This window comes from Lissotriton vulgaris, chromosome 2_1, assembly GCF_964263255.1.
Source record: "Lissotriton vulgaris chromosome 2_1, aLisVul1.2, whole genome shotgun sequence".
Taxonomy (NCBI): Eukaryota; Metazoa; Chordata; class Amphibia; order Caudata; family Salamandridae; genus Lissotriton; species Lissotriton vulgaris.
Genome location: NC_141687.1, coordinates 66,727,638 through 66,871,816, shown reverse-complemented (window position 1 = coordinate 66,871,816; position 144,179 = coordinate 66,727,638).

Sequence of the window (144,179 nt, the reverse complement as noted above, 5' to 3'; positions counted from 1 at the left end):
CCTGCATCTTCTAGTCTGGACTCCCATGCATGAGTGAACTGGCGCCTGGCTGCATCTTCTCCACAGGACACCCATGCATGAGTGAACTAGTGTCTGCCTGCATCTTCTCAACTGGATACCCATGCACGAGTGAACTAGCGTCTGCCTGCACCTTCTAGTCTGGACACCCATGCAGGAGTGAAATAGCGTCTGCCTGCAGCTTCTCCACTGGACACCCATGCATGAGTGAACTAGCGTCTGCCTGCAGCTTCTCCACTGGACACCCATGCATGAGCGAACTGGCGTCTGCCTGCATCTTCTCCACTGGACACCCATGCATGAGTGAACTAGCGTCTGCCTGCAGCTTCTCCACTGGACTCCCATGCATGAGTGAACTGGCGCCTGCCTGCATCTTTTCCACTGGACACCCATGCATGAGTGAACTGGCGCCTGCCTGCATCTTTTCCACTGGACTCCCATGCATGAGTGAACCTGCACCTGCCTGCATTTTATAGTCTGGACACCCTTGCTTGAGTGAACTGGCGTCTGCCCGAATCTTCTCGATTGGACATAGATGCATGAGTGAAACTGCATCTGCATGCATCTTCTCGACTAGACATTCATGTATGAGTGAACCTGTGTCTGCTTTCACTTTCTCGACTGGACACCCATGCATGAGTGAACCTGCCCCGACCTGCATCTTTTTGTCTGGACATCCATGCATGAGTGAATTAGCATCTGCCTGCACCTTCTCGACTAAACATCCATTTATGAGTGAAACTGCATCTGCCCGCATCTTCGCGATTGGACACCCATGCATGAGTGAACTTGGGTCTGCCTGTGTCTTCTTGACTGGACACCCATGCATGAGTGAACCTGAGCCTGCCTGCATTTTCTCGACTGGACAACCATACATGAACCTTTGCCTCCATGCGTCTTCTAGTTTGGACATCCACGCATGAGTGAACCTGCATCTTCTCGATTGGACATGCATGCATGAGTGAACCTGCATCTAGAGCTCGCATCTTCTCGAGTGGACAACCATGCATGAGTGAACTAGCATCTGCCACATTTACTTGACTGGACACGCATGCGAACCTGCATCTAGTGCCCGCATCTTCTCGAGTAGACATCCACTCATGAGTTAACTTGCGTCTACCTGCTTCTACTTGACTGGACACCTATGTATGAGTGAACATGCACCTGTGCGCATCTTCTCGACTGGACATCTATGCAGGGGTGAACAAGGGTCTGCCTACATCTTGTGTGGGGGTCTGAACCAGTGGGGGCCAATTGCTGAGTACAGCAAATGGTCTGGAGAAGCTCACAAAGGCGGAATGCCTTGGAAGCTTCCCCTGCCCATCCTGGGGTAAGGAGGCTTGGCACCTCGTCCCAGGATGTGCATTGTTGCAGGCCCAGTAGAGCGAGGGCTCTCCACCCACGGGTCCAGCAAGAAGTCTGCTGTGTGGCAGTCTAGGCAGCCCCTCAGACAAGACGTGGATTGTAGGTTAGGTTTCAGGGGGCATCTTTAAGATGCCCTTTGTAGTGCATTTTACATTAAATCCCATACTGGCATCAGTGTGGGTTTAATGTGCTGAGAAGTTTGATATCAAACTTGTCAGTCTTCAGTATAGCCATTATAATGCTGTGGAGTTCGTAATGACAACCTCCCAGCACCATGTACTCTTAATGGCATCACTGCACTTACAGCGCCCAGGAATGGCCCTGGGTACTGTAGGGGCACAGGGCTCACGCACCTGTGCCCACACCAATGGCATGGGGCACCCAGCTAGAGGGGTGGCAGTGTATGCAGTGGGTTTTGTGTGCATGGCACACAGGGATGTGTGTTATGCCGACTTTTTGATTAGTTCTGTGCTTAGATATTCAGCCTGCAAAGGCAGTGTATGGGTGATAGGGTACAGGGCCCCTAAGGGTGGCAAATTAAGTGCTGCAGCCCTTAGGGGTCTTCTCTGGTCACCATGCACTGGGTACCTAGGGTACCATTTACTAGGGGCTGACAGGTGGCCAGAGATGCCAATTGGGCTTTAGTTTCAACACAGTTTTAGGGAAGGAACACAGGCCCTTGGCACCTGGTTGGCAGGAGCCCTGGGCACACTCAGTCAAAGCACATCAGCAGTTCAGCAAAAAGTGGGGGCATACTAATGCAAGAAAGATGGCAATTTCTCACACACGCATGCATGATTGAATCTGCATCTAGTCTGCCAAAATCTTCTCCATTTGGCACATGCATGAGTGAACCTGTGCATGCCTACATCTTCTCCACTGGACACCAATGAATGAGCGAATCTGTGTCTGCCTACATCTTCTCCACTGGACACCGATGAATGAGTTAATCTGTGTCTGCCTACATCTATACTAGAAACATATGCATGAGTGAACCTGGGTCTGCTGCATCTTCTTGACTGGACAAATGCATGAGTGAACTTGCATCTGCCTGCTTCTTCTCAACTGGACACATGCATGAGTCAACCTGCGCATGCCTACATCTTCTCCACTGGACAACGAGGAATGAGTTAATCTGTGTCTGACAACATCTTCTCGAGTGGACACTCATGCATGAGTGAACCTGCACCTACCTACCTCTTCTCGAGTGGATACCCATGCACGAGTGAACCTGCGCATGCCTACCTCTTCTAGTCTGGACACCCACGCATGAGTGAACCTGTGTCTGCCCGCATCTTCTTGATTGGACACGCATGCATGAGTGAACCTGCGCATGCCTACATCTTCTTGACTGGACACCAATGAATTAGTTAATCTGCGTCTGCCTACATCTTCTCCACTGGACACCCACGCATGAATGAACCTGTGTCTGCCCGCATCTTCTCGATTGGACACGCATGCATGAGTGAACCTGCATTACCTCCACTGGAAACCGATGAATGTGTGAATCTGCGTCTGCCTACATCTTCTCGAGTGAACACCCATGCATGAGTGAACTTGCATCTGCCTGCTTCTTCTCGTCTAGAAACCTATGCATGAGTGAACCTGCGCTTGCCAGCATCTTCTATACTAGACACATATGCATGAGTAAACCTTGGTCTGCCTGCATCTTCTCGACTAGACACATGCATGAGTGAACTACTGTCTGCCGCATCTTCTCGACTGGACACCCATGCACGAGTGAACTTGCATCTGCCTGCTTCTTCTCGACTGGACACATGCATGAGTCATCCTGCGCCTGCCTACATCTTCTCCACTGGACACCGATGAATGAGTTAATCTGTGTCTGACAACATCTTCTCGAGTGGACCCCCATGCATGAGCAAACCTGCGTCTACCTACATCTTCTCCTGGTGCTGCCATTCTGCAGTAACACATACTATAAAGTAGCCACCAGTAGGCAGATGTAGAAGAAATGTAGAGTCATAATCAATGTTACATTAGTGAATACTCTTAAAAGTTGAAATTAGTGTATTGAGAGAGTCAGAGTAACTGATGGTATGACTCAACCAAAATGTAATGTGCTTAGACTACATTCTATTTAGAAACATCACCTTCTCTCCTCTAGAAACAAACTGTTTGTGCTCCAGAAGGGAAACAGTGGTGACATAGCTTGCGCTACAAAGCAAGATATTACAACGCAGTCGTTACAACGACTTCGTTGTTACAACGCAAGCCATTACATCGCAAGTCGTTTCTACAACTTGCTGTAGGGGGCGTGCTAAACTAAGGAATAGTATAATTTACTATTCCAACACCTTCCCTACTGTTGCACATGCTGGAGTTGGAATAGTAAATTATACTATTCCTAAATCCAGCACGCCCCCTACAGCAAGTCGTAGAAACGACTTGCGATGTAATGATTTGCATTACAACAACTCAGTTGTTGTAACAACTGCGTTGTAATCGCATTTGTTGAAGCGCCTGCGATTTAACATCGCATATTTGCTTCCGATTAATAGGTTTCTCTTCAGTCACTAAAGAGTGTATCCTTTTAAAATCATGCAGGAAGATTAGTTTCTGCCTATTTAGAAGGACGGTTTAAATGTATGTGAGATCTGTGAGTTTTAATGAGATCTTGGTTCTGTGAAGTTCCAGGTTTGTATTGTGTCACTGTATACTTCACAATACGTTAGAGTATCCTTATAAAAATCGTGTTCTCTGACAAGGTTTGTTTCTCTTCTTTTTTTTAATTAACTGTTTGATATTGCGCCATAACTGAACAATATCTTACACTTTTCATCGTCATAATTCTATTTGTTATTCCTATCTGCAGTTTGGGTATATATATATATATATATATATATATATATATATATATATATATATTTTTTTTTTTCATGAAGCCGTAAGGCGAAACGTGTCTGTTGGAGGAGCAGGGGGTCTGCAATAAATACTGTTAAAATCGGATGACCAGAGTGCTTTCCATGTCTTCAGTTTGGAACGAATGCTGACACGTTGTGAAAAAAAAAAATATATATATATATATATATATATATATATATATATATATATATATATATATATATGTATATATATATATATATATATATATATATATATATATATAATATATTTAGGCTTTAGATTGTATTCTTTTATGTTGTATCATATGTGCACTTTTACTACCAAATAAATTAAAACAGAGTTCAAAATTCCACCCTGAGTTCCTGGAGCAGCCTTGATGAGAAGTGCACGTATGACCCAGTCATCGATTAACAGACTTGAAGAATAACTATTTCTACCTCTGGTTGGAAAAGTCAGGGGCAGACCTGTTGAGGTGTGAGTATTAGTGCAGTGGTGGCATTATTGCCACCCTACAAGATGTAGTGGCATTCTGACCTCTAAGGCCCTCGTTTGTGTCTCCTCCTCGAATGTCAAGGGCTCCCTCCTCTAAGCGCTAACCACCATATAAACAGAGCCACTGTAATCGTGCGGCAAGTGACAACCAAATTACGTTGTAGAGTTGCCTAAATTATGCATCAGATCAAAGGTAGAAACAGAGCATATTATGCGTTTAAAGGCAATGTATGCAGCAGATTCCGTGCTATTTTTTTCTACCTTTACTTTTATATATCTTTCATATATGGATAATGGAGTGATGGCCATTGGCTACTAAAGTCGTAAGTTTCTACGACTATGCAAATTCATCCAAGACTATTGAAAAATGATTTTCAGCCACAATAAATGACTTGACCTCTGCACGGAAGTACAAGAATGCTATTAATAAACATGTTACGTGATTCACAAAGCTTTTTTCAAGAGTAAGTATGACTTACTCCTACAAATTATAGGAGTAATTCAGGACCGAGTCATACTTACTTACAGTAAAAAAAATCTTTGGGAATAAGTCCCATAGTGTTTTTTTTTACCCCTAACAGTTGAGAAAGAACAAGTAGTTGAATCATTCATTCGCAATAGTAGAAAACAAGCCTACATGTACATCCTTTTTTTGTGAAAAAAGGCGCCCCTCTTTCATTCTGCACTTCTCAGTTATGCTTAAAAACTAGTGCTCGGTTTTTGAATTCTCCTGTTGTAGGGCGTCTGAAATTGCATTTCTTATTGCTAAACAGCCCTTCAGACTGTACCTAATTGGAGCCGGCTGTTTCCGGTGGTCGGCACTGGCACTTATACCTCAACACAGGGGCTTGTAACAGTCTGCCACATGGTGGCGCTGTCTGACTAATGTAAAAATGAGCACAACAACAGTTGTTTATTAATTCAATATACTTGAAAAATGACGATTACCTGCCACCCAAGCCATTCTCATAGCTGTGGGGCCCAGAAATAGGGTCAATTGTCACACTTGTAGGAGTGTGGTGGTGTAGTGAACAGGTAACACAACGCCACAATATATAAACAGAAACACTGTGTCGTGGACTCAGAAAGACAATTTGTGCACGTTAGTGAGATTAACGATTACCATCGAGACATTTTTTCAAACAAGATACGCTATGAACTGACCTATGGATTACTGGACAGAGTAGTTGCCTGCATAGCCCAACCCTGAGCTCGCGCCAGTGCTTGGCTCCTTCCTGTGATCTTTTCCATTGCTGCTAACTCTCTATAGTCGCAGTGGGCAACCTATAGAACTATGCTAGAGCTCTGTAGTGGTGTTTTGTAGAAATCTGTAGCTGACCCCCCCCCCCCATTAAGAAGTGTAGTATGTTGTTGCTGTGAGATTAGAAAGATTCTCTTTTTAGATAGGTTGGAACAATGAATTCTTGTCTGTTAGTTCACTACTTAATACTACTTCGGGTGCTCCGCTACCTCCCTGGTAACCCCGGACAGCAAATCCGCTTTTATCAAATATCTGCATCTTGAGATGGAGACCAAGCTATATTCTCTTGAACTCATTTTACAAGGTATTTCTAGGTTGAACAACAATCTCTGGGCCATGGTCACAGAAAAGGAAACCCCGTGCAGATCTGTCTTACTCAAGTCAAACAGGCAGCAACTGACTACATCACCAGAAGCAGATTTAGACAACCTAGAACCATCCAGCCCTGCAAAAATATTTAGCTCCTCCTTAGAAACGTGATGTCATTTGAGCAAGTCCGATTTCCAATGTAAATACTTTTTTTCAGTCAAAGACCATAAAAAAAGCAGTGAATATAAAAATAATTCACATTGCTAATAAAAAACAATTTGCAACAGCAATCTCAGGTAACATGATTTTTACAAATGTTGCGCCTTATACAAAAATTGGTGCAACATATAAAAAAGAAGGATATAGGATACAATGTAATCAGTTATAAAATATTAATTTCATTAAAAGTTGAGAGAGACAATAAGCAGGATCTGCAGACAGAATATACTGTAGGGGCCTTTCACGGATTTCCCATCATCGAGTTTAGAGGCAGATGGAACCTCACAAATTGTAATGATGTACTTTTCTTCCCCCCAATAACTCTCGGAGTCGGGTATCGGCGTTACTCTCTTTATTCAGTCGTAACATACAAGGAGCGCATAGCATGTCCTACGCCCAGCCTGCTCGCGCTCTAATGCCGCGCTACGCTCTAATGTCGCACTACGCGCCTCGCGCCCCTACGTTACCATACGTCACGTAGCCACGTGACGTACCACGTCAGCGCGCTCACTACATATCTCCCCTTTTTCCAACAACTATATGTACAAGTCCTGACTCATGTCATAGTCTCTGAACCTCGCTGGTGGGACCACCGCCCTGCCCCTTCTCGTCAGTCTTACCGGGGATGGGGCGGTTGTTGCTGCTTCTCCTTGACCACCCCCTAGCGCAGCCGCGCTAGTCTCATTCTGACTTCTGTCCTCTTCAATCTGCTGCTCTCCACTCGCCTCTTGATCCTCTTGCCTTCTCTCACCAATGTCTAGATCCTCTCCCCCATACTCACAGGGGTCATCACTGCTGTTCTCTCCTCTTTCATTTCCATTGCCTCTCCAGCGGAGTATTTTGTTGCACCTGGCCATGCGGTCCTGCGACCACACATTGCCGTCGCTTAGCAAGGCCGCCCTGCCCTTGACTTCCACTACTTGTAGGGGCTTGCTGTATTTACTTTCCCCCTTTTTCTGCAATGTGGCCAGTCTTACTCTCACCCATTCTCCTTTTTCCAAAGCTGTGTCCTTTACATTCCTCCGTGCATCGTAGTGTTTAGTGTACACCGCTTGTGCTCTCTCCAGGTTGGCTTGCACCACTGCCGGTGACCACTCGCTCTTAATTACTCTTTCTTTCCATATTCTGTTGTCCTGAGTGAAGGGCTCCCGGCCTCTAAGGATCTGGAAGGGACTATAACCAGTGTTCGTGGGCGTTATCCGGTACGCCCACACCATGTGCCAAATCTCTGCTTCCCAGTCTTTGTTGTCTGAAATCGCCGCTTGTATCGAGCCCATCACCACTCTATTGAAACGCTCCACCAAGCCATTTCCCGCGGGATGATATATGGACGTGTGTTTTGCCACAATTCCATTTCTCTGCATGAACTGAGACCACTTCTCAGACCGGAACTGAGGCCCATTGTCGCTGAGGACACACTTTGGGATGCCCTCTCTCACAAATGTCTCCGCCATGAAGCTCACTATCATTTCCGTGTCCATGGTTTCTTCGATCTTCAATTCCGGCCATTTGGAATAGCGATCCATCATTACGCATATGTACTTCTGTATTCCTTGTGCGTTTAGCACTGGGCCTAGTATGTCTATGGACAGTTCCTACCACGGATTTTGTGGAGGATCTATTTTTCCCAGGGCAGGGCGTAATGGTTTCAGTGTTTTGTCCGCGCCCTGGCACCTTGGACATTCTCTAACATGTTTTTCCGCTCTTATGTCCATTCCGGGCCACCAATAATTCTGCTTGGCTCTTAGTTTCAACTTCCCCGCACCCAGGTGGCCTTCGTGTAACATGTCCATTAACCGGGCGATCATTTTTTCCGGAGGTATGACTCTCTCCCCTCTGTAAACAAATACGCCCTGGTCATCCATAGATAGTTCCTCTCTCACTTCAAAGTAGGGGACGAGGCCTCGTCCTGTCTTGCTTTTGTCCGGCCACCCCCGTACGATATGTGCCTTTACTTCTTCTAGGACGGGGTCCTCTTCATATGCCAATTTCCATTCTTGCTTGCTTATGGACGTTTCTAGGTCTTCGGTGAGTGCAACCCACTCTTCCGCCGCCTCACTGCATTCTATGCTGGTTTCCATCGCTGCCGCCCGGCTCAGGTAGTCCGCCACCTTGTTCTTATTCCCTGGGATGTGCTCCACATCATATCGGAATTCCATCAATTTGAGCGACATTTTCGAGATCCTCGGCGTTGCATCTGCGTGTCCACTGGATGTGAGTACCTTGAGCAAGGGCTTGTGGTCAGTCCTCAACCGGAACCTGGTGCCCCACAGGAACTGCCGAAACCGGGACATGGCCCACACCACTGCTAACATTTCTTTTTCGATCACACTGTACTTTTTTTCAGTGTCATTGAGGGTGCGGGACGCAAAGCATATTGTTTCTACTCTCCCCTGGCCGCGGTCTTGCATGAGGACTGCGCCCAGTCCTTTATCACTGGCATCCGTCGTGAGTATTGTGCTTCCTTGGGGGTCAAACCCCTGTAGAGGGATCGCCCCTGCCACTTCTCTTTTTATTCCCTCAAATTCCTGCTGGGCTTCCTCTGACCACCGGAATTCACTGTTCTCTCTGGTTAGTAACCTCATGTGATGGGTCTTTGATGCGAAATGTTCTATGAACTTCCCATAATATTCTGCCATGCCCAGGAACGATCTGACCTCTTCTTTGTTGGCCGGTGAGGGTGCGTCGCAGATTGCCTTCACGTTTTCCCTCTTGGGGGTCACTCCTCGTGCACTTATCTCGTGGCCCAAGTACGTCACTTTTTCCATTCCTATGCGGCACTTAGCCCACTCTGCCGTGAGGCCCTTCCTTTCCAGGATACTCAATACCGTGTCCAGTTTCTTGTCATGGTCGGCTCTGTCGCGACCCATCACCAATATGTCATCTTGGAAGTATTGAACTCCCCGAACGTCCTGGAACAACTGGTGCATTAGTTTTTGGAACACCGCAGCCGCCGAGGCTAGCCCGAACGGCATGCGGCGGAATCGATAGCACCCGAAGGGAGTTATGAATGATGTCAAACTGCGACTCTCCGGGTGTAATGCGATCTGGTGATACGCCGATGTTAAGTCTATGGTGGAGTACCACTGAATGCCCCTTGTGCTGGCCAGCATTTCTTCTATCCGGGGGAGGGGGAACTTCTCTACCACTATGTTTTTGTTCAACTCGCGCAGGTCTACGCATAGACGGACCTTGCCGTTGGGTTTCTTCACCACTACCAACGGCGCCAGCCACTCGGCACAGGTGATCGGTTCGATGATTCCTCCCTTCTCTAGCTGCCGTAGCTCCTCCTTCACGTCTTCCCTCACTGCCAATGGAATGTTCCTCACCTTGTGAGCCACCGGCACTGCTCCTTCTCTCAGTATGATCTTGTGTGCGAATTTGTCGAGCCTTCCTACTGATCCGCCAAAGACCGTTGGGAACTCCTTCCTCCACCTGTTCGTATTCATCTCTTCTTCCGGCTCCGTCATCAATATCTGCTCCTTGCCACCTGGGTCCAGTTTGATCCCCAAGTCTCCTTGGTCGAGCCACCCCAGGACAGAAGGGCCTTTCTCGGAAACGTATAGTTTACACCTTGCCGCCCTGCCCCTGAACTCGAAGTTCAGCTTCCTGCATCCGGCCATGGGGATTCGGTCTCCATTATACGTGACGGGGCGTATGTCCAGCTTATCCAGCTCGGGGCCCAGTTGCGGAGCAAACTTCTCCTCCCATACTTTTCTTGGAATTATGGTGTAAGGTGACCCCGTGTCTGCCACCACTTGGACTTCCACACCCCCTATCATCATGTCCATGATCGGCTTCATCGTTCTCCTTCCGTCGGTGCCTCGGCCTTGGTCGTTCACGCTCAAGATTTCGTCGTAGATGCAGAGGACAGTGACCACCTCCTCTTCGGTCGCCTCGTTTGGCTCCTCCGCTTCTTGGTCCACGTACTTGACTGCGTTTTTGGAGGCCTTCTTCCTGCACACTTTTTCATAATGGCCGACGATTCCACAAAACATGCATTTGGCGCGAAGTGCAGGGCACTTCCGGTCGTGCGCCTCGTGCGTCCAACTGCCGCATCTGTAGCAAGGCCGTTTATTACTTCCGGCCGGTTTGCCGGAGTGGCTTGGGCTGCTTTGCCATTTGTTCGGGCCCTTATCTGGCTGTTTCCGCGCCTGGTGATCTTTGTGGGGTTCTTTGTTGTCCACCTTGTTCACCACCCCGCTGGGCACATTCTCTTTCTTCGTGGCCGCTGCACACCTTCGCGCCAGTTCGGCTCTCTTGACTATCACTAGTACGTCCTTGAGCGAGGTGTCTCCTGCGGCCCATAGCTTGTCCTGTACGTTCATGCACGTGGTGTGCATCACCACTTGGTCTTTTATGAATTCACTTTCCCAGTTTGCGTACTTGCATGGGGCCTCCAGTTTCCTTAACGCCGCTACGTACTCTTCCACCGTCTCCCCTGGTAGTTGTTTCCTTTGTTGGAAGTTAAACCTGTCCACTGAGACACATACCGAGGGTTTAAAGTGTTCCTCCAGGTCTTCCATTGCGTGGGCGTACACGTCATCGTCGTCCGCCTCTCTCTTCTTAGGTACCAAGCTTTTGTAGATCCTCAGGCCTTCTGGGCCTAGGTTTAGCAGCAGAATGCGTTTCTTTCTCGGCGGTTTGAATTTCTCCTCACTTTCATCTTCCAGTACTTCTATGAAATTATCTATGTACTCCTTCCAGTCCTCCCATTTCATGAGTGGCTCCCCTGGTCTGGGAAGGAACTGGACTGGCGCTATCGCATAACCCGCTTGTGTGTTCATCTTTTCGCCCCTGGATGTGGGCAGCGCACTTTCCAGGCTTCTCGGGCTCCCTGGTGCACTGTCTTGTTCCTCCTTGTTGAGTAAGGGTGGAGGGCTGCTCCTTTCAGCCCCTTCCTGTTCAGGTGGGGTAGCCAGTGCGGTTGCCTGCAGGCCTTGACCGTGGCTGGCCTCCTGCTTCGGGTGTGTGGCAGTTCTCCGCCCTCTTGGTCACTGTGCGCCCACAGTGCTCGGCTCCTCGTGCTGTTGGCTGCGTCGCGCTCCTTGTGGTGCCCGGTCAGGGTGTGGTCGCTGTGCGTTCCCTCTGGCCTTCCTCGCTCGCTCAGCGACTCCACTCCGTTCCGCCGTTCTCCGCGTAGTCTGCGTGGTGGGGGTCGTGGGTCGTTATCCCACCCTCGTCGCCACTGTAATGATGTACTTTTCTTCCCCCCAATAACTCTCGGAGTCGGGTATCGGCGTTACTCTCTTTATTCAGTCGTAACATACAAGGAGCGCATAGCATGTCCTACGCCCAGCCTGCTCGCGCTCTAATGCCGCGCTACGCTCTAATGCCGCACTACGCGCCTCGCGCCCCTACGTTACCATACGTCACGTAGCCACGTGACGTACCACGTCAGCGCGCTCACTACACAAATGATCGACAACTAGGAGAAAGAATCTATCTTTCATGTACTTTGCTGTTGGCCGCTTTGGCCGCTTTAACCCAAGAAACGTGTAACCTTCTAAACCTCTTTCAAAAATGGGTGCATTCAAATGCTGTTTTAATTCCAATAATATAACTGAGCTTGCCCAAACCACTGGGGGGCAGATTTGCAATAACTGGCGCATTCCCAGGGATGCGGCAGTTATTGTGCGCCGCAACTCCGCCACCCATGGTGCGCCGCATTACAATGCGGCACACCATGGGGCAAAAACGGACAGATGCATGATGCATCTGAGCCGGATCACTGACATAATATCGAGGGACAGAATATCGACCATCAAGAATAACGTTGAAAAAATATCGACAGACAAAATATCGAGTTTCTATCTACAAACAGGTAAGTACAAAAAAATCGAGTTAAAAATATCGTTAACTAAAATATAGTTTTTAAAAATATCGACTTTACTAAAAACAATGTTAAATTAAAATAATATTAAAAATTAATTACTAAAATATACTTAAAAATACTTACATTAACTTATAATAATTAAATCATTAATGAAAGTTAAACATTTTTTTTAATTCATATTTGTAAAAACATATATATATAGTAACAAAATATAATTAAATAATAGCCAATATTATTAACGTACAATAACAAAAGTGTAAAAATGACTATTCCCACTCCAAAGAGTGCAAGAGTAGGGAAAGCGTTGGATAGCGTAGGGGTTAAAATTACTATTCCCACTCCATTGGGTGCAACAGTAGGGAAAGCGTTGGATAGCGTAGGGGTAAAAATTAATATTACCACTCCAGGGGGTGCAACAGTAGGGAAAGCGTTGGATAGCGTAAGAGTAAAAATTACTATTCCCACTCCAAAGAGTCCAACAGTAGGGAAAGAGTTGGATAGCGTAAGGGTAAAAATTACTGTACCCACTCCAAAGAGTGCAACAGTAGGGAAAGCGTTGGATAGCGTAGGGGTTAAAATTACTATTCCCATTCCAGTGGGTGCAACAGTAGGGAAAACGTTGGATAGCGTAGAGGTAAAATTTACTATTCCCACTCCAGTGGGTGCAACAGTAGGCAAAGCGTTGGATAGCGTAGGGGTAAAAATTACTATTCCCACTCCAGTGGGTGCAACAGTAGGGAAAGCGTTGGATAGCGTAAGGGTAAAAATTACTATTCCGACTCCAAAGAGTGCAACAGTAGGAAAAGCGTTGGATAGCGTAAGGGTAAAAATTACTATTCCCACTCCAGTGGGTGCAACAGTAGGAAAAGCGTTGGATAGCGTAGGGGTTAAAATGACTATTTCCACTTCAAAGAGTGCAACAGTAGGGAAAGCGTTGGATAGCGTAGGGGTTAAAATTACTATTCCCACTCCAGTGGGTGCAACAGTAGGGAAAGCGTTGGATAGAGTAGGGGTTAAAATTACTATTCCCACTCCAGTGGGTGCAACAGTAGGGAAAGCGTTGGATAGCGTAGGGGTTAAACTTACTATTCCCACTCCAAAGAGTGCAACAGTAGGGAAAGCGTTGGATAGCGTAGGGGTAAAAATTACTATTCCCACTCCAGTGGATGCAACAGTAGGGAAAGCGTTGGATAGCGTAGGGGTTAAAATTACTATTCCTACTCCAAAGAGTGCTACAGTAAGGAAAGCGTTGGATAGCGTAGGGGTTAAAATTACTATTCCCACTCCAAAGAGTGCAACAGTAGGGAAAGCGTTGGATAGCGTAGGGGTTAAAATTAATATTCCCACTCCAGAGAATACAACATTAGGGAAAGTAAATACTTCATATATTATTTAAAAATTTAAAAATGAATATCTATGAATAATTAATTAAAAATAATTAAAAATGTTATATAATATAATAATTAATATATTAAAATTACGAATTAGCAATAATTATTTCAATTGATCACCTATCAATACAAATTAATTAAAAATGAACAATTAATTATTTATTAATTAAACATTATTTAACAATTATTTCCAATTAAATACATTTAAATAAATGTAAATATTCAATTAATTATTAATAAATTACTTCCCACCCTATTCCCCCATAAACCCACAATCCGCTACAGAAAATAAATTATTAAAATTAACATAATTACCAATTAATCAATTAAATTAAATTAATTGGCCAATAATTTTTTTTATAATTACCCATAAATACTTAATTAATAATTAATTCTAAATAAATACCAATAAATAATTTTACATATTTTATTAATTATAATTGTATTACTTCCCACCCAATTCCCCTATAAACCCACAACCCGCTACAGAAAATAAATTAGTAAAATTTACATAATTACCAATTAATCAATTAATTAAAATTAATTTCCAATTAAAATTTAATTAATTAAAAAATATAAATTAATTAACAATTAATTAAAAATTACTATCAATAAATACATTTACATATTTAATGAATTATAATTAAATTACTTCCCACCCTATTCCCCTATAAACCCACAACCCGCTACAGAATTAAATTACGCAATAATTATAAAAACAAAATTCATTAATTAAAATTAATTATAACATAAATACACACTTTTCACTCATATTATAACATAAGAATGCACTATAAAAAAATTAGATATTATTAAAAAATCGATATTTTTAACTATCTATATTGTATATTTCGATATTTTAACTTTCTATATTTTTAACAGTCGATATTACATCACTTACTTTAAAAACGATATTTTGGTCATCTATATTCTGTCCTGTCGATATTTTGTCCAGTCTATATTTACAACTCGATATTATGTCCAATTGATATTTTGGACTCGATATTATGTCTGTGCACCATCTGAGCCGTAAAGGCGGCGCATTGCTGGAGTTGTGTCGCAAGCGCGACGCAGCTCCAACAATGCTCCTGGGGGGCCCATTCTACTAATGCTGCGTAAATCCTTACGCCTGCTTCAAGCAGGCGCAGGGTTTTGACGCAGCATTGGCCTAAAAGTGACTGAGTGAAATCTTGTAGATTTCACTCAGCCACTTTTAGGAGGTGTTCCTGCTCAGGAACGACCCCCTGCGCCGGAACGCCTCCTTATGGCGCAGGGCTTTACAACGTGACACATCTCCCAGATGCGTCAAGTTGTAAATACCCCGCACCATGGCACATCTTTTGCGCCGCCACTGCGTCACAAAAGTGACCCAACGGCGGTGTAAAAGAGGCGCACGGGGCTTGTAAATATGCCACTTAATTCTTAAAAATAGAGTTCAAAAGAATGAATTGTAGTAAAGTCATCAAGAAACCAACATGAGGAAGCTTTGAAGTAAGTGGTTTTTCCAGACGTTAATTGTGTCCTTAACCACCTAATGTTCTTTGTAGATTTCCGCTGTCATGTTTAATTAGAACCTGTCATTTGTGAGCCTGTGCGGATCGCAATAGTTTTTAAACATGGTTTTGAAAGAATGAACTTTAGTAAAGAATTGTGCTATCCTTCGAATATTTTTTTTACAAAACAGAGTGAAATTCTGCATTTTGTGAGCTGTACTGGTCAGAACACGGGTAAAATACATTTTACAAAGTTATTCGCATTAGGAGTTTGCTCTTTCTAATATTTTCATCAGAAAGAGTCAACTGGTTAATTTGCAAAGAAAGTCTAGACCATTTTATTTCTCAGCATATATATCTGAGAGATGACATTTCTTGGAAGAGATGCTCTCTGCTGGAGAGGCCCCCAGGCGATGCTTTGGCTATGAGATGGGTCTGGCACAGCCTTACTCTGAGTAATGTTTGTGTCATTCAATATTCTCAAATCAACGGGGCCCCTCCTACACGACTGATGGACACTGAGGGCCCACTTCTCAAACCTGAAAGTGTACGTAAGCGCATTTTACTGCCAGCCAATATCCGTCGCTCCATGCATAGAGGCAGGTCTGTGAATCACCAGATACTCTTTGGCAATCGGAAAGGAGTAAATATTCTCAAGAGGGCGGGGAATGAGAGTTCTCTGGCAGGAAAGTTTGGGGACACCCACAAACAAACTTCTTTGTTCAAATGCACAAACATACCTATCTGTCGCACACCTTTTCTCTGCCCGTTCCCACCCTGGAAAAGGTTGGGGCTTTGCTCCTGTCACTCCCTCGCCATTTTCTTTTTTCCACCGCAAGATAGCAGACATCCACGACAGCTTCAACACCCAGACAGCCCCAACAGACAGCAACACAACAGACTCTCCTCACACCATCGTCCACAACCCCCTGCTAGCCTGGGCCAGCATGAGCATTGATGACACCATCAATACCATGAGCACAGTCAACTCCGGCTCCCCGTCAGACCCATTCCCGCACCACATCTTCAACAAAGCCAGCAGCTCCATCGCACCCCACCTGCGCAACATCATCAATCTCTCCCTCAAGACTGCGACCTTCCCAGAGAGCTGGAAACACGCCGAGATCAACGCCCTACTCAAAAAACCCAAGGCAGACCCTAGAGACCTCAATAACTTCCGGCCCATCTCTCTGCTCTCGTTATTGGCCAAGGTCATCGAGAAGATCGTCAACAGACAGCTAATCTGATATCTCGAAGAAAACAGAATCCTGGACCCTTCCCAGTCAGGGTTGCACAGCAACCACTGCACCGAAACCACCCTCATCGCCGCCACTATTGACATCAGGACCCTGCTGGACAATGGTGAGACCGCCGCCCTCATACTCTTGGACCTCTCCGCCGCCTTCGACAACGTCTGCCACTGCACAATTCGTGCACGCCTCCACGCTGTAGGGATCCAAGACAAAGCCCTGGAATGGACCACCTCCTTCCTCTCCGGCAGAACCCAGAGCGTCCGCCTCCCCCCTTTCTGACCCAAAGCCTCCGAGATCATCTGCGGCGTACCCCAGGGATCCTCCCTCAGCCCGACACTGTTCAACATTTACATGGCCCCGCTCCCAAACATCGCCCGACAGCACAACCTCAACATAATCTCCTACGCCGACGGCACTCAACTGATCCTCTCCCTCACCAAGGACCCCATTACCGCCAAAGCCAACCTCCACGAAGGAATGAAGGCCATCGCCGACTGATTGAAGATCCGCTGACTGAAGCTGAACTCGGACAAAATGGAGGTCCTCATCCTCGGCTACAACCCATCAGCCTGGGACGACTCCTGGTGGCCGACGGCACTGGGGGCAGCCCCGACACCCACGACCACGCACGCAACCTGGGAATCCTCCCCGACTCAACACTCTCCATGACCAAGACAGTCAACACCGTCTCCTCCTCCTGCTACAACACCCTCTGCATGCTCTGTAAGATTACAGGTGGATCCCGACAGATACAAGAAGAACAGTCACCCAGGCCCTCGTCAGCAGTAGACTCAATTACGGAAACACCCTCTACGCAGGAGCCCCGACCAAGCTCATCAAACGACTGCAACGCATCCAAAACGCCTTGGCACAACTGATCCTCGATGTCCCACGCCACGGCCACATCACCCCCCACCTGAGAAACCTGCACTGGCTGCCCGTCAACAAGAGGATGTCCTTCAAGCTCCTCATCTACACACACAAGGACTCCACAAGACCGGCCCAGCCTACCTCAATAGACGACTCTCCTTCTACATCCCTAACCGCCAGCTCTGCTCCGCCGATCTCGCACTCGCCACCGTCCCGCGCATCCGAAGAAAAACCACTGTCGGGAGATCCTTCTCCCACCTCGCCGCCAAGACCTGGAATACCCTCCCACTGAGCCTACGACAGACCCAAGACCTGCTGACCTTCAGGAGACTTCTCAAGACCTGGTTGTACGGTCAGTAGAGGCCCCCCTCCCCTCCCGAGCGCCTTGGGATTCTCAAGGGTATGTAGCGCGCTCTACAAATGGTTGATTGATTGATTGACTGTCACAAGTGAATCAAATCATATTTCAGGGTGGGAATGGGATTTTTTACACAGAATAGAATTTCATTAAGGAGAAAAAAAGTGTTAACAAGAGTAATTGCACTACTGCGACACATTATCTCATGCACAAATTAACATTAAATACAGTAATGTATGCAAAAAAGCTCTGTAACTAACATTTCGCAAAAGTTTTCCAAGAGTAATCCTGGGACTCACCGACTGATGCATACACTTGAAAATCTTTTGAAAATGCAAAACATCGAAATATATTAAAAAGTAGGAGGTAACCTCAAGGGTAAATTGAAAAATTTTAAATGGAATCACATCCTCTTATGATAAGCCACACTCTATATTAAAAGGCCCTCGACAATCTCATATTTTAGAAGTTGTGTCTAATTGCTGTATAATTTTGGCTTACATTCCTTTACACTCTCTAAGGTTGTGTTAGACGCTGAGCTAACGTTTACGTTTTGATGCTACTCCTCATTTTTCTGGGGCATAATTTCGAGATTGTTCTGTTGACATGTTTTTCCCAATTCCAGCACATTCAAGCTGGACCATTTGGCAGTGCCACAATGCCCAAAAGGCCATTCCAGCATTGGCGCTGTTCATGGACATCCATTCGCCAAAATATCAGAGGTAATGGAAATGACATCATGCACCCTTTGACCTCATAGGAAGTAACATAATTTAACCTGTGACACTGAATATCCTTAGTAAGTGGTGTCACATAACCTTAACCCTGAAAATATAAAGGTCCCTGTTACGATGTCAGTCGGAGTTGCCTCGACTGACAAAGTTTCTCTGTGGGAACTGACCAACCATAGGTTGGCAGTTCCACACACCCTATTACGATGCGACCACACATGGTTCGGTCGCAAACTCCCATTTCTCAATGGGAGCTTGAGCGGTGGGCAGACCCTGCCCGCAGCACGAGCTCCCATTAAGAGATTGGAGGTTGTGGAAATCCCTGAACCTTGGTGCCTGCCACATGGTTTAGGGATTTTCAGAGCTCCCACTGCCACAACCATAGGCGGCGGAGAGATAGGTGCTCTGGGAGGGGCCCCCAAAGTCGCTTTCCGACAGCCTTTTCATAGCAGAAAGCCCGACATGGAAAGGCTATAGGAAACCGACATCATAATCTTGATGGTGGAAACGCCGTCCTGAAGGGATTATGGATGGCTTCTGACTGGACATCAGGCTCCCTGAGACCATTGGAACCCAGTTGGATTGACCGGCCGGTCAACAATGCGACCGCCGTGATGGAAATTCAGCGGTCGGACTTTAAGCTTACGATGTCGGTTGGTAAGCCTCCGACGAGCGGTCCGAGGCTTACTGACTGACATCATAACAAGGCCCAAAGTACCATGGGCCAGATTTACAATAACTGGCGCATCCCTGCATATCTGCAGGGATGCGCCAGTTATTTTGCGAGATGGTTGAAACCCCTTGCGCCACAATGGATGCGCAGCATTTACAATGCTGTGCACCGTGGCGCAAGGATAGAGAGATGCATCTGACAGCGTAAAGGTGACAAAGTGCTGGAGTTGTGTCGCAAGCGCGACAACTCCAGCACTGCTCAGCTGTGCCCTATACTTGCTGTGCTGCGTCAATCCTTATGCCTGCTACAAGCAGGCATAAGATTAGAAGCAGCTGAGGCGTAAAAGAGACTCAGTGAAATCTTGTAGCTTTCACTGCGTCACTTTTACGGGTCTTCCTTGCGACGGAACGCCCACCCGGCATACATTATACCTGCTGCAGGTATAATGTAGCGCAGGGCTTTACAACGTGACGCATCTCACTGGATGCGTCACATTGTAAATATGTCGCATAGTGGCGCTTGTTTACAGTGACGCAACGGCGGCGTAAAAGTGTCGCAAGGAGCTTGTAAATCTGCCCCCATTCCTCCATGATAACCACAACACAACACAGACAAATGTCCGTTTTAGAAAGCACCTACATTAGGGCACTGACATGGCCTTTCAAAGTTGTGGGAAGGAATACATTCACTGAATTGTAGCTAATGAGACCTCTTTTAGGAGAGGTTTTCCCCCTGACAAAATATATATTTACATGGGATCAAATAGTGTATCGAAAAGCACAACTTTCACATAAATTTGCTAAAAATCTATTGGCGCTGAAAGGATACTCATTCTTATTCAAATCCTTTCATAGTGTACCAAGCCAATGAACCCAATGATCCAGTGGAGTTGACCCATTGTTTTAAGAATGTGCTATGGATGCCTCCATATCCCAACAAGCATTGACACAGCCAATAGGTGATGCCTATGCAAGAGCTATTGAATTTCCCAATGTGTTTTATACATTTTGTACACCAGCGTGGCTGCTGATCAGCACGGCTAAAGGTTTGTGACATAGAGAAGAGTGGCAAGTGGAGTGGCATAGAGTGGAGTGTCATGGAGTGGAGTAGTATAGAGTGGAGTGTTGTGGAGAGTTATAAAAGGGCATAGAGTGTTGTAAAGTGAAGTGTCATAGAGTGGAGTGTTGTAGGGTGGAGAGTTGTAGAGAAGAGTGTTGTAGAGTGGAGTGCCGTGGGGTGCAGTGTCACAGGTTAGAGTGGAGTGTCATGGATTAGGGTGGAATGTTGTGGAGTAGAGTGGAATGCCATGTAGTAGAGGGAAGTTTTATGGAGCACAGGGGTGGATGGTAGCCTATTAAAGTGGTAGGGCTAGTGACAACTCCACCACTTCTCAAAAACATAATAAAACACCCACTCCCTCCAAAAGCTCAAAATAAAACACCTCATCCCCCAAAAGGCCAAATAAAAACATACTAACTACAAAATAAACATAACCACTACACTTGCATGCATTACACATTTCTAATTTTTAAAAATGATACGTACTCACAGGCCGAACATCCGCCTCTGTGTTCTTCTGCAGTCTAATGTATGAAGAGCTCTTCTAACCAATCCAGGAGCTGCTCTCGTGTTGCTAGCCAGCATGAGAGAAGAGCCAGGATAGGATGTAGTGTGGTGGTTGGCTGCTCCTTCAGGTCCTGGAGGCCTGTGCTTGTTCTCCCCGGGTTGGAGAGCTGCAAAGCGTGCCTGTCAGGCTGGACATCGTAAGCCAGACGGCTAAACTGATATGTGCCTTTTGGAGCACCCAGTCAGCCACGGTCCTCTATGCTGCCAATCAACAGCAGAGGACTCTGCCCGCTTTTCTCCCAGCTCAGGGGCAGGCTGGCAGCTGTGGTGCACCTCTGTGTAAAAGAAAACAGCAATGAAATCATTTCATTGCAATATTATTTTTCACATTTAGCGTAGCTTTCTGCAGGATGAGGGGCGAAGCTCCGCTACCCTCATGAAGAAACTGCACCTGGTGGAGTAGAGTAGTGTGGAGTGGAACGGTGTAGAGTGGAATGTCGTAGAGTAGAGGGCTTGGAGTGGAGTGGCATACTGTGGATGCGCTTAGAGTGAAGAAATGTAGAGTGGAGTAAAGGGGTCTAGAGTGTTGAGACACAGAGTTGAGTAGAGTGTTGTAAACTGGAGTACAATGTCGTGGAGGGGCGTAGAGTGAAATAGCATGTAGCGGAGTAGAGTGTCAGAGTGGCATGGCACAGAGCGAAGTACTGTAGAGTGGCGTAGAGTGAAGTAGAGTGGCAGAGAGGAAAGTAGAGTGTCGTAGAGTAAAGTGGCATGGAATCGAGTGTCGTAAAGTGCAGTGGCATAGAGTGGCATGGCGTAGATTGGAGTGGCATAGAGTGGAGTGCCATAGTGTGGAGTAGAGTGGAGTGGCATCATGGAATCGAGTGTCATAAAGTGCAGTGGCATGGCGTAGAGTGGATTGGAGTGGCGTAGAGTAGGGTGCCATAGTGTAGAGTACCGTAGAGTGGAGTGGAATAGAGTGGTAGCAGAGTGTCATACAATGGCGTGGATTAGAGTGGAATGGTGTAGCATAAAGTGACATAGAGTGGAGTAAAGTGTTTTAGAGTGAAGTGGTGTATAGTGTCGCAGATTGGAGTGTAGTTGAGTGTCACAGTTGAGTATCATAGAGTACAGTGGAGTGTCGTAGAGTGGAATAGAGGGGCCTTGAGTAAAGTGGCATAGAGTGTGGCAGAGTGTCATAGACTTGCATAGAGTGGAGTGGCATAGAGTTGCATACAGCATCTGTCATGATTCCCCCCTCCCAGCCTTCTTGAACAGTATCTCACCTCAAGACTTTGCCGCTTTTTGGTTCCGGATGCTCCCCTGTGCGTCCTTCAGAACGTAACAGAACGAAAACTACAATACTCATGAGTCTGTGCATGAGGCACACTGCCGTCAGGGAAGCGGAAGGATTCATAAGCACTTCCGCTTCTCCGCAGTGCTGCCGATTAATTTATTCCTGAGTCTTGTGTGCGGTGTTGGAAGTTTGGCATGAGGCGCTTTGTTGCACAACTTGTTGGTGGTCCGGCAAGGGTGTTGATACACCACTACATTCCGTTTTGGAGACAGTTCCTTGGCCTGATACATCTTTTCGCCAACATATTCTGAACATATGCTTTGTGCTCAAATTCGGCATCATTTACATACTTGCGGTGTCCCTCCCTGTTGGCGAGACACACATTTGTGTTCTCGTGCAGGTGGTAGGGATACCGGCAGTATTTGCGCATTATTTGATTCATTGGTGCCTCATGTGCATATAACGATATGCCTCCCTGTTGGTGAGACACACGTTGGTTGTCTCGTGCAGGAGGTAGAGATATATCGCATGTTTTGGAATCCCTTAAACTTCCACAGTTTGGTCTTGCAAGTGCCCGGATTTGAATGGCACTTTCATGTGTTAATTGTTATGTGTTTTGTTTGTTGATTGTATGTTTTTTCTGATTCACATTTCAAACAGAGTATCAGTGTAATATCCATTGAGAGATACATTACGGAACCTCTACCCTTCATTTCATGTTAATATTTCACAATCTGCGTTGGGAGATAGAAAATACGGCTGTGCATATTTTATTGTTTACTGAATGTTTCTCTCAGGATCCAGGCCACTCTTTTAACAGGGAATAGTTGAAAATTCATTTGGAATCTCTTACTACCCTGTGACATCAGGTCTTATGAGATAAGGGTAGGTTTGGAGTTTATTGACTAGACTTGTGAATTCTTGTAATATATATGACACAATAGAACGGGTGTTGTGGTGATTACTCATTAGTCTTTATATTCCCACATGTTTTCCAAATAGTGTGTCCTTTCAAGAAAGTTTCTGGTTCTGGTCCTATGCTGGATTAACAGGAGCAGTGATTACTACAAAGGCTCATCTGACAAGCTCATGTTCTTTTTCTTTATAGGTATTCGAATGTTAAGTAGAAGTACTTCATATCTAGAGTAGATTATATCAAACTTGTTACTTACAGGATATTCCTTGTTGTCATTTCAGGTCTCCTTCCCGCTGTCCCCACCCTTTCCTTCCCTTGCTCAATCACTTCACTGATCTGTGCTATAACAGGTTACAGACTTGAAGCTGTTGAGAGGTGGACCATTTTTGAGCATCGTTCCGATCCTGAGGAGTTGGTGACACGACAGCATCGTAGAATGTAGTGGCTTAGAGTTGAGAGGAGTGGCATAGAGTGTCGTAGAAAAGAAAGAGTGGAATGGCATAGAGTGGAATGGAGTAGAGTGGCTGAGAGTAGAGTAGAGTTGGGTGTAGTGCTATAGAGTAGAATGTCATAGAGTTGAGTGACGTAGAGTGGCGTGGAGTGCAGTAAAGTAGACAGGAGTGGTGAAGCTGGGAGGGAAGTAGAGTGTCATAGAGTAGAGTAATAGAGCGCTTTCATTACAGAGAACACATTTTCAATTGAAATGGGCATTACATTTGCACAGACATACAGTTTTATTGATAAAACTATACAGTGCACAAACGAAAATGTGTGAAAATGGCACCACTAAGTGTATTGTTGTCTTTTGATCATAATAAAATATTTGTTTCCTCTGGACTTCAGAATTACAAAAAAAAATGACTCATTTGTGCTTTCCTAATTCTGATTAGTTCTGAAATATTTGCACAATTCATTTACAGATATTTAAATTGTCTCTTGTGCTATAAAAATAACATTGTACAGCCTCTCCTCTCACGTGGGTACCCAGCTGAATTATCACATAAATCCTCTAACTTTGAAGTCAGGGAAAGAAAAGTAAACATCAATCTTCCTCAGAAGAAAGAGCCTGACATTTGACCTCTGTCTTTGAATGCACAGAAAGTAGGACAAAGATAACTAAATCTGAAGGTCTGAAAGCAAGCAGTGATGGGAGAATATAAAAAGGCCTAGTAAACAAGCTATTCTCCACGGATTAGACGAAGTCAAGCTGGACAGCCTAAAACAAATAATGTCAGCAAATAAAACGCAAGCAAATGTGAGTTACAAACCACAAAGCTAATGGTAAGGAAAGGAGGTGATGGTTTTCCAAGGAAGCTTTCCAAATGCCCACAAGAAGTCTTTAGCAAACTAGGCAGCTGCCCTCTCTGGTAGGTTTCGACCTAAAAACCACCTCCATTGTCCCAGGGCCAACATTTATCATATGCCTTATGGGAAAATTACCTCTAGGGGCAGAAGTCAGGGCCAGTATATTGTGATGGTTGCCCCCTCTCTGATGTCAATTAGTATCTTGAATGAGCTAGCCCACAGGTGCCCACACACCAACAGATTCCTCAAGTATGCCAATGATAGCATTTTGCATGGGCGTCCTAATGCCAAGGGTTTCTGTTGGTATGCTAGTTCCAGTATTTTATAAAAGGTGACCGTTACGAAAGAATGACCTCCCGTATGTCAGTGCAGTGTTTTCTGAAAGGTGCCTTTCATGCTAACAATGGCCTCCAGTGTGCCTGCCGCAGTGTTTTTCCTGCGTGTCTGTGTAAGCCACGAATTACCACCAGTATGCCAGACCAATGGCACACATTACATTTTTACCCACGCTCACTTACATTCATTCTCACTTTCTTTCCCTCATTCACTTTTATTCAGTGTCTTGCACTCGCTATTACTCACTCACTTATAAACTCATACTTACTGACACTCAATCATTCTCATTGACTACCAGTCGCTGATTTTCACCCACTTACACTCACATGCTTACTCATACAGAGACATGCTCTTGCACACAAGTACACTCTCATCTACAAGCATGCACACCACGTACATTTAAAAAAAATGTTTTTACTGCACCATCTTCTACGAAGGATCTCTTCCAGCTCCTGGTGCTCCATTTTTTATGAATCTACTAATGAATAACATTTTTTATTATTTACTCATTAGTGGAGCACTCACGCCCATAAGAACGAGCTGTGTCAGTCTTTTTGGCACGGACGTTGCTGCCTCGGAGGCCAGGGATCTAAAGGCAATGCCAGGGTCCGCATGGAGAAGGCCGCGACAACTCCAGCACCGTGTCATCGTTACGCCATCAGATGCGTCACGCATCTCTCTATCCTTGTGCCACGGTGCACAGCATTGTAAATGCTGCGCATCCATTGTGGCGCAAGGGGTCCCTGCCGATATGCAGGGATGCGCCAGTTATTGTAAATCTCGCCCTTGTTGTTTAGGATTTCCAGAGACTCAAACCTGCTGCCCAAACAAAGTGAAGAGCCCTCCCCAGTTAAGACTATGCAATGGCAGTATTTATATAAAGTATCGCATAATGAGAAAGACGCTTATGTCTTGATGTTTGTGTAGAGCAAGTGAAAGCTATGTAATAAAGGGGGGACATTCAAATAGAACACTGTAACGCATTGTACTAACAGAGACGCACCCGCAGCGACAGGAGTAACACCTTACCCATGTGAGCATCAATATTTCCTCCAGAGTCATGCGGTCACTGAAGTGTCACTTCGAGTTCTTACACCAGCCTCCAACCCACTGAGCTCAGCTCTGAAGCCCGGAGCTCAGCGGGTTCGAGGCTGGTGTAAGACGTTAATTACCTTGTCTCGCTACCGGGCGGAATCGGCAGGGCTTGGGAACCTTTCTTCCTTCCCATGCTGCCTCCTTTGAAACCGATGTTTTCGTTCCTGCTACAGCCCTGATGTCAGCAGCGGTATTCGTTTCACTCGCCCCTCCCCAGAAGAACTGGCGGATTCTCTTCCCTGCCCCGAGCTTTGAAAAATAAAACAGAGCCACCTTTGTCCGCCTCCCGTCAGCCCCGGAGATCACGGGAAACAACAGCGAGGCTCATCGCCTTCTTACTGGAAAGCAGCCACGGCGGGCAGGGGCATTCCCTGCCCCTGGCACAGTCACACCGGCTCCTTCACATTCCGAGCTTCCATATCGCACCAGCAGGTGGCGCCAGATCACCCCGGTGACCAGTAAGCAATCTTTTAAATCTTCCGATGTAGGTTGTCCCGTGGGACCAAGATTGTCTCTGTGTTCGGGACGCCACAGACCTGCACTGCGTTTTAATTCAGGCATTGGACTTTCAGTCCTGCAGAGTCTCTCTGGAGCTGTGTGTCTATGTGAGGGCCATGACTTCCCCCGGCTTCAGGGTAATGGTACTAGTTGGGCATAGATGTTTAATTGGCAGGCACAAAGATCTCCCGACACACTTCATGACCTACAAAGCTCTGGAAACACCACCATGTCACGGTCACCCCACATCCAGTCAATGTGCATCATGCATGACTCATGCCTTCCTCTTTTTCAGATTGCCTATGTGCAGGGGCATAGTGAACCCTGCCCCTCCCCACCCCTAGCTTTAGGAACTACAGCGAGGGTGGAGTTCTTGATGGGTCTCATAATTAATGTGAAAAGGTGAGTGAGTAAGTAAGTGAATAGATGAGTGAAATGATGGATGACTGAGTGACAGAGTGGATGAAAGGCGAGTGAATGTATTGATGGATGAGTGAAAGGGTGGATGTAAGGCTGGATAAGTGAGTGAAAGTGCGGGTAGATGGACAAAAGGATGGATAGATGAGTGAAGGAGTAAAAGGGTGGATGGATGAGAGAAAGGATGGATGGATGGATGGATGAGTGAAAGGATGGATGAATGATAGGTTCAATGGATGGATTCATGAGTGGATGAGTAGATGGATGGGTGGGTGGATGGAAGGATGGATGGCTAAGTAAAAGGAGAATTGAAAGAGAAAGGGGGAAGGGTAAATGGATGATTGATCGGGTGAATGGGTGGAAGGATGAGTGACTGTATGGATGAATGAGTAAGTGAAAGGATGGCTGGATAGGCAAATGGCTGGATGGATGAGTGAATGGATGGATGGGTGGAAGAGTGGATGGATGAGTGTACAGATGGATAGGGTGAAAGGGTGGATGGATGATGGATGAGTAAAAGGGTGGATTGAGGTATGGATGAGTGAAATGATGGATGGAAGGATACATGATGGATAGGTTTGTAAATGGATGAATATGGACATGGATGGGCACACAGATGGAAGGACAGAATGAATGGTGAAAGACTGAATGATGGATGAAAGTATGATTACACATTGTAAGGCCCATTATCGTAAGCAACATTTCCTATACATTGACTTTCACATTTATATGAGTGATTGTCTCTATATAATATGTGTGGGTTGTAATTCACTCCAACACTCTGCCCCACATACTTGGGATGAGTAGCACGATAGAAGAAATTAAATACACATGAGAGAGGGTCTATGTGAAGATGAGGGCCACCACCGGAGGGTGGTATCAAGGCCAGACTGGCCGGACCGGGCATCCAGTTTTTTCTCTGGGAGCTGGAAAGGTGGGGGCATTTTTGTTACCACAAAAAGACCTGCATATTTGCTTAAAACTGCGCGTATACTGACAAACCATGAAGTGCACAATTGTCTCAACCTAGTATAAACTTATTTTCACTTGTACTTTAGTAGTTGTCTATTTACTTACTAATATACTGTTGTGCAGCCTTTTCTGATGTGTCTGTAAAACTTACCTTTTGTCCTGAATTGTGACCTCCTGTCCTAAATTTTTGTCCTGAATTTTGACCCATTGTCTTGAATTTTTACACTCGCTGTCCTGAATTTTCACCCATGCCAGTTGGCCACCCTAGTTCAGAATTCTTCACCTCGAATAATCTGTCCAGTTATGGAGCCTTATATATAGTATTGGAAGCTCCAGCGAGAATATGTCCAGTTCAGGAGGCCTCATCATGCAACACGAAACAAACACAGCACACGGGCTTCATTTTCCAAGTGTAGGGTATATTTAGCACGAGGGAACAGCAGAGTGAGGCCAGAGGAGGTCAGGCCTCTAAACCAAAATGAAATTTTGTGTTCCGCGTAAAGGAAGAGGTGTGGCGCTGTGGCCAGGGCGTCTGACTCCGGAATCTGGGGATCACGGTTCGATCCCCGGTGCCGGCGGCAGATTAGCCCAGCACCATGTGACTCTGGGCAATAGCTTGCTTAATCTTCCTGATGGCCACCAGCGCCTAGAGACCCTTATGGGTGATTGTGCGCTTTACAAATGTGGATTATTATGATAAGGATAGTAAATGCATGGACAGCCCCACAAAGAGTCTGAGAGAGAGACGGTATATGAAAGAAGGATCTGAGTGACAAATGCTCTTGGGAGACCACTACCCCTTCAAAGACCTAGTAATATTCGATTAACGTCTGACAGATTTTCCTTTGCTGAATTTTCAATTCTATTTATTTATAATAAAATCATTGTTATATCTAAGCGACCTGATACTGCTGCAAGCATTGGCTACTCCAATAGGTCTGGCATATGGTCTTGTGATATGTCTGCATTCAGTAACAGAAAGCTCACGGAGAGGCACTCAATAGTGGTCATTGCTATGATTTACATATGAGTAGGTGTCACTCGAAGTGTCGCACATTTGACAGTAGAATGTCACTAATACGTAAACGGAAACCATAGAAATGTCACACATAAGCAATCTAAAAACTGGGCAGGTGCGCATGGACGGTGCAGCAGACAAACACTGAATTAGTTCAAAAAGACATGGGGCAGGTTGGTGCGTTTGGGTGGAACCGAAAGCACAACTTACAAAAAGACGTAAAGCTGGAGACCACAATTTTTCTAAGTCGCTGATATATCATTTTATTTACTTGAGGTTCCACCAGCCCCCTCCTACCCATTACATTCAGCTTTTCAAAACAAGATGATATCAAGTTGTCTGTCTTCTATTTTTTTTAAAGTTGTTTTTATGAGGTGTAAAGTAGAAGAAATCATAGAGTTGAATTTCAAAACATATATTCGTGACAAGAAAGTTTACATGTCCCAATCGACGCTACTTAAGCAGTACACTTCAGTGACAGCAAACAATAAACAGTTTAAAATTGCAAACTTACTCAACAAAAAGTTTCTCCTACCTCACAGGCCACCAAATCGCCCATTTGTGTCAAGCACCCTTGGGTTTCGTGTCCCAGTCAGTACACTTAAACTGTGTATACATTGTGTGTAGTAAAGGTGGAGTCAAATAGGTCATATGGACATAATTGTACGGTAGAAGTTTAAACCAGGCATTTGTTGACACTGTTTTAACACCCAGATGGATTTGACCCTATTCTGTATCTGTGAGGGGTTTGTCTGGTGCATCCTTCTATTTCTCCTTAACGGACCCACAGGTTTGCCAGCTCGTAACGCTCTTTATACATGGTTTATCAATTTTCCACAGTCAAGACAATGCCAACAGCACCACCATGGTTTGTGGTGGCGGGCACTTGCGGAAAAGTCGGCCATATTTCTCTGGCCGTAGCTGAGATCTTGGCGTATTACAGGTAATTGACTCGTCCCAATCCTGTAAGACTCAATCGCCTCCTCAGTCATAAAACCTACCATTCGGATAAAGATCCAGTGGTTGCACACAACCACCATGGCACCACTTATCAATGGCCATATATGAGTGAGTTGTGCAGAGGGATGTTTGGTCCAGATATGCAAATCAGACATGTAGGGAGCTCTTTTGATCATCTTTTTTACGCCTGGTCTCAAATCAACCACACCTGCTGCACTATAAATGTCAGGGTAGGCAGAAACCCCTTCGCCCATATATGAGTACTGCGTAACAGTCTCTTTTCCAGCTGTCACCCTCCTCTAGCCACCGGATTGCGTGTCGTATGTGTGCCACCATGAAGTAGAGTTCAAAATCAGGAATTTCCAAGCCGCCCCTCTCCCATTAGCTTCAATGTGGTGAGTTTAACTCTACTTCTTTTACCTGCATGGAGAAGCTCAGCCAGCAACCTGTGCAACTCAACATAGGTCTTCTTGGGAATTTCAAACAGAAAACTCTATAATACATAAAAGCAGTGTGGCAGAAAGACCGTTTTGGTCAAAGCCACTTTCCTCATCAAAGAAAGCTTTAGGATATTTCAGAATCTATTAGAGGTGCAGAGGCCGTACACTTCCTTACCGACATTTAACCAATAACCTACCACTGCGTCATGAGTGATATGGGGGCACATGCATCAAGAAAAACGTTTGCGAGTCCTTAATTGCGTTTATTAAGGAATCGCAATTAAGGAATTGCAAAAGCCTATGCAGGTAGGAATCGCTATATAATTAGCGATTCCCAAACATTTCTTAATTGCAAGTCGCAAGTGAGGTTCCGTGACAATTGTAAGTGGTGTTTTCGACTCGCACAAATATGGTCGAGTCTGGTGTCTATGAACCGCAAATGACGAGTTTAGTGGGTGTACGCAGTTTCGCTGTGCTAACCTAAACCGTTTGTCTGTTTTGTGGGTTTCTTCATCTGTACCCACGGGTTCCATCTTAGATATGGCATCCATTTTGTCTCTTGCCCTCAAGTAGCCAGCGAACGGACGTTGTCCGCTTCGCGACCCTGGGATTCCCAAGATATCTGCGGAAGACACATGTTCTTTGAAAGTGTCTTTATGATGAGGGGGATGATATTGTAAGGCAGATGGCCCCGCTCGAGGCTCATCTCGCCGTGCCGGTTTATTGTCTCAGCCGTGCATCTCATTAGGCACGTCCCTTTGATGCCTGTAGCTCGTGTTTCCCGATACCTCCTCTTTTACACCCTTTCTGATCTCCCCACTGTTTCCATCTTCCTCTGCACCTGTCCCTGTTCCTTCTTCGATCTGTTTTACTACCGATTGGAATGTACTAATGGTGGGAAGATGGGTTTTTACAGTTGGGAACCGCCAAATGTTTCCGCACTTATGTTTCGGACTCTGAATGTATCAAAGTGACCAATGCGACCCCTCTCGGGGATAATTATGGGAACCAAGTTGTAAACCTTTGTGTATCGTGTAAACCTATGGAAGAAACATGTATAAAAGGAGCGACCCACTTGCAGCAATTTGAAGCAGTCTCCCCAAGTTGCACGTGTTGTACTTGCTGTGACTTCTGTGTTTCCCTGCAGTAAATAAACCTTGAATCTTTGACGCCGAAGGAAGTGTCCCGTGTCTCTGTCATTCGTACGCCGGAGCAGGTTACCTACGAAGGTTTCAGGTGTTGTCCCCTGGCACCGCTGGGTCTTAAATAACCCAGTCCTTCAGTTGGCGCCCAACGTGGGGCTGCATCAGTGGTACCGGTCCAAGCCCGACGATCATGAGGAACTTCGTGTGAAATCTCCGAGGGAAGGTGCACTCCGCTTCATCGATCCTGTTGTCGAAACAAGTGGCCCGAAGACTTTTCCCGCGAAGATTCCCGCCTCCTGACGGCTGCGACGGACTGCTGCCCTGACTGTAGACCTGTTTTGGCGCCTGGCGTAGACCTTGGTATAGCGAGACGATTGACGGGCCTTCCTGGTGACGCCATCGATCTTTGAGTTAAGTATTTGTGGGTCGCTCCCAGAGTTCTTGGTTGTGGTTGCTTAGTTGTTGCATGGTTCCATTGCATTTGTGGTTCTTGGTACTTTGTTGTGATATTTGACGACTGCAGCCGCCAAAAACCGAGGGTTTTTGCTCTTTGCAGGGACTTGGTAAATCCCGTAACCCTTGACGTTTGTGAAACTCGGCTAGTGTGCAAGATGCCTGGTCGTAGTACTTTGTTTAGTTGTTTCAGACGCTGTGGTACGGATTCCCGACTGGAGGACTCGTGTCCGATACCTCCGGTTGGAACTCCAACTAATGAGCTGTACAGTAAACACGGGCTAGGCCTGATTACTTTTAATGACTATTGGATTCGCTACACTAAAAAAGACGGTGTCCTTAGTTGGCCACCTCATGGTAGCTTTGAGACCCCGATCTTAGATAATCTAGAGGCTAAATTATTTGAGAAAAAGTCAAGGCCGAACATGTTTGATGCCTTTCGGTTGTGGCGTAAAGAAGCCCGACAGAAAGAGATCAGACAGACTAAACGTAATCAGAGAGATGGTGTTGCTGCCATTGTAAAGAAAGCAGAGCAGTTTCAGCATGATATGGAGGATAAGGAAAAGGAAGTATTTGATAGGCTACAGCGTATGTCCATAGATAAATGCTATCCTGCTTTGCCTACGGAGTCGGATAAGAAGGAAGAATCAGTTGAGGATCCTTTAATGTCTTATCTTATGAAGTCACCACCTCCGTATGTACAGGGTACCGCAGCTCCTGTGGTCCCTCCTGTACCTGCTCCTGTACCTATTCCTCAGCCTGTTCCTCAACCTGCACCCGTTCTTCCGACTGTTCCTGCTCCTTTGCCTACTACTATTCCTACTGCTCCTCCGCTTCCACATACTCCTGCTCCCGCTACTGCCCCTGCTCTGTTAACCCCTGTTGTTGCTTCTGTCTCTACTCCTTCTCTTGTTAGTCCCTTGTGCTATACTTCTCCATCTACTCGCAGTCGTACTTCTCCTGTTGCGGCTAGCTTCTTTCATTCTCTCGGACCTGTTTTCGGGTCCGCTGGTTCAGATGGTCCTCAGAGACGTAGTCAGCTTCCCGGTAACAGGGAACGTGCTTCGCTATACAACATGGCGATGGGGTGGATGACGCATCCACTCAGAAACCCTCCACGTGCTGTACTTGACACGTTCTGTCAATTCAATGTACCGACACAAAGATACATGTTCGAAGAAATGTGTAAGGTTCTGCGCGACCAGATATCGGCCGATGCACCTGACGAGGTGTTGACCGCTTTGTCTGATCTACAGCTTCAGTTCTCGAACGGACTGATAGTGGATACTAACGTTCGACGTGCTGTTGAGCGGTTGCTATCTTTCCGTCCCACTCCTATACCTCAAGCCTTGTTTGTTGAGGATGTTGAGAGGCAGTTAGATGCGTCTGGTCAGTTTCCCATGCGGGAAGTTCCACCAGTGTGGATGCCAGGTGATGCCACCCAAGCTCCGCCAATTCTGCCACATTTCCAGAGAGTATGGATACACCTCCCATGGAAAGGATCAGAAGTGTTACAGGTGAAGCAATCTTTGCCTGACCCTCGCAAAAATCCTGCAGGGTACTATAAGGAATTGTCGCAGCTTGTAGACGCTACGATAATGAATCTTGCCGATATCGATATGCTGTTTGGCAATGTCGTACCACAACCGGTATGGGCTAAGATTCGTCAGGAAAATCATGCAAACGAATTAGGTGGTGATTGGGCTGCCATTATAGCGGCGGATGGGTTGCAAACTGGTGGTGCTAAACCCGAACAGTTGATCGCTGCTCTCCCTCAAAGAATAATTACGCTAATGAAAACTCTTATGCCAGCTATGAGGGTGAATTGGGACAAATTGTCAGCTTGTAGACAGAAGGACGAGAGCGTCTCCGATTTCTTTACGAGATTTGAAGAGGCATTCATCGACCATAGTGGTCAGGATATGGGCACTGAGGGTGGTCAACGGTTGTTCGTGGACAAATTTGTCTCTAACTTATTGCCCGACTTGAGCAATAAATTAAAAAACTCTGAAAGTGCGTGGGCCGTTTCTACCTCGGCTCAAATATTGGCTACAGCACAGTATTATGAGAACAGAGAGAAAGAGGAGAACGACCGCGCTGATAAAAAGACGAAAGAACTTAAAACTAAAGTGTTGTTACAGCAAGCGTATCCTCCGCGTTTGAATCAGAATGCTTCACAGCAAAATAGATCGCAGTCGCAATCTAATCGATCACAACCTCGAAATGACTCCTCTTCCCAAAGATCTTCGTTAGGGTACAATCAGTGTGCCTATTGTAGACAGGAGGGTCATTTAAAATTCAATTGTCCTGTTCTAAACGATCGTAATAGTGGTAACTCATCTAGAGGAGGTCGTGGTGGTTCTCAGCAGACATCACGTGGTAGGGGTCGTGGTGCTCAAAATGACCGTTCAGATAACTCATCAAATTCTAATAACTGTTTCGATCAACGTGGATCATCGCAAGGACGATCTGCGCAGTACAATGTAGACGATTATTACGTCGATCAGGGAACTGACGACAGTAATTACTAGGACAGCCATAGACAAGGAGAGGGAGTGGTATCAGTTCCGGTTGATCAGAGAGGGCCTTACGTCGCAGTTGCTACATCGGGCGTCGTTGAGCCTTTTCTGTTGGACACTGGTGCAGCGAAAAGTTCCATAATGCATTCGAAACTCCCTGGCGCACCTTTGTCTGGCTTAACAAATGTTTCCGTTGGATTCTCTGGCGCCCCCGTTAGCAATCCAGTTTCGCGCCCTTTGCCCCTCACAATTGGGCCTCGTGAGCTTCAAGCTCCATTGATTTTGACTACTGGTTGTGGTGAAAATCTTTTGGGCCTGGATTTGCTAAAACGTTTGTATGCAACTTTGTATTGTTCTCCTGGGGGTGTAAAGCTTACGTTAGGAGAGAGGGTTGTCTCTCCTATGTACTTGTCTCTCGATAAGCTTCCACCGGAATTGAGTTCTCTTCCTGCATCTTTGTGGGCAACAGGTCCCAATGATGTGGGCCTGCTTGACATCTCCCCTTACGTTGTTCAGCTGAAATCTAATGTGCGATTGCCACGTATTCCCCAGTATCGTATCTCTCTTGATGGTGAACGAGCACTGTTAGCGATCATCTATGATTTGATCGAGAAAGACGTTATTGAAGAAACTCGGGGAAACGTGTGCAACAGCCCTGTACTGCCCATTCTAAAACGTACTGATCCTTCGAAACCACCCGTTTATCGTTTTGTTATCGATTTACGGGAGGTAAATAAAATTGTGATTCCTCAGTTCCCCGTTGTGCCTGACATCACGGCGCTACTGACTCTGATTCCAGCTTCTGCATCTTGGTTTTCGGTGATCGATTTGAAGAATGCGTTCTTCAGCATTCCGATTGCAGAAGAGAGCAGAGACCTTTTTGGTTTCTCTCTTGGTGGTCGTAGCTTCCGGTTTAAACGTGCTCCTCAGGGCTACTGAGAGAGTCCATCGATTTACAGTCAAGCCTTGAAGGGTCAACTGGATGTGTTTACGTTGCCGGTTGGTGCGGCCTTGATCCAATATGTCGATGACTTGTTGGTAGCCGCAGATACTCAGGACATTTGCAAAATTGCTACGGTGTCGTTGCTGCAACATCTCTGTGACTTACATCACAAGGTGTCACCTTCTAAACTCCAATATTGTTGTCAAGAAGTAACCTATCTAGGTCACTTATTGTCAAAGGAGGGAAGGCGGTTGACCCCAGAGAGAATTGCAGCAATTGCGCGAATGACTGTGCCAACAACCCAAAGAGATGTGCGTGCCTTTCTAGGTATCACGTCGTATTGCAGGCAATGGATTCCAAATTTTTCATTGCTAGCGAAACCATTGGTGGCTCTTACGTGCAAGGATGTTTCAACTCCTTTACCATGGACGGAAGAGTGTCAGAAAAGTTTTTCTGAATTGCGTGATTCATTGTGTTCGGCTCCTGTGTTAGGTACTCCTGACTACAGTAAGCCGTTTACATTATATGTTCACGAGAGGGAAGGTTGTGCTTTGAGTGTCTTAACGCAACCTTTTGGGGGTAAGCAACGTCCATGTACATATTTTTCCTCGACCTTGGACCCGGTAGCCAGAGCATTGCCGAGTTGTTTGAGAGCAACAGCGGCAGCTGCGGTGTCCATCCGACAATCAGCAGGATTGGTCATGGATAATATGCTTACGGTGATGGTTCCGCATGCAGTCGACACTCTTTTAAATCTTACGAAAACTCAGCACTTGACGAGTGCGAGGTTGTCTGGGTACGAGTTGACGCTGTTGGCAAGTCATATTCAGATAAAACGTTGCAATGTTCTGAACCCGGCGACTTTGTTACCAATTAGCACATAGTCAGATGAAATAGCAGAACATGACTGTTATTTGAGGACCGAAGAGGAAACAAAAGGTCGAGTGGACCTTAAAAACACTCCTTTGGAAGATCCAGATGGAACGTTGTATGTGGATGGTTCATGTTTTAAATTGCCGAATGGCAATGTCACTACTGCGTATGCTGTTGTGACGTTGAATACTGTTGTTGAAGCTGCAAGATTGAATCAGAATTCTGCCCAGGCTGCAGAACTGATCGCTCTTACTAGAGCGTGTGTGCTAGCGAAAGGGAAACGTGTGAATGTGTTTACCGACAGCCAATATGCATTTGGCGTCGCCCATAGCTTTGGACGGTTGTGGAGGGAGAGAGGTTTTATTACATCGCATGGTACGAAGATTCAGCATGGTCAGCTTGTGAATGATCTTTTGGATGCACTTACGTTGCCTAAGCAGGTAGCGATCGTTAAATGTAGTGCGCATCGTAAGGTGACGGATGATGTTGGTCGTGGTAATGCGTTTGCGGATGAGACTGCTAAGGAGACTGCCCGGAACCTTAGCACTCGAATGTATGTGACGAGTTCGGTTAGGTGGCCTACCGAGACGAGTATGTGTGAGGATACTATCGAGAGTGTGAAAGCGATACAGAATGAGGCCACCGAGACTGAAAAGACGAAGTGGAAAGAAAGTACGGGAAAGTTGAATGCGAATGGTTGTTGGGTAGATTTGTCGGAACATAAGAGATGGATGTTGCCGGATGCGTATGTGCTGGCTGTTGTGACAATGGCACATGGGTTAGCACATATTAGCGTGAAAGGTATTTGTAAGTTGCTGTCTCCTGTGTTGAAGGATGATGGTATCACGAAATGTGCTGAACGCTTGGTTAAGAATTGTATGGTATGTATGTTGTACAATCCTGGTAAGGGAACCCCAACTCCTCCTGGTAGTTTTGCTCCCCCTTCATGTCCTTTTGAGGTGATTCAATTAGACTTCATCCATATGGAGCGATGCAATAACCTGAAATACGTTTTAGTTGTGGTTTGCTCGTTCTCCCGATGGATTGAAGCCTATCCCCTCAAAGACAACACTGCTTTGTCAACTGCGAAAATCCTACTGAAGGAATACTTCCCTCGGTACGGAATGCCTCGGATTGTATGGTCTGATAACGGAAGTGAGTTTGTGGGGAGTGTGATGAAGAGTGTGTGTAAGGGCCTTGGAATTAATCAAAAATTCCATAGCGCCAATCATCCCCAGTCAGCTGGTTTGGTTGAAGGGTATAACGGCACCCTTAAACTAAAGCTAGCGAAGATTCAGGCTACGACTGGTCTTTCGTGGCCTGACGCTTTACCCTTAGCTTTACTGTCAACAAGGGCAACCGTACACTCCCGAGTAGGGCTCAGTCCCTATGAAATAGTGTTCGGTCGTCCTGCGAATGTTTGGGGGGTCCCTAGACCGGGTGTGTTCTGCAATCTTGAGTACCCAATGTTGATTGATTATCTTCATGATCTGACTGCTAAACTGAGGTTAATTCACCAACAGGTTTACGAAGCATTGCCGACGCAGACGGAGGGTCAAGGCCATCAGCTCCAGCCCGGAGACTGGGTGGTAACGCGTAACTTTGCGCGTAAGAAGAATTTGGAACCCAGGTTCACTGGACCCTACCAGGTCCTCCTTGCCACGAGAACTGCCGTTCGTCTAGAGGGCCAGAAAAATTGGGTGCATGCCACCCATACGAAGAAAGTTCCTATACCGTTGCCGGCAGACTCGTGGGTGAGGAGGGGCATTGCTTCAGCTGAATCCGAAGGATTGCCGGCGTTTGTACCTTTTAGCGATGCACAACCTGTCGGAGAATCCTCAGTGCAGCAGAAAGACACTGTTGAACATTTGTCATCAAAAGACTCAAGACCAGAACATTCGACTGATCAACAGAACTCTGTTTCTTCAACGGATCCTTTGTTTGACGAACAGACACGTCCTGGGAAAACCCGATACTTTTTGCGATCCAGCACTAAGGACAAATAAAAAATTCTGTTCTGCCCCTTGGCAATTGCATTATCCCGTTTTCCACGATCAGTCTGAACACCCGTATCATTGTAATTATTTTTGTATATATTGAGTTTCGTTCCACATGTGTTTTTGCTTCCACAGCTGAGAGACATTTTGTATATACATAATTGTAAATAAAGGCCGTAGGGCCGCGCGTGTACTTCTTTCTGGTTAGTAGGTCTTGACACTAGGTTAAAGACCGTCGGTTCCTGGGAACTCCTAGGGATTGACTACTGCTACACAGAACGAAGTGCGTCAAGAAACGTTGCGGACGGTCATAGGGGATGGCGTTTTCAAAGCTGATGGACTTGGAAGAAGCTCAGGCGCAAAGGTTCAAGCTACAACAACTTAGTCGTACCAAATGTTTTATGTTTCAAATATTCGTATTGCTTTTGACTGTTTCTGCACTATTGGCGGGTGGGGTGTATTACACGATGTCTTACTTCTTACCCTCTGCCATACCTACTCCTACTTCTGACCCTAAACTTACATCCACTGCATCTCCTCATTCTTTCCATATCTTACCCGAACACGAGCAGGCTAGACGTGCAGAATTCCGCAATAATTCCTTTATTCAGCTCCTTCACCAGCACCAGTTAGTGGTTAACACTACTAATTGTTGGGTGTGTGGGTTGATGCCACATACCACGGATAAGGGAATTCCATATTTGGTTTTACCGTATAGTTCCCAGGGGTCCGCTCGAGCATTTCAAACAATGTTTCGAAGCGCACTAGATTCTTACCCCAGTCGAGAGCCACGTTCTCCCTACTTTGGCCCTGGCTCGTATCACAAGCCTTTGTCTATAGCGATAGAAGACTTGGATAGAGATATCTATGAGCCGTCGCTCATCCCGGAGGAAGAGGTACAAGCCTAAGGGGTCCTGAGTAAGGTCGAGTATAGTGCGCTCACGAGTGATAAACAGCTTAAAAGCTCGCCCCCGATATGGGTCGTACCCCACATTGGTAATTTTTGTCTAATGGGTCGTGGCCGAAGATCGAAAGCCCGACTTGGAGAGAGTGCTTGCACTGAAAATTACATTCTGCCGATGGTCTCGTCCCCTGTGTTTTTGGCTGCCAAGGGTACATACTTTGTCTGTCATGATTGTGCGTATGCATGGTTGCCCTCCGACTTTGTGGGCTCATGTTTTATCGCAAATCTGTTGCCTCCGACGTTCACTGTAGACGCAGACTATCACAAGACTAGAGTTGTGAGAGGCGTAATTAGCGAAGAGGACACTGCCGGTCAAGAGGCAGGAGACTTTTTCAAAGGTTTCCTCCCGTTTTGGGGACCTATGGTTAATAGTAGGAACCTGAGACAGTTGACTCGAGTGGTAGAATTGACAGCTAATATTACTGCCAGTGCCCTTGGTAATATCACCACAGAACTTCAGGCGGATAGGCTTATGACGTTACAAAACCGTATGGTTTTAGAAGTGATCTTAGCAGATCGAGGTGGGGTATGTAAGGTGATCCATTCGAGCTGCTGTATTTTCATTCCAGATAATGCTCCGACTGTTTATCAAGCCATCTCAAAGTTGCATAAGATCTCTGAGTCCATACACGTGGACGTAGGGGATTGGACGCTACTTGGGTGGTTTTGGGGCCTGATGTCGACTTGGGGTTGGAAGATTCTGATGATTATCGGAGTTGTTGTGGTGTTCCTGTTCACGTGTTGCCTTTGTGTGCAGTGTGGTCCTGCCTTATGTGGCCTCTGTGCTACAGCGTGTATAAGACAGCCGCCTGTTACCAAAGGAGCTCGGTTGGACAGAGTTATGTTACAACAACATCTAGATGGTCTGATGAATATCGAGTATGATTCCGACTAGTGCTTGCCTACGTGAGGGCAAAAGGAGCGTCTGAGGTTCCGTGACAATTGTAAGTGGTGTTTTCGACTCGCACGAATATGGTCGAGTCTGGTGTCTATGAACCGCAAATGACGAGTTTAGTGGGTGTACGCAGTTTCGCTGTGCTAACCTAAACCGTTCGTCTGTTTTGTGGGTTTCTTCATCTGTACCCACGGGTTCCATCTTAGATATGGCATCCATTTTGTCTCTTGCCCTCAAGTAGCCAGCGAACGGACGTTGTCCGCTTCGCGACCCTGGGATTCCCAAGATATCTGCGGAAGACACATGTTCTTTGAAAGTGTCTTTATGATGAGTGGGATGATATTGTAAGGCAGATGGCCCCGCTCGAGGCTCATCTCGCCGTGCCGGTTTATTGTCTCAGCCGTGCATCTCATTAGGCACGTCCCTTTGATGCCTGTAGCTCGTGTTTTCCGATACCTCCTCTTTTACACCCTTTCTGATCTCCCCACTGTTTCCATCTTCCTCTGCACCTGTCCCTGTTCCTTCTTCGATCTGTTTTACTACCGATTGGAATGTACTAATGGTGGGAAGATGGGTTTTTACAGTTGGGAACCGCCAAATGTTTCCGCACTTATGTTTCGGACTCTGAATGTATCAAAGTGACCAATGCGACCCCTCTCCTGGATAATTATGGGAACCAAGTTGTAAACCTTTGTGTATCGTGTAAACCTATGGAAGAAACATGTATAAAAGGAGCGACCCACTTGCAGCAATTTGAAGCAGTCTCCCCAAGTTGCACGTGTTGTACTTGCTGTGACTTCTGTGTTTCCCTGCAGTAAATAAACCTTGAATCTTTGACGCCGAAGGAAGTGTCCCGTGTCTCTGTCATTCGTACGCCGGAGCAGGTTACCCACGAAGGTTTCAGGTGTTGTCCCCTGGCACCGCTGGGTCTTAAATAACCCAGTCCTTCACAAGTAAGGAATGCCTTGCCATTCATTCCTATGGGCCTACAGGCCCATTGGAATGAATGGGAGAGTGCAATCGCAATGCAATTTCAAGGGTGCAAGGGTGTCAAAAGGACACCCTGTTGCACCCCTGAAATTGAACTGTGCACACATGTTGCGCACACACATGCCCCAAGGTCGTGTGTGTGTGTAACCTACAACTTTGAAAAATACACTTCAGTGCATTTTTCAAAGTTTTTTCAAATTAACATCAAGTTCAAATTGATGGTAATTTGCGCCCCCTATTAGCAAAATCGCTATTAGCAATTTCTTCATACATTGCATTTTGCGATTTCTTAAATTGCGAGACCCTTTCAATTTCATGCATCCCAGAGGCCCTTTTTGCGGGCACAAACGGGCAATTTTTGCAAATCGCACCGTTTGCGCTCGCAATAAAGGTTGATGCATGTGCCTGTTAGACACCAAGATATTGAAAAATAGCAGTCACTCAAGTCACACCTACCCCTGGTAATCTATCTTCCAGTACATCTGTGATCCGGCCAAATGGGACTATCTTAGATTTGGAGTAACTGATAGGCCAAAAAATTCCCCAAATTCAGTCAAGGGCGGTTCGGAGCCCATCTTGCTGCATCCAAGATGTGCTCCGAATCCGCCAGCTGTTGGAGACTCACCAAGGCGTTTTCAGCATGCAGTGATACTACATGCGTAGCAGCTCCACCCGGATCCTCAGAGTTGAAGAACATTCCTCAGTTTGCAGGCAAGTGGTTCAATGGCCAGAGCAAGTAACAGCAGCGAGAGTGGACAGCCTTACCTAGACCCTCCGACACCGCATCAACTGTGCATACCTGGCCGGTGGCCTAGAGTATGTCAGTTTGACCCACTGAACAAATGTTGTTTCAAGTCCAACCTGTTCCAGCACTGCCCGGAGGTGCTCCCAGTTCACAGCATCCAACGCCTGCCTACTCCATATCCAACCATGCAGAGCGTATTCATCCTCGGCCAGTAGCGGCGCATGAAAGCCATGCGACAGCCGGCGAATATTACATAAGTCGCTCTCACTTGGAGTAAAGCTGCACTAATCTTAATTTAGGAGGTAAAAGTCTGAAAATCTGGCTATAAGTTCCTTAATTTAGGATTTTATCATCCACTTTGAGCATTAACATGGGGCGGCACTCAGAAACCTCCATGGGTCTTCATCAGGTTTCTATAATTGCGTCTCTCAGTGCACCCGTCATTATGCATTTCTAAAAGGTTGTCCGTCATCTCTATCGATGTTACTCGTATTAATGAGCTGCTACGTAAACACCCCACGTCATCTTACCCCCTGTCTCCTTCATTCTACACCCACATGCCCTCCTCACACACCTACCTCTGCCTGCTATCTCCCACCTCGCACACATTTCAGTGCTGGTTTATTCTGGGATTTGTCGCTGAAAGAAAAGATAAACAAGGCACATACCTTCCACTGAGTCATCACAGCTCTCTCCCCTCCCACCACTCTCAGGACCCTCGCTTTTGATCCCCCCTTCCCTTTGTGGTCTCAATCCCTCGGGGAGGATTAGTACAGTGAAGTGCTGGCACCTGGACCGCAGCCAAGGCAAACAACCACCAACCACAGTCAGTGAGATAACTCGGTGGGTGTGAGTGCGTGCTGCAGAAATGTGTGTTTACCTTTCAGTCCAGCTGTGGCGTAGGTGAGGGAGACCATCACTTTCTATCTCACCTTTGCAGTTTAAATCCATACCGCTGGTGCACTGTTTTTTAACACTGGCAGGGGGCGTATCTAAATAAAGTATCATTTTTACGCTCCTTAACTAGTTTTAACTTCACTTTCCCCACCTTTGTGTTTCTTTGCGCCGCGCCCTCATTCACACAGCTGTCTCTTCATATGTGGATTGAGAATATCCTACCAGTTATTCAAAAACCCCCCTGAGCTCCTCCCTCTCAGAGAGGGGGTTATAGCCCCCAGAGGAACTAGGTTTTTCCTCTGGAAGGAGAATCCCATATGATGAAGCATGTCACCTCTGGTGAGTGAGGGATTTCGTCCACGTCCCACAGTTAGTTCTGGGACGTGGAGTCATTGGTTCTGTATTGTTTAGGTTTTTGTTCACAAACTATTTAGTGGTGGTTTTCCACACTCTCAAATTCTAGTAATGACCCAAGGATTTCGTACTGTTAGTGATGAAGTGTTGAGGAATAAATCCTGTGTGGTCTTAAACATTTCCCTAGGACCCCCCGGCTTTGAACAGTTTTTTGTTTAGTAGTAGCTGAGGGGGACCCTGTTGGGTAGCTGCGTGCTTTATAAGTGTAATAATATTAATGTCGGCCCGGGGGCCAGAGCGGCTCTTCGTTTGGGGGCGGTGGAGGTGAGCAAGTCCAGGAAGGACAGCTCAGAGCTTTTAGGTCCATTCTTCAGAAGAAATAGAGTGTACCCTAGGCAATAGGGTTAGGCTGATCAGTACAACCTATGAGGTTCAATATAATGAAGACATTTTGACTATTGATATATTTTATGTAACCACTAGGAGACAATGCAACCGTGCCCCCCTTCCTGCGGTGTTATCCGTCGCCGCTTAGGGTGGATTATAAAAGCAGAGAACTGGTTGGTACTTGTAACACAGCCAGTGAAGATGACAGCCACCTTGGTGAATGAGACAACTCAGTGGGTTAAAGTGCATGCTGAAGATATTTGAGCAGAAGGCCAGGCATTGCAGCCCTAGAGGGATAGCTCAGCGTGTTGATGTGCAGGTCAAAGCGCAGATTTAAGTTCATATTTTCTACCTCCCATAATCAACAAGCATTGACCAAGCCTAATCGACGATGCTTCAGCAGTACACTTCAGCTACAACGCTTTGGCTGCCAACCTTTTGCTTTTTTGTTATGGTTTTTGCAAACCTGTTCGTTGGGGAGCTGCCAGGCCCCCACCAATATTACAAAAACATAGCCTCAAAGCAAACATATTTTTCTGATGTAAAAAATCGCATATTGCCATAGTTGTCACTGGCAATAAAGGGAGCTACTTTTGTGCCGACATGCTCCTTGTGAAAGAGCCGAATTAGAACTGTCTACATCATTCAGAAACATTTGCTCATGCATACTTTATGCATATTAATAATAATAATAATAATAATAATAATAATAATAATAATAATAATAATAATAATAAGCAAATGCATGGAAATAACGAATAATCATTATTGGTGTGCAATGAATTCTGCTCCAACGGCAGGGTTTGCAGAGTTTTGCCAGCTCCGTGTTATGCTTGTAACACTGAGTTTTGCCAAAAATCCACCAACCGCAGCGTGGCAGAGTTTTATCTTGCAAGCGGCTCACCAAGTTAAGTTCACTAGCGAGAATTGGCATCCCCTAATGTGATTTTCGAGTGCTAGGATGGCACCGGGTGGGATTTTCTCAATGCGGAGCAGTCGCAGGCATTCACAACTGTTCATGGTGAGAAATCTGCAACTCGTGTAGAAAATCTACTCGATGGCAGCAACAAAGATGGCTCTGGGTACCATTGGTACCACAAGCTAGGGACGTATAAGTAAGTCTGCTTCTGCGAATTGGGGGTAGCCAGTTTAACATACACTTTGTAAGGGTAAGGACCCTGGCACCGAGGTCTGGTTAGCAGGTCTCAGTGCACTCTCAGAGTCCAAAACCCGCAGCATCAGTCTGAACCTTTGGGGTGATCATGCAAAAAGATGCATTTCCTTACATGATACGTTAAGGGCTCACCTTGAGATGGAAAATTCTTCCTGCAAGGACGGTAAGTTATTCTATAGTTGTCTGACCTCAGCTAGGCACACTGGGTTTCCACGTTAAGCCTTGCACGCTGCAGGGGCAGTTCCTAGGCTGCATAAAACAGAAGCTATATAAGGGAAAAGATGGGGGACCAAAGTGCATTGGCTCTTTTTACATATGGATTGCGTGAGACAGAGAGGCACCTTCGTTCTGCGTTCCTCCACACAGTCGAAGGAGGATGCTCGCACTACAAGGTGAGTGTTTATATTACATTTTATACATAACGGTTTGAGTGGAAACTTGTCTTTCTCAAACGATATTACGAATAAAACCCACTATAAACACTTGCCTCAGATCGAGTGCGTCCTTATTCCAAAATTTTGAAAAGTTGGCCCAAGGGTATGGGAACTCTTTATATGAGCACCAGATTATGTTTCACATGGCCAAATATTTGTTTTTTAAGGCACCGGCAGATTTAACCAGAATCTCAGGTTGTTGAGCTGACAGTGGCACTCACACGTGGTACCCCAGTTTCAAAGTCAGCAGTTGTGTCTGTGGAAAATTAATACAGTTTGGTGAACATTATCTACGCCATCTTGCCTTTTTTCCGATGCCACACTTTTCGTCCTGTACCCCCGCCATATTTTAGCCGTTACGATCAGAATCACCCTCACGAAAGACCCCCACGCACCGGTCATTCCCACTCTCACATGCCTTGCGCACAAGCGGCAGCCATTTTGAACACCATGGCCTCCCTGCCCCTCGCTGATAGCCAGCGCGTCTCTCTCTCTCCTAACCTCGCAAGCATCCCCCGCACGCTGACAACCCCCGCTCTCTCATGCCTTGGGTCATAAACCCCTCTTCAGCGCAGCCTCACCACAGAATCCCATCCTGTTCCCAGCGCGACACCTCCCTTCATTCCTTTCATGGTCTCAGACCCTTTTGATGCAAACCCCCTTTTCCTGTGTCCCCGTTTGTCTTCCTTGTTCCCAGGCCGCCACCTGGCCCTGCGGATACTGTTTATTACCCCGCACAGTAGGAAGCTTCCCCTCCCCATCAAAAGACCCTCGAGCCGATCAAAGCCCCCACCCTATGAGATCCGATCAACCCCATGCATTCCGTGAATCGGCGGAATGCCCTGCTGCGCGACAATCATCACCTGTTGTGACCGGGGTGGGGAATTCAACTGTAAATGTATGTGGGAACGGGCCTGAAGGGGAGATTCCGAGGATGTTCTTTCAAATATCAAAGTGTTGCGAGAATGTGTTACGTGCAATAAAGGTCATAAACCCTAGTATAAGAGGCCAGGCCTCAGAGATGTGGTTAGAGCACCTCGTGACGATACTTGCTGTCTGAATTGATGTGTTCTCCTCCGGAGAGAATAAAATCCTCGTTTCCTGCCTTCCAGTCTCCAGCGCCTGCTTCTTCATTGATTAATATTGGTGGGTCATAGAGGCGACACCGCCGGGCAACATAAAAGGGTCTTTGGTTACTGGTTGTCTTTGAACCCCTTTTTAACAATTGGCGTCCCAAACGTGGGGCCCATCAGCGACTCGTGGATCCAGTGGGAGAGGTCCTGACGACAGAGTGAACGACTGCAACGATCGGAAGGTACCCTGTCCGATAGACCCTCGTCTGACAGCCGATCATCCGAACTTCACTGGTTCCGAACAGACCTCTCTCGAGTGATCTGCGGTCCTGACTGGGAACCATCAGGAGTGCCACAAGGAGTACGAAGAGAAGAGGACGATCGGGCGCTGGATTCGGAAGACAAGAAACTGTCCATGCGGTCCGGGTAAGGTCGTGTAAACACGACGAATTGCGAAAGTGATTGATAATTGAAAGTGATTGATAATTGATGAGAAAATACTAGTATTACTTTTTGTTAATTTATTTGGAGATTCGCTGTCTGCAAACGGAGAAACAACAGGCTCTCCCTTTATAAACAGTGAAGGATAGGTACGCACCCGTCGGACCTATCTTTCTCCCCCACTGAACAATTGCCCCTCCCCCATTGATTAACTGTTATAGATTGTTTTCTGGAGATTCTCTGTCTGCAAACAGGGAAGAATAGGTCCCCTCTTTGCAGATAGTGAAAGGGTAGGTGACGCGAACCTTTGCGAGCCTACTTATTCTCCCCATTGACCATATTGATTTTTTATTTTTGACCTAACATTGATTGCTCAAGATTGGTTCATGAGGTATTCACTGCCTGCAAACAACGTAGAATAGAAATATTCTGTCTAGTCTTTGCACGCAGTGATAAGATAGGTAGTGCTGACTATTATCCCATTGTGATCCGTCATGCCTGTCTTCTCCCCACTGGTTAGTAGCCTGTTTAGCCCGGACCGCTTATTAGAGATGAACCATCCGGCTCCGCTGGAAGGCACCCCTAATAAGGACATGTTCATGAAGCATGGATTGATCGCTATAGCCTATAGTGAGTTGTGGCACAAATATACGAAAAGGGATCGAGAAAGTCAGTGGCCACTGAGAGGATCCTTCGATCTTGACAAAATAGAAACGGTAGAAATAGCCCTTCGTAGGAATGAAACAACACCTATTATGCTCGATAGTCTCGGTATGTGGCGCAAAGAAGCCACACGACGAAGGGAAGGCGACGAATTCAGAAAAGGTGAAGGGACACGACGGACAACCCTCCAAACGTCTAGTAGGCAAAGGGAAGGGCCAGCGATGGCACAGTTCCGAGGAGTAGACATGAAAAGGGAACGGTGTAAAGGGATGTGCCGACAGGTCAACCCCGGGACACAACGACCCGAAAGTAATCCCCCGACACTATGCACAGGACGAACAGATTTAAAACAAAACCAATGTGCTTTCTGTAGATGTCTCGGGCACTGGAAAGCCCAATGCCCGACTCTGCAGAGCATAGGTAAGAACGGAGGGTCGACAGAAAGAACAGGCCGACAGAAAGGGAAAAGGCGCGAGATAAAAACCAATCAGACTAGTGCAGACAGGACAGATAGAACCACCCCGTTTGATTATGCTCGATGGCACAGATTTCGTCAGACCAATTTTAACGACATGTTAGAGTTCTGGGACTGATTGCTCTCTGTTGCTCCCCCACTCTGAAAAACAAACACAATTACAGGCCAGTGTAAACAACCCCCGTTAGAGAAAGGACTCAAGGAAGCCAAACGTCTATTATATAACTTAGGATTTAATTACGGTAAAGAAAACACACAACCAACGGTAAATAGAATAACTAGTAGAACACTCTCTAAAACAAACTGTACTAATAGGAGAAATACAAAACATATTATGCTCACTCCGGAAGTCCTCGAAATGTAACAGTTCGATGGTCCCGCCCACCTGAAACACATAGCACGTGTGGGGCGGGGCCTACCAGTAGCCATGGACCAAAAGAGATCGCCGGCGAGAAGGTACCGGAGGCTCCACAAAGCAGGCAATGAAATGGTCTTCCCATACTACCCTTCCAGGGATGGCGTCCCCCGGGCCACGAGTAGGGAGGGGGCGGATGCAAATGACCCCCTCCCTCGTATCTCCTGGTCCGGCCATCACGAATTCCTCCATCGAACGGATGCAGGGTTGGCAGGGAGGGAGAGGCGACGCGGACGAGCCTCTCCCGCCTCCGCAGGTAGGAGGCTTCCCTGCCCTGGCCCGGCGCTGATGTCCTCCAGCCGGGCGACGGCCATATACCTGCGCTGCACAGAACTTACAATGTCCGACGCACATATATTTTCGCAGCACAGGACATACAATGTCCGACTGGTATATTTGCGCAGCACAGGACATACAATGTCCGACGGGCATACTTGAATAGCACCGGACGTACAATGGTCCCCCAAGAGTCGGAATCAGGGGTGTAGGGTGGTCATCATGTGCACCCCTGATTCGAAGGGACGGCGTGGGATGCGCCGGGAGAGGGAGGCGGCACGGACGAGCCTCCCTCACCTCCCCAGATGAAGGCTCCACTGCTGCACCCTGGCGCCCCGAACCAAAATGTCCTGCTCCAACAGCATGATGTTCTGTCTTTGTCGCCACAAGAAGTTTCTTCCACTCCTGAAAGATACGACGGAGGGCGGCTGCCGCAGGGTCTCAAAATGGAGTCCGGGCCCTCGGAAGGCGGGTCTAGGCCTCTGGAGTAACTTTGTCCAAAATTGCAACTCGGGCACTTGCCCACCTGGGCGCAAGCCCCCACCATCGACAAACATCCCCTCGACTTTGAAGATTCTACCAAAGTCCCAAGAGCCCTCAGCCCCTTCAGGCTTCCGGTGGGGAACAGCTGCATTGATCACTAATGAAATAACCACGGCACAGCAACAAGATGGCGGTGCTCTCGTGTCTGCATCAGCTTCCGTCTGAACCACCCAGGAACATTATGGGCTAACGAACTCGAGTAAGTTCCGGCTGAACATCAACATGACCCGGTAAGAAAGACTCTACCCCCCTCCCTCTCTTGATTGACGGTCCACACCACCAGCCCCTCTGTTAGCACAGGTTTTTTTGAACTGCCGAAAGGGACCCTGGTCCAACCGCCAATCGTCGGGGACATTTTTGCCCCTGATGCTACTTCCGGACTAAACCGGCCTCGCCCAAAATGGCTCCGGTATCAATAGGAACTAACGGATGCCTCGTCGTGTTCCTTAGCTAATGAAACTTGGTGTACTAAGATTTATATACGAACCTTTGCGCACTTGATGAAAAAGGGAGGAGGGTTCACTTGACGAACATTTGAAAGGGGTCCCGTAAAAATGTTGATTTCAATGAACGATTTATTTTGATATTTATTGTAACTGGTACATAACGTCGCTTATGATGCACACCCATGGTATACATCTAGGAAATGTGATTACAATGAGCTTGACTGTGTTCCCATTTATGAACTGAAATGCCCCTGATCCCTCATCACGCAATGAAACGTTTTTAGTTACTTGCAAATAATTAATTAGGCCTTTCTAACATGTTCTTGTGCCGCAAAATAACCCCCCCTACTGTATGTGCTTCCATCGTCGACATGTCCGGCCAGAATATGATTGCACTCTCACATTTTACGTACTGAACGATTATGCAAATAAAGGTTTTCCAAACTATGAATAGGCATCACATACTTTTGTAAATGTGGGAATTGGTGGGAGGGCTTTTTCTGTGCGCAACCGTTCTGCTCTTTTTTAAGGTTATCTGAGAAATGGTTGTTCGGCCCTGGATTGATGATCGAATCAAAGGTATGATACGCTGCCTCCAAAATATGCGACTAAGCTCAGGAACTAACGTATGAAGAAGGACCTCGACTTCTGAGAATGGGTAAAGTAAAGCGGTGTGATTGATAAAATGTTATAAAGGTATGGTGGTCGAAGGTATTAAGGTACAGGGTTGACCGAAGAACTGATATGCCTTAGAACATCACAGCTTTGGGAATGATTTAAGGATCCCGATGGCCAGATACATCTACAAAACCAGGTACCTCGCGCTAGGCACCTCTGATCCCTCTTTTTTTAGCGTTTCCCTACACACGATCCATAGTGCCACCCTCGAACCCCCCATGAACCACCTATCACACTGCCCGCCCCCTTGACTTCAGAAACCAAGACCCTAGGGATTATATCCCGAGGAGATAAGTACGAGTATGTGGTAAGTAAAGGACTTTCTTGCCCGTACATTTGATGTGCTCGAATGTTGTTCCCCCTCCCTTTTCCTCCTTTTTCCCTCTGCAGGTTACATTGGAGTCCCGATTAGGGTATCGTAAGGGATCTGGAGCCGCGTCACGCCCGATGCATGAAAACGGACTAACGCTGCAAGACGACACAAAAGGACGCCCTACCCAATGCGCGACCTTTTTGTACCTGACCTAATGCTCTTCCGTCCCAAAACTGCATGCTTTCTACATCCTAACATAGACCCGAAACGTCTAACGTTGGGTAACGCACTGAATAGCCCAAACAATACACGGTCATTCTCCATGCCACACGTGTACTATTTGGCCTATCGTTACTCTCTCTCTCTCTCTCTCTCTCTCTCTCTCTCTCTCTCTCTCTCTCTCTCTCTCTCTCTCTCTCTCTCTCTCACCCCTCCACACTTTCCCTCTTCCTAGTGACTGGCACCTAATTGGCGAACCTGGTGCACCTCCTGATTGGCCCCAAATACCACAAGTATTTGCACAAATTCGTCCTAAATAAAATTGTATCGATACCACGTTACTACCTCTCCTTTTCTGCTAAATATGGATGAAAATTAAATTGGCCAAAGGGAAAAGGGACAGGTAAGACGACTAAGGTTCCCTAAATTTGACCCACAGTCAGGGAACTATTTGTCAGTGGCTTCTATGATAAAAAGAAAAAAAAAAAAATGTCTGTGGTAATGCGACCTTCCCCATTCCAAATTGTCTCCATACCCCAAGCAGTAAGAAATGATCGAGACACCCCCGTCTTCCCAAAATGCCCCCAGTTTGGTATCAGCTGCCCTGAACGAGAATCTGAAAAACGCCCCTTGCTCTAATCCGCTGTGTTCCTAGTTGTTTTCCATAAGATCCCACCCACCCCAAGGATAAGTTTAATAATTATCGCAAGCCCCCCCCCCCCCCGAGTTTTTGTAGTAGCCAGGTTGCGAGAAACTATATAGAAAGTTAGAAAGATGTGTGCAAAGTTAAAATTAGATCGAAAACTGAAAGAACTCGTTGCAGTAAACCCTGTTGGAAATAGGATGTTTAGCTAAAAGATAGGACGCATTGACGTAATGGAGAGTCGTTTAGCCTATGTTCATCCCTCAGAAGGATGCCTATCAGACTATGGTGAATAGCACGTTGCACTTTTCCGTAAGATACAAAGCCCTGAAGACCGGCCTAGCCTTGCAAGACTCGTACTAGGGAAATGGGTCTCTGCCAGAAGAACTGACATCTACTGTAATAGACGAATGCAATGAATGGGTACCAGACCTCGTACCACGACAAATGAATGTAATAACCAACAAAACGCCAAAGAATTAGCCACAAAGGGAAGTTGTAGGAAATCCAGCAAACCCATCATCAATTGTTTATACGTTGGCTGCAAATCTCAAATGTAGCGGGTGTTTACCCCAGTTGCTTGGTGTTGGGAGAGAAATAGATTTATGTAATTACCTTCTTCTGCAAAATCTCTAAAGACTGTCTTTTCAAACTCATTTAAGGGTACCACTGTCGGAGGAGAAAGAGACCGGATGTGGGAGCACGCGGCCTGACTGCGGATCGTGGAACCTCAGCGACGGAGGCCAAGGCGAGACCACAGCAGTAAGGAGTCGCAGGATGAGGCACTGTTTCAGACAAAGCTAAGGAAAGGGCTGACCTGAAGCCCCTGCTCTATGATCGACGTGTGCCAAAAGGTCCCCGCTCTCTGAACCTGGTTATGGACCCGCCTGTCTCAAATTCTCCGTCCCCCTGATCTGTTCCCGACTTGGCCCTGCTCCATCCCCTCCTCCTCCGACCTACCATAAGGACTGTTCACACACACACCTTTCCACCTGAACTTCCAAGTTCCTCCAAAATCCTACTGAGCTACCCAGAGAAGGGTATTCCCTGCGTCAAAAGGGAGGGAGTTCCGACTAAGTAGACCACGAACTATGTTAATCTCAGAACGGTGACCTAGAACTCCACCAAGGGTCGCCCCTAAAGAGAAGATGAACGAAGTATGTGGTTCTACCCGCTGCTGAACGCCTCGATGATGATGGAAGCAACAGGAAATACCCACCACAGAGACTCAAGAAACAAACAGATCCCACAACTCAAGGACAATTGCACTTTTCATCACAATCCTTTTTCTGCCTCCTAATAACTATGCTCTGGGTTACGGAAGAAAATGCACCTGCTCCAAAACCGTAACGCATTTCTCCTATGAGGTCTGGCGAAACCAAACAAAATGTACCCCTGCCCGCAGACCTCCAACGACTCAATCCACATGAACATTCCTGTTGACAGAACGAATTGTAATCCAGGTGCTTAACAGTGCCAACAGAAGACGACAAAGACACCGAGAACTCTGATATTTTTATTTTTACTATATCTCATTTCTCTCCCAATCACCATTGGACTGACTATGCTCCCGCCGAATACAAAAAGGACTTACTTATATGATAACTTACCAGCTCCTATTCCGAATGACTATAAGTATCTATGATCTGTACCCAACGCCCTCGCTACGTAATTCTAGTCTGATATTGCATTACGATGACTTTTTCTGCGACCAACTTAACGATGAACCCGCCTACTAGATGATGAGATTTTTCAATGTGATGTTTATAATGTGATGTTTATGTACAGTTCTTTTGCCTAAGTCCCCTCTCCCTTTCTTATGACCGCTGCAATAGGTATAGATAGGAAATAGGCCAGCAAGATGTCTTGGAAATGTTAAAGGGAGGACTGTGGAAAATTAATACAGTTTGGTGAACATTATCTACGCCATCTTGCCTTTTTTCCGATGCCACACTTTTCGTCCTGTACCCCCGCCATATTTTAGCCGTTACGATCAGAATCACCCTCACGAAAGACCCCCACGCACCGGTCATTCCCACTCTCACATGCCTTGCGCACAAGCGGCAGCCATTTTGAACACCATGGCCTCCCTGCCCCTCGCTGATAGCCAGCGCGTCTCTCTCTCTCCTAACCTCGCAAGCATCCCCCGCACGCTGACAACCCCCGCTCTCTCATGCCTTGGGTCATAAACCCCTCTTCAGCGCAGCCTCACCACAGAATCCCATCCTGTTCCCAGCGCGACACCTCCCTTCATTCCTTTCATGGTCTCAGACCCTTTTGATGCAAACCCCCTTTTCCTGTGTCCCCGTTTGTCTTCCTTGTTCCCAGGCCGCCACCTGGCCCTGCGGATACTGTTTATTACCCCGTACAGTAGGAAGCTTCCCCTCCCCATCAAAAGACCCTCGAGCCGATCAAAGCCCCCACCCTATGAGATCCGATCAACCCCATGCATTCCGTGAATCGGCGGAATGCCCTGCTGCGCGACAATCATCACCTGTTGTGACCGGGGTGGGGAATTCAACTGTAAATGTATGTGGGAACGGGCCTGAAGGGGAGATTCCGAGGATGTTCTTTCAAATATCAAAGTGTTGCGAGAATGTGTTACGTGCAATAAAGGTCATAAACCCTAGTATAAGAGGCCAGGCCTCAGAGATGTGGTTAGAGCACCTCGTGACGATACTTGCTGTCTGAATTGATGTGTTCTCCTCCGGAGAGAATAAAATCCTCGTTTCCTGCCTTCCAGTCTCCAGCGCCTGCTTCTTCATTGATTAATATTGGTGGGTCATAGAGGCGACACCGCCGGGCAACATAAAAGGGTCTTTGGTTACTGGTTGTCTTTGAACCCCTTTTTAACATGTCTGCCCATGTGGAGAGAGGTGGTGTGCCTTGGGGTGTTTGAGCAAGTGATAACATTGGGCGGACTGAGCACGACCAAACAAGAGGATGGCGAGGTTTTCTCGAGTCTGGGAGGGGAAGGGTGAACAAACAATCACCCTTGATAAACATTTGGGCTATGCCAAAGGCAATGCTTAATTTGTAATAAAACGTAAGTGCCAGGGCCCTTCTTAAGAGGCCACTGCAGCTTGTACCACCAATTACCCCCACCAACACTGCTAATGACTGTTACAAACTATTGCACTCTTAAGTGTGACAATTCAAACTATTGCAGGCCACCCAAAGCTATAATAATTGATTGGGTGGCAGTTAATATTTAGTTTATGATGGTTATTGAATGATTAAACACTGGTGTGGTACCAACTTCAAAATTAGACAAACAGCACCACTATGTGGTGGGCTAACATTAGTGCAGTTGTCGAGAATGAAGTGCCGGTGCCGAGCACCGGAAACACCGACTCAATTTAAGCACTGGCCAAGGGATGTTTACCTGCATTTCATCATAGTGTGCACTGTTGATAATAAAGTGTAAGTTCTTTGGTACTCTCCAGCTTACTTTTCTCATGTTTGACCAGTCAGAAACGTGTTGGGGCGCAGTATCCCAGATGCAAGGCTGAGGTATGATTACTCTGTATCCAAACTCAGTCACACTACAACTGCCTTTCATTAGGAGCCGGCCTTTTAAACAGAGACATGGGAAAAATACCCAGGCTCACTAGAAAGAAAGGGAATCAAAACTGAGAAAAAAAGGAAAGGAAACACAGGATCACTGCTACTGTTGAAAAATACTGAACTGAGGAGACTTGTCCTTAACAGGGCACGGATTGAGAACTGTAAATTTGGAACAAGGTGCAATTACAATATAACAACTTGACTACTTCCAATGAAAATATTTCTCAAATATTGTGATTATGCTCCTTAAAGAAGCAGTCCACCTTTGATGTTTAATGCAATGCCAACTAGGTGTACAATTAAAATCTCTCTTGGCCTTTAGATAAATGTGGGTGTGGTCTAAGGAAGGGGATCTCAAAATTCTATGTAAAGATTTTGACTTTTGTGATTGACACATTGGCGAACTCGGAGTGAAACAATGTCTTTCTACATACAGGGCTGGCCTAGCGTTGGTGGAGCCCAAAGTGCCAAACTTTGGTGGCGCCCCCCCCAATGACAACCTCCTTCACGGATTACTCCACTACCACCCTCCAATGTTGCCTCTGGTTTCTCCTTGGCTTCTCTTCCACATTCATTTATTTTATAGCGCTACTCATCCCAATGTATACTGTCAGAGCACTTTACATTACAAACATACACCCAGATACAATGATTCATAAAAAGTGTGTAAATCAACTCATAGTAAATTTTACTTGAGAAAGTGTGTACTACAAGGTGTAGGAGTCATGTCATCCATACTGGTAGGCATTATATATTAAGAGTGCTTCGTCTGGAGAAACGAATGTGTAGATTAACTAAATATTTATGATGCGCAGTAATCAAAGTCGCTGCGTTGCGTGAAAAGCTGAGAGCACTGCAGCATCACATCTACTGAGATATGGTGCTATTGCTGTCACCGCTAGTGCTGGTGTACCTAAGGCGGCTTTGCGTCAATACACGCGCCTTTGCACCACAGTGCAGGGCTGTTTGCGTGATGTCAGGCTTGCGTTTTAGTCTGGAAGGGTACCCTTCCAGCACAAAATTCTACTGTTTGAATTGTTTTGACATTTTACCACTTTATAAGTTCGCTATATGGTGCAGCACACATGAAAAATTGGAAAGCTTTGGAGAAAATGAATCCGTTCTCCTACTTAAACACCTGCTTCATGGAGGTGTAATTCTTTCATGCAAATCCCTTTCTCCCAAAGGTAGTAGATAGAGATTAACATCAAAATCCACTGGTGAGTGAATGGGAACATCCATCGACCAACAATGGTATGCCACCTTGACGTACAGTAGCTACTCTGTGTTATTTTAGGGCTACTGCCTGGCACAATTCAGGAGTTACGCTAGAAAGCCCCAAACAACACTTTGCACCATGATTGCATCACTTTTGGGAATCAGGTGCAAAGGGTTAGTACATCCGCTACAGAATTATTACACAATGATTGGGGTGTCATACTCATAAAATTATATTGCTACCCAAAGGAGCCCAATTTAGAAAACTTAAAAGAACCAAAGATTGAGGGGAAAATAATAAAGTCCGAAAATTATGTCTTTCAGTTTCCATGCATCACTTTTTTCAGTTCATAGCTCAAACTGTTATATTAGAAATATTTTTACCCACAAACACCAAGTATCCAAAGGATCTTTGTGATAAAAGCACTAACTCGCTTAACTATCAACATAAAATACCTATCTGTCATCTGCTTGTCGCGTTGCAGCAGGAACAGTTACCCTCTATGCTCCTATAATCATGGGTCAGGACTGTGACTAGAGAAATGACAGATCTTTCCCTCATGAGCGGTAAGCACCAGGGTTCTTGTGCTGTTGCAATAATATCCCCTGAGAACAAAGACCTCTGCAGCCTTCAGCCTGTCCTGCCGAGGGTGTCACCTTGACCTTGGCGCCCAGTGCAACCCGCCCTAACCGCAGTGCACTTGCACCCCCACTAAACCTCGGGGTGATGACGTGCCCCCTTCCTGTGCTGGGGCTCCAGTTCCCGACCAATGACAGTGAAAGAAGTAGCCAGGTTTGTTTTTGAGAATGTACCCTCTTATACGCAACTATTAGCAACTTGTGAAGTTTGCAGTATATTTTATGTCCACGTGGTTTAAGGATTTTATCTGTGAGGATGTTTTACGCGCTTTGTAATATGTTTTAATGATTTTTCTTTTTATGAAATCGAATAACCTTCCTTGACTTGAGTTTGAGAATGCTCACATATGTACTGTGTGGGGATCTTCACAACCTACAAGGCTCCTAATGTTATGTTGAAACTGAACGCAGCAAATCCTGGAAATCCATCTGGTGCCTGGTCGACTGTCCATCAATGTGCCTATTGGCTGGGGACAATGGGAGCCTCAACAACTTCAGCCAATAATGTCAGCAACATTGGTGTCATCAGGAGAAAGGAGCTGCCACTAACCCTTGGGGTTTTTAAATTATCGTTCCACTCTCTAAAGATGCTGAAACACGTTTCCCGTCTTGGAGTTCGCACTCTAGGTTTTGAGGCCACCGTCAGCCTCATGACACGCCATTTTCTTTGTTTACTTTGCTGAGCGTTGCTGCATTCTGCTGATACAGAGGACAAATCTTGAACACCGGGCAATCTGGACAACATTAAATCCTCACTGCTGCTGCAGCTGGGTGGTGCTGCTGCTCTACCTTCAATTACTCTCCTGCACTCAGGCCACACCTGGATGACTCCAGGCCATGATGGATGCATATGACTCTTCTGTGATCTTGTGTGTGGCCGGCACCTTGACCCCAGGGCGCACCACAGCAGGCCGAGCTATGTGACTTGTCTGAACTGTGGTCTTGCACACCTGTAGTGGAACCTCCTTCCAACCCTAACAACAGATCCCAGAAGGACAGACCTGAAGACATCAATCAGACAAGCCAAACAAGGGCCCAAGCTCTGGTGCGTCTTAAGTCAAACTAGGGGCCACTGTAGCAAGCGCCAACTTGATTGAGTTGATACAAGTCCCAACACGGCCCTACATCACCATCGCGGACCGGGGAGTATGTATTTAAGTTAAAGTGTGGCTGCTCTGTCCACCTCACTCCTCATCCTGATAAAAATGGACCTGCACAGGCCAAGTTACAGCGAGAAGTGCATAGAACAGCTTAGGGCCGCATGCAGAGCACCAATGAACATGGATGAATGCCTCTTCAGCCCCAGACATCACCATTGCCATTCCGGAAGGATACAAGATCATCCGAAAGGACCGCATCAAGCATACAGGAGGAGGCATCGCTATCGTCCATAAGAACTCCATCCGCATCTCAACCAGTTCAGACGTCAACCTCGCTAGCGCCGAACACCTTCACTTCCAGATCTACACCGACCCCAAGACCACACACAGAGGCACCCTCCTCTACCGACCTCCAGGACCCCGTGCACAATTCAGTGACGACATCACTGACTTTATCACCCCACACGCCCTCCCCTCCGAGGACTACATTCTATTGGGAGACCTCAATTTTCACCTGGAAAAGAGCAACGACAGCAGCACCACCACCCTCCTGGACAATCTCGCCGACCTCGGACTCAAACAACTTGTCTCTACGCCCACCCACATCGCAGGTCACACGCTCGACCCTATCTTCACCTCCAGCAAACATATCTCATTCAGTCACACCACAGCTCTTCACTGGACGGACCACAGCTGCGTTCACTTTACCTACAATAAGACCACAATCCACAACCATCCTCAACCCACCCTGCGAAGAAACTGGAACAAAATCACCAGCGACCAGATCTCATCATCGCTTCTACTAAACCCCCCCGCCCACACCTCAAACCCCGACCAAGCAGCCATCAACCTCACCCAATGGCTATCCAACAGCGCCGACATCCTAGCACCGCTGAAAAAACGCCAAATCAAGCTAGGCAGGATGGTTCAACGATGATCTTAAGAAATCGAAGAAACACTGTCGCTCCCTCGAAAAGACCTGGAAAAAAGATCCTAACACCATCACCAGGGACGCCTTCAAAAACGCCACCCGCATACACCACCAACTAATCCGATCTGCCAAGAAAGCCGCATTCAAAGACCGTCTAGATAACAACGCCCACAACAGCAAGGAATTATTCAACATCGTCAAAGAATTTACCAACCCATCAGCCAACTCCAACGACATCACCCCCTCCCAAGCCCTCTGCGACTCCCTAGCTTCCTTCTTCCACAACAAAATCGCAGACATCCACAACAGCTTCGACAACCGACCCGAAGACCAACCTACCCAATCTTCTGCAGGACCTTCACCCCCCTTGAACATCCTTAACGACTGGAACCCAATCTCCACTGAGGACACCATCCGCCTGATGAACTCCATCCACTCAGGATCCCCAACTGACCCATGCCCTCACCACATCTTCAACAAAGCAGACTCCATCATAGCACCCCACCTCCGAGATGTCATCAACTGCTCCCTCAACTCCGCCACCTTCCCGGAAAGCTGGAAACACGCAGAACTCAGCGCCCTTTTGAAAAAACCCACAGCTGACCCCACCGAACTCAAAAACTACCGCCCCATCTCGCTTCTTGCATTCCCGGCCAAAGTCATTGAGAAAGCTGTCAACAACCAGCTCGCCGCCTTCCTCGAAACCAACAAATCCCTCGACTCCTCACAGTCCGGCTTCCGAGCCAAACACAGCACTGAAACCGCCCTCATCGCAGCAACAGACGACATTCGAACTCTACTGGACAATGGAGACACAGTCGCCCTCATCCTCCTCGACCTCTCCGCTGCCTTCGACACAGTCTGTCACAGCACCCTTCTACAGCGCCTCAGAGACGTAGGAATCCAAGGAAAAGCACTGGAATGGATCACCTCGTTCCTCACCGGAAGAACACAGAGAGTCCGCCTCCCACCATTCAAGTCAAAGGCCTCTGAAGTCATCTGCGGCGTGCCACAAGGATCGTCACTCAGCCCCACCCTCTTCAACGTATACATGAGCCCCCTTGCGGCCATCGCTCACCAACACAATCTCAACATCATCTCCTACGCGGATGACACTCAACTGATCCTATCACTCACCAAAGACCCTAACACCGCCAAAACCAACTTACACGAAGGAATGAAAGAAGTAGCCGAGTGGATGAAACACAGCCGTCTGAAACTGAACTCAGACAAAACAGAAGTCCTCATCTTAGGCACCTCCCCCTCCGCCTGGGATGACTCTTGGTGGCCAGAATCCCTTGGAAAAGCCCCCATCCCGACGGACCACGCACGGAACCTGGGCGTCATCCTGGACTCCTCACTCTCGATGACCAGACAAGTCAACGCCGTTTCATCATCTTGCTTCAACATTCTTCGCATACTCAAAAAAACATTTCGCTGGATCCCCACCGAAACTAGAAAAACGGTCACCCACGCACTGGTCACGAGCCGCCTGGACTACGGAAACACACTATACGCCGGTACCACCGCAAAACTCCAGAAAAAACTCCAACGCATCCAGAACGCTTCAGCCAGGCTCATACTAGACATCCCGCGTAAAGAACACATCTCTGGTCACCTGAAAAACCTCCACTGGCTCCCCGTAAATAAGAGGATTACTTTCCGCCTCCTAACCCACGCACACAAAGCACTTTACGAACTTGGGCCCGAATGCCTCAACACACGATTGTCCTTCTACACCCCCTCCCGTCAGCTGCGATCCTCCAACCTAGCCCTTGCCACGGTACCTCGCATCAACAAAACCACCATGGGAGGTAGATCCTTCTCCTACCTCGCAGCTAAAACCTGGAACTCACTTCCCACTCACCTTCGCCTTACTCAGAACCACCTAACATTCAGAAAGCAACTTAAAACTTGGATATTCGACAAGTAATTCCCCACCCTCCCTCCAGCGCCTTGAGACCCTATGGGTATGTAGCGCGCTATATAAATCTCTTGACTTGACTTGACTTGACTTGTGCCACACTGCAACCCTGCTGTACCAACCACACAAGCAAGGCAGAATGGACAGGGTGACTGCACACGCGTGCTCTTTGTTGCATCAGCTCAGAGGGTGATGCAGCCGAGCTGGGCGTGCATTATACTGGGAGAGTCACCATTCAGGCAAGCTCTGGCTAGCTGCTAATTCCAGAAAGGACCTCAGAGCGCCACGTAGTCACACCAGCGGCATCAACGTGTTATACAGATATCCATACAATGCAATACACTTTATAGCAAATCCATCACAATCAGAATAATATTTAAAGGACAGTCAGGGCTGCTATTTAAACAAAAGATCAAACAAAGAATGCCTCATGGTCCTAGCCGCTGTCAGCCTAGAGTAGCTCCTGTGCCGACCAATAGCGTGGAACCCTATGGACCTGTTTAGCTTCTGCTGATTGCTGTTGACGCCATCTTTGGATCTGACCCTGTAATCCATGGAATAACCATTAGAAGCATTGCTGTATTCTTTTCGTATACTGTCCTGAGGCAATCTTCAGCCTCATACTCTACCAGGTGGGCTAGTCCAGTAACCCCCTACCGAGCCTTCCTTTCATTGTCTTTGACCATGTACAGCGCTCTGCTGCCTTTCAGCTGGGCTTGTGCATTAGAAGTAGCCTATAAATACATACATACGCACACATATAAATGCACACGGACCTACATACATACACAAAAATACATACATACACACACCAATGTATGCATACAGACATACATACACATACATATGTATGCATACAGACATACATAGACAAAAATACATGCATACACACATATATGTATATACATACAGACATACGTACATACATATATATACATATATATATATACATACAGACCTACATTCCCATACATACATACACATGCATACACACACATAAATAGGCATACATACACATACATACAAAAAAATACATACATACACACACATATATATGCATACAAACATACACATACATACCAAAAATACATACATATATACACATATATGTTTCGGTATACAGACATACATACCCATCCAATCATACACAAAAATACATACAGACAGTAACCCAAATATATGATCTTTTTGCAGCTAACCACCTTTTCAAACAGGTCTGTACTGAGGGGTATAGAGCTAGGACATCAAATAGATCCTCCTGGCGCAAGAGGTTGTCGTGTTGTGCTCACAATGAAGAGGCCGACGCTGGTGATAGTTTTGAAGGAGCTTTATTTCCTACAACCCTTCTTCTCCTCGTCCCTAATCCAACTGCCCTTTTCCTTTGCCTCCGCTCCTCCCTTTCCTGTCCCTCCCACATCTCCTCCCACCAACTACTGGAATTCTAAACCGCGTTCTTAGAGAGGTCATTACTGAAAGGGGTTTGATGTTGGTAAATTGATTTGGACTGGTTTTGAAACCTCTCATTGTAAACAATGTGACACGTTCATCCTGTTGACATTCATTGCACGGGGCAGTTCCACAGCTGTCCCAACCGATGCAACGATTTAACATGGCAGCCGGTGCAAGTGCCCTATAGGTAACTTGAAGACATTGTTCCATTTTTCCACCAAACATTTGGCTACTTATGGAGTATTTTTGCAGATTATGTCGGAGTCAAATTAGAAGTATAAATGTCAGATTAAAGACAACTTAAAACGTCAGTAAACTTAATAAAACACTAGACATGTCATCCATACTTTTCCTGGTGCCTCCATGGTGCACGTCCTTTGGTACTGAAATCTCAGGATCTAGCAGTCGAGGTTGAAAATGTTCAACTGCAGTGACTTATTGTTGATACTGATAATGTGCATTTGTATCCTGCAGAATAGAGTCTGGATTTGTTCTGGGTAGATGTGTGGGCAGTTGCGTGAGATGCCAGTTTTAATGAGCCGTGTGGTTTGTTATACTATAAAAGTTTGCTGACATATTTCCAGGGTTGATCCTGGTGGCCGATGCCCGTAAAGTATGTTTGTGTGATAAACAGCCGAAGGCAGTACGTGCAGCTCCATGCTGTCCTTTCCCAGGGGCTTGGAGCTTGGAATTCTCTGCCCCGTTCGCAGTTGTGTCTTGGGGCCAATGGTTCCACCCACTGGTGGGTCCACCCGTGTTGATGATAAGGGCTCTGACTTTGACATCTAGTGAGAAGTTCCAGTCAGAGAAACTCCAGCCAAGACAGAGTTCACCCAGTCCACCCTGAACCATGGATATATGATGTGCTTCTGTATTTAATAGCTTGATACTGGCCCGAAAGCTAAGAGGGAACAGTAGCATCGTTAAAAATAGTGTTTGTGTCTTAGTCCCACTATAAATAGTCTAGGACAATCCTTACGGATGTATGAGACCGGAAAGAGGGTTAAAGAATGGATGGATGGATTATTCATTCAGGGTGCAGTAAGTAATATGTCTCATAGTGCATAGTAGTAAAGATTCTTGCTTCAGATACCATCAAGTAGCGCATTCTAGTACATGGTCCATAAAATGGAGTAACTTTTGTCACTAACTTTCTGTCTCCACACTCGGATTGTGTCAAACCAGATGGGAGGAGGCATCGCCATCATCCACAGGAGCACCATCCGTCTCACGACCAGCACCGACAACTCCCTGACCACCGCCGAACACCTGCATTTCCAGATCCACACCAACCCGAACACCACCCTCAGAGGCACCCTGATCTACCGACCCCCTGGACCACGCACACAATTCAGCGAGGACATCGCCGACTTCGTCAGCCCACATGCCCTCCCCTCCGCTGACTACATCCTCCTGGGAGACCTCAACTTCCATCTGGAGAACAACAACGACCGCAACACCAGCACCCTGCTCGACAACCTCACCAACCTGGGACTCAAGCAACTGGTGTCCACCCCCACCCACCTCGCCGGACACACACTCGACGCTGTCTTCTCATCCAGCAAGGACATCAACTTCAGCCACACCACAGAGCTTCAATGGACGGACCACAGCTGCGTCCACTTCACCTTCAAGAAAACAACGACCCACCACCACCAGCAACAGACCGCCCGCAGAAGCTGGAACAAGATCACAGCAGACCAGCTCGCCACCTCCCTGAGCCAGCACCCTCCTGCCAGCTCAGCGAACCCCAGCCAGGCCGCCGACAACCTCACGAAGTGGATCAGCAACTGCGCGGACGAACTCGCCCCACTGAGGACCCCGCCCAGCAGACCCGGCAGCAAGAAAGCCCCATGGTTCACCGACGAACTCAAGAGCTCCAAGAAGAACTGCCGAGCCCTCGAGAAAGTCTGGAGAAGGGAACCGACACCGGACAACAGGACCTCCTTCAAACTTGCCACCCGGAAACACCACCAGCTGATCCGCGCCGCCAAGAAAACAGCATTCAAGGACCGGTTGGACAACAACGCACACAACTGCAAGGAACTGTTCAACATCGTCAAAGAGCTTTCCAACCCCAGCGCAGGAAACAACGACATCACCCCATCGCAAGACCTCTGCAACTCCCTGGCTTCATACTTCCACAACAAGATCGCGGACATACACAGCAGCACAACAGCTTCAACAACAACCAACAACCAACCAACGCACACCATGACCGAACAACCACCCCCCACCACCACCCTCCACGCCTGGACCCCGATCAGCACCGAAGACACCATCCGCACGATGAACTCCATCCACTCCGGATCACCGACCGACCCCTGCCCTCACCACGTCTTCAACAAAGCCGACGCTGTCATCGCACCCCACCTGCGAGACATCATCAACACATCCCTCGACACCACCATCTTCCCCGAGAGCTGGAAACACGCCGAACTCAGCGCCCTACTCAAGAAACCAACAGCGGACCCCACCGACCTCAAGAATTACCGCCCCATCTCGCTCCTCCCGTTTCCAGCCAAAGTCATCGAGAAGACCGTCAACAAGCAGATGGCCGCTTTCCTCGAGACGAACGGATCCCTCGACCCCTCACAGTCCGGCTTCCGAGCCAACCACAGCACCGAGACCGCCCTCATCGCCGCCACCGACGACATCCGAGCCCTGATGGACAATGGAGAAACAGCGGCCCTCATCCTCCTAGACCTCTCCGCGGCATTCGACACGGTCTGCCACCGCACCCTAGTACGGCGCCTCAGCAACGTCGGAATCCAGGACAAGGCGCTGGAGTGGATCACCTCCTTCCTCGACGGGAGAACACAGAGAGTCCGCCTACCACCGTACAAGTCAGAGGCCACCGAAGTCATCTGCGGCGTCCCCCAAGGATCATCTCTGAGCCCCACCCTCTTCAACGTCTACATGAGCCCCCTCGCGGCCATCGTACGCAAACACAACCTCAGCATAATCTCCTACGCCGACGACACCCAGCTGATCCTCTCCCTGACCAACGACCCCGCCGCCGCCAGAGCCAACCTGCACGAAGGGATGAAAGAGGTAGCCGAGTGGATGACGACCAGCCGCCTGAAACTGAACTCGGACAAGACGGAGGTCCTCATCCTGGGCTCCTCTCCCTCCGCCTGGGACGACTCCTGGTGGCCTCCCGCCCTGGGCACCGCACCCAAACCGACAGACCATGCACGCAACCTGGGCTTCATCCTGGACTCCTCCCTCTCCATGACCAGGCAAGTCAACAACGTCTCCTCGGCATGCTTCAACATCCTACGCATGCTACGGAAGATCTTCTGGTGGATCCCCACCGAGACCAGGAAGACCGTCACCCAGGCCCTCGTCACCAGCCGACTGGACTACGGCAACGCCCTCTACGCCGGGACCACCGCCAAGCTCCAGAAGAGACTCCAGCGGATCCAGAACGCCTCAGCCAGACTCATCCTCGACATCCCACGAACCAGCCACATCTCCGGACATCTGCGAGACCTTCACTGGCTCCCCGTCAACAAAAGAATCACCTTCCGCCTCCTCACCCACGCACACAAAGCCCTACACGACCAAGGCCCGAGCTACCTCAACAGCCGAGTCAACTTCTACGCTCCCAAACGCCACCTCCGATCAGCCAACCACGCCCTCGCCGCCGTCCCCCGCATCCGAAGAGCGACTACAGGAGGAAGGTCCTTCTCCCACCTGGCCGCCAAGACCTGGAACTCCCTCCCGACCGACCTGCGCCTGACCCAAGACCACCTCTCCTTCAGGAAGAAGCTGAAGACCTGGCTGTTCGAGCAGTAGCGGCTTCCCCCCCCCCCAGCGCTTTGAGACCCCACGGGTATGTAGCGCGCTTTATAAGTGTCACTGATTGAAACTTTTTTTCTTACCTGAATATAGCAATCTGGTGCATTTTCGTGTAATACAACTAAACCCTGCCCCCCTTGGCCTCCTGCCTCAAGCGGGAGCAGCCAATGTTTTTATTTAATTTTCCATTCTGGTTCCCTTTAATGTCACGAGGTCTAAAAACAGAGTCCTGGTGCCCAGTGCCAAGAATCTACTCCGCTCTCATGCAAGGTATAAGGGACCACCGACATTTTGATTCTCTTGCTAAAGTTGGGCGCGTTTCCGGTTGTAGTGCTGCTGCCAGTGGGGTGTACCACTGCAGCACACGCCCCCTCCCACTGTCCATTACGTGTGTTGCCCCTCAGGCGTAAGGGGAGTTTGGTATAGCCCTTACGTGAGCGTAACGTGAGTTTGCGAATAAAAGCCAGGCATGCCTGGGCGTGGTCAGTCTAGCTACTAACCACCAAAGTAGCTCGTGTGTCCGACTTATTGTCATTTCTAGGCCCCAGGCCATTATCAGTGCAGGACACCACATTGGCGACGAGCGGTGGTCTCTTTGGCCCCACCGCGTGCTCATCACCAGCGCGCCGCTTCCTCGGCGCCCCCGCTGCCCCGCTGCCCGACCCCGAGCAGCCTCGCTCGCATCTCCCTGCCGGACTCACCCGGTCCGCTCTGCAGCAGTGGCGGCCCCGCCCGCGCGCCTACGGCGGCCCGCGCTACCTTCCGGCAGTCCTGCCCGGCCCCCGCCTGTCTCCGGGGCCGTCCATCAGCCTCCGCCGTCGGCGTGACTGGAGTCACCTCAGGTACGAGCAGCGGTGTGCCCTGTAGGCCCCTGCGGCCCCAGCGCCATGGCCTTCGCGCCCTCCAGAGACGCCTATCCAGCGCGACACCCTCGGTGTTCCCGCGCATGCGCTGTACGCGCCACAAACGCTGCCCTCACGCATCTGGCGTGTCCTCGGCCCCCGTGGACCCTATTTTACATCACGCTTCCGGCGGACCAGCGCCTACGTGCGCCTTCAGAGTGCCAGCTCCCTCTGCTCGATACTGTGGCCACCACGCAGCGCCCCCTGCCTGCCAGTGTGCACAATCATCCTACTGCATCCTGTTCCACTCTCCTGGGCCTCGTCGTAGCAGTACAGCCTCCTTCCCTGCCTACTAGGAGCGCACAGACGCCCCACAGCGCCCTGCTTCCGCTACCATGGCCAATGTGCCTCCTCTTGAGCCCTTCTCCGTCACAGGGACTCCTCCCTCACAGGCTACGCGATGGCGCAAGTGGGTTGAGCGCCTGGAGAATTACTTCATCGCAGCTGATATTGCTGTGGCGCGACGGCGCGCCATGCTGCTACACCTGGGAGGGGAGGCGATTCATGACATCTCTAAGGACATTACTGATAGAGACCCGCCACACACCTACACCACCCTGCGAGACGCCATCACGAGGTACTTCGAGCCCTTCACTAGCGCGGACTATGAACGCTTCCTGCTCCGTCAAGCCCGCCAACTCCCTGAGGAGTCAGTTGATGTATTCTACGCGCGTTTGAAGAAGCTAGCCAGCACGTGCAGACTCCCGGACGCGGATGACGAAATTCGCGCTCAGTTCATACAGGGGTGTTCATCGCTAAAGCTGAGAGAGAGAGTGCTGGAAACAGACGCCATGCCCATGCGTGACATCCTCGCGTTAGGTCGCTCTAAAGAGCTCTCCAAGGCTCGAGCAGCCCACATGGAGCCAGGCCCAGCAGTCAAGGTCAAGACCGAACCGGTGTGCGCAGTCAAGTCACAACGTCCGGACAACCGGACAAGGCCTCAGAAAAAGGACCACCCTCACCAACCTTCCCGCGACCGATCTTGCATTTGGTGCGGAGGTGCCACCCCACACAAAGGCGCCTGCCCAGCCCAAGGGAAAATCTGCAGTGCATGTGGGAAGGCCAACCACTTTGCAAGTGTCTGTTTGTCATCGCAGCGAAAGAAACAAAGCGGCCCGCCCAGGAAGGCGCGACAAGTAGCGCCACTACCGAATACCTCCAACAGCAGCGACATGGACGACGACGAGGAAGACGCAGCGTCAGTCCACGTGGTACGCATGCTCAACACCCTGGCAGCCACATCCTCAAACGAACCCATGTGCACCGTCCATGTCCACAGTCAAGCAGTTAGAGCCCTCATCGACACCGGCGCAACGATAAACCTAATGGCCGCCAGCGTGTACCAGTGCCTGGAGGATGCCCCCGTGCTTCACCCCACCAGAGTGCAAGTATTCGCCTACGGGACCCGATGCCCTTTGCGCCTCTGCGGTGTGTTCCGGACGACCGTATCTCACAACTCCACGCAGCTGCAGACAAAGATCTATGTATCCCAAGAAGGGTCCGGGTTCCTCCTAGGCTGCAAGACAGCACGTGAACTGGGGCTCATCCACTTCGCCCTGACAGTACAAGCACAAGGTCTAGATCACCTGGTCGCAGACCACTCCTCGCTGTTCGAAGGCATTGAGTGCCTACGTGGTCCTCCCGTCCGACTCCACATCGACCAGTCGGTAGCCCCTGTGGCCCTCCGGCACAGGCAGATTGCATTCCACCTCCGACCCAAGGTGGAAGCTGAACTTAAGATGCTAGAGCAAGCCGGAATCATCGAGAGGGTGACTGGACCCACCCCGTGGGTATCCCCTATTGTCGTAGCCAAGAAGCCAAAGCAACCTGACGCAGTGAGGATATGCGTGGATATGCGCCTCCCCAACCTGGCCATCAAAAGAGAGCGTCATCTAACTCCAACCATCGATGACATCATCGGGGAACTCGCAGGATCCAAATGGTTCTCCAAGATGGATCTGCGGACGGGGTACCATCAGATCCCGCTGCACCCGGACTCGCGCCCAATCACGACTTTTTCCACACACGCTGGCCTGTGGAGGTACACGAGGCTCAACTTCGGCATCTCCAGCGCGGCCGAGGTGTTTCAGAACATCATCCACACCGTCCTCCAAGGCCTCGATGGTGTCCTAAACGTGAGCGACGACATCCTGGTGCATGCCCCGACCCTGGAGGAACACCTCAGACGGCTCCAAGCCGTGTTCAACCGTCTACAAGAGAGAGGTCTGACGCTCCACAAGGCCAAATGCGAATTCCTGCGCAAGGAAATAAGCTTTTTCGGATACAAGTTCTCCGACCAGGGAGTGGGGCCTGACCCAGAAAAAGTGCGAGACATCCACAACGCGCCAGCGCCCACCTCCGTAACAGCAGTCCGCAGCTTCCTGGGCATGGTGACATACTGCGGCCGTTTCATAAAGGACTTGTCCGACCTGACAGGACCACTCCGCGACCTCACTAAGTCGACCGCCACCTGGAAATGGGGTCCGGAGCAGCAAGAATCCTTCAACAACACGAAAGCAGCCCTGTCAGCCGACACGACATTGGCGTACTTCAACCCACAGAACGAGTCGCAACTGCTTGTGGATGCCAGCCCCACCGGCCTGGGCGCCGTCCTGTCACAACGGCAGTCCTGTGGAGAATGGGCCCCCGTGGCATACGCTAGCCGTACCCTCACAACTACGGAGCAGCGCTACTCGCAAATTGAGCGGGAGGCCATTGCCATCCTGTGGGGGTGCCGCCACTTCCACATCTATCTCTATGGCCACCCGTTTGCAGTCATTACCGACCACAAACCCCTCATACCGCTCTTCCAAGGCTCTTCCTCCCGCCCACCTCCGAGGATAGAAAAATGGGTATTGCAGCTGCAAGAATTCCAGTTCTCCGTGGAGTACCGGCCCGGCACACGCAACCCTGCTGATTACCTGTCGAGACACGCCCGCCCCGTCACTGACGCGGAGGCCGCCGAGGCAGCTGCCACTGAGGAATACGTTCGGCTGGTCATCGAGAGGTCGAAACCACGCCCCATGTCCCTGGAGGAAGTTTCCAGAGCCACCAAGGATGACGACTGCCTCCAGATTGCGATCCAGGCCGTCGGGAGCGGCGACTGGAAGGCGCTCCAGAGCCCTGCATCCTTCCGCACCCCTGATGCCCAAGCCATCCTGAAGGCCCTGTACCTGATTCGACATGAGCTGTCAGTCTCCACCGAAGGATGCCTCCTGAGAGGCCCCCGCCTGGTACTGCCCAGCAGCCTGACCCATCAAGCTGCCCTACTAGCACACGGATTGCACCAAGGAATCGTCAAATCCAAGAGTAGACTCCGGAGCAAAGTATGGTTCCCCGGACTGGACAGAGCAGTCAAAGAAGTGGTCCATCGATGTCCCGTGTGTCTGGCGACAAGCCTTCCTAACCCTCCAGCGCCCGTGGCAACCGAAGAAGGCCCGACGTCCCCGTGGGTACGGGTGAGCGCAGACTTCGGCAGCCTCCCCGGAGGCAAGTACATGCTGGTTGTGGTGGACGATTTCTCCCGCTACCCAGAAGTGGAAATCGTATCGTCAACGGCAGCCTCAGAAGTAATACCAAAATTTGAGAAGATAATTGCCACCCATGGGCTCATGAAAGAAGTCCGCACAGACAACGGCCCGCCATTCAATGGCAGTGAGTTCACAGACTATCTCCAGAGCCAAAACGTAAAGCACAGACGGATCACGCCAAGATGGCCTCAAGCCAATGGAGAGGTCGAGAGACTGATGAGGACACTGAATAAGACAATACAGATTGCCATTGCCGACGGCCAGTGCCTGGAGTTGGCCATCTACCAGTTCCTCCGGGAATACCGCCTGACACCACATTGCACCACCGGAGTCTCCCCGAGCCGACTCTCGTTTAACCGAGTCATGGCAGACACCATCCCGCATCACCCGGCCTGGGAGCTCGCCCCCAACCCAAAGAACAGGTCCATGGAGCAACGCACCAAAACCAACCAAGAGGCGTCCAGGCGGAGACGAGCATTAGACAGCCCGATACAAGTAGGGGACAAGGTTCTGGTGAAAGACCGCCACCCCGGAGGAAAGTTCCGCCTGCCATTCGAGTTACACCCGTGGACTGTAACTGAGATCAAAGGAACCATGATCACTGCTGTCAGGGCTGGAGAGACTGTCACCAGAAACATTTCGTTCTTCAAGCAAGTACCAGACTCGGACTCTGATCAGGACGAATGGCAGCCAACATCCCAGGTGCTACCATCAGGACCGGAGGAATCTAGCGCTGCGACGGCTCGAGCCGAAGACGCCCCCCGACCATTCAAGCCACAGAGAGGCCAGAGGAAGAGTCCAACGTCAACAACAGCGAGAGCACAGACGAGCCAACTCCAGCTACAGGGGAAAGCCGGAGCCAGTCAAGATACAGCCTGCGTCCCTGTCCAAAGCCCTCTCAGAGGTATCGTGACTTTGTAGCACAGTGTTGGCGTTGAGCGGACCGAGATGGCAGACCCCGCCGAGACTAAAGTAAGACTGTTCTTTTATTTGGTTTTGAAATGTTATGCTTGCCGTTTGTTGGGCAGAGACTGACCCAGAGACTTTGAGTGGACTTTGTTTGCGCTCCGCAACCAATCTTCACAGCATGGTTTGCTGACCTGAAAGACTATTGAACTGTTTGAAAGTTATTTTTCCTGTTCTGTTCTTTTCATCCCTAGGTAAAGGAGGAATGTAGTGTTGCTGCCAGTGGGGTGTACCACTGCAGCACACGCCCCCTCCCACTGTCCATTACGTGTGTTGCCCCTCAGGCGTAAGGGGAGTTTGGTATAGCCCTTACGTGAGCGTAACGTGAGTTTGCGAATAAAAGCCAGGCATGCCTGGGCGTGGTCAGTCTAGCTACTAACCACCAAAGTAGCTCGTGTGTCCGACTTATTGTCATTTCTAGGCCCCAGGCCATTATCAGTGCAGGACACCACACCGGTCTTGCTATCATCAGCTGAAACATATTTCCTGCCCACCACTTACAGTTGGCTAACAGCCCCCAGCGCCCCCATGACCCTCCCCTCGGTCCATGCTCAGAGATGAAGGCAGCCTTCAGGTGTGAAGGTGCAGGCGACCAGGTGTTAGCGCACCTCAATGGCTGTCACCTGTGAAATCTCAAAGCGAGGTCAGGACGAGAAAAGTCCTACTTTTGTCGCTGGAAAATGATTTGACCAAATGGCCCCCCATGCAGTGGGCGTTTCAGTCGACACTGCCTCCTTATATTACCGTTTGGCATAATCCTGTGTATGAAGGTTTGAAGCTGGATATAGCGCCCTGTGATCTGAACTCATTCATGGCGGAAACGCGGCGGGAGGGCGGGGGCGGGGACCCACCCTCTGGCTGTGACCTTTGACACATCAGTGAGGTCATGACGTCTCAGCCGAGGTGCAGGCGCGCTGCTCGTGCAGGTGCCACAAAGGATGGACTCGTTGATGACGAGGGATGCAGAGTGATAAAGTGCAGTGCGCTGAAGGTCAGCGTAAGGTCAAACGGTCCGAACAATGGAGCTACAAGCAGCCTGTGAGAAGAAAGACGTGAGGAGAGCACGGTCTGTCGGGCTCCGCTAGAGGCTTGGACACATGATCTGTACACGCGATCGGGGATGCATCCTGGCATTTAAAAAACTCCCTTTAGGAGAAGGTTTCGTGTTCAGCATCTGCGAAAACAAATATTAGCAAACGAGTGCTAATTATCTGCATGTTCCAAGCCGGATTAGCGCTACCTCGAGGGGGGCTGTCAGAAGCACCCCGCTCTCCAGCTGCCTTGAATGAACCCAGTGTTTTTTCACTTCTGGCGGTGACTCGCCCACGGCTCTATTGAGCAGACCTCGAGGTGAACTCCAACAGGTAGAGTCAGGGACCAAAAGTAATGAGCAGACCCCAAGAGGTGAGCTCCTACAGGTAGAGTCAGGGACCAAAAGTAATGAGCAGACCCCAAGAGGTGAGCTCCAACAGGTAGAGTCAGGGACCAAAAGTAATGAGCTGACCCCAAGAGGTGAGCTCCAACAGGTAGAGTCAGGGACCAAAAGTAATGAGCTGATCTCAAAAGGTGAGCTCCGACAGGCAGAATCAGGGACCAAAAGTAATGAGCAGACCCCAAGAGGTGAGCTCCAACAGGTAGAGTCAGGGACCAAAAGTAATGAGCTGATCTCAAAAGGTGAGCTCCGGCAGGTAGAGTCAGGACCAAAAGTAATGAGCTGACTCAAAAGGTGAGCTCTAACAGGTAGAATCAGGGACCAAAAGCAATGAGCAGACCCCAAGAGGTGAGCTCCAACAGGTAGAGTCAGGGACCAAAAGTAATGAGCTGATCTCAAAAGGTGAGCTCCGGCAGGTAGAGTCAGGGACCAAAAGTAATGAGCTGATCTCAAAAGGTGAGCTCTGACAGTTAGAGGCAGGGACCAAAAGTAATGAGCTGACCTCAAGAGGTGAGATCCGACAGGTAGAATCAGGGACCAAAAGTAATGAGCTGATCTCAAAAGGTGAGCTCTGACAGTTAGAGGCAGGGACCAAAAGTAATGAGCTGACCCCAAGAGGTGAGCTCCAACAGGTAGAGTCAGGGACCCAAAGTAATGAGCTGATCTCAAAAGGTGAGCTCCGACAGGCAGAATCAGGGACCAAAAGTAATGAGCAGACCCCAAGAGGTGAGCTCCAACAGGTAGAGTCAGGGACCAAAAGTAATGAGCTGATCTCAAAAGGTGAGCTCCGGCAGGTAGAGTCAGGGACCAAAAGTAATGAGCTGATCTCAAAAGGTGAGCTCTGACAGTTAGAGGCAGGGACCAAAAGTAATGAGCTGACCTCAAGAGGTGAGATCCGACAGGTAGAATCAGGGACCAAAAGTAATGAGCTGATCTCAAAAGGTGAGCTCTGACAGTTAGAGGCAGGGACCAAAAGTAATGAGCAGACCCCAAGAGGTGAGCTCCAACAGGTAGAGTCAGGGACCAAAAGCAATGAGCAGATCCCAAGAGGTGAGCTCCAACAGGTAGAGTCAGGGACCAAAAGTAATGAGCAGACCCCAAGAGGTGAGCTCCAACAGGTAGAGTCAGGGACCAAAAGTAATGAGCAGACCCCAAGAGGTGAGTTTCAACAGTTAGAGTCAGGGACCAAAAGTAATGAGCTGATCTCAAAACGTGAGCTCCGGCAGGTAGAGTCAGGGACCAAAAGTAATGAGCTGATCTCAAAAGGTGAGCTCCGACAGGCAGAATCAGGGACCAAAAGTAATGAGAAGACCCCAAGAGGTGAGCTCCAACAGGTAGAGCCAGGGACCAAAAGTAATGAGCTGATCTCAAAAGGTGAGCTCCGGCAGGTAGAGTCAGGGACCAAAAGTAATGAGCTGATCTCAAAAGGTGAGCTCTGACAATTAGAGCCAGGGACCAAAAGTAATGAGCTGACCTCAAGAGGTGAGATCTGACAGGTGGAGTCAGGTACCAAAAGTAATGAGCTGACCTCAAGAGGTGAGCTCCAAAAGGTAGAGTCAGGGACCAAAAGTAATGAGCTTGATCTCAAAAGGTGAGCTCTGACAGGTAGAATCAGGGACCAAAAGCAATGAGCAGACCCCAAGAGGTGAGCTCTAACAGGTAGAGTCAGGGACCAAAAGTAATGAGCAGACCCCAAGAGGTGAGCTCCAACAGGTAGAGTCAGGGACCAAAAGTAATGAGCTGATCTCAAAAGGTGAGCTCCGGTAGGTAGAGTCAGGGATCAAAAGTAATGAGCTGATCTCAAAAGGTGAGCTCTGACAGGTAGAATCAGGGACCGAAAGCAATGAGCAGACCCCAAGAGGTGAGCTCCAACAGGTAGAGTCAGGGACCAAAAGTAATGAGCAGACCCCAAGAGGTGAGCTCCAACAGGTAGAGTCAGGGACCAAAAGTAATGAGCTGATCTCAAAAGGTGAGCTCCGACAGGCAGAATCAGGGACCAAAAGTAATGAGCAGACACCGAGAGGTGAGCTCCAACAGGTAGAGTCAGGGACCAAAAGTAATGAGATGATCTCAAAAGGTGAGTTCCGGCAGGTAGAGTCAGGGACCAAAAGTAATGAGCTGATCTCAAAAGGTGAGCTCTGACAGTTAGAGGCAGGGACCAAAAGTAATGAGCTGACCTCAAGAGGTGAGCTCCGACAGGTATAATCATGGACCAAAAGTAATGAGCTGATCTCAAAAGGTGAGCTCTGACAGTTAGAGGCAGGGACCAAAAGTAATGAGCAGACCCCAAGAGGTGATCTCCAACAGGTAGAGTCAGGGACCAAAAGCAATGAGCAGACCCCAAGAGGTGAGCTCCAACAGGTAGAGTCAGGGACCAAAAGTAATGAGCAGACCCCAAGAGGTGAGCTCCAACAGGTAGAGTCGGGGACCAAAAGTAATGAGCAGACCCCAAGAGGTGATCTCCAACAGGAAGAGTCAGGGACCAAAAGTAATGAGCTGATCTCAAAAGGTGAGCTCCGACAGGCAGAATCAGGGACCAAAAGTAATGAGCAGACCCCAAGAGGTGAGCTCCAACAGGTAGAGTCAGGAACCAAAAGTAATGAACTGATCTCAAAAGGTGAACTCCGGCAGGTAGAGTCAGGGACCAAAAGTAATGAGCTGATATCAAAAGGTGAGCTCCGACAGGCAGAATCAGGGACCAAAAGTAATGAGTAGACCCCAAGAGGTGAGCTCCAACAGGTAGAGTCAGGGACCAAAAGTAATGAGCTGATCTCAAAAGGTGAGCTCCGGCAGGTAGAGTCAGGGACCAAAAGTAATGAGCTGATCTCAAAAGGTGAGCTCTGACAGTTAGAGGCAGGGACCAAAAGTAATGAGCTGACCTCAAGAGGTGAGCTCCAACAGGTAGAATCAGGGACCAAAAGTAATGAGCTGATCTCAAAAGGTGAGCTCTGACAGTTAGAGGCAGAGACCAAAAGTAATGAGCTGACCTCAAGAGGTGAGCTCCGAAAGGTAGAGTAAGGGACAAAAGTAATGAGCAGACTTCAAGAGGTGAGCTCCGAAAGGTATAGTCAGGGACCAAAAGTAATGAGCAGACCTCAAGGGGTGAGCTCCGACAGGTAGAGTCGGGGACCAAAAGTAATGAGCTGATCTCAGGAGGTGAGCTCCGGCAGGTAGAGAAAGGGACCAAAAGTAATGAGCAGACCTCAAGGGGTGAGCTCCGACAGGTAGTCAGGGACCAAAAGTAATGAGCTGATCTCAGGAGGTGAGCTCCAGCAGATAGAGAAAGGGACCAAAAGTAATGAGCTGACCTCAAGAGGTGAGCTCCAACAGGTAGAGTCAGGGACCAAAAGTAATGAGCTGATCTCAAGAGGTGAGCTCCGACAGGTAGAGTCAGGGACCAAAAGTAATGAGCTGACCTCAAGAGATGAGTGTGAGAAAGTGCCATCTTTCTTGCATTGGTATGCCCCCACTTTTTTCTGACTGCTGATGTGCTTTGACTGAGTGTGCCCTGGGCTCCTGCCAACCAGGTACCCAGGGCCTGTGTTCCTTCCTTAAAAACTGTGTTGAAACTAAAACCTAATTGGCATTTCTGGCCACCTGTCAGCCCCTAGTAAATGGTACCCTAGGTACCCAGGGCATGGTGACCAGAGAAGACCCCTAAGGGCTGCAGCACTTATTGTGCCACCCTTAGGGGCCCTGTACCCTGGCACCCACACACTGCCATTTCAGGCTGAGAGCCTAAGTACAGAACTGAACAAAGAGTAGACATGGCACACATCCCTGTGTGTCATGCCCACAAACCCTCTGCCCTGGCATAAATCAGTCACCCCTCTAGCTGGGTGCCCTATGCCAGTGGTGAGGGACAGGTGCATGAGTCCTGTGTCCCTACAGTATCCAGGGCCATTCATGGGCACTGTAAGTGCAGTGATGCCATTAGGAGTATATGGTGCTGGGAGGTCGATATTACGAACTCCACAGCACTATAATGCCTGCACTGAAGATTGACAAGTTTGGTATCAAACTTCTCAGCACATTAAATCCTCACTGATGCCAGTGTGGGATTTAATGAAAAATGCACCACAGAGGGAATCTTAGAGATGCCCCCGGAAACCTAACCACAATCCACCTCTGGACTGAGAGGCTGCCTAGGCTGCCACACAGCAGACATGATGCTGGACCCCTGGGTGGAGAGCCCCCGCTCTCCTGGGCCTGCAACAATGCACATCCTGGGCGAGGTGCTAGGTCTCCTCCCCCAGGATGGGCAGGGGGAAGCTTTAAAGGCCTGCCACCTCTGTGAGCTTCTCCAGACCATTTGCTGTACCCACCAACTGACCCACCCAGTCCTGACCCCCCACTCTGGCCGGAAGACTGGTGGGAAAAACTAAGTCAGGAAGGGAGGCATGCCAGCCTGTGCCAACCCCACCCCTCAGTGGGGGAGACAAGGTGAAGCAAGATCCCAGGCTCCGGCCATCTTGAAGATGGGGAGCCCTGCCCAATCACAGCTAGGCTCCTAACCCCCTCCCACAGGAGAGGAGCAGGCTAGGGGGTGTACCCACCTCAGGACAGGGACCTATTGGTCCCTGCCCTTGCCATACCTGTAATGCCCCTAAATTCATTATTTAGGGGCTCCCTGAACCTTCCTTCCTCAGATCCCGATAAGAAAAGAAGAAAGAAGATCAAGAGGAAGAAGACCTGCCGTGCAGCTGCTAACAAAAGGAAGACAACAACTGACTTGGCCCCGTCAACCCTGGAAACTGCTCCTGCCTAAATCCTGGCGACTTCTGTGGACAGCAACCTTGGGACACCCAGAGGACCTGCCTGCCTTGACCCTCTTAAAGCCTGGGACTCCCATCAGCAGAGGCTCTGCTGCTACAACCCCCCCCTGGTTCCAACCAGGAAGCTCAGGACCAGCCCACTTTGCACCCGCCGAGCCCGGCCCGTTCCCGAGTGATCCAAGACCATGAGGACGTCCCCCCGCCGGTGACTGGGTCCTAAAAATCCGGTGCCCAAAGACCATCCTCGACGACCCAGACGACGCCTGCAGACTCAAAACCAGGGGCCCCTCCAACCGCGACCAGCTGAGGGTAAGCTTTTCCGACACCCAAAGACACCACTACACCCGGCGCCCTGCAGCTCCCTGCGCCTTCCTTTGGGGTCCCTACCTGTGCTCCAAGATCCCAACCTACCACTTGAAGTGGTGGTCGCCCCTGAAGAGTCTCCGTCCCCGAGCCTGCAGCCTTTGTTCATTTTTTACCTTTCCCATTGAATTACATTGAGCGCCCACCGGCTCAAAAGCACCCTGCACTCAGCCGCCCGAGTTCTGCTGGCCGTGCAACCTTTGCCCTATCCTACTTCCCCATTTGCCCTGAGCAGGTGACCAGGAGCCCAGCTCCCACAGCCCCATGGCCTGCTAGCCAGCAGCCACCAACCGGAGGCCCCCTTACCCTCGTTGGATAACATTGGGCCTAACTACCTCTGCACCCGGCCGCCCCTGTGCAGCTGAGGGTAAACCTACTGTACCTCCCTGACCCTGGGGGACCCGAGTCTATGCCCAGAACCTAAACTTCACCAGTCGAGTACTCACCTGGAAACCGGTAACTCACTTACCTGCCATTGGATAACATTGACTGGCTTGACTCGAAAAATCTAAGTGTGAAGTTTTGGAAACATAAAATATTCATATAAAATCAACCAAATTCCGAATTCCGAAGTACTCACCTGTGATCAGGAGAGAAGCCAGTACTGTACCTTGTAGCCCAGTACTGAACCGCAAAAGTAATCCTTACCGGGTTTACTAGTAACCTGAATTTTCTCCATAGGAATCCATTGTCTGCTTTTCTATGAAATTTCTTGTGTCTACTTTTGAAAAATTGAAATATTCTTTAAAAATCATACGAAATACTGAAACGTAATTACTTACCTGTTTTAAGTTGAGACCCCAGTGCTGGACCTAGGAGCCCAGTACTGGATTGCAAAAGTAACGAGATCGTACTTTACCCGCAACCTGAATTTTCTCCCATTGGATAACATTGCCAGATTTCTGTTGAAAAGTTTGTAAGTGTGAACTTTTAAAATAGTTTTATATTCCTGAAAAATCACTGCAATAACTATACAGTTTTTACTAAATTGTTTTCGTCTTAGACCACAGGACTGAATCTAGGATCCAGTCCTGGAACTACCATAGTAATCTACAAAGTAATCAACTGTGTTTATATAAGAAAATCCATTGAGCTCAATGCTAAGTTGTGTGTAGAATTGTGTTGCCAACTCCAACCCCTGTACCTATTGTGTTTACAAAGTTTATTGCCTTTCTGCAAAGTACTCATCTGAGACCTCTCATATTGAGAACAGTATATTTTGATACCTGTTGGTTCTAAAAATAAAACAACTATATCTTTGATATAAAAACAATTGTCCTGGAGTTCAGTCTATGAGTGTGCGAAACCTTTTGCTGACTGAGTGTGTACAACAAATGCCTGTCCTCTGGTACTGCCTTACTGCTCGACCAAGCTACAACTTTAGAGAGTAAGATCACACCTGGCTTTAACCTCTGTTATACCTCTAGGGTTTGTGGACTCTATACACACTGTACCTTGTTCTGGTCCAGCATATATAGAGCCACTTTCTCACAGTGAGCTCCGACAGGTAGAGTCAAGGACCAAAAGTAATGAGTTGATCTCAAGAGGTGAGCTCCGACAGGTAGAGTCAGGGACCAAAAGTAATGAGCTGATCTCAAGATATGAGCTCCGACAGGTAGAGTCAAGGAACAAAAGTAATGAGCAGACCGAGGTGGGCTCCGACAGGTAGAGTCAGGGACCAAAAGTAATGAGTTGATCTCAAGAGTTGAGCTCCGACAGGTAGAGTCAGGGACCAAAAGTAATGAGCTGATCTCAAGAGGTGACTTCCGACAGGTAGAGCCAGGGACCAAATGTAATGAGCTGCCCTCAAGAGGTGAGCTCTGACAGGTAGAGTCAGGGACCAAAGCTCCAACAGGTAGAGTCTAGGGCCAAAAGTAATGAGCCGACCTCAAGAGGTGAGCTCCAACAGGTAGAGTCAGTGACCAAAAGTAATGAGCTGATCTCAAGAGGTGAGCGCCGACAGGTAGAGTCAGGGACGAAAAGCAATAAGCAGACCTCGAGAGGTGAGCTCCGACAGGTAGAGTCAGGGACCAAAAGTAATGAGCAGACCTCGAGAGGTGAGCCCTGACAGGTGGAGTCAGGGACCAAAAGTAATGAGCAGACCTCAAGGGGTGAGCTCCGACAGGTAGAGTCAGGGAACAAAAGCAATGAGCAGACCTCAATCAAGAGGTGAGCTCTGACAGGTAGAGTCAGGGACCAAAAGTAATGAGCTGCCCTCAAGAGGTGAGCTCCGACAGGTAGAGTCAGGGACCAAAGCTCCAACAGGTAGAGTCTGGGGCCAAAAGTAATGAGCCAACCTCAAGAGGTGAGCTCCAACAGGTAGAGTCAGGGACCAAAAGTAACGAGCTGATCTCAAGAGGTGAGCGCCGACAGGTAGAGTCAGGGACGAAAAGCAATGAGCAGACCTCGAGAGGTGAGCTACGACAGGTAGAGTCAGGGACCAAAACTAATGAGCAGACCTCAAGGGGTGAGTTCCGACAGGTAGAGTCAGGGACAAAAAGTAATGAGCAGACCTCAAGGGGTGAGCTCTCACAGGTAGAGTCAGGGACCAAAAGTAATGAGCAGACCTCAAGGGGTGAGCTACGAAAGGTAGAGTTAGGGACCAAAAGTAATGAGCTTACCTCAAGGGGTGAGCTCCGACAGGTAGAGTCAGGGACCAAAAGTAATGAGCAGACCTCAAGGGGTGAGCTCCGACAGGAAGAGTCAGGGACCAGAAGCAATGAGCTGACCTCAAGGGGTGAGCTCCGACAGATAGAGTCAGGGACCAAAAGCAATGAGTAGACCTCAAGAGGTGAGCTCCGGCAGGTAGAGTCAGGGACCAAAAGTAATAAGCAGACCTTAAGGGGTGAGCTCCGACAGGTAGAGTCAGGGAGTCAGGGACCAAAAGTAATGAGCAGACCTCAAGGGGTGAGCTCCGACAGGTAAAATAAGGAAACCAAAAGCAATGAGCTGACCCCAAGGGGAGAGCTCCGACAGGTAGAGTCAATGACCAAAAGCAATGAGCAGACCTGAATCAAGAGGTGAGCTCTGACAGGTAGAGTCAATGGACCAAAAGTAATGAGCTGACCTAACGGGGTGAGCTCCGACAGGCAGAGTCAAGGACCAAAAGCAATGAGCAGACCTCAAGAGGTGAGCTCCTACAGGTAGAGTCAGGGACCAAAAGTAATTAGCAGACCTCAAGGGGTGAGCTCCGACTGGTAGAGTCAGGGACCAAAGATAAGATTCAAATGGAAACCAGGCGCTGTTTGGAAATGTAATGTTATTCTTTCATATTTTGACATTTCCTGTCAGTAAATAAAATTTAATAACAAGCACTGTTTGTTCTGCTCTATGCAGATACAATGTAAAAAAGTATTACACATAAATAAAATATAATAAAATCGGAAGCCATCCTTGTCTATCGGGCTCCTGTGGCTGGCCAAGACTACCATCAGGGGCTCATTGAGTCTGCAGTATCGGGTTCCCAAGGTGACCACACAAAAAAACACATCTCCAGCTCCCTCTTTTGGGCATCATGGCTGGCTAGTAGAAAGGCTTAATGTATGTCTATTTTGCATGGAAGCCGAATAAGTCTACATTCGCCCTAAAGTCCCGGAGTACATCGAGGCTGGCTAGGAGTACATCTCAATGTAAGTCTATTAGGCATTGAAGCCGGTTAAGTGTACAGCAGCAGTGAAGACCCTGGATACATCGAGACTGGCTAGGAGTAAGGCTCAGCGTAAGTCTATTTAGCATTGAAGATGGTTAGGTGTACGGCAGAGTGTAGACCCTGGATACACCGAGACTGGCTAGGAGTAAGTCTCAACGTAAGTCTATTTAGCATTGAAGATGGTTAGGTGTACGGCAGAGTGGTTAGCATTGAAGATGGTTAGGTGTACGGCAGCAGTGAAGACCCTGGATACATCGAGACTGGCTAGGAGTAAGTCTCAACGTAAGTCTATTTAGCGTTAAAGATGGTTAGGTGTACGGCAGAGTGTAGACCCTGGATACATCGAGACTGGCTAGGAGTAAGTCTCAACGTAAGTCTATTTAGCGTTAAAGATGGTTAGATGTACGGCAGCAGTGAAGTCCCTGGATACATCGAGACTGGCTAGAGTAAGTCTCAACGTAAGTCTATTTAGCATTGAAGATGGTTAGGTGTACGGCAGCAGTGAAGTCCCTGGATACATCGAGACTGGCTAGGAGTAAGTCTCAACGTAAGTCTATTTAGCATTGAAGATGGTTAGGTGTACGGCAGCAGTGAAGTCCCTGGATACATCGAGACTGGCTAGGAGTAAGGCTCAGCGTAAGTCTATTTAGCATTGAAGATGGTTAGGTGTACGGCAGCAGTGAAGTCCCTGGATACATCGAGACTGGCTAGGAGTAAGTCTCAACGTAAGTCTATTTAGCATTGAAGATGGTTAGGTGTACGGCAGCAGTGAAGTCCCTGGATACATCGAGACTGGCTAGGAGTAAGTCTCAGCGTAAGTCTATTTAGCATTGAAGATGGTTAGGTGTACGGCAGCAGTGAAGTCCCTGGATACATCGAGACTGGCTAGGAGTAAGTCTCAACGTAAGTCTATTTAGCATTGAAGATGGTTAGGTGTACAGCAGCAGTGAAGTCCCTGGATACATCGAGACTGGCTAGGTGTAAGTCTCAACGTAAGTCTATTTAGCATTGAAGATGGTTAGGTGTACGGCAGCAGTGAAGTCCCTGGATACATCGAGACTGACTAGGAGTAAGGCTCAGCGTAAGTCTATTTAGCATTGAAGATGGTTAGGTGTACGGCAGCAGTGAAGTCCCTGGATACATCGAGACTGGCTAGGAGTAAGTCTCAACGTAAGTCTATTTATCATTGAAGATGGTTAGGTGTACGGCAGCAGTGAAGTCCCTGGATACATCGAGACTGGCTAGGAGTAAGTCTTAACGTAAGTCTATTTAGCATTGAAGATGGTTAGGTGTACGGCAGCAGTGAAGTCCCTGGATACATCGAGACTGGCTAGGAGTAAGTCTCAACGTAAGTCTATTTAGCATTGAAGATGGTTAGGTGTACGGCAGCAGTGAAGTCCCTGGGTACATCAAGACTGGCTAGGAGTAAGTCTCAACGTAAGTCTATTTAGCATTGAAGATGGTTAGGTGTATGGCAGAAGTGAAGTCCCTGGATACATTGAGGCTGGTCCCAAGTAAGTCTCAGCGTAAGTCTATTTAGCATTGAAGATGGTTAGGTGTATGGCAGAAGTGAAGTCCCTGGATACATTGAGGCTGGTCCCAAGTAAGGCTCAGCGTAAGTCTATTTAGCATGGAAGCCGGTTAGTTCTGAGACAGCAGTAAAGTCCCTGGATACACTAAGGCTGACTCAGTTACACAACATTAATGAGCTGGAGATCTTGGAGGCTTGTTAGATATAAATAATTTGGGCCATTGATGCTGGTTAAGAGTTATGCTGTGTTGATGACTTTGTGTCTGGCAACTAGTTACACTGTACTGAAGCATTTGCTAGATTAAAGTTTGAAGTATTTGACGACTGCTGTTACAATGCCACATAACACCAAGTTCTCTCTTAGAGTGTGTAACCAATAATTAAGAATGGTAAACTCTCACATTATTTTTCTGTCTTTTGATTTCTGCATCTATTTTCTTTGCATCCTATAACTGATAATTTGTCTTTGTCTTTAAAACTCGGTCCCTATACTTTTCGGCAAAATTACATGTTAATAGTGAGTATATTACTTCGACAGTAAGAAGCAAATTGGAGGAATGCACCCTCTTCTTTTAAGCTGGTGGGCCAAAGTTCAATCTATAAAAATGGTTACCATACCTTTGGTGGATATATTTCCTTTGCAAGTTACCATGTTTTTCCCAAGAACATTGTATAATCAATTACAATATATCATATCCACGTATGTATGGACTCATAAACCTCCTAGAGTTAGATATGCCAAACTCAAATGTTCCAAAACTGGTGGTGGACTAGCTTCTCTGTTTTTTTATGATTATCATGCTGCCTCTTATTTACCAAGAAGCTTTATGGCTTTACTCTCACTCAAAAAACCATTATACCCATTAACACTACCTGCATTGTTCTCTATCTTCAAAAATAAAAAGATATTTAGGAAATCTCCAAATGCTAAACATTTCAAATATGCTCTCTTATAGTATGACACATTATTTCAGACTGGTATCAAAGATTCTCAGAAAACTTTCCTATGGTCAAGTCTTTTAATAAAATGACCTTGTAAAGTGACATATTGGAAACCCGGGATTGATGCTGGATTTTTTACACAGATGTTATTAGTCAAGAATATGTCATTTTATCATTCACAGATATCAAAAGAAAATATAACTTGTCATATTTCGAATACACTAAATATGAATTACCATGATATTGTATATTAAACTCTTTCTGCAAAGCTTAATTGAACACTATAACCCAGGAGTTAGAATTGTGCTTAAATATATTCAGTAACACCGGCTATATTGCTTCAAAGGCTTAGCAGAAAGTGTCTGCTAAAAATACTTTGTGTCTACAATATGTTCAAAATTTCAGGAGCAATGACCTATCACTCTCATTATCCTCTAAAAGTAGCAACAGATATGGATCAGTCATATTTCTGGTTGGTTACCAATTTCATTACATCAACCTAATGTATTTATTATTCCTAACTGTTTATGGATTCCTGTTACAAGTTTTTAAATCTAATTAGGCTATGGAGGAGAACCCTGCCTTCACCTAGCCCAGGTGTCTGATTGATCCTCCCCTCAGTAATGGAGGACTGTGGTTTAGGAGGTGAGCAGAGGAGAACGTAGTGGATGATTCTGTGCGGCGACCCGTCTCAGGTTGGAGCGGCAAGAACGGGCGAAGAGCTAGCGGTTGTGGCTGCGGCTGGTGAGAGCGAAGGCATTGCAATACAGTTCACGTACGGCGGCTTCTCGGCTTTCCTAGCTTTTCCAGGCAGAAGAAAGCGCGGGAGCAGTGAACTCGCAGTGGCGTCCTGGGGTGGTTTCATTAAGTGGTGCTATTACACGATTGAAGCTGAGCAAAGCGGCAAGGCAAAGGGCATTAGGCAGTGTCTCGCCACAAAACAAGATACATTGTATCCTGTAACCGCTTGGAGCGGTTCCATTAGCTGGTGTGATTACCCGAGTGGAGCTGAGCGAAGGTAAGCGAAGAAGCAAGGCTCCGGGCAAACAGCAGTTTTTCGCCCCAAATGAAAAATATCTTATTCTGACAGCTAAAGGAGAGTGGCCTCAATGAGTTAAAGAGCCGAGGGACACTCTGTAGATGTGAAGGGCACTAGATTCCTCAAGGCAGATTTGGGTGAGCAGCCCTTTTTTTTTTAATCTGTTCGTCTGTTCTTCGCAAAAGGAAAAGTCCTAGCACGCTCTTGGCAATATTATATAAGAAATAAAACAGTTAAGGGTGAAACCTGCTATATTGAAGGGCAAAACACAGTGGAACTTTGTTAAAATGGGAAAACAGTTAAAAGTGGCGGCCGCAGCTGCTAAATTGGATGCAGCAGCTGTAAAGACAAAGAAAAACCTTGGTGCAAGCCAAACTCCATCAGGCAGTGGCAAAAGCAGGAAACCAAGTCTCTCGTGATGAGTTGAGCCTCAGCTCCGAAGGTTCTGAGACGGATATTTCCGATAATCAGCAGATGGTGGAATACTTAAACGAGACTAGTTTAATTGAGACTACAGTGCCGGAGAGAAAAGACAAACAACAAAATACTGGACATGAGACTCTTGTGTCTGAGAAAAAGCAAGAGACAAAAAGAACCTGCTACCTTTATCCCCTCAAGTTACTTTGCAGTCAACCCAAAGTGTATCAGGCGTTACAGCTGCTGAGTTTGCAGTAAATAAAGTATCACTATCTAATCAACTGTCTCCCCCATCTCCTTCCTCTATAACTAAGTCATCTTCACCTCCATCTTCCTTCCCTACTGAAGGGTTAAAACAAGTTTCTACAATTGGAGATTTATGGTTTGATAAAAGCGGCACCACTCTTATTCAAACTAGTCCACGGACTGAGGTTGCCCAGTCATCCTCGCTCTTTAATGGTAAAACTCCTACTTTAACTTCAACTTTAACTCTTCACCAGTGTGCAGGATCTTTGCAGGCACTGCCTCAGCCTCAGACACAGATACAGATACAAGATTCCCCAATAACTCAGATTAAAGTCACGGCTCCACCAGCTTCAACTAAGGAGAACATTCAAGCCGAAGACAGTATAAAGCAAACTGAGTCATCAGCGCTAAATGGCAAACATGGGGGGCTGCCAAGAACAGGGGAGCTTGATGCAGAAAATCAAAGTGAAATCACAAATACACGCCAGATCGACATCAAGACCAGGCTTAATCTAATACTTGAAGAAATCCGTGATATGAAGAAGTCTCAAGAAGTTGAGATAGCAGCGCCTCATATTCGTCTGGGAAAAATTGAAGAGGCGATGGCAAGCTTTCCCATCAGAATTCAGGAAGCAGAATCCGGGATATCACACCTCAAGGATCAAATGAATGCTATGCTACAGCAAGTAAATTCTGCCACTCATGATAAAATATGTTTGGAAAACAAAATTGAAGAACTCAAAAATCATTCACGCTGAGCTAACCTGCGAATCGTTGGGGTCCCGAAAGGGTCAAAGGAGCCCATACGCTGCAATGGGTGGAGACATTCCTTAAGCAAAGAGTGATTCCAGAGTTCTCTGGAGATTTAACTGTGACCCGGGCACATCATGTACCAACTCATCTTCCACCCAACATGAAGTTTCCTTGCACAATTCTAGTAAATTTTGCAGACTTCCGTGTTAAGGAGAAGATATTGACTAAAGCAATCCAGTTGTCTAAAGACATCCAGTTGAGACATAAACAATGGGACTAAATGCAGATTTTTTCGGATATGTCTGTTGCCGCAGTACGTAGATGCAAGGAGTTTGTAAAATTACTATATTTTTTTAAAGCTCATGGAGCCCAAGTCTCCATTGCACAGCAGTCCAAACTAAAAGTTCTAGTGCAGGGGAAGTTTTGCATGTGTACACGAATTGAGGAAGCCCAGGAATTGTTGAAAGTGATTTCAGTAGGGAAGTGAACCTAGATGTGTTTTTCTTATTTGCTGTTCTTCTGTTCTTTCTTTTTTTCTTTACAGTTCCACTGGGGGGTTAGGGGGGTCGGTCACCCCAGGTGCAGTACCAAGGCACCAATAAGTTAATTTAGGGAGGGGGAAATGGGGATAGCGGAGCAGGACACAAATCTAAGGGGTGGTGGACACCCTGAGGTGGGAGCCCTTGGCTTTGGGGTGTGGGTTTGAGGGGGCGGGGTTCATAAAAGAGATAAGTAGCAAACAGAGGAATCAAATATGGAGTAGAAATCTTGAATGAAAAGATTGTTGTTTTCTACCAGCAGAATGAGTACAATTAGAAAATGTCGGATAGTTTCATTAAATGTTAACGGGATATTGAATAGACAGAAATATGGAGGTTTAATTAGGTGGCTTGTTCAGTGAAAACCTCAAATTCTTTTCATCCAAGAAACTCATTTGAAAACCAACTCACCAAAATTATTTATACCGGGCTTTTTTTCCAGAATTTTTTTTGCTTCAGCGGGGGCGGCGGTCAGAGGGGTCGCAATCTACTTTTCGCACTAATTAGATTGGGAATTTTTATAAGTACAACGGGATCCCCAAGGGAGGTGGATCTGGGTCCAGGCTAAAATTAATAATCAGGTTCTCAATTTTATCAACTACTACGGGCCTAAAGCAGATGAGACACTACTGACTATTTATAAGGTATTGATAGGGGTCCCTGGCCAAATCGTGTTATGGGGAGATTTTAATTTTATACAGGATCTCAAAACTGATACTTCCAACATGAATAAGAAACAACTGAAACCCAAGACAAAACAAGTCTTAGACGCTGTGATTGAAGACCTTCAGGTAATTGACTCATGGCGTTTGTTAAATCAGATGTCTATACTACCTTTATTGATATTTATTTTTTCTAATATCTTAATCAAAATGAATCTTAGTTATTTTAAAGGAATCGATTTGATGATTAGATCCTTTATTTGGAACAAAAAGGCCGCTAGAGTTAAATTCTCAGTGTTACAATTAGATACTCAATTGGGTGGCTTAGCATTGCAGAATATTCGTTTATATTATGAATCTGCATTTCTGGACTGCACAGCCTGTCTATTATCAAAAACGAAACAGATAGACATTTATTTTATAAACAAGATGATCCAAGAAGCAGGAACGCAAATCCCCACATTTCTCGAAACTGCCAAACTTCCAAAAAAACAAGGTATAAAACACTCTGGAATACACTTGCCGTTCCCACTAATATCAGACAGCCTAAAAAAATCGATTTTTTATTGACTTCACGTTCTTTGGTCCTCAGGGCTGAAGTAATTGGTGCAAATGCCTTCTCTGATCACTTTTATGTTCAGGCCGACTTGGAAATTGGGGTTCAGAAGAGGAGTAGGTCCAGGTGGCAGATGGACTGTCTCCTTCTTCAAGATCCTCTGTTGCTTGAACAGTTTAGAGCGTGGACTCTAGAATACTTTAACATTAATGAAGGAACAGCGGATATTTTTTCTGTTTGGGGTGGTTTTAAAGCTGCTGCCAGAGGGTAGATGATAGCTGTATCAGCGGGAAAAGCTAGGGCATGACTAGAACAAATTGCAGAACTGCAGCGATCTCTCAAATGTGCTTTTAAATGGTCAACTTCTGCATCACGGCGCAGTGGGAAAAGGCAAAACAGACATTGAGAGATTACTTTGTTCTTGAAGAAATTAATAGTTCCCAGACCTACTTACAAAAGATGTACGAAGAAAGTCAAATGGTGGGGAAAATGTTGGCTTGGTCAACAAAGGCTCGACAGGAATCAGCTTGTATTTTGGAAATAATTGATTCAAAATAATTGAATCTTTTGGTAATTGAGAGAGGTGATATTGCACAGGTTTTGTTGAGCACTACCAACAATTATATACTACGAAATATTCTACTAGTATGGAAGCGATCCATGAATATTTTACCCAAGTACAACTACCTAAAATATCGCAAAATGCAGTTACCCAGTTACAAAATGAAATTACTGGACCAGAGATTATGGCAGTGATAAAATCATTGGCAGGGGATAAAGCTTGTGGGGAAGATGGCATTCCCATCGAATTTTATAAAAAAAAAATTGCTAAAGAACTGACCCAATTTCTCAAGAAACGTTTTAATTATATCAAGGCTGGTGGCTTGGTGTCCTCAGAGTTCAAGAGTGCGATCGTAGTCAGCTTTATAAAAAAGGGTAAACCATTAAATAACGTAAACTCATCTAGACCCATTAGCCTCTTGAACGCTGACTATAAAATTATGATGAAGATTTGGGCACAACGTTTTTCATCCTTTGGCAAAGGAAGTATTTATTTATTTATTTCGCACATTTATTGAGCGCTCTAATACCCGGAGGTGTCCTGGCGCTGGTTTGATAGGGCAAACGTGAGAGTGCAGCTTACTGAGTGAAAAGCCATGTCTTGAGTCCTTTTCTAAATGCCATCAGATTCTGAGTTTGTCTGAGCATGAGTGGAAGTTTATTCCAGGCCTCTGCCGCCCTAAGGGAGAAGCTCCTACCTCCCCATCGAGCTCTTTTAATTCTGGGGACCGTAACCAGGGCCAGTTCTCCTGACCTCAGGGTTCGTGCTGGTTTATGCCAGTGAAAGAGCAGTTTCATGTGTCTGGGGCCCATATCATGAAGGGCCTTAAAGACCATACACAAAGCCTTGAATGCAATTCTCTTACGAATTGGCAGCCAGTGTAGAGCCACCAGGTCCTGGGATACCGTTGCAAATTTGGGAGTGCCGGTGATCAGGCGGGTGGCTGCATTTTGCAACAGTTGGAGTTTGTTGAGTACACTCTGCTGGGCGTTTAACATCAGGCTGTTGCAGTAGTCTAGACGCGAAAGCACTAGACCAGTGACAATAGTTTTCCTGTGTTTCATCTCCAGGTAAGGGAGAATTTTTCTGATGGTTTTGAGGGTGTAATGGAGGGAGGAAGAGAGTGCGTTAATCTGAGGTATAAAGGACAGAGAGCTGTCCACAAGAATGCCCAAGTTTTTCACTTTGTCAACCGGCACGGGGAGTGGTCCCATTTCGTCTGGCCACCATCTCGGGGACCAAAAGTTCTCTCTGGCTCCAAAGAGCAGGACCTCTGTCTTCGAGGAGTTCAGTTTAAGGCAACTTTGTGCCATCCAGCATCCCACTTCGTGCATGCAGTTTTTGAATCTGTCTGCGGTGTTGTCAGTGTTGCCGGGTAGCAGGGACACCACAATCTGTGTGTCGTCGGCATAGGCCGGGAGTTGAAAACCGAACGATCTGATCACCGGGGCAAGGGTAGACACATAAATATTAAAAAGGGTAGGGCTAAGCGAAGATCCCTGGGGGACTCCACAGGGTAGTACAAATGACTGTGATTCGTGGTCTCCAAGCGCCACGGACTGTGTTCTATCGGACAAGAACGCCTGAAGGATTTTTAGTGCTTTTCCCTGGATTCCACAGGCCCTCAACCGGTCCACCAGTAAGTTGTGGTGGACCGTGTCGAAGGCCGCAGAAAGATCCAACAGGATCAGGGCTGCTCTGCCTCCTGTATCCATCACTTGCCTTATGTCTTCCATGGATTTGATCAGATTGGATTCCGTGCTGTGTTCCGCACGGAAACCGTGCTGGGAAGCATCAAGATGATCCCCTGTTTTTAGGAAGGTGCTTAGTTGGGCATTCAGGCTACCTTCTATTATTTTGGCAGGAAGGGGGAGTCGGGCTATTGGGCGATAGTTGTTCATATCCATGCTGTCTAAGTTAGGTTTTTTAGCAGGGGCAGGATGGAGGCTCGTTTCCATCTGGAGGGATATTCCCCTTTCTCCAGCATCTGATTAAAAAGGGGCGTGAGTCCCCTGGCAATGGCATCTGGTGCTAGTTTGGCTATTGCGGTGGGACAAGGATCATGAGGGGAGCCTGATTTGATTTTTTGTATGCGGCTCACTACGTCCTTTTCCATGATGGGTTCAAACTGTTGCAGACTGACCGCAGGTCTGGGGGAATTTAGGTCCTCAGTCGAGGGGGAAATCTACACCTGGCTATCTAAGGAAAAGAAGATTTTCTCGACCTTCTCACGAAAAAAGGTGGCAAGGCTTTCACATAGTGCGAGACTGGAGGGAATTTCTACGGTTTTTGGGTTTGCTAGGGAAGAGACCGTCTGGAAAAGTTCTTTGGGGGTATTGCTGGCATCTTCAATTTGTTTGGATAGAAAGGCCTTTTTTGCTTGTAGGATTCTTTCTTTATAGCGTCTTTGCTCGGAGTTGAGAATTTGTTTGTCCAGCTCGCTATAATTCATTCGCCAGACCTTTTCAAGCTTTTTACAACGTATTTTGTGTTCCCTGATTTGTTCAGTGAATCATGGGGCGGCCGGTTTCGTCCGGGTAGAGTGGGTGGTTTTAGGCGTAAGCAGGCCTGGTCCAGCCAGGCCGAGTATGAGCTGGCTGCTTCCTCCACGTTGTTAGGAAAAGAGTTCAGGGAATTTTTTAGTAAGTTATCCATATCGTCCCCTTTAATGTTCTTCCATTTTCTGACTTGTCTCGGGACGTTTCTAGTGCTGGGTGGTTTTTCAGGGGTGGTGAGGGGAATGTCGAAGTAAATTGCAGAGTGGTCGGACCAGGCGACTGGTAGGACCGAAGTAACTTTTAGACTGGGAAGATTCGAGAAAATCCTGTCTAGGGTGTGTCCTGCTCTGTGTGTGGGGTCAGATACCAGCTGTATCATATCTATCCCTTGCAGTAGATCTAACAGGTCGCGAGTGTCTGTGTCTGTATTGCATTCCAAATGAAAGTTAAAATCACCAAGTAGTGTAAACCTTTGGGTACTTGCTGCCGCTTCTAATAATTTACTTAAGGCTGTTAAAAATCGCATTTTCTCACCTGGGGGCCTGTAAACAAGGCAGCCTATGAGGGACAAATGATTTGAGAGAGTAAAGTTGAAAAGCAGCGATTCATCAAGGCCGGCGGGACCGGGTTGAAAGAAGCCTCGAATGTTTTTATGGTGGATGATGGCAAGGCCACCCCCTCTCCTCTTGTCCCTGTCTTGAGTGTGGCACACAAAGTCCTGGGGAGTGGCTTTCACTATATCTGGACCTGATGCTGCATCCGTCCATGATTCAGTGATAAATGCTATTTTTATGTCCTCATCCTGAATTAACTCTGCTATTTCCGAGCTGTGTTTAACTAGCGCCCTTGTATTGAGAAGGAGGCACTTCACCAGGGGGATATTTTTCCTCATGGAAACTGTATTATGGTTTCCTTGGGCTGAAGTAGGAAGCCAGAGGGGTTTGGGCAGCTGTTGAACGCACTTGGGGCAGTGGGAAGATGTGAATGGGGCATTGGTCCCAGGTTCCCATACTATGCAGCCCTTGCTGGGGGGCTTGATGTTTAAGGCCCAGATTGTCTCTCTACTATAAGCCCGTTTGGGTATAGGGCTAAGATTGGGAGAGGCAGGGGGTGTGGCACTGGGCGAGGGTCCGGCGCCTACGGGCGCAGATGGGCTCGTCTTTGGCGAGCCTTCGGCACGCCGCCGGCACGCCGCCGGCGCGCCCGCTGCGCTCGTCCGCTGCGCTTCCTTGTGAGAAGAGCCATTTAAAGAGAAAAGGGCGGGAGGGGCGGAGCACTGCACTGCTCGGCCGTCTCCCAACCCAAAATGGCGGAACCCACTGGAGCAAGTCGCCTCCAATGCTGGGTTCGAGTCCAGTGCCCAAACAGTGACAGATTTCCAAATAATCACAGGCACACACAGGAGTAGTATTAAAAATAATAACACACAGGTGTAGTATTTAAAAAGGTAACAGAGCAGCAGTCGCTATGTTATTTAAAAATATCAATGACTCTGTCCCGGCTTCCGCCTCAGGACACTTACATCTCCCGCGCTCACACTATCAATCAGTGTGGAGCGTGGAGAGACCTTGATTTAAAGAGAAAAGGGCGGGAGGGGCGGAGCACTGCACTGCTCGGCCGTCTCCCAACCCAAAATGGCGGAACCCACTGGAGCAAGTCGCCTCCAATGCTGGGTTCGAGTCCAGTGCCCAAACAGTGAGAGATTTCCAAATAATCACAGGCACACACAGGAGTAGTATTAAAAATAATAACACACAGGTGTAGTATTTAAAAAGGTAACAAAGCAGCAGTCGCTATGTTATTTAAAAATATCAATGACTCTGTCCCGGCTTCCGCCTCAGGACACTTACATCTCCCGCGCTCACACTATCAATCAGTGTGGAGCGTGGAGGGACCTTGATTTAAAGAGAAAAGGGCGGGAGGGGCGGAGCACTGCACTGCTCGGCCGGCTCCCAACCCAAAATGGCGGAACCCACTGGAGCAAGTCGCCTCCAATGCTGGGTTCGAGTCCAGTGCCCAAACAGTGACAGATTTCCAAATAATCACAGGCACACACAGGAGTAGTATTAAAAATAATAACACACAGGTGTAGTATTTAAAAAGGTAACGGAGCAGCAGTCGCTATGTTTTTTAAAAATATCAATGACTCTGTCCCGGCTTCCGCCTCAGGACACTTACATCTCCCGGGCTCACACTATCAATCAGTGTGGAGCGTGGAGAGACCTTGATTTAAAGAGAAAAGGGCGGGAGGGGCGGAGCACTGCACTGCTCGGCCGTCTCCCAACCCAAAATGGCGGAACCCACTGGAGCAAGTCGCCTCCAATGCTGGGTTCGAGTCCAGTGCCCAAACAGTGACAGATTTCCAAATAATCACAGGCACACACAGGAGTAGTATTAAAAATAATAACACACAGGTGTAGTATTTAAAAAGGTAACGGAGCAGCAGTCGCTATGTTTTTTAAAAATATCAATGACTCTGTCCCGGTTTCCGCCTCAGGACACTTACATCTCCTGGGCTCACACTATCAATCAGTGTGGAGCGTGGAGAGACCTTGATTTAAAGAGAAAAGGGCGGGAGGGGCGGAGCACTGCACTGCTCGGCCGTCTCCCAACCCAAAATGGCGGAACCCACTGGAGCAAGTCGCCTCCAATGCTGGGTTCGAGTCCAGTGCCCAAACAGTGACAGATTTCCAAATAATCACAGGCACACACAGGAGTAGTATTAAAAATAATAATACACAGGTGTAGTATTTAAAAAGGTAACAGAGAAGCAGTCGCTATGTTATTTAAAAATATCAATGACTCTGTCTGTCCCGGCTTCCGCCTCAGGACACTTACATCTCCCGCGCTCACACTATCAATCAGTGTGGAGCGTGGAGAGACCTTGATTTAAAGAGAAAAGGGCGGGAGGGGCGGAGCACTGCACTGCTCGGCCGTCTCCCAACCCAAAATGGCGGAACCCACTGGAGCAAGTCGCCTCCAATGCTGGGTTCGAGTCCAGTGCCCAAACAGTGACAGATTTCCAAATAATCACAGGCACACACAGGAGTAGTATTAAAAATAATAATACACAGGTGTAGTATTAAAAAAGGTAACAGAGCAGCAGTCGCTATGTTATTTAAAAATATCAATGACTCTGTCCCGGCTTCCGCCTCAGGACACTTACATCTCCCGCGCTCACACTATCAATCAGTGTGGAGCGTGGAGAGACCTTGATTTAAAGAGAAAAGGGCGGAAGGGGCGGAGCACTAGACTGCTCGGCCGTCTCCTAACCCAAAATGGCGGAACCCACTGGAGCAAGTCGCCTCCAATGCTGGGTTCGAGTCCAGTGCCCAAACAGTGACAGATTTCCAAATAATCACAGGCACACACAGGAGTAGTATTAAAAATAATAACACACAGCTGTAGTATTTAAAAAGGTAACAGAGCAGCAGTCGCTATGTTATTTAAAAATATCAATGACTCTGTCCCGGCTTCCGCCTCAGGACACTTACATCTCCCGCGCTCACACTATCAATCAGTGTGGAGCGTGGAGAGACCTTGATTTAAAGAGAAAAGGGCGGGAGGGGCGGAGCACTGCACTGCTCGGCCGTCTCCCAACCAAAAATGGCGGAACCCACAGGAGCAAGTCGCCTCCAATGCTGGGTTCGAGTCCAGTGCCCAAACAGTGACAGATTTCCAAATAATCACAGGCACACACAGGAGTAGTATTAAAAATAATAACACACAGGTGTAGTATTTAAAAAGGTAACAGAGCAGCAGTCGCTATGTTATTTAAAAATATCAATGACTCTGTCCCGGCTTCCGCCTCAGGACACTTACATCTCCCGCGCTCACACTATCAATCAGTGTGGAGCGTGGAGAGACCTTGATTTAAAGAGAAAAGGGCGGGAGGGGCGGAGCACTGCACTGCTCGGCCGTCTCCCAACCAAAAATGGCGGAACCCACAGGAGCAAGTCGCCTCCAATGCTGGGTTCGAGTCCAGTGCCCAAACAGTGACAGATTTCCAAATAATCACAGGCACACACAGGAGTAGTATTAAAAATAATAACACACAGCTGTAGTATTTAAAAAGGTAACAGAGCAGCAGTCGCTATGTTATTTAAAAATATCAATGACTCTGTCCCGGCTTCCGCCTCAGGACACTTACATCTCCCGCGCTCACACTATCAATCAGTGTGGAGCGTGGAGAGACCTTGATTTAAAGAGAAAAGGGCGGGAGGGGCGGAGCACTGCACTGCTCGGCCGTCTCCCAACCCAAAATGGCGGAACCCACTGGAGCAAGTCGCCTCCAATGCTGGGTTCGAGTCCAGTGCCCAAACAGTGACAGATTTCCAAATAATCACAGGCACACACAGGAGTAGTATTAAAAATAATAACACACAGGTGTAGTATTTAAAAAGGTAACAGAGCAGCAGTCGCTATGTTATGTAAAAATATCAATGACTCTGTCCCGGCTTCCGCCTCAGGACTCTTACATCTCCCGGGCTCACACTATCAATCAGTGTGGAGCGTGGAGAGACCTTGATTTAAAGAGAAAAGGGCGGGAGGGGCGGAGCACTGCACTGCTCGGCCGTCTCCCAACCCAAAATGGCGGAACCCACTGGAGCAAGTCGCCTCCAATGCTGGGTTCGAGTCCAGTGCCCAAACAGTGACAGATTTCCAAATAATCACAGGCACACACAGGAGTAGTATTAAAAATAATAACACACAGCTGTAGTATTTAAAAAGGTAACAGAGCAGCAGTCGCTATGTTATTTAAAAATATCAATGACTCTGTCCCGGCTTCCGCCTCAGGACACTTACATCTCCCGCGCTCACACTATCAATCAGTGTGGAGCGTGGAGAGACCTTGATTTAAAGAGAAAAGGGCGGGAGGAGCGGAGCACTGCACTGCTCGGCCGTCTCCCAACCCAAAATGGCGGAACCCACTGGAGCAAGTCGCCTCCAATGCTGGGCTCGAGTCCAGTGCCCAAACAGTGACAGATTTCCAAATAATCACAGGCACACACAGGAGTAGTATTAAAAATAATAACACACAGCTGTAGTATTTAAAAAGGTAACAGAGCAGCAGTCGCTATGTTATTTAAAAATATCAATGACTCTGTCCCGGCTTCCGCCTCAGGACACTTACATCTCCCGCGCTCACACTATCAATCAGTGTGGAGCGTGGAGAGACCTTGATTTAAAGAGAAAAGGGCGGGAGGGGCGGAGCACTGCACTGCTCGGCCGTCTCCCAACCCAAAATGGCGGAACCCACTGTAGCAAGTCGCCTCCAATGCTGGGTTCGAGTCCAGTGCCCAAACAGTGACAGATTTCCAAATAATCACAGGCACACACAGGAGTAGTATTAAAAATAATAACACACAGGTGTAGTATTTAAAAAGGTAACAGAGCAGCAGTCGCTATGTTATTTAAAAATATCAATGACTCTGTCCCGGCTTCCGCCTCAGGACACTTACATCTCCCGCGCTCACACTATCAATCAGTGTGGAGCGTGGAGAGACCTTGATTTAAAGAGAAAAGGGCGGGAGGGGCGGAGCACTGCACTGCTCGGCCGTCTCCCAACCCAAAATGGCGGAACCCACTGGAGCAAGTCGCCTCCAATGCTGGGTTCGAGTCCAGTGCCCAAACAGTGACAGATTTCCAAATAATCACAGGCACACACAGGAGTAGTATTAAAAATAATAATACACAGGTGTAGTATTTAAAAAGGTAACAGAGCAGCAGTCGCTATGTTATTTAAAAATATCAATGACTCTGTCCCGGCTTCCGCCTCAGGACACTTACATCTCCCGCGCTCACACTATCAAGTAATACATACCAACCAAACAGGTTTTGTAGCCGGGCGTTCTATGTCCTCAAATATGGCTACTTGATAAAAGCTCTTGATTATTTTAACGTTAATAAGACACAAGCCTGCAAAATGATGGTTGATGCAGAAAAAGCCTTTGATTTAGTTAATTGGGACACATTTTTTTGGGGCGCCAAATGGTTGGGATCCCGGCTCAAGTTATTTTAATGTTGCAAAATATCTATCAAGGGACGCAGGTTTAGCTAGTAATTAATGGTGATCAATTAGGGTAGTTTGATATCAATCGGGGGACCAGGCAAGGCTACCCCCTTTCACCTCTTTTGTTCACTTTTTGTATAGAACCATTAGCAATTAAAATACGTGCTAATCTGGGTATTAAATGGCATGGCAAGTTTAAAACTCTTTGCTGATGATGCCATTCTGTACCTGTCTCCTGATAAATCAAATATAGAATTTATTCTGGCGGAATTGAAAAAATACGAATTAATAGGAGGTTAGGAAATCAATCCCAGCAAAACCGAGATTATAAATTTAAATACGGGGGCGAGTTTTTGCCTGAGAATTTGAAACAGCACGCTTTCAAAACTGATTCTACACGATACTTGGGGATTTTCGTCACAGCTCAATATGATCAGTTGGCAAAACTGAATTATGAGGCCACCAGTATCAAAATTAAGAAATTACTTGAAAAATGGGTTAGCCTTCTGTTAACCCTGATGGGTCGAGTGGCACTCATTAAGATGTCTATACTACCTTTATTGATATTTCTTTTTTCTAATATCCCAATCAAAATGAATCTTAGTTATTTTAAAGGAATCTATTTGATGATTAGATCCTTTATTTGGAACAAAAAGGCCACTAGAGTTAAATTCCTGGTGTTACAATTAGATACTCAGTTGGGTGGCTTAGCACTGTGAATATTCATTTATATGATGAATCTGTATTTCTGGGCTGCACAGCCTGTCTATTATCAAAAACTAAACAGATAGACAATTTTTTTATAAACAAGATGATCCAAGAAGCAGGAATGCAAATCCCCATATTTCTCAAAACTGCCAAACTTCCAAAAAAACAAGGTATAAAACACTTTTGGATTTTTCAAACAGATTTGGCTCTGCTTTTAAACAGAGTGGATTTGCCAGCTTTTATTCCTTAAACTTAATGAATGTAGAGAGTTGGGCCTCCTTTTGCATTCGGCTCAGTTGAAAACTTGGCATGATGCCGGTTTGGGGGTAGTCAATCAGTTTATTATTCAGGGGAGGATGATTACGTGGGCAGAAGTTCAGGCCAGATGTAATGGGAGTAATAAGCCCACATTCTTTGGATTTATTCAAATAATTCATTTCTTTAAGAAACATAGTTTGTCATTTAACAGCTCCTCCAAAAAAAGCTGCTATCACTCTGTTTACCTCCAATATGAGTGGGGTCGGTAATTGGTATTGTTTAATGCAAACACAAGACGAATGTCCTCTGGTTTTAAAGTATTTGGAGAAATTTGCTTCTGAAACTCAGGGGTCGATTCCGATTCGGGAAAAAAAGCATCCGTCCAAATCGTATCCGGAGCCCTCTCCGTACGAATCGTACATGTCCATCCAATTCGCATAGTACGAGACGTATCTCGTCAATCCGTTCGAATTGTTGCGAGCCGTCCGAATTGCAAGGGTGAAACCGTACGACAAGGACCCTTCACAGTGAACCGTATGATTCGTAAACATCCGACGAGTACGATCCGGACCGGGGTATGAGGACGCAATTTGTAAAGTCCACGTCAGGTAAGGTGGTTTGTACGGAAAAGCACACAATCACATATACACCGTACGGTCCGTACACCCCATGATCGTGGGGTACAGTGCGTACCCCTGCGATCATGGGGTGTGCGGACCGTACGGTTGCGATCGCAGGGTGTACGCACCGTACACCCAGCGAACATGGGGTACGGTGCATACACCCCATGATCGCAGGGGTACGGTGCGTACACCCCATGATCGCAGGGGTACGCACCATACCCCTGCGATCATGGGGTGTACGCACCATACCCGGGGGGTTGGGGGGCGTACCGTACCTGTTTCGGGGTGAACTCTGCTTTTACGGCTGTTTTCAGCTCCCGTAGAAAAAGGGTCGTACGGTGCGTACCTGACACAAATCGTACTTGCTGGGTCGGAAAAACCAGCTGTGAACCGTACAGATGTCGCATACAGCGGGTTCCGAGGGAGATTTGTACGGGGCTTTGATTCGTAGGTCTCTGTACGATTCGTACGGATTCCAGCTCCTGGTACGAATTGTACTTCGTCGTACGTACGGGGGACGTTGCAGGGTACGATTCGTATGGGAAAAATGCTCCGGACGGCTATTCGGAGCGGTTTTTCCTGAATCGGAATCGACCCCTCAATGTGCATTTTTCCACCAAGAATGGCTTAACATATCTACCACAGCAAACAAGACTCTTAGAGCTGCCAATTATAAAATAATGGCTTTTCTTACACACTGGATGGCCTATTTTACGCCTGAGGCCCTAAATAAAATGTACCCGGAGGTGGAAAATAGGTGTTTTCATTGTTGTATCCCATTCGAAGGGGGCTGGGGTCATATCTTTTTATTGTGTCCTAAATTAAGCGTATTTTGGGAGAAAATATTTGGATATTTTAGTCAGGTGATTCAAAAACAATTTGATCCAATAGCAGAAGCAGTCCTGTTTAGGATTACCAGTAGGGAGGTTTTATTATCTAAAACTGAGGGGTCTTTTCTTGTTATTTCTATGCTGCTTGCTCGCTCTTTAGTTTTACACAATTGGAGATCACAGGAAGCACCTGTGTTTAAGAAATGGTTAAATAAAATGCTACATACAAAAAAATTCGAAGAAGCCTATGCTAAACGAATGGTGGCAAGCAGAAAACGTTCTCGGAATTGGAAATATCTTGCAGAATGATTGCAAACTTTTTAAACTTTGTTTTATAAGCTGTGAAATTAGATATGTTAATGAAGGATTTTTGTACTGTATCAACTGGGAATGTTTTCTCTGAAAGCTCTGCTCAATAAAAAAATATTTAAAAAAGTTTTAAAATCTAATTCTTGATGATAATCCATTATGTTGACACTGTCACTATCATTAGTGTACTTTGAAACATATGTTATTTGACTGTCTTATCGTTTTAACATGTTGATCTCATATTTAGGATATGTTTATAAAATTAAAAAATAAAAAATTTTAAAATTCAAATAATAAGAAACTGTTTGACTTCTTAATCTCTGCAACATTTAAATCTATATCCTCTAATTGGAAAGACGCTAAATTATTATATCTTCATAAATGGTGGGCCTCGATTACTTTTATGAGACAAGGTCACAAAGTATTAGCATCTTATCCCATTAGTTTTTCTCATAAGCATGCCAATTTTGGAAACCTCTAGACTCAAATGGATCCTTACATGTGTAGTGATTCAGATTTGTTACTTATTAGTGTTACTATTTTGCATGTTATACACTCTTTTTCATTAGCTGACTTTGCTCTTTTTAAATAGCTCAATTATACAATTTTGTACTACCTTTTTTTAAAACTATTGTTAGTAAAACACTGCTACCTGCTATTAATATTTGCATGTTAATTATACATTTATCATTCTCATTTGGCCTTCTCACTAATTCTGTATTGTTTTTGTAAGTTTAATGCAATTTTCTTCTTAACTTAATAAACATATTTGAACAAAAATTACCCCGCAAAAATTAATTAATTCACCCCTTCTGATCTTTAGTCATTCAGAGGTGTCATAGCAAACTAGTTACATAAACAACGTAAATCAATATTGAAAAACGCAATACAGTGTACTAGCAGGAAGAGTCATGGAAAGAAGTAAAAACGCTATTTCCAGAGCATTTTTTGCAATAACTATGTCACCTCTTGCTGCATGTGGTGTAAAATGGGAAAATTTAAACACACAATGAACATCATGTTACGGCAACCATTTTATAAAGATGGATCGACACCAATCTGAGTCCTAGTTTGGTCTAAGTCAAGAAAACAGATTAAAATGTATTCTAGCAAATTTATTTAGATTGGAATACTTTCATGTTACTATCCATGTGTGAATTCAAATGCAAATCAAATCATATTAATGCACATATAGTAAGTGTGGAATCACAACCACAGGTGTAATTTCAGATTTTTCGCATCACGAGCATAGCATGAAATTCCCAAAATTACATGAATTACGCAAGTGCGATTTAAATTTTGACCAAGCCTACTTTTTACCCTTGAAGGCGTACTGCAGCACATCATCACGTACAATGAAGCACAAATAATTTTAGAACCAAAGAGAGATTTTCTCACTCAAAGTGGAATCAAGCATGGTAGGACGTCCCTTTCCAGACAGCCATCTAATGGCCAGGTAGAAAGGGCCAGCAGGCTAGAGAAACATACTCTGGAAATGGCATTCAAGACTGGTTTGAGAGTGGATGAGGCTGCCAGTGACATGCTGTTGGCGTCTCATACCACAGCCAATAGTCACACTGGAGTTTCTTCATTTTACAAAATGAGAGGTAGGAAGGATGGATAAAAGCTGGTGCCAAGTTGGTTGGACAGTGGGTGATGGGAAGAGTACTGAATTCACCGAAGGAGTGTCTCCACAGAAGATTGAGAAAGGGTATTGGGCTAAGATTAAATCTCAGGGAGTGTCATCTGGATTTTCTAAGTATAAGGGACCATTCAAGGTAAAGAAGATTTATAAAATTGGGTAGGGATAGAAAATGAAAAGAAATTAAATGGAGAATGGATTTCCGTTAAAAGAAAGTGGAGTGCAGTGAACTATGTGAAATAAGTGTGGAGGGTTGCAATGGTTTGATGTTGATGATGCTGAGGGCATGAATGGAAGGGCTTTGGGTGACAGTCGTCCACTCAGGCATCACTACACATGAAGAAGGGGTCAGATAGAAGAAAGTCAAACACACACATACACACTTGAAATATTTTATAGGACATCGACTTTGGTGGGTGACTTTGTGATGCGACCATGTGGCTCGAAGGTTCTTCCCAGCATTCTTAGCTACAAGTACATTCTTTGAACAATACACCTGTTCCCTTATGTGATGATTAGAGGTGGTTATCTTATTTATTTTGTATTATATTACTTGAGGCATCAAATGTTTACCTTATGTTGTGTGTAAAAGAAAGGGAGATATGTTAAAGCTTTAGGCTGACTTTGAATGTCAGCTTGTGGGATGCTATGTTATCAGCTCTGTTGGTTCCGGGAGTCCTGCTGGCCTTCGGGCCGCACACCTTCAGCCTGTCTTCCAGTAGCTTCTGGATTCATCTGGTTGTGTCACAACAGTTACACCCTCTTCAGAGTAAACCTCCCTGCACCAACCTTCTGCGTCTCTCTCAAACCCCCAGGAAGCTCACGTGGCTTCCTGTTAGAGAAACTTTCAAGTGGCCTCGTGTTACAGAAGTAGTAGCTGTCAGGGTAATTGACGTCATGTGCAGGAATAGTGCCATTCATTAGAACCTGCCCCGTCCCTTCGTACAAATCTTAGAGTATCATATTCACATAGACTGAGGGCATTTTTAATAGTCATCCCAAAGGTTGTTGTTACATTACACCCGGGAGAGCGACGCCCTGGTTTCAGCTGGTATCTCTCCCTACCCTAGAGGCATAGCCTGGTGCACTCCAAGGAGGCACCGTGACCATACTAAAGCACAGTAAGCCTGTGCACTCAGTGCTCAAGAAGGTGGCAAACCGGGCAGTCAATTCTCAGGAAGGTGCCAACCCGGGCACTAGATGCTCAGGGAGATGTCAGCCTGTGCAGTCAATGCTCAGGAAGCTGCCAGCCAGGGCACACGATGCTCATAAGATGCCAACCTTGGCACGCAAAGCTCTGGAACGTGACAGCCTTGGCACTTACTGTTTTGGATGATGCCAGCCCAGGCAGGGGGTATGAAGAAGATGCCAGCCTTGGCACTCCAAGCTCTGGAATGTGACAGCCTTGGCACTTACTGTTTTGGATGATGCCAGCCCAGGCAGGGGGTGTGAAGAAGATGTCAACCTTGGCACTCCAAGCTCTGGAATGTGACAGCCTTGGCACTTACTGTTCGGGATGATGCCAGGCAGGGTGTGTGAAGAAGATGGCAGCATTAGCACTAATGGAGGTGCCAGCTAGAAACTCGACGCAAAGAAAGGTACCAACTCAGGCACTCAGTGGTCAGGAAGGTGCCAGCCAGAGCACTCAGTATTTAAGAAGGTGGCAACATGGGAACTCAGAAGTTAGGAAGGTGGCAGACTGGACATTAGGAGGTTAGGAAGGTGGCAGACTGGACATTAGGAGGTTAGGAAGATGGCAGCCAGGGAACTCAGTGCTGAGGAAGGTGCCAGCCTGAGCACTAAATGGTTAGGAAGGTGGCAGCCCAGGCACTCAGTTCTCCGGAAGTTGTCAGCCTGGGCAGTCATTGCTAGGAAGGTGCCAGCCTGGGCAGTCATTGCTCAGGAAGGTGCCAGCCTGGGCAGTCATTGCTCAGGAAGGTGCCAGCCTGGGCACTCAGTGCTCGGGAAGGTGCCAGCCTGGGCACTCAGTGCTCAGGAAGGTGTCAGCCTGGGCAGTCATTGCTCAGGAAGGTGCCAGCCTGGGCCCTCAGTGCTCAGGAAGGTGCCAGCCTGGGCACTCAGTGCTCAGGAAGGTGTCAGCCTGGGCAGTCATTGCTCAGGAAGGTGCCAGCCTGGGCCCTCAGTGTTCAGGAAGGTGGGAACCAGGTGGTTAGGAAGGTGCCAGCCTGAGCAATCAGTATTTAGGAAGGTGTCAACCTGGGCACTCAGTCCTCAAGAAGGTATCAGTCTGGGCACTAGGTGGTTAGGAAGGTATCAGCCTGGGCACTAGGTGGTTAGGAAGGTGGCAAACCGGGGACTCCAAATTTAGGAAGGTGGCAGCCTGGGCATTAGGTGGTTAGGAAGGTGCCAGCCAGGCCACTCAGTATTTAGGAAGGTGTCAGCCCAAGCACTCAGTGCTCGGGAAGGTGCCATCCTGGGCACTAGGTGGTTAGGAAGGTGCCAGCCAGAGCACACAGTATTTAGGAAGGTGTCAGCCTGGGCACTAGGTGGTTAGGAAGGTGTCAGCCTGGGCACTAGGTGGTTAGGAAGGTATCAGCCTGGGCACTAGGTGGTTAGGAAGGTGTCAGCCTGGGCACTAGGTGGTTAGGAAGGTGTCAGCCTGGGCACTAGGTGGTTAGGAAGGTGTCAGCCTGGGCACTAGGTGGTTAGGAAGGTATCAGCCTGGGCACTAGGTGGTTAGGAAGGTGTCAGCCTGGGCATTAGGTGGTTAGGAAGGTGTCAGCCTGGGCACTAGGTGGTTAGGAAGGTGTCAGCCTGGGCATTAGGTGGTTAGGAAGGTGTCAGCCTGGGCACTAGGTGGTTAGGAAGGTGTCAGCCTGGGCACTAGGTGGTTAGGAAGGTATCAGCCTGGGCACTAGGTGGTTAGGAAGGTGTCAGCCTGGGCACTAGGTGGTTAGGAAGGTGTCAGCCTGGGCACTAGGTGGTTAGGAAGGTGTCAGCCTGGGCACTAGGTGGTTAGGAAGGTGTCAGCCTGGGCACTAGGTGGTTAGGAAGGTGGCAAACCGGGCACTCCAAATTTAGGAAGGTGTCAGCCTGGGCATTAGGTGGTTAGGAAGGTGTCAGCCTGGGCACTAGGTGGTTAGGAAGGTGTCAGCCTGAGCATTAGGTGGTTAGGAAGGTGTCAGCCTGGGCACTAGGTGGTTAGGAAGGTGTCAGCCTGGGCACTAGGTGGTTAGGAAGGTATCAGCCTGGGCACTAGGTGGTTAGGAAGGTGCCATCCTGGGCACTAGGTGGTTAGGAAGGTGCCAGCCGCCAGAGCAAACAGTATTTAGGAAGGTGTCAGCCTGGGCACTAGGTGGTTAGGAAGGTATCAGCCTGGGCACTAGGTGGTTAGGAAGGTGTCAGCCTGGGCACTAGGTGGTTAGGAAGGTATCAGCCTGGGCACTAGGTGGTTAGGAAGGTGTCAGCCTGGGCACTAGGTGGTTAGGAAGGTGTCAGCCTGGGCACTAGGTGGTTAGGAAGGTGTCAGCCTGGGCACTAGGTGGTTAGGAAGGTATCAGCCTGGGCACTAGGTGGTTAGGAAGGTGTCAGCCTGGGCATTAGGTGGTTAGGAAGGTGTCAGCCTGGGCACTAGGTGGTTAGGAAGGTGTCAGCCTGGGCATTAGGTGGTTAGGAAGGTGTCAGCCTGGGCACTAGGTGGTTAGGAAGGTGTCAGCCTGGGCACTAGGTGGTTAGGAAGGTATCAGCCTGGGCACTAGGTGGTTAGGAAGGTGTCAGCCTGGGCACTAGGTGGTTAGGAAGGTGTCAGCCTGGGCACTAGGTGGTTAGGAAGGTGTCAGCCTGGGCACTAGGTGGTTAGGAAGGTGTCAGCCTGGGCACTAGGTGGTTAGGAAGGTGGCAAACCGGGCACTCCAAATTTAGGAAGGTGTCAGCCTGGGCATTAGGTGGTTAGGAAGGTGTCAGCCTGGGCACTAGGTGGTTAGGAAGGTGTCAGCCTGGGCATTAGGTGGTTAGGAAGGTGTCAGCCTGGGCACTAGGTGGTTAGGAAGGTGTCAGCCTGGGCATTAGGTGGTTAGGAAGGTGTCAGCCTGGGCACTAGGTGGTTAGGAAGGTGTCAGCCTGGGCACTAGGTGGTTAGGAAGGTGGCAAACCGGGCACTCCAAATTTAGGAAGGTGTCAGCCTGGGCATTAGGTGGTTAGGAAGGTGTCAGCCTGGGCACTAGGTGGTTAGGAAGGTGTCAGCCTGGGCATTAGGTGGTTAGGAAGGTGTCAGCCTGGGCACTAGGTGGTTAGGAAGGTGTCAGCCTGGGCACTAGGTGGTTAGGAAGGTATCAGCCTGGGCACTAGGTGGTTAGGAAGGTGCCATCCTGGGCACTAGGTGGTTAGGAAGGTGCCAGCCGCCAGAGCAAACAGTATTTAGGAAGGTGTCAGCCTGGGCACTAGGTGGTTAGGAAGGTATCAGCCTGGGCACTAGGTGGTTAGCAAGGTGTCAGCCTGGGCACTAGGTGGTTAGGAAGGTGGCAAACCGGGCACTCCAAATTTAGGAAGGTGTCAGCCTGGGCATTAGGTGGTTAGGAAGGTGTCAGCCTGGGCACTAGGTGGTTAGGAAGGTATCAGCCTGGGCACTAGGTGGTTAGGAAGGTGTCAGCCTGGGCACTAGGTGGTTAGGAAGGTGTCAGCCTGGGCACTAGGTGGTTAGGAAGGTGTCAGCCTGGGCATTAGGTGGTTAGGAAGGTGTCAGCCTGGGCATTAGGTGGTTAGGAAGGTGTCAGCCTGGGCACTAGGTGGTTAGGAAGGTGTCAGCCTGGGCACTAGGTGGTTAGGAAGGTATCAGCCTGGGCACTAGGTGGTTAGGAAGGTGTCAGCCTGGGCATTAGGTGGTTAGGAAGGTGTCAGCCTGGGCATTAGGTGGTTAGGAAGGTGTCAGCCTGGGCACTAGGTGGTTAGGAAGGTGTCAGCCTGAGCATTAGGTGGTTAGGAAGGTGTCAGCCTGGGCATTAGGTGGTTAGGAAGGTGTCAGCCTGGGCACTAGGTGGTTAGGAAGGTGTCAGCCTGTGCATTAGGTGGTTAGGAAGGTGTCAGCCTGGGCATTAGGTGGTTAGGAAGGTGTCAGCCTGGGCACTAGGTGGTTAGGAAGGTGTCAGCCTGGGCATTAGGTGGTTAGGAAGGTGTCAGCCTGGGCATTAGGTGGTTAGGAAGGTGTCAGCCTGGGCACTAGGTGGTTAGGAAGGTATCAGCCTCGGCACTAGGTGGTTAGGAAGGTGTCAGCCTGGGCATTAGGTGGTAGGAAGGTGTCAGCCTGGGCACTAGGTGGTTAGGAAGGTGTCAGCCTGGGCATTAGGTGGTTAGGAAGGTGTCAGCCTGGGCACTAGGTGGTTAGGAAGGTGTCAGCCTGGGCATTAGGTGGTTAGGAAGGTGTCAGCCTGGGCACTAGGTGGTTAGGAAGGTGTCAGCCTGGGCACTAGGTGGTTAGGAAGGTGGCAAACTGGGCACTCCAAATTTAGGAAGGTGTCAGCCTGGGCATTAGGTGGTTAGGAAGGTGTCAGCCTGGGCACTAGGTAGTTAGGAAGGTGTCAGCCTGGGCATTAGGTGGTTAGGAAGGTGTCAGCCTGGGCACTAGGTGGTTAGGAAGGTGTCAGCCTGGGCATTAGGTGGTTAGGAAGGTGTCAGCCTGGGCACTAGGTGGTTAGGAAGGTGTCAGCCTGGGCACTAGGTGGTTAGGAAGGTGGCAAACCGGGCACTCCAAATTTAGGAAGGTGTCAGCCTGGGCATTAGGTGGTTAGGAAGGTGTCAGCCTGGGCAGTAGGTGGTTAGGAAGGTTCAGCCTGGGCATTAGGTGGTTAGGAAGGTGTCAGCCTGGGCACTAGGTGGTTAGGAAGGTGTCAGCCTGGGCACTAGGTGGTTAGGAAGGTATCAGCCTGGGCACTAGGTGGTTAGGAAGGTGCCATCCTGGGCACTAGGTGGTTAGGAAGGTGCCAGCCGCCAGAGCAAACAGTATTTAGGAAGGTGTCAGCCCGGGCACTAGGTGGTTAGGAAGGTATCAGCCTGGGCACTAGGTGGTTAGGAAGGTGTCAGCCTGGGCACTAGGTGGTTAGGAAGGTGGCAAACCGGGCACTCCAAATTTAGGAAGGTGTCAGCCTGGGCATTAGGTGTTTAGGAAGGTGTCAGCCTGGGCACTAGGTGGTTAGGAAGGTATCAGCCTGGGCACTAGGTGGTTCGGAAGGTGTCAGCCTGGGCATTAGGTGGTTAGGAAGGTGTCAGCCTGGGCACTAGGTGGTTAGGAAGGTGTCAGCCTGGGCACTAGGTGGTTAGGAAGGTGTCAGCCTGGGCATTAGGTGGTTAGGAAGGTGTCAGCCTGGGCATTAGGTGGTTAGGAAGGTGTCAGCCTGGGCATTAGGTGGTTAGGGAGGTGTCAGCCTGGGCACTAGGTGGTTAGGAAGGTGTCAGCCTGGGCACTAGGTGGTTAGGAAGGTATCAGCCTGGGCACTAGGTGGTTAGGAAGGTGTCAGCCTGGGCATTAGGTGGTTAGGAAGGTGTCAGCCTGGGCATTAGGTGGTTAGGAAGGTGTCAGCCTGGGCACTAGGTGGTTAGGAAGGTGTCAGCCTGGGCATTAGGTGGTTAGGAAGGTGTCAGCCTGGGCATTAGGTGGTTAGGAAGGTGTCAGCCTGGGCACTAGGTGGTTAGGAAGGTGTCAGCCTGGGCATTAGGTGGTTAGGAAGGTGTCAGCCTGGGCATTAGGTGGTTAGGAAAGTGTCAGCCTGGGCACTAGGTGGTTAGGAAGGTGTCAGCCTGGGCATTAGGTGGTTAGGAAGGTGTCAGCCTGGGCATTAGGTGGTTAGGAAGGTGTCAGCCTGGGCTCTAGGTGGTTAGGAAGGTATCAGCCTCGGCACTAGGTGGTTAGGAAGGTGTCAGCCTGGGCATTAGGTGGTTAGGAAGGTGTCAGCCTGGGCACTAGGTGGTTAGGAAGGTGTCAGCCTGGGCATTAGGTGGTTAGGAAGGTGTCAGCCTGGGCACTAGGTGGTTAGGAAGGTGTCAGCCTGGGCATTAGGTGGTTAGGAAGGTGTCAGCCTGGGCACTAGGTGGTTAGGAAGGTGTTAGCCTGGGCACTAGGTGGTTAGGAAGGTGTCAGCCTGGGCACTAGGTGGTTAGGAAGGTGGCAAACCGGGCACTCCAAATTTAGGAAGGTGGCAGCCTGGGCATTAGGTGGTTAGGAAGGTGCCAGCCAGGCCACTCAGTATTTAGGAAGGTGTCAGCCCAAGCACTCAGTGCTCGGGAAGGTGCCATCCTGGGCACTAGGTGGTTAGGAAGGTGCCAGCCGCCAGAGCAAACAGTATTTAGGAAGGTGTCAGCCTGGGCACTAGGTGGTTAGGAAGGTGTCAGCCTGGGCATTAGGTGGTTAGGAAGGTGTCAGCCTGGGCACTAGGTGGTTAGGAAGGTGTCAGCCTGGGCACTAGGTGGTTAGGAAGGTGTCAGCCTGGGCACTAGGTGGTTAGGAAGGTGTCAGCCTGGGCATTAGGTGGTTAGGAATGTGTCAGCCTGGGCACTAGGTGGTTAGGAATGTGTCAGCCTGGGCATTAGGTGGTTAGGAAGGTGTCAGCCTGGGCACTAGGTGGTTAGGAAGGTGTCAGCCTGGGCACTAGGTGGTTAGGAAGGTGTCAGCCTGGGCATTAGGTGGTTAGGAAGGTGTCAGCCTGGGCACTAGGTGGTTAGGAAGGTGTCAGCCTGGGCATTAGGTATTTAGGAAGGTGTCAGCCTGGGCACTAGGTGGTTAGGAAGGTGTCAGCCTGGGCACTAGGTGGTTAGGAAGGTGGCAAACCGGGCACTCCAAATTTAGGAAGGTGTCAGCCTGGGCATTAGGTGGTTAGGAAGGTGTCAGCCTGGGCACTAGGTGGTTAGGAAGGTGTCAGCCTGGGCATTAGGTGGTTAGGAAGGTGTCAGCCTGGGCATTAGGTGGTTAGGAAGGTGTCAGCCTGGGCACTAGGTGGTTAGGAAGGTATCAGCCTGGGCACTAGGTGGTTAGGAAGGTGTCAGCCTGGGCATTAGGTGGTTAGGAAGGTGTCAGCCTGGGCATTAGGTGGTTAGGAAGGTGTCAGCCTGGGCACTAGGTGGTTAGGAAGGTATCAGCCTGGGCACTAGGTGGTTAGGAAGGTGTCAGCCTGGGCATTAGGTGGTTAGGAAGGTGTCAGCCTGGGCATTAGGTGGTTAGGAAGGTGTCAGCCTGGGCATCAGGTGGTTAGGAAGGTATCAGCTTGGGCACTAGGTGGTTAGGAAGGTGTCAGCCTGGGCATTAGGTGGTTAGGAAGGTGTCAGCCTGGGCACTAGGTGGTTAGGAAGGTGTCAGCCTGGGCACTAGGTGGTTAGGAAGGTGTCAGCCTGGGCACTAGGTGGTTAGGAAGGTGTCAGCCTGGGCATTAGGTGGTTAGGAAGGTGTCAGCCTGGGCACTAGGGGGTTAGGAAGGTATCAGCCTGGGCACTAGGTGGTTAGGAAGGTGTCAGCCGGGGCATTAGGTGGTTAGGAAGGTGTCAGCCTGGTCACTAGGTGGTTAGGAAGGTATCAGCCTGGGCACTAGGTGGTTAGGAAGGTGTCAGCCTGGGCACTAGGTGGTTAGGAAGGTATCAGCCTGGGCACTAGGTGGTTAGGAAGGTGTCAGCCTGGGCATTAGGTGGTTAGGAAGGTGTCAGCCTGGGCACTAGGTGGTTAGGAAGGTGTCAGCCTGGGCATTAGGTGGTTAGGAAGGTATCAGCCTGGGCACTAGGTGGTTAGGAAGGTGTCAGCCTGGGCATTAGGTGGTTAGGAAGGTGTCAGCCTGGGCACTAGGTGGTTAGGAAGGTGTCAGCCTGGGCACTAGGTGGTTAGGAAGGTGTCAGCCTGGGCATTAGGTGGTAAGAAGGTGTCAGCCTGGGCACTAGGTGGTTAGGAAGGTGTCAGCCTGGGCACGAGGTGGTTAGGAAGGTGTCAGCCTGGGCATTAGGTGGTTAGGAAGGTGTCAGCCTGGGCACTAGGTGGTTAGGAAGGTGTCAGCCTGGGCACTAGGTGGTTAGGAAGGTGTCAGCCTGGGCACTAGGTGGTTAGGAAGGTGTCAGCCTGGGCACTAGGTGGTTAGGAAGGTATCAGCCTGGGCACTAGGTGGTTAGAAAGGTGTCAGCCTGGGCATTAGGTGGTTAGGAAGGTGTCAGCCTGGGCACTAGGTGGTTAGGAAGGTGTCAGCCTGGGCACTAGGTGGTTAGGAAGGTGGCAAACCGGGCACTCCAAATTTAGGAAGGTGGCAGCCTGGGCATTAGGTGGTTAGGAAGGTGCCAGCCAGGCCACTCAGTATTTAGGAAGGTGTCAGCCCAAGCACTCAGTGCTCGGGAAGGTGCCATCCTGGGCACTAGGTGGTTAGGAAGGTGCCAGCCGCCAGAGCAAACAGTATTTAGGAAGGTGTCAGCCTGGGCACTAGGTGGTTAGGAAGGTGTCAGCCTGGGCTTTAGGTGGTTAGGAAGGTGTCAGCCTGGGCACTAGGTGGTTAGGAAGGTGTCAGCCTGGGCACTAGGTGGTTAGGAAGGTGTCAGCCTGGGCACTAGGTGGTTAGGAAGGTGTCAGCCTGGGCATTAGGTGGTTAGGAAGGTGTCAGCCTGGGCACTAGGTGGTTAGGAAGGTGTCAGCCTGGGCATTAGGTGGTTAGGAAGGTGTCAGCCTGGGCACTAGGTGGTTAGGAAGGTGTCAGCCTGGGCACTAGGTGGTTAGGAAGGTGTCAGCCTGGGCATTAGGTGGTTAGGAAGGTGTCAGCCTGGGCACTAGGTGGTTAGGAAGGTGTCAGCCTGGGCATTAGGTATTTAGGAAGGTGTCAGCCTGGGCACTAGGTGGTTAGGAAGGTGTCAGCCTGGGCACTAAGTGGTTAGGAAGGTGTCAGCCTGGGCACTAGGTGGTTAGGAAATTGTGACAGCCTGGGCACTAGGTGGTTAGGAAGGTGTCAGCCTGGGCACTAGGTGGTTAGGAAGGTGGCAAACCGGGCACTCCAAATTTAGGAAGGTGTCAGCCTGGGCATTAGGTGGTTAGGAAGGTGTCAGCCTGGGCACTAGGTGGTTAGGAAGGTGTCAGCCTGGGCATTAGGTGGTTAGGAAGGTGTCAGCCTGGGCATTAGGTGGTTAGGAAGGTGTCAGCCTGGGCACTAGGTGGTTAGGAAGGTATCAGCCTGGGCACTAGGTGGTTAGGAAGGTGTCAGCCTGGGCATTAGTTGGTTAGGAAGGTGTCAGCCTGGGCATTAGGTGGTTAGGAAGGTGTCAGCCTGGGCACTAGGTGGTTAGGAAGGTATCAGCCTGGGCACTAGGTGGTTAGGAAGGTGTCAGCCTGGGCATTAGGTGGTTAGGAAGGTGTCAGCCTGGGCATTAGGTGGTTAGGAAGGTGTCAGCCTGGGCATCAGGTGGTTAGGAAGGTATCAGCCTGGGCACTAGGTGGTTAGGAAGGTGTCAGCCTGGGCATTAGGTGGTTAGGAAGGTGTCAGCCTGGGCACTAGGTGGTTAGGAAGGTGTCAGCCTGGGCACTAGGTGGTTAGGAAGGTGTCAGCCTGGGCACTAGGTGGTTAGGAAGGTGTCAGCCTGGGCATTAGGTGGTTAGGAAGGTGTCAGCCTGGGCACTAGGGGGTTAGGAAGATATCAGCCTGGGCACTAGGTGGTTAGGAAGGTGTCAGCCTGGGCACTAGGTGGTTAGGAAGGTATCAGCCTGGGCACTAGGTGGTTAGGAAGGTGTCAGCCTGGGCACTAGGTGGTTAGGAAGGTGTCAGCCTGGGCATTAGGTGGTTAGGAAGGTGTCAGCCTGGGCACTAGGTGGTTAGGAAGGTGTCAGCCTGGGCATTAGGTGGTTAGGAAGGTATCAGCCTGGGCACTAGGTGGTTAGGAAGGTGTCAGCCTGGGCATTAGGTGGTTAGGAAGGTGTCAGCCTGGGCACTAGGTGGTTAGGAAGGTGTCAGCCTGGGCATTAGGTGGTAAGAAGGTGTCAGCCTGGGCACTAGGTGGTTAGGAAGGTGTCAGCCTGGGCACTAGGTGGTTAGGAAGGTATCAGCCTGGGCACTAGGTGGTTAGGAAGGTGTCAGCCTGGGCATTAGGTGGTTAGGAAGGTGTCAGCCTGGGCACTAGGTGGTTAGGAAGGTGTCAGCCTGGGCACTAGGTGGTTAGGAAGGTGGCAAACCGGGCACTCCAAATTTAGGAAGGTGGCAGCCTGGGCATTAGGTGGTTAGGAAGGTGCCAGCCAGGCCACTCAGTATTTAGGAAGGTGTCAGCCCAAGCACTCAGTGCTCGGGAAGGTGCCATCCTGGGCACTAGGTGGTTAGGAAGGTGCCAGCCGCCAGAGCAAACAGTATTTAGGAAGGTGTCAGCCTGGGCACTAGGTGGTTAGGAAGGTGTCAGCCTGGGCATTAGGTGGTTAGGAAGGTGTCAGCCTGGGCACTAGGTGGTTAGGAAGGTGTCAGCCTGGGCACTAGGTGGTTAGGAAGGTGTCAGCCTGGGCACTAGGTGGTTAGGAAGGTGTCAGCCTGGGCATTAGGTGGTTAGGAAGGTGTCAGCCTGGGCACTAGGTGGTTAGGAAGGTGTCAGCCTGGGCATTAGGTGGTTAGGAAGGTGTCAGCCTGGGCACTAGGTGGTTAGGAAGGTGTCAGCCTGGGCACTAGGTGGTTAGGAAGGTGTCAGCCTGGGCATTAGGTGGTTAGGAAGGTGTCAGCCTGGGCACTAGGTGGTTAGGAAGGTGTCAGCCTGGGCATTAGGTATTTAGGAAGGTGTCAGCCTGGGCACTAGGTGGTTAGGAAGGTGTCAGCCTGGGCACTAGGTGGTTAGGAAGGTGTCAGCCTGGGCACTAGGTGGTTAGGAAATTGTGACAGCCTGGGCACTAGGTGGTTAGGAAGGTGTAAGCCTGGGCACTAGGTGGTTAGGAAGGTGGCAAACCGGGCACTCCAAATTTAGGAAGGTGTCAGCCTGGGCATTAGGTGGTTAGGAAGGTGTCAGCCTGGGCACTAGGTGGTTAGGAAGGTGTCAGCCTGGGCATTAGGTGGTTAGGAAGGTGTCAGCCTGGGCATTAGGTGGTTAGGAAGGTGTCAGCCTGGGCACTAGGTGGTTAGGAAGGTATCAGCCTGGGCACTAGGTGGTTAGGAAGGTGTCAGCCTGGGCATTAGGTGGTTAGGAAGGTGTCAGCCTGGGCATTAGGTGGTTAGGAAGGTGTCAGCCTGGGCACTAGGTGGTTAGGAAGGTATCAGCCTGGGCACTAGGTGGTTAGGAAGGTGTCAGCCTGGGCATTAGGTGGTTAGGAAGGTGTCAGCCTGGGCATTAGGTGGTTAGGAAGGTGTCAGCCTGGGCATCAGGTGGTTAGGAAGGTATCAGCCTGGGCACTAGGTGGTTAGGAAGGTGTCAGCCTGGGCATTAGGTGGTTAGGAAGGTGTCAGCCTGGGCACTAGGTGGTTAGGAAGGTGTCAGCCTGGGCACTAGGTGGTTAGGAAGGTGTCAGCCTGGGCACTAGGTGGTTAGGAAGGTGTCAGCCTGGGCATTAGGTGGTTAGGAAGGTGTCAGCCTGGGCACTAGGGGGTTAGGAAGATATCAGCCTGGGCACTAGGTGGTTAGGAAGGTGTCAGCCTGGGCACTAGGTGGTTAGGAAGGTATCAGCCTGGGCACTAGGTGGTTAGGAAGGTGTCAGCCTGGGCACTAGGTGGTTAGGAAGGTGTCAGCCTGGGCATTAGGTGGTTAGGAAGGTGTCAGCCTGGGCACTAGGTGGTTAGGAAGGTGTCAGCCTGGGCATTAGGTGGTTAGGAAGGTATCAGCCTGGGCACTAGGTGGTTAGGAAGGTGTCAGCCTGGGCATTAGGTGGTTAGGAAGGTGTCAGCCTGGGCACTAGGTGGTTAGGAAGGTGTCAGCCTGGGCATTAGGTGGTAAGAAGGTGTCAGCCTGGGCACTAGGTGGTTAGGAAGGTGTCAGCCTGGGCACGAGGTGGTTAGGAAGGTATCAGCCTGGGCATTAGGTGGTTAGGAAGGTGTCAGCCTGGGCACTAGGTGGTTAGGAAGGTGTCAGCCTGGGCACTAGGTGGTTAGGAAGGTGTCAGCCTGGGCACTAGGTGGTTAGGAAGGTGTCAGCCTGGGCATTAGGTGGTTAGGAAGGTGTCAGCCTGGGCACTAGGTGGTTAGGAAGGTATCAGCCTGGGCACTAGGTGGTTAGGAAGGTGTCAGCCTGGGCATTAGGTGGTTAGGAAGGTGTCAGCCTGGTCACTAGGTGGTTAGGAAGGTATCAGCCTGGGCACTAGGTGGTTAGGAAGGTGTCAGCCTGGGCACTAGGTGGTTAGGAAGGTATCAGCCTGGGCACTAGGTGGTTAGGAAGGTGTCAGCCTGGGCACTAGGTGGTTAGGAAGGTGTCAGCCTGGGCATTAGGTGGTTAGGAAGGTGTCAGCCTGGGCACTAGGTGGTTAGGAAGGTATCAGCCTGGGCACTAGGTGGTTAGGAAGGTGTCAGCCTGGGCATTAGGTGGTTAGGAAGGTATCAGCCTGGGCACTAGGTGGTTAGGAAGGTGTCAGCCTGGGCACTAGGTTGTTAGGAAGGTGTCGGCCTGGGCACTAGGTGGTTAGGAAGGTGTCAGCCTGGGCACTAGGTGGTTAGGAAGGTGTCAGCCTGGGCATTAGGTGGTTAGGAAGGTGTCAGCCTGGGCACTACGTGGTTAGGAAGGTGTCAGCCTGGGCACTAGGTGGTTAGGAAGGTATCAGCCTGGGCATTAGGTGGTTAGGAAGGTGTCAGCCTGGGCACTAGGTGGTTAGGAAGGTGTCAGCCTGGGCACTATGTGGTTAGGAAGGTGTCAGCCTGGGCACTAGGTGGTTAGGAAGGTGTCAGCCTGGGCACTAGGAGGTTAGGAAGGTGCCAGCCATAGCAAACAGTTTTTAGGAAGGTGCTAGCCTGAGCAAATCTGAGACAAAATCCTAACTTTACGACTTTCGGTATTCGCATAAGGCATTTAGGAGTACTAAAGTTAGGATTTTGTCTTAAGTTTGACTTAAGTTTTGATCTTAAGACAAAATCCTAACTTGAGTTAGGATTTTGTCTTAAGATTTAGGATTTAGGATTTCGTCTTAAGACCAAAACTTAAGACAAACTTACGACAAAATCCTAACTTTACTACTCCTAAATGCCTTTTGTGAATACCGAAAGTCGTAAAGTTAGGATTTTGTCTCAGATTACTTTGTGCATCGGGCCCGTAGGGTCTTATTATGATGCCGGTTGGAAGCGAGTCAACCAACATCGTTTCGGAATGAAAACCGCCCAACTAGAAGTCGGCAGTTCTATCCGACAAATTAGGATTTGACCGCCAATGAGATGTCAAAAACATCAAGTTTTCCATTGTGGCTTGTGCTCGGCTGGAAAAGGGCCACAGAACTAGCTGCAGGTGCCCCCGAGGCCTCATAGTAGAGCCCTGTGGGTCCGGGTCCCTGCTAGGGGCCCCCAAAGCAAGTTTCCGATAGCCTTTCTATGGCGGTTGGACTGCCATTGATCAGGTGTCTGAACGCGCATCTTATTCCCTATGGTGGTGCCTGGGCAGGCACCACCGCTATTGTAGGGTATTACGCTATGAGCGAAAGCAGACTGCCTCCTTCAGCCTGTCGGAAGCATTAGTTGGTCCAACCGCCCGCTGCCTCTGACCGCCCGCTTCATAATGCAGCGGTCGGACGGTGGCACCAGATGTCGGTCGGACCACAACCGATGGCCTGTCGATTGCGATCCGTCCAACATCGTAATGAATAATAACATCTATGAACCTCTGGCAGGATCACAGCATTCCCCTGCATGGGTAGACATTGAGACAAGTGTAAGAGATCTGCCAGAAGGGGAAGAGGACTCAGATGCATCTTTAAACAACAATGAATCATTTCCAACCTGAACATAATCAGCCCATGAAAGTAATTAATACTTTTTCAAAGCGGGAGACATATAGGGATTTTAAATGGGTTTAAGCTATTCTCCGCAAAGGTACAGTCATTGATATCAATCGCTGCAAAACCTGACACAGAAATTATCTTTTTAGTACCGAATAAGTGTTCTACTAGTCATTTGGGAAATTTTAATTCCTCTGGAATTATTAGGGAACATTTACCACTTTATGCTTCATGAAATTGCTAAATCTTCATTCTCTTTCCGTGCTTCACTTTGGTGAAATTCTACAGTAAAAGGTTTTTGGCATTTTTTCCTCACTCAAATATGTGAAAGATGTAAACATGACTACATTTTTTATCATCAATAAAATAAGTGGAACTTCCATAAAGGTGCAAGCCAGAACTGAAGAGTTTAACTCCTACAATTGCGCAGTTATTCTCATAATTTCAGAAAGTTTGTAGAAGCAAAGGAATATCCGTTTCAGGGAGTGCGTAGAAGCAAAGGCCCTCAGTTTCAGAGAGTGAGTAGTAGCAAAAGCCCTCAGTTTCAGAGAGTGAGTAGACGCAAAGGCCATCAGTCGCATAAAGCGCATAGAAGCAAAGACCCTCAGTTTCAGGAAGTTTTTAGAAGCAAAGGCCCTCAGTTTCAGAGAGTGAGTAGACGCAAAGGCCATCAGTCGCGTAAAGCGCATAGAAGCTAAGATCCTCAGTTTCAGGAAGTTATTAGAAGCAAAGGCCCTCAGTTTCAGAAAGTGTGTAGAAGCAAAGGCCCTCAGTTTCAGAGAATGAGTAGAAGCAAAGGACATCAGTCGCATAAAGCGACTGATGGCCTTCAGTTTCAGAAAGTTTTTAGAAGCAAAGGCCCTCAGTTTGAGAAAGATTTCAGTGTGCAGAAGCAAAGGCCAGCAGTCGCATAAAGCATGTAGAAGCAAAGGCCCTCAGTTTCAGAGAATGAGTAGAAGCAAAGGCCCTCAGTTTCAGAAAGTGTGTAGAAGCAAAGGCCCTCAGTTTCAGAGAATGAGTAGAAGCAAAGGCCATCAGTCGCATAAAGCGACTGATGGCCTTCAGTTTCAGAAAGTTTTTAGAAGGAAAAGGCCCTCAGTTTGAGAAAGATTTCAGTGTGCAGAAGCAAAGGCCAGCAGTCGCATAAAGCATGTAGAAGCAAAGGCCCTCAGTTTCTTAAAGAGGATAGAAGCAAAGTCCATCAGTTTCAGAAAGATTTCAAAAGCAAAGGCCCTCAGTTTCAGAAACAGTGTTGAAGAAAAGGGCAGCAGTTGCATAAAGGGCATAGAAGCAAAGGCCAGCAGTCCCATAAAGCGTGTAGAAGCAAAGGCCCTCAGTTTCAGAAAGAGGGTAGAAGCAAAGACCATCAGTTTCAGAAAGAGGGTAGAAGCAAAGGCCCTCCGTTTCAGAAAGAGGGTAGAAGCAAAGACCATCAGTTTCAGAAAGAGGGTAGAAGCAAAGTCCATCAGTTTCAGAAAGATTTCAGAAGAAAAGGCCCTCAGTTTCAGAAAGAGGGTAGAAGCGAAGACCATCAGTTTCAGAAAGATTTCAGAAGCAAAGGCCCTCAGTTTCAGAAAGAGGGTAGAAGCAAAGGCCCCCAGTTTCAGAAAGATTTCAGAAGCAAAGGCCCCCAGTTTCAGACAGAGGGTAGAAGCAAAGACCATCAGTTTCAGAAAGATTTCAGAAGCAAAGGCCCTCAGTTTCAGAAAGAGGGTAGAAGCAAAGGCCGCCAGTTTCAGAAAGATTTCAGAAGCAAAGGCCCTCAGTTTCAGAAAGAGGGTAGAAGCAAAGGCCCCCAGTTTCAGAAAGATTTCAGAAGCAAAGGCCCCCAGTTTCAGACAGAGGGTAGAAGCAAAGACCATCAGTTTCAGAAAGATTTCAGAAGCAAAGGCCCTCAGTTTCAGAAAGAGGGTAGAAGCAAAGACCATCAGTTTCAGAAAGATTTTAGAAGCAAAGGCCCTCAGTTTCAGAAAGTGTGCAGAAGCAAAGGCCAGCAGTTGCATAAAGCGTGTAGAAGCAAAGGCCCTCAGTTTCAGAAAGAGGGTAGAAGCAAAGGCCCTCAGTTTCAGAAAGTGTGTAGAAGCAAAGGCCCTCAGTTTCAGAAAGAGGGTAGAAGCAAAGACCATCAGTTTCAGAAAGATTTCAAAAGCAAAGGCCCTCAGTTTCAGAAAGAGGGTAGAAGCAAAGGCCCTCAGTTTCAGAAAGAGGGTAGAAGCAAAGACCATCAGTTTCAGAAAGATTTCAGAAGCAAAGGCCCTCAGTTTCAGAAAGTGTGCAGAAGCAAAGGCCAGCAGTCGCATAAAGCGTGTAGAAGCAAAGGCGCTCAGTTTCAGAAAGAGGGTAGAAGCAAAGTCCATCAGTTTCAGAAAGATTTCAGAAGCAAAGGCCCTCAGTTTCAGAAAGCGTGTAGAAGCAAAGGCCCCCAGTTTCAGAAAGATTTCAGAAGCAAAGGCCCTCAGTTTCAGAAAGAGGGTAGAAGCAAAGACCATCAGTTTCAAAAAGATTTCAGAAGCAAAGGCCCTCAGTTTCAGAAAGAGGGTAGTAGCAAAGACCATCAGTTTCAGAAAGATTTCAGAAGCAAAGGCCCCCAGTTTCCAGAAAGTGTGTAGAAGCAAAGGCTCTCAGTTTCAGAAAGATTTCAGAAGCAAAGGCCCTCAGTTTCAGAAAGAGGGTAGAAGCAAAGACCATCAGTTTCAGAAAGATTTCAGAAGCAAAGGCCCTCAGTTTCAGAAAGTGTGTAGAAGCAAAGGCTCTCAGTTTCAGAAAGATTTCAGAAGCAAAGGCCCTCAGTTTCAGAAAGAGGGTAGAAGCAAAGGCCCCCAGTTTCAGAAAGATTTCAGAAGCAAAGGCCCTCAGTTTCAGAAAGAGGGTAGAAGCAGAGACCATCAGTTTCAGAAAGATTTCAGAAGCAAAGGCCCTCAGTTTCAGAAAGTGTGCAGAAGCAAATGCCGCAGTCGCATAAAGCGTGTAGAAGCAAAGGCCCTCAGTTTCAGAAAGAGGGTAGAAGCAAAGGCCCCCAGTTTCAGAAAGATTTCAGAAGCAAAGGCCCTCAGTTTCAGAAAGAGGGTAGAAGCAAAGACCATCAGTTTCAGAAAGATTTCAGAAGCAAAGGCCCTCAGTTTCAGAAAGAGGGTAGAAGCAAAGACCATCAGTTTCAGAAAGATTTCAGAAGCAAAGGCCCTCAGTTTCAGAAAGAGGGTAGAAGCAAAGACCATCAGTTTCAGAAAGATTTCAGAAGCAAAGGCCCTCAGTTTCAGAAAGAGGGTAGAAGCAAAGACCATCAGTTTCAGAAAGATTTCAGAAGCAAAGGCCCTCAGTTTCAGAAAGTGTGCAGAAGCAAAGGCCAGCAGTCGCATAAAGCGTGTAGAAGCAAAGGCCCTCAGTTTCAGAAAGAGGGTAGAAGCAAAGGCCCCCAGTTTCAGAAAGATTTCAGAAGCAAAGGCCCTCAGTTTCAGAAAGAGGGTAGAAGCAAAGACCATCAGTTTCAGAAAGATTTCAGAAGCAAAGGCCCTCAGTTTCAGAAAGAGGGTAGAAGCAAAGACCATCAGTTTCAGAAAGATTTCAGAAGCAAAGGCCCTCAGTTTCAGAAACTGTGCAGAAGCAAAGGCCAGCAGTCGCATAAAGCATGTAGAAGCAAAGGCCCTCAGTTTCAGAAAGAGGGTAGAAGCAAAGGCCCCCAGTTTCAGAAAGATTTCAGAAGCAAAGGCCCTCAGTTTCAGAAAGAGGGTAGAAGCAAAGACCATCAGTTTCAGAAAGATTTCAGAAGCAAAGGCCCTCAGTTTCAGAAAGAGGGTAGAAGCAAAGACCATCAGTTTCAGAAAGATTTCAGAAGCAAAGGCCCCCAGTTTCAGAAAGATTTCAGAAGCAAAGGCCCTCAGTTTCAGAAAGAGGGTAGAAGCAAAGACCATCAGTTTCAGAAAGATTTCAGAAGCAAAGGCCCTCAGTTTCAGAAAGTGTGTAGAAGCAAAGGCTCTCATTTTCAGAAAGATTTCAGAAGCAAAGGCCCTCAGTTTCAGAAAGATTTCAGAAGCAAAGGCCCTCAGTTTCAGAAAGAGGGTAGAAGCAAAGACCATCAGTTTCAGAAAGATTTCAGAAGCAAAGGCCCTCAGTTTCAGAAAGTGTGCAGAAGCAAAGGCCAGCAGTCGCATAAAGCGTGTAGAAGCAAAGGCCCTCAGTTTCAGAAAGAGGGTAGAAGCAAAGTCCATCAGTTTCAGAAAGATTTCAGAAGCAAAGGCCCTCAGTTTCAGAAAGCGTGTAGAAGCAAAGGCCCCCAGTTTCAGAAAGATTTCAGAAGCAAAGGCCCTCAGTTTCAGAAAAGGGTAGAAGCAAAGACCATCAGTTTCAGAAAGATTTCAGAAGCAAAGGCCCTCAGTTTCAGAACGAGGGTAGAAGCAAAGACCATCAGTTTCAGAAAGATTTCAGAAGCAAAGGCCCTCAGTTTCAGAAAGAGGGTAGAAGCAAAGACCATCAGTTTCAGAAAGATTTCAGAAGCAAAGGCCCTCAGTTTCAGAAAGAGGGTAGAAGCAAAGACCATCAGTTTCAGAAAGATTTCAGAAGCAAAGGCCCTCAGTTTCAGAAAGAGGGTAGAAGCAAAGACCATCAGTTTCAGAAAGATTTCAGAAGCAAAGGCTCTCAGTTTCAGAAAGAGGGTAGAAGCAAAGACCATCAGTTTCAGAAAGATTTCAGAAGCAAAGGCCCTCAGTTTCAGAAAGATTTCAAAAGCAAAGGCCCTCAGTTTCAGAAAGATTTCAGAAGCAAAGGCCCTCAGTTTCAGAAAGAAGGTAGAAGCAAAGGCCCCCAGTTTCAGAAAGATTTCAAAAGCAAAGGCCCCCAGTTTCAGAAAGATTTCAAAAGCAAAGGCCCTCAGTTTCAGAAAGTGTGCAGAAGCAAAGGCCCTCAGTTTCAGAAAGATTTCAGAAGCAAGGGCCCTCAGTTTCAGAAAGAAGGTAGAAGCAAAGGCCCCCAGTTTCAGAAAGATTTCAAAAGCAAAGGCCCCCAGTTTCAGAAAGATTTCAAAAGCAAAGGCCCTCAGTTTCAGAAAGAGGGTAGAAGCAAAGACCATCAGTTTCAGAAAGATTTCAGAAGCAAAGGCCCTCAGTTTCAGAAAGAGGGTAGAAGCAAAGACCATCAGTTTCAGAAAGATTTCAGAAGCAAAGGCCCCCAGTTTCAGAAAGATTTCAGAAGCAAAGGCCCTCAGTTTCAGAAAGAGGGTAGAAGCAAAGACCATCAGTTTCAGAAAGATTTCAGAAGCAAAGGCCCTCAGTTTCAGAAAGTGTGTAGAAGCAAAGGCTCTCATTTTCAGAAAGATTTCAGAAGCAAAGGCCCTCAGTTTCAGAAAGATTTCAGAAGCAAAGGCCCTCAGTTTCAGAAAGAGGGTAGAAGCAAAGACCATCAGTTTCAGAAAGATTTCAGAAGCAAAGGCCCTCAGTTTCAGAAAGTGTGCAGAAGCAAAGGCCAGCAGTCGCATAAAGCGTGTAGAAGCAAAGGCCCTCAGTTTCAGAAAGAGGGTAGAAGCAAAGTCCATCAGTTTCAGAAAGATTTCAGAAGCAAAGGCCCTCAGTTTCAGAAAGCGTGTAGAAGCAAAGGCCCCCAGTTTCAGAAAGATTTCAGAAGCAAAGGCCCTCAGTTTCAGAAAAGGGTAGAAGCAAAGACCATCAGTTTCAGAAAGATTTCAGAAGCAAAGGCCCTCAGTTTCAGAACGAGGGTAGAAGCAAAGACCATCAGTTTCAGAAAGATTTCAGAAGCAAAGGCCCTCAGTTTCAGAAAGAGGGTAGAAGCAAAGACCATCAGTTTCAGAAAGATTTCAGAAGCAAAGGCCCTCAGTTTCAGAAAGAGGGTAGAAGCAAAGACCATCAGTTTCAGAAAGATTTCAGAAGCAAAGGCCCTCAGTTTCAGAAAGAGGGTAGAAGCAAAGACCATCAGTTTCAGAAAGATTTCAGAAGCAAAGGCTCTCAGTTTCAGAAAGAGGGTAGAAGCAAAGACCATCAGTTTCAGAAAGATTTCAGAAGCAAAGGCCCTCAGTTTCAGAAAGATTTCAAAAGCAAAGGCCCTCAGTTTCAGAAAGATTTCAGAAGCAAAGGTCCTCAGTTTCAGAAAGAAGGTAGAAGCAAAGGCCCCCAGTTTCAGAAAGATTTCAAAAGCAAAGGCCCCCAGTTTCAGAAAGATTTCAAAAGCAAAGGCCCTCAGTTTCAGAAAGTGTGCAGAAGCAAAGGCCCTCAGTTTCAGAAAGATTTCAGAAGCAAAGGCCCTCAGTTTCAGAAAGAAGGTAGAAGCAAAGGCCCCCAGTTTCAGAAAGATTTCAAAAGCAAAGGCCCCCAGTTTCAGAAAGATTTCAAAAGCAAAGGCCCTCAGTTTCAGAAAGATTTCAGAAGCAAAGGCCAGCAGTCGCATAAAGCGTGTAGAAGCAAAGGCCCTCAGTTTCAGAAAGAGGGTAGAAGCAAAGGCCCTCAGTTTCGGAAAGTGTGCAGAAGCAAAGGCCAGCAGTCGTATAAAGCGTGTAGAAGCAAAGGCCCTCAGTTTCAGAAAGAGGGTAGAAGCAAAGGCCCTCAGTTTCAGAAAGTGTGCAGAAGCAAAGGCCAGCAGTCGCATAAAGCGTGTAGAAGCAAAGGCCCTCGGTTTCAGAAAGAGGGTAGAAGCAAAGGCCCTCAGTTTCAGAAAGTGTGCAGAAGCAAAGGCCAGCAGTCGCATAAAGCGTGTAGAAGCAAAGGCCCTCAGTTTCAGAAAGAGGGTAGAAGCAAAGGCCCTCAGTTTCAGAAAGTGTGCAGAAGCAAAGGCCAGCAGTCGCATAAAGCGTGTAGAAGCAAAGGCCCTCGGTTTCAGAAAGAGGGTAGAAGCAAAGTCCATCAGTTTCAGAAAGATTTCAGAAGCAAAGGCCCTCAGTTTCAGAAAGATTTCAAAAGCAAAGGCCCTCAGTTTCAGAAAGATTTCAGAAGCAAAGGCCCTCAGTTTCAGAAAGAAGGTAGAAGCAAAGGCCCCCAGTTTCAGAAAGATTTCAAAAGCAAAGGCCCCCAGTTTCAGAAAGATTTCAAAAGCAAAGGCCCTCAGTTTCAGAAAGTGTGCAGAAGCAAAGGCCCTCAGTTACAGACAGCGTGTAGAAGCAAAGGCCCTCAGTTTCAGAAAGAGGGTAGAAGCAAAGGCCCTCAGTTTCGGAAAGTGTGCAGAAGCAAAGGCCAGCAGTCGTATAAAGCGTGTAGAAGCAAAGGCCCTCAGTTTCAGAAAGAGGGTAGAAGCAAAGGCCCTCAGTTTCAGAAAGTGTGCAGAAGCAAAGGCCAGCAGTCGCATAAAGCGTGTAGAAGCAAAGGCCCTCGGTTTCAGAAAGAGGGTAGAAGCAAAGGCCCTCAGTTTCAGAAAGTGTGCAGAAGCAAAGGCCAGCAGTCGCATAAAGCGTGTAGAAGCAAAGGCCCTCAGTTTCAGAAAGAGGGTAGAAGCAAAGGCCCTCAGTTTCAGAAAGTGTGCAGAAGCAAAGGCCAGCAGTCGCATAAAGCGTGTAGAAGCAAAGGCCCTCGGTTTCAGAAAGAGGGTAGAAGCAAAGTCCATCAGTTTCAGAAAGATTTCAGAAGCAAAGGCCCTCAGTTTCAGAAAGATTTCAAAAGCAAAGGCCCTCAGTTTCAGAAAGATTTCAGAAGCAAAGGCCCTCAGTTTCAGAAAGAAGGTAGAAGCAAAGGCCCCCAGTTTCAGAAAGATTTCAAAAGCAAAGGCCCCCAGTTTCAGAAAGATTTCAAAAGCAAAGGCCCTCAGTTTCAGAAAGTGTGCAGAAGCAAAGGCCCTCAGTTACAGACAGCGTGTAGATGCAAAGGCCCTCAGTTTCAGGAAGAGGGTAGTACCAAAGGCCCTCAGCTTTAGAGAGTGAGTAGAAGCAAAGGTCATCAGTCTCATAAAGCTTGTAGAAGCAAAGGCCCTCGGTTTCAGAAAGTGGGTAAAGGCAAAGGCCCCCAGTTTCATACAGCTGCTAGAAGCAAAGGCCCCCAGTTTTGCTCACTACGAGCTCAAAACGAACTACCTCCTCCAACCCAGCTAGTAGTGCACCTCCCCGGATTACTGGCCTGAAAATGAACCCCCTTTCTCTCTCTACACTCACTTTAAGCCTCTTCCTATTCAACTGATATCCCCTTCCATCCATGTTTCTTTGGAGCTACCACCTTCTACTTTCTCAGATGTACCTCTTGTTCTAAATTATTCTTTTTTACCCTTTAAGTACATTGTACTAAGTTATTGTGATGTACAAAGTGCTCTTCTGCTCCTGTGGCTAAGTCAGCATTCTTTAAAAGATTGGAATAAGTGAATGTGTAAAGTGAGCACAGAATTGGGAAAAAGAATAGAACTCTAAAACACAAGGTGAGCTAGAGTTCAAGGCACAGCAACTGTATGCTTCAATAACAAAAATATTTTTTTAAATATCTTTCGAAACCACACGCTTGTCATTTTTAAGTGCTGTAAATAATAGGTGTCATTATTACCCAATGAAATAGCACTCAGTTTACGACTTTAGATGGATGGAATGGCGAGTCAGCCCTGCCAAGGTTTGAACTCGTGTCCTCTACATCATCGATAATGTCAGTAACAAGTCTTAATGCAGTGAGTCACATTGAGGGCACATTTTTTAAATATTAAAAAGGATCACGAATGGGGAACACACTTCTGATCGCTTCAGACAGAACAGGTAGTTGTTGTTTCGGTTTCACAGTGCTTGAGGCAAAAGTGAAGCTCGATTTAGAAAGGGACTCTTGTGTACATTACTTCAAAGAACACAGTGCCATTGTGAAATGAAGAGCTGCCTGCCCTGGGATGGGTGCCAGCTATCTGCTAATTCCTGCTATTAATATCTGCGCTTGGAAAGGCTTTCCCTCTTTGAAACCGGCTTTTACTTTTACCTTCCCTGAGGGCTACTTTAAAAACTCGGCAGCTGTAAAAATAGCACTCTTTTAGCCTAGCCACATTTTGTCCTAGGCACTAAAAAAGAAAAAGCATGGACAAAAGTTATTAAATAAAGGTAGCTGAATAATATGTTCAATAACAATTATGTAAAACACAACTGGTCACTTAACATTAAAAAGCAATGTCTCTGTCAATTGCTAAAGTTCCATAGATCGATAATTAATAATACAAATATTGGTGGAGAAGTAAATTAACACAAATGGCAACTGACAAGTCAAGTCAATCTCCCCTTATTTGGGTGTATGGTTACCGATTTGTACTTGGTAGCTTCATGTGTCTGTCACACACAGGATTACGAACTATAGTTTGTGAAACTTCCTCCATGTCACTTTGCGCCTTGTCAGAACCCCTTTCCGTGATCCACGGGGGCGCAGGGGCTGCTGGGCCCAACCATGGTGGCTGAGGCTTTGACTCCTGATGTCCCACGGCCCGGCCTGCTATGGATTCTGAGCAACTGGACCAAGAACCCCTTCTGCACTTGACTCTCAGTCCTAGCTGTGGACGAGCAGGCAATGGCTCCCTTGGGGAGGTGGAAAGGGGTTGGGGGGGGGGGGAGGATATAGATACAGGTTAGTGAACACTATTCAACGTGCACACAGTAATGTCAATAAATAAAAAAATAAGTATTATAATTATTTTCTAACTCTGCACATTCAAAGAAATAATTACATTTGTAAGCAGCAACACAGTCCTCTTGAGGTCAGGGCGCTAGTCAGGCAACCCTGTCCCACTCTCTTCCTTGTAACGTGGTAGGGGTTAATCCCCATTCACTGGCGGCCACATCCAGTAAGTGCTTTCTAGCAGGTCATATTCAAGACTTCCCCTTTGACTTTTTAGGATTCACTAAAAAGTTTCAAGTGCTGCTGCAGCACAGCAGCAGGGAGTCCCCCGGGGTCCAACAGGCCTGCTTCTGCAACACGGAAGCGTTGAGTGTTGCAGCGAGTGCCTTGAACGAGGACACCCAGGAGTTCTGATCCTGTTTGGAGAAGTCGGGCTACTTGCCGTACATATGGCAGCACAGGGTGGGATAGCCTCTCTCCCGTGGGTGCTCCCAGCTTTTGAAAGTGATTGGAGAAGCTTGCAAAGACGCGGTAAGTCCATCTTCCCCAAGAGGAGGGGAGGATTCAAATCTTCAGCTCCCGACCTGAGCCTAGCAAGGGTGTGATGTCTTCTTCAGCATTCTCCACAGTCCTCAGGGGTCAGTCAGGGGCAGATCTCATTGTGTGGGCCCAGTCCAGTGGTCGCGGTTGCAATCTTTTCCAAGGCAATTACGATACTCTTGGCAAAGTTGGTACCTGCAGCCCCTCCTGGCATACGAGGTGGTTGCGTTATGGTCCGGCCCAAAGTAGACTCCGCCGATGCAATTGTCCACACCACTGCAGCCCATCCTGTCTGTCGGGGTCGCTGCTTAGGCGGTCACGAGTCTTAGCACGCGTGTAGGGATCACTTCAACGGTGACCCCCTCTGGCATACACGGACACTGCAGCGAGGCAGGATAAGCTTGGTGCTCCCCGTACAGCGATCAGTGCATGGATCAGTCCACTGCAGCCCTCTCCTAGCATACGGGGGTATCAAAATAATCCTGCACATGGGCAACAACCCGATTGGTGAACAGCTGTATCCTCACTCCTCACACAAGGAGTCCTCATGGTAGGGCTCCCCACTGGACCTCACTCCCTCCAACGCTTTCCTCTTCCTCAAAGGACACACTGGCATTGGCAAGCAGACAGGCTCTGGTGCTCCAGGGCAGGTGATCTTGGTTTCCCTGGGTGATTTTCCCTCACTCAGCAGGGAGACTAGCAGGCCATGGCCCCCAGTCCTGGCCACAGGCAGACGTCATGCAGCTTCCCTTTCGCACACAACCAATCTGGCTGCTCAGAAGATGGCAAATTTTGTGATCTCAACCTCCCCTTCCTCTAATCCATTTCCAGACACCAATTGTGATTTATGGTCTGAGTTTTTGACGTTTTATGTCGAGGTTCTGCTCGCTTGTACACTTTTCTTTCTCGTCTTTTCTCTTGAAAGGGTGCCTATAACAACGGGAAAGACTCCGAAGCTGATAGACCTAAAAGACAGGCAATGGGAATCACTAGACGTCACACCTGGATGTCAGCCACAGTGATCTGTTCATCAAAATGTTAATCCTCGGCTCCCAGTCCCACTCTTTATGATTCTCTTAGCAGCCCCATCTCCTTCCTGAGATGTGTCCCGGCCCTTTCTTGTGATCTATCACTGAATCAAAGAGTACTCTTTTGAGGTCTACAGGGGGAGTCGATCTCTCCCTAACCCCCAGTGTCTCACACCCACCTCACAGGAATGTAGCAATACACACATGTGTCTGTCTTCATGTTTTCACTTGGCAGGCCTAGGCTTCCCAAAATGAAACCCATGGTCCATGGACGTCATTTGGAGGTAGTCAGGGGTCGCAGCTGAGACCTCTACCTAACTCCCTGCTACTCCGGGCACTTCCCTGGTAACCCTTGGTCTCAGAGGGGACAGAATTCTGCCTCCTCCAAGGCCAGGTGTCACAAATGTAGTGCCAGGAGTAGCAGACAACAAGATAGAGGTATCAGCTGCGACCCCTGACTACCTCCAAATGACATCCAAGCCATGGTCCTCCATGTAATCTACCATCGCAGGCACACTTGCACTCAGTGTATAAGCACAGCACACATACTGTCCACTACTGTTACCTCCATGTAATTTCCCATCACAGACACATGTACGTATACACATTCAATCTGCTTGCACCATTTGGCACTGTAGTATCTGAATTGTACCAGTGTGTGCTATTTGTAAACACACACACTGCCAGCACACACACTCAAAATGAGCGCACTACGCAACATTTCACCCTTCACGTATTGTACTTCTCGTAAGCACACTTACACCCAGGCACATGCTTTCATTGTGCAGACACTTCACAGCACTACATCTCTCATGCAATGTATTCCGTCCATGCACTAACCAGAGATGTACTGCACAGTACTGTTCAATCCCTGTACAGTACCCTTACCTGGCACACATACATCCAGTGTAGTCACTACTGTGCAGCGCAGTGCTTTACAGTAACCTGATGTAGGCAATTGTTTATTAAGCACACAGCAGCAGAACTTTTAAAAAAGGAGGGTGAGCCTGTAGGCCTCACTCCAGTGCCAGAGGATAAAAAGGACCTGTTCAGTACTACTGTTCACTGCACATTATGCCTCCACCACTACACTTGTGGTGTAGTTGGTAGCCTTCTACCACCATGAGGGTAGTGCTTTGGGTAGCCCTCCCGGTCCAACAAGACCGCAATCTCTCAGAAAGGCAGGGGTACATGCCTTTTACCATGCAGAGGACTTTTCCATCCCAACCCACATTAAAATTAGGATTTTCCTCTCCCTTTAAACAGTGCTTTAAATGGGAAAATAAAAGTACAAATACTTGCTATCCCATAGGACCTAAGTGCTACTGAGAAGTGCAGGTATTCTTCAATTAAAAGTATTTCACCTCTGCCGTGAAGTGCAGTTACTCTCACTCTCAAAACAAATAAGTGCAGGTACTCAGTACCGGACAGTACCAGCCCATTTAAAGCACTGCACGTCAGGTGCTTTAACAACAACCACAAAAACAATCACACACTGATCCACTTTCAAGGTAACCAGGAAAACAGTTTTGAAGCGAACACCTGAGAAAACGAGAGACCATTTTTAGCAACAGCTAGCATTTTTAATGAAAATTTTCCAGTTTGTGCAGAAAAACTATTTAGGAGTATAAACATAGGATACTTTTGATCAAAAGTAACATCACAAATGCTGCTTTACACCCATATCAATTAAACAATGAATATTGATAATTGTATGCATATTTGATCTGTAATGATCTAGGCTTCCCTTGAAAGCACTGAAGGGTGCTGAAACAGAGAAGAAGGAACAATAGTCTAAAATGAAAAGATATTAACTTGTCTTTTAGAAGCTAAGGAGTTACCTATCCTGTCCAAATTTTAGGAAAGGGTATACAAGAGAGTTGTTTTCACATATGGAGGCTCTCTGCCATTCAAAGGCACCTCTTGTCCTGGTGACAGTGGCCCTACAGGCTGCTTGCTCCTCAACCACCAGGACCCCATGCAGAAGGCGCTGATCTACTAATCTGGCCTTTAATGGTTTGAGCCTCCAAGGCAAAGGGATTATCTAACAAGTCACAGAACAGTAGTGGTAGATACACAGGTCACACATTAATGATTGAACAAATCGGCATGGGCTATCAAGTACAAATAACAATTTATACAAATCAAGGGACAAAAAAATTAGTAAAACTGTGCCACTCAGGGTAGAGAACACCCCACTACCTTGGGTGCAGAAAACACAGGTGACTTTAACGGGGACCCGTGAGAATAGTATGCAAAACGATATACCCCGGCACTCCTAATGTAAAGATTTTAAGTATGTGACATTATTAGGTCAATGCTAATGATACCGAAATCTACTTTAACACAGAAAAGCACCAGAGATATCCTTATCCAAATATTCATATATTTATTTATTCTATACAAAATTCAAATATTAGCTAAAAGCGTTCTTTAACAGTATTAGTCAGGACTGAGAACACAAGTACTAAAGAAGTCTCTTAAATTGTAAAAACGTGATCCAGCCCTTGTAACAGAACACTTGAAGATGGGATTCACATCCTTGTGCCAAGAATAGATTTTAGAAACAAACAGGTAGTAACCAAATGTATGATTTCTTGAACGTTAGCTGTGAACAGTTCAATGTGAAGCCATATTTGTAGTAAGACAAATCTATCCTGAAGAGCTATAATAGGCCCCTTCCAATGAGAACCGATCGTCCGCAATCATGGGTCCCAGTACATACGAACTTACTGGGATCCATGATTGCTGACGATCGACTCTCATTGGGTGGGGCCTATTATAGCTCTTCAGGATAGCAGTGTCTTACCACAAATACGGCTTCACATTGAACTGTTCGCCTCTAATATTCAAGAAATGGGCCTGTAGCACTATGTCAGGAGTTATCTATGAATTGGAAATTTGGTTACTACCTGTTTGTTTCTAAAATCTATTCTTGGTACAAGATGAGAATCCCATCTTGAAGGACTCTGTTGACTATATTATCTGCGATTGGTCCAAGTTTTGCAAGACTTTCACAACAAAATCTGGAAGCTTCAAAATCTACTTTGAATTTGAATTCATATTTCGACCACGTGAAATTAATGGCGAGTTACCATCACTTCATAGCATAGCAATCTCTTTAGAGCCTTGAGGAAATCACAGATGTGACGAAACAAGTGTTGGCTGTTCCTGTGTTCTGTTACAAGGGCTGGATCACGTTTTTACAATTTAAGAGACTTCTTTTGTACTTGTGTTCTCAGTCCTGACTAATACTGTTAAAAAACGCTTTTATCTAATTTTTTTATTTTGTATGGAATAAATAAATCTATGAATATTTGGATAAAGAAATCACTGGTGCGTTCTTGTATTAAAGTACATTTCGGTCTCATTAGCGTTGACCTAATAATGTCATATACTTAAAATCTTTACATTATGGGTCCCGGGTATATTGTTTTGCCTACCAAAGGATTATCCAATGCATCCAGAGAGTTTTAACAAGAGCGAGTGTACTAACTTCCAGTGAAATGCCCCTAAGTTTGCACATTAGGAACCACAAGGATTACAAGATCTCACTCAATAACAGAAGTGTACATTATGTACAATTTAAATAACGTATTGCGTGTGCTGTAGAGACAAATTCAGTCTTATCATTAGGGCTCAGCTAATGTGATCTCCTCTGCTATAGCATACTATAAGCAGGTAGGAAACTGTAGCGGAATCACTGGAGGAGCAGCTTAGAGTAACTTTGTTGCCAGACTATATCAGCCTAAATGCAACCTTTCTTGTGTTCCGAACTGACCAGAAACTTCTCTTTCTCTGACTTTTCTTCCATTAATAATGCTTCCCTTGCTGTCTGTAGGCAGACCTATTGTTTTCAATAAATAACATATACTTAGAATGTGCTTTGGGTCAGCCTGTTGCTCTTGATTGTATGGTTTTGGTGTTTATCTCAGTTGTCTGCTCTTCATTCAATGAGTTTCGTCCCAATTCTTACGTTTGCCCCACCCAGGAACACTTCGGTCTCAGTGTTTCGAATGGATACGTTCTGCCCTCCTACTGGCTATTTGAGCGGACTCTTTATTTATTTTGATTTAGGCGCTCCATGGGGGTGCATATGTGTACTTGCTCCTCCATCTTATTCCTCTTTATAACCCACTGTCCTTCCAAGGGCTTTTGTTTCAACCTTCTCCCTCCTTGATACTGTCCACCCCACTCCCCATCCTGATGACCATGTTACATATTTATTTTAAAATATACATGAATACTTTTTATATTTTTGGACCGGGCAACTGCAAAGTGCCGCTGTGCTGCTTGTTTCCTTTCTTGCACCACAAGCACACTTTTTCAACATTTTATTTTACCTTTCTAACATGACTGTTTGCAATAGTAGAATTGTAAACTCAAAAATGGCCGACAGCCAACATGAAAAATGAGTACACAAACATACCAATACACATGTGCATGTATGATGATGCACATGTGTGCATGTGTCACAAGATATGCTTGTGCATTGACAGCCATCTTTTAATGGTTTCCTTTTTACAGAAAGCCCATCCCAAGAGTGTCTATCATTCTTGTGCATATATCTTTGCATACCAGTGCCAAAAAGTATTGGCAAAGCCAACAGCTCAGCCTTTTAAAATTATGCGTATTGACGTTGCTTGTTTAATGATGGTCATAAGCTACTCTGTTATCTGTGATGCACTCTGAGGCCCTAGTGGCTCGGTACACCTTGTCATAATACCTTAAATAACTAAAAACACCTACTTGGATTCATGGACGTCACTTCACCAAAATGCCTGGGGTAGTGGAAGTGACTTCACATGTCCTCTTTGGCCTTCACTTTTATTCACATATACACATGCTTACACATACACACCCTCGGCTAAGAGCGCTTTCCTTAACCTGAAGCTACTAAACAAAATAAAACCTTTCATTCCATCCAAAGATCTCAAACAAGCCACCCAAGCATTGGTGCTGTCAAGACTGGACTATGGAAACGCAATCCTCTCGGGAATAGCCAAAATGTATCTTGCTCCGCTGAAAACAACCTGCCAGAATGGTCATTGGAATAAAGAAATTTGATCACATCTCTCCGGCACTAAAAGAACTCAAGTGACTACCAAGAGAAATGCGGGCGAACTTTAGAATAGCCTGCCTCAACCACAAAGCCCTTCACACAGGCAAACCCGAACATCTGGCGTCCAAACTCAAAAAACCAGGTGTGAACAGGAACCTCAGAAGCTCTAATACCCTACTTCTAATCCCACTAAAAGCTCAAAAACAAAAAAACGCAGACAGGTCCTTTGCTGGAAATGCACCCGAAATATGGAACTCTATCCCCCACCCCCCACATCAGAACTATTCCTTCCTTCCCTAAGTTCAAAAGTCAGCTCAAAATCATTTTCCTCGACCGCTCCCTATCTATCAGATAGGAGCAGTCGGAGTGTTTAAAGTGACATTGCTCCTCTCTCGGATGCGGATTGTCAAGACCCTGTAATGGAACTCGTCATCATTCGCTTTACTACGATTCATATCCTGAATGTCTCGCTTTATTGTATTATGTTTTGCTTTATTTTGCACTGCTCTGTAATTGTTTTGAAGCGCTCCGATATCCTCCGGTCAGGCTAGCGCTATATAAAGCTTCTTAAATAAAAATAAATAAATGAACACAAGTATTCACACATAGACACACACATACACACGCTCACTCTACCTACACATACACTCACATTCACACATGCACACACTCTGTTACATAAACACACTCAAAACTGCAAGCACGCACCCTAGAACTGATCATAAATAAATACGTAATCGCCAGGGGGGGGTTCTCTGTACATGGCCTTTATGGACCTCTCCTCAGCCTTTGACCTGGTCAACAGGGCTAAGCTGTGGAGGGTCCTTTGGACCATGGGCATTGACCCCCCTCTGGTTGGATACCTGGCTGAGCTACATAGGGACCTCATGACCTCGGTCAGAGTGACTAGGGAAGGGAAATGCACTTGCCACTTTAAGTCAGAGAGGGGGGTTAGGCAAGGGTGTATTCTTGCCCCCCTCCTCTTTACTCTCTACATAAACGATCTTGAGGTAGTCTTGGCAGCATCCCACACCGAAATTCCGCGTGCAGGTGAGACAAAGATACCTGTCCTCCTGTACGCGGACGAGGCAGTTCTTTTGGCACACTCCGGAGTGGCACTAAATAAACTGCTTTCATCTTTCGGGGATTTCATGACCTCGTTGGACATGAAAACCAATACAGAGAAATCTCACGTAATGGTTGCAGGAACTGCAGGCAGGAAAAGAAAGTCGAAAACATTTTTTTGTGCTGGGAAAGAGGTCAGGAGAGTCTCATCTTTTCCATATTTAGGGGTGACCTTCGATGAAAAGGGCACTTGGGGCCCCCAGCATTCCGTTAAAAGCAACGCTGTTGCTAGAGCGGCAGCAGGGTTGCTTGGTTTTGCTAAAAAACTAGGAGCCCGCCCCATGGAAAGCATTATTAAGGTCCATAAAGCAAAATGTTTGTCTATTGCCCAGTACGGCTCTGTTATTTGGGGGTACACTAATCATGACAAAATCCAGAAAGTAGAAAACAAATTTCTGAGAACCCTGCTTTCTGTCCCCCAATCGACTTCCACCTATGCATTACACACAGAGCTAGGATTGGGCTACATAACTGACATCTTAAAACTAGCCCCAGTTATTGGATGGATGAAAACTTGGCTTAACAAGGAGCTTACATTAAATCACATTATCTTAAAAGATTGTTTAGCCCTGGATAGAGCCCAAAACATCCCGTGGGTAAAATATGTACAAACGCAGCTAATTTTAGCCGGCCGACCGGAGCTTTTCTCATCTCCAGATTTGATAAGGCAGGAAGATCTTAAAATAGTAAAAAATACCCTGACAAAGTTATATGTTATGGAGAGAGAAGCCATAGAGCTAAAAAAAAACCTATGGTTAGGAAACACTGTTTGTTGACATCTGTCCCAGGAATGGAACCATACCTTTTCCTGGTAACTAAACCATACCATTGTTTCCTTCTAACGAGATTCCGTTTTGACTTGATCCACTTCATTCTGGGCAATTTTAAAATATGGAATAGACCCGATAATGCTGAACCATGTGATTGCGATCACTTTTCCACCCAGGACACGATTCACTTTACCATGTTCTGCGGCCATTATACTGAGATTAGAAAAAGATATTTGCTTCCAATTTTGCGCAATCTAGGTTTTATTCAGGTAAAACCAGCCCTGATGTTCCTGCAACTCCTTCCCAATGTAAGAGTAGCCTTTCATGTTGCTAGTTTTTTAGTTGCAGGAGCACGTATAAATAAGCACCGCACAAGAATTAGGCACCTTACTCCTGAATATTGATTTCCCTTTTTTATTTCACTGATTTTAAACGCCCTTTCTTTTAAAAGTCTCTTCTTAATATTCTTAACATTTTCGTATGACTCATTTTGTACATTGCGATTTTAGAGTTTTTTTAAACATTGATTGTCTGTTAAAATTATGTATTAACTTGTGTTCTGATGAAATGTTGCTATGTAATAATGCTCGTTCTTTTATGATTTTTAATAATCGAATAAAGATAATTGACTGACTGACTGACTGCAAGCACGCACCCTTTTTTACCCACCTCAGCTGCTAGGGAAAGTCCTATTCCAGCTATTTGTACTCCATGTTTTATTAAACTAGTAGCGAATAATGTAATCTTATCGATTATCAGTGTAATAACAAATTGCCAAAAAATAAGGAGAGTGAAGCCTCCATCGACGTTCATGAGGAGGAGCTCGTTCTCAGCCTGGCACTGATTCTGCCACTGCTGACGCTACAGGTCGCAAAGGGAGTGGCAGGGGTCACTGGGGCGTGCCAGGGGTCGCGGCGACACTTAAGTGATGTCCATGCTTGCATTAAGCAATGGTGTGATGAGATTCTGCAATTAAAAAAAAGTATTATGTTGTTTTATCCTGTATCCTGTGTATTTGTATCTACTTTGTATATTGATACATTCAATACTTGTTGCTTTGTAGAAAAAAACATTTGCATGGGCAATTGTGAAAGAAACCAGAAAGCTCTGTGAGATATGCAAAGGGTGAAACTCAGAAACTTTGCAAAACGTATTGGGTGGAAAAGACACATTTCGGCCTGGCCTTACACAAAAGCAAATCTTATGGCGGACATTGAGGTAATGGGTATCATATCGGATGTGTCACGAGAAGACAAAGGTCTAATTCTGACTTTTCCACTTAGCTGCATTGTGTGACACTAGGCAGGTCACATCCTCGCCTTATGCATTAGTTCCATAATCTAGCGAGGCTGAGAGGCCGAGAAGCAGCAAACGCTGTCCAAGTGCTAGATTAAAACATGACACCCTCATTAAATAACACAGCCCAACCATGTTATAATTGATCAATTACACGAGTTGATTACAATCACCCTTGGCTCCTGCTGCCAATAATATGCTTTAGTGGACGGACTTCCATAATGAAAAGGATGCAGAGGACCTGCGGCTGTAATTGCAAAGCTCTTCCCAGTAATTGAGAGCTGGAGTTTTAGAGGAGAAGGCCTTGCTGGTGATCAATACCTATATCTAAATGAAAATATGGTGATTATAGCTTGTAATTTTCATAGAGTAGTGCACGACGCATGGGGAACAGAACTGCTGACAGCACAGGGTGTAGGAACTGCACTCTGCAGTCAAACCCTTCGGTCATGAATAATTCAGCAGTAACTCATTCTTTTATTTCAGACTCATGCATGTTGTAATTGAAAACGAAATTAGCCTTTAAAAACAAACAGGCAGCACCACTGCATAGATTCTAAGGCACTTCAAAGCGAACCCTCACCAACTCAAACCCGGCCTTGAAATCTCTGCCAGGCTGAGTCTCCTTCCCCTGTTCCCCATTTACTTTTATTTATTTATTTTTTTAGTTGATACTCTACTGACTTACTTCCGCTCTCTTGTGTTTAGTTTGTTGAGTCAGTAGAGTGGCATCCAAGTTTAGTAAGAAGCGTGGACTGCGGCCTGGACGTCAAACTTGACTACTCAACCTCATTCTGCTATGGAACTTTCTTTTTGAGGTGCCCCCGTACTCCTACATCTCCCACCTTTTTTTCTTTTTACAGTTCCTCTCCTGCACCTCCTGTGGTGGGTTATTCCACAGTGGAAGAGGGGATGTGAAATGTCAGTCAGTGAGGAGGCAGTGGCTTCAAGACCACTTACCTCTTAAGAAAATGCAGGCCGACATGTGTGCATTGAATTTAGAATATTGCAATATTGGGAGCTTTGTTGAAGGGTGGTGGAGCACCAGTTATGGCTGGCACTGGTGGTCACAACATTTTGAACAGGTGCAGCACTGAGGTGTGGATTGCACTCAAACCATTCCTGAAGAGGTTGGCACGTGGGTGCCTGTCTAGTTACTGGGCAGCTTCAAATAACAAGGATCTACTGGGTAAGAGCTACTGCTCAATAGGCAGAAAATCTAAAAATCTTCATAAACACAGACATTTTGTAAATGGCCTTATACTTTCAATTTGCTCCAGTTTGCCACTTCAATATCCATGTTCCATCCTGACATCATTGCTTTCATTTAGGTCTTCAATCCTGTGTAGGATTGTCTCTTCAGACCTCATCAGCAGGACCTTTAAAGTGATGCCTCCATATTGTGGAACACAGGTTTGCTTACATCAGTATCCTTTTAAAAATGATCATTCAACATTCCAGCTGGTGATAGAGAGCATAAACACACAGTCAACCTTAAGAGTCTGCATCTGTGTAAGAGAAATTTAAAAAAATGCAATTGTTTGTGAGAAAGAGGAGCTGAAAGAGGGAAGGATATGAGCAAGAGAAGACACTGTAGGAGAGGTTAAGTGTGAGAAGGGCAAGTAAGTTGAGTTGTGAGGGATAGGAGGGAATGTAAGAAAGAGGGAATGTAAGGTGCACACATTTTTGTGAGTGGTACGTGTCATTGAGAAGTGAGGGCGTGAAAATTTGTGAGAGTAAAAATTGAAATTTAAGAGGACTGCTTGGGACAGAAAAGAGAAGGGTGTGTGAAAAAAAGTTACATTAGATCATATATTCGAAAGGAAGATTGGTGAACAAAGCAAGTGATATAACACAATACTGAGAAGACTGTCAGGACAAGTAGTGTGTGTGTGTGTGTGTGTGTGGGTGTGTGTGTGTGTGTGTGTGTGTGTGGGTGTGTGGGTGTGTGTGTGTGTGTGTGTGTGTGTGTGTGTGTGGTGAGCAAAGTATCAGAGGATGGTCAGAAATGGCTGTGTGATGGAAAAGTGTGAGGTAGGGCAGTATGTGAGATAGAGAAAGTGTGTGACCGCATTTAGGAAAAAAGGGAAGAATGATAAAAATGAGTTGAAGAGATTGGCTGTGAGAAAAGAGGACATTGTGAGACACATGAGAGGAGGGGCAATTTTAGAGAAAAGAATAGTCAGTGTGTACCCAGCCTGCCCCTAGAAGGGGGCGTTATATTTTCATATTAATCAGCAAGCGTGGCACCATTGCTAGAACAGGTCATACAGAAAAATGTGCCTTGACCTAGGGATGGTGAGGGTTCTTCATCCTATGTGAGTATAATCTTGGAATGGTGAGGGTTCCTTGTCCTATGTGAGTACATGAATGTATAGTAATTCAATAAGATTTGCTTTTTCTTCCAGGACTTTTGTACTTTTTGTATGATATGTATGTATCTAGAGAACATCCAATACTCCTTTAATGCCTCTCACTCCACATTTCAAGGCATATTTACAAGCCCCTATTACCACCACAACGTCACTTTTAGTGTTGTTGTGTTAGCGATAAGGGCTTCGCCTTATTTACAAGGCAGCGTTAAGCCACTTAACGTGGCTTAATGCTGCCTTGTAAAAAAATGCACCCTTTCACGATGTACGAAGCTTAAAAGGGGAGGGCAATGGGTGTGCGGTGGGCGTTCCACCGCAACACCCATTGTTTATGACGATGCCCCCTATTTACAAGGGCAGTGTTAGCAGGAGGCAGTGCCAATATTAGGACCAGGGAAAACCTAGTCTTAAACAGGCGAAACAAGGAGAAATGCTTCTTTTCTTCTCGTTTTTGCTGTTTCCATGTGTGCTGCGTTGTGCAGCACACATAGAAACAGCAAATTGCATATCATTGTTTATGTGCAGGAAGGTCTTCCTTCCTGCACATAAACAATAAAAAAATGATGTTTTGCAACTTCTACGTGTGCTGCATTAAGCAGCACACATTGAATTTACAAAACGCCATGAATGATTGTTTATGTGCAGGAAGGCAGACCTTCCTGCACATAACCAATCATTTCCCCAACGCAGACACACTTGCACTATGATTCGCGGGTGCCTACGTTGGCGCTAGGCAGCTGAACTCAGCGCCAACGCTGAGGGAAATGCAGGGATGCGCTGCATTCTTATAATACGGCACATCCCTACATTTTCAGAATGGTGAAGCGTAGCGTTAGCAATGTTTGCTTAACGCCACGCTTCTCCATTCTGTTGTAAATATGCTCCTTAGTGTGTTAGCCACCTGCTTTATATCTGTTCTGCATGTGTGAGAGAAGCGAATTAAGTCCCTCCTGCTTCTGCAATCTCTCTTTTACTTGCCCTGGGTCTTAGGAAAGATTATTTTTTCCGCTTCTCTGTTGTGAAGTTCAGTATTAAACTTTCTACTAAGGAAAAGGCAAAACGATTTGCTTTGCCTGTGCTTGCTTTAATGCATGATGGAAATGAAAGAGTGAACCCGCTCAAAATATACGAGCAGAATTTACTCTGGTTTTGGATTGAAAAAGGCAAACATATCTCATAAATGGCTTAATGGCATGCATAACAACATATGCCAATTCTGGCATTGGAGTCAAGAGCACTTAGCGTGTTGGGGCTTTTGAACTCAGAAAGGCCGCATTAAAAGCATGAATGCCCCCTGCTGTTGATGGAAAGCCAGGAGTGGCGAATGGAATTATATCCAAGGCCGCTGGAATGCTGCAGCAGCGGGTAGCAAAGGAATGCACCTATAAAAAAGGGAAATCAAGCAACATAAAGTGGCATAATCTGTAGCGCTACTATTTGTTTCTTTTGTCTTTCAGCATCTAAGAAGAGGCTGTGCGCACATTTGCACCACATTGATTCCAGTTTAACCAGGCGCACACCTATCCGCAATTGAAAGGTGTCAAGTTAAGCTTTGCAAAAGATCTGCCATTTCACAGAATTACAGAACGTGCTTTTTGTTTAATAACATTGGATTAACTTGAGCTAGAAACAAAGAATCTTTTTGGGTGAAATAAATTGTGCAGCGGATGGAAAGTGTGGAAAAGGCGGCAAACACATGATTATGCTGCAAAATCTGTAGCAGCAGAAATACATAAACCCAGGGCCAAAATTTTGTTTTTGACCTACTGTTTTTTTTTTGCTGGTGGTTGAATTGCCCAGTTGGGGAGAGGTTAGACTTAGTTTCTGAAATATAGATGTGAGTTTCACAGTTCTAATGGGATATCATAAACGCTCCTGGGATAAACATATGGAGCTGCTGAAAAGCTATTTAACAAAAGAAGGCAGCAGCTTAAGTCTCTGAATAGACAGAGAGAAAGGAAAAACAATGCACTGGCACCCAGTATCCTGCATCCAGCATCCTGAGCCCATCCTCGGCCCAGAGGTTCATGTGAATTAGGTGAAGCACCTGAAATGTGCCCTTCATTGAAGGTGTGCAGCACACACAGCAGCTGCTGCCAGGTGAGAGCCATCAGGGATGGCTGGTATGAGCCTTCTACTCCAGAGGCCTAGGGCCTCATTTATGAAAAGTGACGCATCGCAGCGTGAAAACAGCGATGCGTCACTTTTCACTGCGCACTCCTTGCGACACAAATGATGCGTCATATTTAGTGTATGACGCATCGTGTCGCAGGGAGTTACAGATACGTCAGTATTTCTGACGTATCTGTAAGCGCAAAAGTGACGCATTGCTGGAGTGTGTCACAAAAGTGACGCAACTCCAGCAATGCGTCCTTTCACATGGGGAAAACCCCATGTGAAAGGGCTTGCGTCAGTCTTACGCCTGCTGTGAGGCAGGCGCAAGATTTTGACGCAACAGCATCCTAAAAGTGACGCAGTGAAATCTCATAGATTTCACTGCGTCACTATTACGAGGCTTTTTGCGGGGGAACGCCCCCTCTGCATACATTATACCTGACGCAGGTATAATGTGGCGCAGGGGTTTAAAAAGTGACGCATCTACCTAGATGCGTCACTTTTTAAATATGGCGCAACGAGGCGGATTTTTTACGCCGCTGGTGCGTCACAAAAAGTGACGCACCGGCGGCGCAAAACTGACGCAAGGCCTCATAAATAAGGGCCCTAATGCTTATCTTTCTGTTACTCCCACCCTCAGTGCTCGGAATGGACCAATAGCATCAAAGCCATTGTGCCTCAGACTAAACCAGCTGTTAAAGTGCCCCTCCTTCTTTAGAACTCAGGTAAAGGTCCTTTAACAACAAATCTTTTTATTTTTATTGTTTTGTATTGATTTTAAACACACACAAAATTACAGTTTAGTGGCTTGACCCGTCCCCTTCCCCCCAACCCTTAAACAAGGAGAGAGCTGTGAGTCACACCATGTGCAGATGAATATACATAATATTTGAATCACAACACAACTGGTCCTATCACATCAAATTACACCAAATTAGCATCAGAGATGCATTAAAAAAGTATTAATCATCTGTCCCTTCCACATCTTGTCCCGGTTCAGGGTCTCCCATTTCCTGCTGTAGCCGGACTTCTACTAAGTCCCAATCCACCCTTCCTCCCTGTTCCACTCAATTGTAAACCCGCTTGTGGAGTACCTCACATCCAGCCTGTACCCCCCTTGCACATTCCCATAATCATGGCTTTCATGTGGGCAGCCACCTGGACATCCATCATGAGACCTGGTTCCACTACCTTCCAACACTATTTGTGAAGTAGTGTGGCTCACTGGTTAGAGGCGGCAGACCCGAGAGCAGAGGACGGCCCGGGACCAGGGTTCGATTCCAGACGCGGCAGGTTTCTGGACCAGGGTCAGCGGACTCGATAATTCTCTCGCCTCGGTGCCCACTCTGATCAGCGATCACACTCGGCAACTCTGGGCATTAGCTTGCCTCATCTTCACTAACGGCCCCACCAGACCGCCGGGGATGCCTGGTCTCACCCTGGAGATACCCATTAAGGGACCATCTCTCAGGGAAGCCAGGAAGTGTTTCGCAGCGGTCGAAGCACCTTGGGACCCTACGGGTAAGTAGTGCGCTATATAAATGCCAATACATTTACATTACATTTACATTTACATATTTAGTGTGTTTATTTCGGGTGACTAGTCCCAGCAAACATATCTGTATCATTGGCTACAGTTGTAATTTGGATAGTATCTATAAGGTCTGAATTACCTCGCCCCAAAAGGCATTCACAACCGGGCATGTCCACCACATGTAAATATAGGTTCCCTCTGTCATTCTGCATTTGGGCACTGTCCCGCTCTGGAGGAATCCAGACTGTGCAGCCATCTGTAACCGCTGATCTTGCCTCTGTAGTAGGCTGTAATGCTGTAGTAAATCTGATCACAACTAACTCAAAGCAGCCAGATTTGCGAAGATTCTAGATTAGTTAAACTTTCAAATTTATTGTAGTCCATTTTAAATTTGATATGACTCCATCAGCAAAAAGTGGGTGTAAACATAGGGTTTATTGTTTTTACTCATCTCTTTTTTGCACGTCAGTGCTGCTAAATATTTCAGGTTTTTATGTGCTGAAGATTGTGATGTAGATGTGCTTAATATTGCAAGTAATAATGTTTCATGGCGCTTTCAAGCTTTACAGTCAAGTGAGCACATGGCCAGGGAATTTAAGTGATCTATACATAACATTATTTTGATCAAATCTATCAGTCAATCAGTCTCCTGTGAGGGTCTCAAGGCACTGATGTGTGGGGAAATGTATGTAATTTACATATTCCATAACGTGAATCAAATTATGAAATGTAGATTTCGCACTAGGTTGATGATGGAACCACTAGGCCCACCCAATAGGGCCTTCTCTTCATTGCTAGATACACTTATTATGCAAATAACACCTCCTCCTCCTCACAAAGCAGCTCTTCGCAGCTCTTCGCAGAATCACACCTACCTCAGATGGTAACTCCTCCTCCGCTCACACGTGCCTCCGGGATCACTTTTTTACCCACACCACTCATCCTTGAAATTGAAAAAGTAATCTTAGATTACACCTCCTCCCCGGACTGTGCACAGGAGCCAAACAGCACCTCCTCCAATAACTACAACTCAAACATATCCACAAACCTTCATCCCCCAAAGACCTGCTCCTGGGATCACTCTTTTACGCCATACCACTCATCAACTAAAAACCACAAAACATCCATGACCAAACCTCCTCCTCAGAGAACACTTACATATCCTCAAGTGACACTTCCACCTCAATCCACAACTCAGATTGGTCCCCAGGCATCAACGCCTTCTAGACAGAAGCTGCTCACACGCTCATTTTTTCGACCAAAGCCACACTTCAACTAACAACTACAAAGCATATGTAAATGTAAATGTGTGTATACTTGTAAAGCGCACTATCACCTAGAAGGTATCTTGGCGCTGTATACCACTGTGGAACCCTTCCTGGCTTTCCCTGTGAGATGCCCCTTACTGGGCACCTCCAAGGTGAGGCCAGGCATCCTGGCGCTTTCGGGGCCGTTGTGGAGATTAAGCAAGCTATTGCCCAGAGTTGCAGAGTGGGACCCATGATTAGAGTAGGCACCTAGGCGAGAATTATCGAGTCCGTGGACATTGAGCCCAAGACCCTGCCGCATCGGGAGTTGAACCCTGGTCCCGGGCCAGACCTCTGCCTCAGGGTCTGCCACTCTAATCAGTGAGCCACACTTCTCACACTCCATATGTATTTGTGTTTAGTATATGTTTTGTGTGAACCTGGCCAAAGGGCGGTGGAGCACTGTATGTGGCCACAGGCAAAGATACAGTCAGTGAGTGCTGGGAGGGGTCGCTTAGTGATAAGATTTGAAGTGGACTATTACTCCTTTGTGATGTAGTGTCATCTAAAGAGGCGTGTAGTCAGCGCTTTCTAAACTTTGAACGGGATTAAGGCCTTCCTGGTAGACGTAGGGTTGCTATTCCAGATCCTGCATAGATGAGAAGGCCTATTGCCTTTGTTTTTTTGACTTACGTGATTGGTTTCCTGACTGATGGTGCCATGACATCAAGTGTGCCAAGAGCCAACATCTACTTCGCGAGAGGTTTGTGTCATGATGGATTTGTAGATGATGCTGCAGGTTTTGAAAGCGTGTTCGATCAGTTCCATCAGGGCAGGGGTGATGCAGTCATATTTCTTCATGCCTTGATGAGTCATGCTCAGGCCATTGCTCTTCCAAAGACTGAACACACTATCCAGAAAAACATCTGTCCCGGTAAACTAGACCTGGGTCAAAAAATCAAACTTACCTCCAGTCCTCAAATTGCCTCCAGACAGCACTTGAATCAATGATTTCCTCTTCTGGCCCAAAACCACACCTCCACCACAGACCACACACAAGTCAATCAATCAATGAATCCATCTGGGCGTTGAGGGTCACTCAAAGAGCCAGGTCTTGAGATCCTTCCTGAATAGGGTCAGCAATGAGGATTACCTGAGGTGGAGGGGCAGGGTGTTCCAGGCTTTGGTGGTAAGGTAGGAGAAGGATCTTCCTCTGGTTCTGGTCTTGCGAACCCGTGGGACGGTAACCAGGGCAAGTTGGGCGGGTGGAGTTGTCTGGCGGTTATGTGGAATGAGAGGCGGTGGTTTAGGTATGCTGGTCCTACGTCTTGGAGTGCTTTGTAGGCACATTTGAGGACCTTGAAGTTGATTCTCTAGTTGACATTGTGAAGGTGGCAGTTTTGTTGGAACAGTTGATGGTGTGGTGAAACTCGAGAGCAATGGAGGTGGCTGCTCTGTAGAAGGTATGATATGG